Source organism: Rana temporaria, chromosome 12 (genome assembly GCF_905171775.1).
Source record: "Rana temporaria chromosome 12, aRanTem1.1, whole genome shotgun sequence".
In the NCBI taxonomy this organism is placed as follows: Eukaryota; Metazoa; Chordata; class Amphibia; order Anura; family Ranidae; genus Rana; species Rana temporaria.
Window position 1 is genome coordinate 79,521,967 of NC_053500.1, and position 144,179 is coordinate 79,666,145.

The following is a 144,179-nucleotide window of genomic DNA, read 5'->3' on the forward strand; positions in this document are numbered from 1 at the left end:
TCATCGTTGCCCATCAGTGCCACCTCATCGGTGCCCATCAGTGCCGCCATATCAGTGCCCATCAGTGCCGCCATATCAGTGCCCATAAATGAAGAAGAAAACTTACTTATTTACAAAAAAAAATTACAGAAAAAAATAAAAACTAATTTTTTCCCCCAAATTTTGCTATTTTTTTGATCAAATACCACCAAAATAAAGCTCTATTTGTGGGAACAAAATGATAAAAATGTCATTTGGGTACAGTGTAGCATGACCGCGCAATTGTCATTCAAATTGCGACATTGCTGAAAGCTGAAAATTGGCTTGGGCAGGAAGGTGCGTAAGTGCCTGGTATGGAAGTGGTTAAATCATTCATAGGCCAGAAACCATTAAGCCAAAAATGAACGTGCACACATAATATGAATGCAATAAAATATAATTAATGATAATAGAGACTCAACAACAAAAATAAACCCTTTAGATTCCAAATGACTAATGCTGTAGATTGCAACATCCTGTATAGCATGTACTCATGTGAAAACATTTTCTTCATTATACAGTGTAATTGCCAGCAGTATATAATAAGAAGCAGCAGAATTAGTAGATCAAGAAGAACTGTGATGGTTATAATCAAGGCTGGAACTATAGTCATCACAGCATAAGCCCTGGTTCACACTGGGTACGATTTGGAACGATTTGAGATGCGATTTGACATGTCAAATTGCATCTCAAATCGGCGGCAATTGTCGGCAATGGCACTGTCCTAATCAGTGCGACCCCGCATCTGCGATTTCAAAAAGTAGTTCCTGTACTACTTTTTGCGATTTCGGGCCGCGATTTACATTAAATTGCGGCCGAAATCGCGGCAAATCGCGGCAAAATCGCGGCAAAATCGTGGCCGCGAAATCGCGGTAAAATCGCGCATTTTACCGCGATTTTGAATTCGCAGCAGTGTGAACCTAGGCTCAAAGAAAGCATGGCTGCAACCAGGCTCAGCCGCTAAAGCACCTAGTGAAAAGATTTATCTATTGCCTTACATAATTAGACATGTTGCATACAAATGTATTTTAAGAACTGAAAGAGTACGGTATTTTAGTTAAATGGCATTTGACATATGAAAAATGAATTGATTCTCCCTTAGTTCTTTATGTGTAGCTTATGTATATATATATATATATATATATATACACATATATGCAATTATGTTCTGATTCACAAATGCATTTGTACATATACATCCATAGTAAAAATGAAAATGTAAATGTGCTTGGTATTCTGTGAAATAAAATATATTGCACTGATAAGAATTATCTCAACAATCTACATGCTCTGTATAGTGCAGTGTAGCAGGCTGGTTAAATTAGCTGGTCACTCATTATTTGCCATGACAGTATCGTTGGGATGTGCCAGCTGTCTCCGTGGTAACACAGCATCACAAGCAGGGACAACGCCTGCGGCCTTGATAAAGGAGGCCTCCAAAGGAGCAACCCGGCAGGGGACATTTGTCAGAGGCTAAACAGCAGGGAAGCTCTCATCTGACTCATGCTGCTGACAATACTAAAGAATACATTAAAATATGGGTACAAATAAAGGACCCATCAGAGGCCACTTTATACTACAAGCTGTCGCCTCCTTTGACCCATTCAATGCTGAATTCTGCTGAATGACCTACTGTACAAACAAGTTATTTTTGATTATGTTAAGAATTTAATTATACATTTTGCAGCAGGAAATACCCATCATACTAAAACTAAATTTGGTGCCAGAACAGTTTCTATAACTGGTCCTCTTATTAGATTTGGATTTTTTATTTATGCCATTCCCAGAATAAAACAATGCACCATTCTCAAAACAAAGGACTTTTTTCTAGAGTAAAAACATAGGGCCAGATTCACAAAAGAGATACGACGGCGTATCTCCTGATACGCCATCGTATCTCTGAGATAAGATTGTCGTATCTATGCGCCTGATTCATAGAATCAGTTACGCATAGATAGCCCTAAGATCCGACAGGTGTAAGTGACTTACACCGTCGGATCTTAGGCTGCAATTCTAGGCTGGCCGCTAGGTGGCGATTCCATTGCAGTCGGCGTAGAATATGCAAATGACTGGTTACGCCGATTCACGAACGTCCGCTTTGCCCGTCGCTCTAAATTTTGCGTTAACGTAGAAACCAATGACGTCCTTGCGATGTCATTTAGCGCAATGCACGTCGGGAAATTTTAGGGATGGAGCATGCGCAGTACGTTCGGCGCGGGAACGCGCCTAATTTAAATGGTCCCCGCCCCATTTGAATTAGGCGGGCTTGCGCCGGGCGGATTTACGTTACACCGCCGCAAGTTTACAGGCAAGTGCTTTGTGAATCAAGCACTTACGCTGAAAACTTGCGGCGGTGTAACGTAAATGGGATACGTTACGCCGCCGCAGCGTAGCCCATTTCTACGTGAATCTGGCCCATAGGGGAAATGGGCTACACTGCAGCGGCATTAACGTATCCCATTTACGTTACACCTCTCTTTTGTGAATCTGGCCCATAGATAGCCAGATTCAGAAAGACTTACGCCGGCGTATCTACAGATACGCCGCGTAAGTGTAAATATGCGCCGGCGTATTTATATTCTGTACCCACAGAACAAGATACGCCTGAAAATAGGCTTCCTCCGACCGACTACACTTTCCTACGCCGGCGTATCGTGGGCACATATTTACGCTCGACGCATCTTGCTCTCACATTGATTTCCTATTCAAATATGCAAATGAGGGAGATACGCCGATTCACACATGTAAGAGCGCCCGATGCAGGCTACGCGCGGTACGTGTAAGGCCGGGTACACACGGACAAACATGTATGGTGAAAGCGGTCCGTCGGACCGTTTTCACCATACATGTCTGCCAGAGGGCTTCTGTACGATGGTTGTACACACCATCGTACAGAAGTCCGCGCGTAAACAATACGCGGGGCGTGTCCGCGGTGTCGCCGCGTCGATGACGCGGTGTCGCCGCGACAATGACGCGGCGACGTGGGCGGCCCGCCTTTAAAATGCTTCCACGCATGCGTCGAAGTCATTCGACGCATGCGAGGGACGACGGGCGCCTGGACATGTACGGTAGGTCTGTACTGACGACCGTACATGTCCGAGCGGGCAGAATTCCAGCGGACTGTTTTAAAACAAGTCCAGGAATATTTGTCTGCTGGGAAAAGGCCCGGCGGGCAAATGTTTGCTGGAATTCGGCCCGCTCGCGCCCACACACGACCAAACATGTCTGCTGAAACTGGCCTGCGGGCCAGTTTCAGCAGACATGTTTGGTCGTGAGTATGGGGCCTAAGTCGTACTTCAGGCCTAAAGTTATTCCATCAAAAAGCTGGATTATCTTTGCACCAGACTTGCACAGGTCAGCTGGAGAGCAGCTACAGCAGCACCGTTACGGTCGAGCTGAGCAAGCTGAGCAACCACACTTGCAGGTGAACACATCTGTGTGCCAACATGCCAGGGTACAGCCGTGGTCCTAGCACTACTAATGGGTCCACCGACTCGTAGGAGGGCACGGGAGAGGATATACCGCACGCGCATTGACGTCTTTGGCATGGGTGATTCCGAGGTGTATCGCATCTTCAGATTCAGCCCTGATGCCATTCTAGAATTAGCCACAACCCTGCATGATGACATCACCAGCACGACACATCGTGCACATGCAGTGCAGCCACTGGTCAAGGTACTGGCAACACTGCATTTCCTCGCCAGTGGATCTTTTCAGCGTACAAGTGGAGTTGTGGCTGGGATGTCACAATCCACCATGAGCAGATGTGTGCACCAGGTTGTCCCCGCAATCCTCAGACGCATGTCCCACCACTTCGTCAGACCCACCCATGAGCATCTGCGGCTGAAGGCAATGCAGGATTTCTACCAAATTGCAGGATTCCCACGCACCGTGGGGGCCATTGATTGCACATATGTTGCACTACGGCCCCCCCATGACACAGAGCACATATACCGCAATCGGAAGCAGTGGCATTCCATCAACGTACAGGTGATAGCCGATGCCCAATGCCTCATATGGCATGTCCGTGCCAAACACCCAGGGTCCAGCCACGACAGCTACATATACCGTCAAAGCAACATCCCAACAGATTTTGAACAGAACGTGTATCTGGACAGCTGGCTGGTTGGTGAGTGACATGGGTGTCAGGCATGACTGTCCGACCCCATGATGCAGACATTACAAGGGGCACATGCACGACTAACATCCTCCTGTCTTTTCCCTTCCTCGTGACTCTGAATATGCACTTGGACCCCATCTCCTGACTCCATACCGGAATCCCCAAACCAGAGGAGAGATAAACTACAATGCTGCACACATACATACCCGTGGAGTGGTGGAACGCACATTTGGCCTCCTGAAGTCCCGTTTCCGATGCCTGGATAAGTCCGGGGGGACCCTGTTGTATTCCCCAAACTTCGTGTGCCAGATCATCGGTGCATGTTGCGTGCTGCACAACTACGCCATGAGAAAGGGCCTGGAGATTGACCTACGTGATGACCTGACCCCCGAACCACACATTCCCCCCCTAAATGAGGGTACCCCATCTGCTGAGGGAGCAGCAGTCAGGAGACACCTCACAGAAGACATCTTTGCATGTTAAACACACACATTCATCATGGCACAAGGAGAATGCACGCATGCACACCACTGTGGTTCCTAGCTCACACGCACCACATCCACATCACATTGGATTAGCCCAAGTCCACCATGCAGGACTTGGGAGCAGCAACGCCACGCCAAGGCCCCAATTATGTCGCTGTCCATTCATACCACATTCACACGGTCGTGGGGATAATTTCTCCCCGACGACCGAGGGTGACACCCCTTACTGGCAGGAGTGTCACCCCCACATTCACACACCAGTCACACTGTAGCCAGCACTCCTCTCCGTGTGCTTAAAAAAAAAAAAAATGGCTCATGACCTGAGCATTAAAAAAAAAAACTCAACTCCTGAGTCCAAAAAAAATAAAGCCACTCATTTGGGCTGACGGGGGCTGCGCCTGGTGGCAGCTCTCTGGCTCCTCAGCTGCCTGGGGGGAGCCTGGGGTGGGGGGGTGGGCCATCTGGAGGTGGCTCATCCCCGGGTGTGCCACTCCTGGCAGGTGATGGCTGCCTGCCCTCCAAGGCCACGGCAATTCGGCTCAGAAAGTGGTTAGTCTGGGCCTGCATCCTCAGCTGGCGGTTGAGGTTATGCCGCTGGTTGCGCTGCCTCTGCCTCCCCTCCTCCTGGATGGCAGCCGCGTTGGCGTGGACGGCCTCAGTAAGGGTTTGAACCTCTGCCACTAGGTTCACAGTGGTGGCCTGCAGCTCCCCAACGCAGGTGACCACTGCTGCACTATTGGCATTGCCATCCTGCACTGCGTCATAAATCTGGGCAGTGTTTTCTGCCACCAGCTGCAGGTGCCCGGCTATCTCCCCCATATGCCGGGTCTGCTGGCCCTGGTCCAGAGCTAGTTGGTCCTGGACACTTAGAGGTACACCCCTAGTCTTCCTTGTCGCCTTCCTTGGGGCAGAAGATGCTTGGAAGTGGGTGTAGGGTGAGCCCCTTGAGGGGGTTCCCCTGCTGGTGCCTGACACAGAGGGGCTTCCCCTGATGGGGGGGGGGAGTTGTGAGAGGGCCCAGGCAGAACACTGGACTCCTCTATAATGAGGCCTATCTGCCCAAGGTCCACCGACTCCTCCACCACCTTTTCGAGAGGAGAGGTGTGGCCACTCCCCTCCACCGCTGGATCTAGGGGGTCTGGCTGAGGCTGCTCCGGGGACTATGTGGTGGGACGGCCACCGGCAGCAGATGGGCCCCCTCCTTCCTGCACATCTGTGGATGACATAAAGCAGTCACATGTTGGGGGACCCACACACTTGTCACATGTTCCCTTCCACCCCCTCACATGCTACACACCGGATAGGGGATATAAAACACTTACCTGTCCTCGAGGCATCATCACGGGAATCAAAGCCCTCAACGCCCTCCAACTGCTCCCTCTGCAGACACCGGACGACCACCTCCTCCTCTGGGGTCAAACTGATATTGCAGGGTGGTCCGCCACCCGTGCCCCTCTGGTGCTTTGGAATGGCGGCAAGCTTTTCCCGCACACGGAGCTTCAGGTCATTAATCTTCTTATTAATGTCCTTGGCGCTGCAGGTGGCATTGCCAAGGGCACCAACTTCAGTCGCGATGGTCTCCAGGATGACCTGCTTCCTGGTGCGACTAGTATCCCGACTCTGGGCACCATGGAGGAAGGTATCATATTTCTCCATGGCAGCGATGACGACTGCCCTCTCCTGGGGAGAAAAATTCCTCTTCCTCTTGTTCACTGTAGCAGCCATAGCACAGCAAAATAGCACAGAAAAATTACCTTGCTCAAGGGGGGAAAAAGCAGGATGCAATTTTGCGTTGGACGGGCGCATGTCTGGGCGTATTTATGCGCTCGGCGTAAGCCGGTAGGCCGGCGTATACCAGGAAGTTGGGCCGTTGTAGTTGTGAGCATGCGCACAAGGAAGCGATCATACGTCGACATCACTGCGCATGCTCCGTTGATGATACGCCGGGCGTAAGCCACTGCTCCACGCTCAGGCCATCATTTGCATAAGGCCACTTACACTTACGCCGGCTTACGCCGTCAAATTTACGTTACGCCGGCGCAACGTGGAGAGCAAATGCTTTGTGAATCGTGTAGTTACCTCTCTGACTTATCCTGGCGTATCGCATATACGTTGCGTTACGCCGGCACAAAGATGCGCCCATCTACCTGAATCTGGCTAAGAGAGCGCAATTTGCTACTAACAATCAGGATCAGAGTCTAACTATACTCTGATCTATACTTAAATTTGACTAGCACCAGTACTATAAAGTACATAGACGCTACATTGGCTTAAATTATTACAAATGTAGCATGGTCCCCCTGAGGACTACTTGGATTTACCTGTTCATCTGCATCACCATGACCCTGTAAACCTTCCAATCCACCTGACATTCTGGGTTCAGACATCTTTCCACAAGCACCTTTAACCATATAAAAAAAATTGCAATAAGCGTTTATTGATTGGTTTGCGCAAAAGTTATAGCGTTTACAAAATAGGGGATAGTTTTATGGCATTTTTATAAATATTTTTTTTTTACTAGTAATGGCGACCATTATCATTTTCACAGCGAAAAGTGCTATAAAAATGCACTGATAACTGTGAAAATTACAATGGCAGTGAAGGGGATAACCACTAGGGGGCACTAAGGTGTTAAGTGTGCCCTAAGGGAGTGATTCTTACTGTAGGGGGGCGTGGCTGTAGGTGTGATGTCACTGATCGTCGTTCCCTATAACAGGGAACAGACGATCAGTGACACTGCCACAGAGAAGAACGGGGAAGTGTGTTTACACACACCTCACCCCATTCTTCAGCTCCTGTGACCCGACCCGGCAGCGATCTGGTCCGCGGGTCCCACGGGCGTGGTCACGGAGCTTCGGACCAGGTCGTGAATCCAAAAAGGCACAGTGTTGTATTAACAGACTGAATGGCTTAAACAGGCTAATGGTACCCCTTGAAATGGCTGTAGGTAAAGGTGTCTATGTACAGTGTTCAAATGGAAGTGCAGTAAAGTGTTCCCAAGGTAAAGGCGTCTTCATACAGTGTTCCAATAAAGTAACCAGGGAAAGATTGCAGAAGATGGGCTATGGACCAAACTAGATGCCTTGAAGACAGCGACCCGGGAAAAGCGGAGTGTGGAAGAACGTGGTGTTAAGCTGCTGAGTTGGTGCCGTGTAGATGTCTGACGAACAGCAAGCAGAGTTATGCCCTGTACACACGATCGGTTCATCCAATGAAAACGGTCTGATGGATTTTTTCATCAGATATCCGATGAAGCTGACTTTCATCAGTCTTGCCTACACACCGTCAGTTAAAAAAAACTATCGTGTCAGAACGCGGTGACGTATAACACAACGACGTGCTGGGAAAAATAAAGTTCAATGCTTCCGAGCATGAGTCAACTTTATTTTGAGCATGCGTGGATTTTTAACCGATGGACGTGCCCACAGACGATCGTTTTTATCGTTTTTTTAACCATCAGATAATTATTAAACAAGTTCCTATTTTTTTCACCGATGGATAAAAAACCGATGGGGCCCACACACGATCGGTTCGTCTGATGAAAACGGTCCGTCCGCATTAGGCTCTCTGAGGCCAGGCTGGAATCACTTGAACACTGCATGGTAGGCCACAACCTCTCTCCCCGTCACAGAGAGGTGTGCATTATGCAAGGCCCAGGAAGAAGAGAGAGTGGGGCGGCTCCCCTGGCTCCTTTATAGCCTGTCCCAGAAGTCCCCTGCATGGTAGCATGGATCCCTGGGATGTGTAGTCCCGGTGTATTGTTATGGAATGGAATCGCTGGTCAGAAGGACCATTAGTCCCGCAATCCATTGGGTTGGGCTCACAAATATGATGATGGTCACTGGCGCCCAGCATTAAAAGGACATAACTATAGGTGATGAATGACAATGAAAACACACAATATTACATTATAGTCCACCATCGCTACACAAATATATCTCTTTATATGACTAAAGGCTCGATTACAAAGCTTTAACACACAAATAAGTATTAATTTTAGCCATGTGACTGTAATTTTCTGAAAATAACTGTCATTTTTGAAAGTATACTTATCCTGGTTTGTTAACCTTGAATTGAGCCTCATATCTAAATGTCTCTGCCTACTCTCTACCGATCTCTCTATTTTAAAGAAAAGCACATGGTCAAATTTTGTCAGCAAACAAAAAAAACTTTTATTCTGGTATAATAAAAGTAATAGAAATTAAAGACTGATGGCAAACCAAAAGCAAACTTAATTAAAACAAAGAAGCCAGGAAGGCAGCACTGGAGAGCCTGCTTGCATTTGTAAAGACGCAGATCCCCAAAGCAAACAAACAAGGATGTGATCACAAAAATTTCGACCATTAGGGGCATCACATCTCTCATCGCTTTGACTTGCTTGTCTTCTTCCCTGCAGTCTTCCCTGCAGTCTTCCCTGCAGACCGAGTCCTTGGAGGCTGGGTTCCTGGAGGTGAGGTTGTGCCAGGAGCAGGACCCAGAGCAGGCTCAGGAAGAGGAGCAGGAGCAGGACTAGGAGCAGGAGGAGCAGCAAGGACAGGAGGAGCGATCCGCACAATGTCGGTGTCTTTAAGGCCATGTTTACGGCCTTAAAGATGAGGGTTTCACAGCGCACATGCTGGGTCTCCTCCTCCATTTGAATAAGCCTCCTGGCCATTTTCGTAGGGGTGCGAAGAGGAGGAATGGTATCACGCCGTCCCTCACTGGGGCCTGCCTCCCCCTGGCTCCCAGTGGGCTCTGCCATCTCCTGTCTTGCAGTGGGGCCTGCCTCCCCCTGGCTCCCTGTGGGGCCTGCCTCCCCCTGGTTCCCTGTGGGCTCTGCCTCCCCCTGGTTCCCTGTGGGCTCAGCCTCCCCCTGGCTCCCTGTGGGCTCTGCCCAGGGCCGTCTTTACCATAGGGCAAACAGGGGCAGCTGCCCAGGGCCCTGTCACTGTTGGGGACCCAAAGCAAACCCCTTTGAAAAAAAAAAAAATGTTTTTATTTTTAGGGGTCCGGAGGTCCCCAGGGCCCCAGATGGCAACCCCCTTTTTTTTATAAAAAAAACGTTTTTTTATATATTTCTTTATTTCTTTTATTTTTTATATATACGAAGGCATGGCAGCCAATTCAAATCAATGGGCTGCTGTGCCTGCACAAACGAGGGCCACCAAAACACATACATGTGAACCAGCCAGGCCCAAAATAAGCTGGAGGGGGGCCCAAAAAAAATGTTTGTCCAGGACCCAAACCATATTAAAGACGGCCCTGGCTCTGCCTCCTCCTGGCTTTGCTCTGTCTGTGTATACAAAAAAGTACATTTTTTGTCTTTATAAATCACACACATTTTTCAAATCATGACAGATGCAAACAGGAGCGGACTGACAACTCATGGGGCCCCCGGGAAATAGAAGATTATGGGGCCCCCGGGCTTACAGATGGCCACCAAGCCAGGAGGCAGTACAGAGGCGGGGCAGCTAAAATCTCAGGATTTTCACATCAAAAGCATGTCGGTTTTGGACATATCAGGGACAGATGTAAAAAAAACACAGAGTTTTTACATACTGTCCCTGGTTTTACTGAGCTTGGCAACCCTGATGGGGCCCCCTAGTGGCATGGGGCCCTTGGGCAGTGCCCAAGTGCCTCAATGGTCAGTCCGCCCCTGGATACAAATTGAATGCTAATATATATTACAGACAGGGACGCCATCATGAATTATGGGGCCCCCTTACACAGATTCAGGCATGGGCCCCCTGGAGCAGGGGGGTGCTGCTGCCTGAAATTGAGAAGCGGGAGGGCCTTTACCCCCCCCCCAAAAAAAAGAGGGAAAAAAAGATATATATAAAAAAATATATATATTACAAAAAAAGGGGGTTGCAATCCGGGGCCCCTTACAGGTGTACTGCCTGTACCCCCCTGATGGTGTCCCTGAAATTTTCAGACAATCATTCTGACCCCAACATTTTTCATTCTTGTCCCCATCATGTTTTGCCACTATTGTCTATTGATATGTTCAACACTTTTTGTTCAATCCTTTTAAATTTGGAGCACTAGTAACATCAATTTGACATCATTATTATACTTTGATTCACAAAAATTGTTAGCAAAATGCAATACCTGGCTCCATGGGTCACAATCAGGCTCCTCCAGGAACTCTGGCTCTTCCTCTGAGGTTGGCTGCTCTTGCCTGCAGGGAAGGCTGGAGGGTTGACTGCAGGGAAGTCTGGAGCTCCCTCTGGGGGGAAGGGTAGAAAGGGATGTCCTGGACTCCTGCAGCTCCAGATCTCATTGAGGCCAGAACTTGTGAGCGGTGGGTCCTGTAGGTGCCCCTAATGGTCGAAATGTTTTTGCTCACAGTCTTGATTGTTGCGTTGGGGACCCTTGTCTTTACAAATACAAGCAGGGTCTCCAGTGCTTTCTTTCTGGCCTCTTTGTTTTTTGTTTGCCACAATATAGGGAAATCCCTCCACCTTTGAACAAATTCTGTGAAGAACTCCTGTTCTCTGAAGGCCTCCATTATTTCTGCAAGTCAAAATTAATCAAAAAAAGCTAATGTCAGTCAAGCCTCTACTACTAAGCTTTCTCCCCATATTTAGGCCACAAACTCATCCACTGATCACAAATAAGTCCAAAATCTTCCGCCTTCTTTCACAGACTGTGAACGCCATTTTCACTTACGCGCTATCCCTTTTTACACTGCACATGCGTGAAGCTCCGCACGTTTCCCCGCCCCTGACGTTCGTTCTAGTACTATCCCCGCCCCTTCTAGCTCGTTTAATGCAATACAACATGGAGGATGTGGAGCAAGTGGCAACCTTAAGCCAGGAGCGAGGCCAGGCAGTAGCACACACCAGATCCAGGAGCAGGAGGTACAAGGCCACAAATATGGCATTTGAGGAGATGATGGAAATGGTGGCAATATTAAGGAGGGAGGATTACGATGGAAAACATGGCCCTTACAAATTTCCCAACAAGGTGAAGGCCCAAATCATAGAAAAAGTGGCGAAAAGTCTCCACCAAAAATTTGGGGTGCGCAGGTCAAAATAACAGCTCCGCAAAAGGTGGTCTGACCTAAAACTAAGGGAGCCGGAGCAAATGCAGAAGATTAAAAGACTCATTAGAAGAAGTAAGTACCGTATTTTCCAGCGTTTAAGACGACTCTTTGCATGTAAAATCATGCCCCAAAAGTCGGGGGTCGTCTTATACGCCGGGTACCTGTGTCAGACGTCGGACATCCATTATTAAAAAAGCGTGCCTCCTCCTGTGACTGTTCCGTGATAGGCGGAACACTAATTTTCCCAGCAGAGCCTCTGTTTAGTGTTCAGCCTATCACGGATGCCTTCTCATCCTCAGCCTCGGCCTCGGACGAGAGGACATCCGTGATAGACATAGATAGATATTCCGCCTATCACGGAACAGCCTGAGGAGGCGGCGCGGCTTTTGAATAATGGATGGCCGCCGTCTGACATCTCTGCAAACAGGAGAAGGTAGGGAGATCGTCGAGGCATGTTACAGATGGCACAGTGAGGCATGTTACAGATGGCACAGTGAAGCATGTTACAGATGGCACAGTGAGGCATGTTACAGATGGCACAGTGAGGCATGTATAGATGGCACAGTGAGGCATGTATAGATGGCACAGTGAGGGGTCGTCTTATACAGTGAGATCTAGAGGCATTGGAAGTTAAGAAAGCCAAACTTAATAAAACCCTACAGGAAGGATTAGATTCCTTATGTACTAATAAAGAGTTGGTTATTAGACCTGCGGATAAGGGGGGGGGGGGTATAGTCGTCTTGGACAAAGCTGACTATTTGAAAGAAATGCATAACATTGTCGATGATACCGACACTTATTGCATTCTACCCAATGACCCCAAAAATAAATTTAAGAGGGATTTGGAGATTTTGGTGGAAAGGGGAGTGTTTGAGGGTATACTTACCATCAAGGAGAAACTTTTTCTCATACCCAAAGCCCCACGTACCCCCACGATATACTACCTCCCTAAACTTCATAAAGACCCTATCTGCCCCCCGGGACGTCCTATAGTGAGTGGTATAGATTCCATCACGTCCCGGGTGGGCAGATATATCGACTTCTATTTACAGCCCCTAGTAAAGAAAATCCCTTCTTATGTTAGGGATTCCAAACACATCATAAATATTTTATCTGGTGTTCCACCCACTGTGGGCATGTGGATGGTCACCATTGACGTCAAGTCCCTCTATACCATCATTCCCCACGAGTTAGGGTTGGAGGCAGTCCACCATTACCTTTCGAGGGATTCAGGGCTTATAACAAAACAGGTGGAGTTCATTATGGGATTGTTAAAATTCGCAGCCGAATCTAATTATTTTTGGTTTGAAAACAACTTTTATAAACAGGTTACGGGAGTAGCCATGGGGGCCAAATATGCCCCCAGCTTGGCCAATTTGTTTATGGCCAAGTGGGAGGAGGATGTCATCGATGTAGGGGACACTCCCCAGATCGCTCTATGGGCGAGGTACATTGATGACATCCTCCTCCTATGGGCTGGCGAATATGACGATCTCTCTAACTTCGTCTCTAGGCTCAATTCCAATCAGAGGGGAATAGAGTTAAAATTTGAGGCTAGCCAAACCTGCGTCCACTATTTGGATTTGAACATTATGATCAAAGCTGGGAGTTTTGTTACGTCCACATATTTTAAAGACACAGACCGTAATGCCTTTATTCCAACCGATAGTTGCCATCATACACCTTGGATCAAGGGAGTTCCTAAGAGCCAGTACTTGAGGTTGAGAAGAAATTGCACCAACCCTGAGGATTTTGCAATCCAAGCAGGGACACTTACTGATCGATTTCTAGAGAAGGGCTATGGTCAGGAAGAATTGGAACAATGCCTGAGTCAGGTCTTTGCCATGGATAGGAAGGACCTGTTAGCTGATAAAAAGAAAGATGAGGGTGGGGAATTTTTAAATTGCGCACCCTTCATCACCTCATACTCTGTTCAGCACAGGTCCATCTCCCAATTAATCCATAAACATTGGCACATAGCAACCAATGACCCTGTACTAAAGGACATCTTGCCCGTTAGGCCAAAAGTAATTTTCAGGGGTGTTCAGTCCTTGAGGAATAAAATCTCCCTCAATGTGATTGATCCCCCTATGGGTGCTAGAGGTTTTTTTGACCAATTGAAGGGGTATTACAAATGCAAGAGATGCAGAGTTTGCTCTTTGAGCACTAACAAGAGGAGGTGTGTTACTACATTCACCTCTACTGTTACGAACAAGGAATACAAAATTGTTCCATGTATAACCTGTGCGTCTACAGGAGTGGTCTATTTAGTTCAATGCCCGTGCGGCCTACAATATGTGGGCCGGACTAAAAGGTCTTTTCAGATTAGAGTAAATGAGCATATTACAAAAATACTGGCTGGTTTTAAAGACCACTCGGTGTCGAACCATTATAGACTTAAACATAACCAAGATCCTGCCAATACTCTGTTTCTGGGAATTGATAAATTTAAACCCCACTGGAGGGGAAGTAACCTAGTGAGGGATATATCCCAGATGGAGATGGGATGGATACATCGGTTGAAGACATACACCCCCTTTGGTTTAAATATTGACACGGATGTCAACGCTTTTATTAACAATGCATAAATGTGTACTCTCTGTGAAAGGCACCACTGGAGGTAGAGGTTTATCCTCCTTTTTTGTTTTTGCTTTTTATATTTAATTTTATGTTTAAATTTTCTCACTGAAGAATAAACACATGGGTATATTCACATATGGGGTAAATTAATTACCTAAATATTTTTATAATATAAAATATATATTTTTTTCAAAATTGTTTTGTTATAAGGGGAAATGGTTAGTATAGTTGAGTTTTTGTGAATCCCCTTCATCACTGTTTAGGGTTCCTTTATATAAGACCTAAATGGTCACTTCACTTATATACACCTTTTTACACTAAAAGTAAATTCATTGGTGTGTTCACACCCATTATGAGGTTAAATATTATATATATAATTTTTAGAGAAGTCTTTTTCTCTTGTCACGTAGTATTGTTTTTTGTGTAAAATTTTATATAAACATAATTTTTACTATTTTTTATATTTAAGCACAGTGGCTCTTAAGCAGGGTCCCACTGGTTTTCTATGCACCACACTCAGATTAGGGAGACCTCAGAATGGCGTGACTATTATTATAGTCACACATTGGGTCATATTATTCACTTAGTTTTCCACTGTATATATTTATTTATCGCTCTTTGAGAGGATTGCCAATTATGATAAGGTAACTAACTTTATTGGTTAATCTATTGTTCCTTTGTACCTTCGATACATCCTTGCAGGACTGACTATTACCCATGGGGAAATATCAGCTTACCGCGATTGTCTATCGTATATAGCTGATTGCATGTCCTAAGCAGGGTGAGGAGATGTCTAGTGCCAGAGATATTCCCTCCCCTTTAACAATTTATGCTTTTCCTGCCTTGATCGAATCTGATGATTCTGATCGGCGGATAATCGGATAACCAACGGATTGTAACTGCCAAGTTTTTAATACCATTGGCCCCCTTTTTTCCTTTTTTTTCCCTTTTTTATTGTTATTAACAAATTTTTCCGGAAGCGTTGCGCCGCGCTTCCTGGTTTGGGCAAATACCCACATTGCAAATGGCGTTTTCTGCATCCACTGAGCTGCTTTTCATATTGAGTGGCAGGTATATTAAGGTGTCTCACTGCCGAAAGCCCCACCCCCATTGAGAACGTCCCCTTGTGACGAAACGCGTTTGGGAGGCTACGCCAGTGACGTCACCACGCTCGGGAGGAGGGCTCCTGCATGCCGGCCGGCATTTTAAAACACACGTTGTTTTTAAATTTGATTGCTGTAAGTACATTACTTTTTAATAAATATTTGTTACCCAGCGGAATTACGCTATATGCGTCTTTTTTCTTTTATACTCCCGCTATTGGAGCGAATGATTTAGCCAAGGTCGGGTTACTATTGGTCCTGTCCTGGGACGTCTGGGAATCTAAAGGCCGTGGCGGGTCTATAGCCAACTGCTCTGATTACTTGCCATCTGGTAAGAGGCTCATTACTCTCGGTGGAGGGATCTCACGATTTGCATGATATGTCACCGGGTGATTGAAAGATCCAATAATATAACACAAGCAACATTTAAAGATTATACTCATTGATTGTCATATTGGGAGCTCTGCTTATCAATACAAGGACTCTTTTTTGGACTTTTTAACTTTTCTCCTGTAGAAAAAGTTTTTTCATTTTTACATATTGGGCGCGGCTTTTTGTTTATTTGTCTTATACAGTGAGTATATCCCAAAACCTACATTTTAGCTGGAAAATTAGGGGGTCGTCTTATACGCCCAGTCGTCTTATACGCCGGCAAATACGGTACTCAGATTAGTATTTTATTATTGTACAGTATGTGCTTTTTCTTTCAGGTTGTACATACAGTTCAAGATGTCTCAAGTTTCACGTTTGTGGGCACAATAATTGGTCGTATGAGTCGTCGTGTATTCACTCACTAATGATAAAATACGATCTTTTTGTCTGATACAGTGTTTAGGAAATGTCATCATGCCTATTTAGGCATGGACAAATGGAAGTTTACACTGTATCAGACAAAAAGATCGTATTTTATTAATAGTGAGCGAATGAACGACGACTCATACGACCAATTATTGTGCCCACAAACATGAAACTTGAGACATCTTGATCTATTTATGTGAGACCAATTTGGTACGTTGGGGAAAAGGCCTCATGAGGTGGGGACCCAAGGCAAACGCCTCATCAGCAACGAAGACGAACGGTAGCCCATCTTCATTGTCCTCCGCAGGAGGCAATCCAAGGTCCTCCGACTGAAGCCGTTGGGCAAACTCAGTCTGAGCAAACACCCCCCCATCCGACATCCTCCCATTTTTCCCAACGTCAAGAAATAAAAATTCATAATTTGGCCGACACAACCGCCATCAGCACTACACTGTGGAACCCTTTATAATTAAAGAAATGGGATCCCGAACGGGGTGGTGGCATGATGCGGACGTGCTTGCCATCAATGGCTCCTCCACAGTTTGGAACGTTCCAACGCTGCGCGAAGTCCGCTGCCACAGTCTGCCATTCCTGTGGCGTGGTGGGGAACTGTAGAGAAAACCCCCAAAAAAAGAAGAAAAAAAAACATTGCTATCAGATTAGCTAAAAACATTCTTGAGAAAAACAACAGGATATCATTAATTTGAAGGAGTATTTTAAGAGCCAGAAATAATAATGGATCACTAATCACATTCATCACCACCTCCGATGGCCCAAAAAATGAATGCTTATGGGGAGGGGGGGTCAAGATGAGTTGGGGACCTCAAAAAATTGCACTCTATCTGAATTCAACAACATTTTTAAAATGCACACATTTAGGGGGGGGGTTGAGCAAGGACTACAATGGAGCCAACAAAATACTTGGGGATATAGGGAGACACCAAATGGAGCACTACAATGAAGCCAACAAAATACTTGGGGAAGTGACTAGGCTAGGTGTGTTTGGGCCCAGGATAGAATGTTGGAGAGGTTGGCTATTGGAAATATGCATGTAGGCCAAAAAAACATTAGCAAGCAATAAATACATAGATTGTGAGGTTAAAGGACAAAAGTTACCTTAATATACCGTATTTATCGGCGTATACCGCACACTTTTTTGCCCTGAAAATCAGGGAAAAATCGTGGGTGCGCGGTATACGCCGATACCCGCTTTCCCGCGCCGAGTTTGAATACTGCGCAGTACACTCGGGTATAGTCGGCAGTCTCGGCTCCTTCCGCGCTCACATCCTGGACGTACAGGACGTCAGCGCGAGAGTTGCCGAGCCTGCCCGACAATACACGAGTGTACTGCGCTCTGTATATGTCGGAGCAGTATTCAAACTCGGCGCGGGAAACGAGCGGGGAGGACGCGAGGACGCCGCAGAAGGACGCTGGACCCGACAAAGAGGACACCCGAAGCCGCAGACGGACGCTGGACCCGACGAAGAGGACACCCGAAGCCGCAGAAGGACGCCGGACCCGACGAAGAGGACACCCGAAGCCGCAGACAGACGTCGAACCCGACGAGGCCGCCGATGGACGCCGCGCAAGACACCAAAACTGTAAGTACAAAAAAAACGTTTTTTCCACAGGATTCGGGGCAACTTTAGGGGTGCGCGGTATACGCGGGAGCGCGTTATACCGCGATAAATACTCCTGCAGGACCTGGATGATAGCAGAACAGGTATCTGGGATTATGACGCCCAGAGCCTGGGGGGAGATGCCCGTCGAGAACTTCAAGTCCTGCAAACTTCTCCCTGTTGCCAGGTATGGCAATGTAGCAACTAGCCGCTGCTCAGCAGTGATGGCTTCCCGTTGTTGTACGTCACCGTGCTTTGCTAAAGCATTTTTAAAAATCGATGGTGTGTGGGCAACGTCGTTTTAATGATGAAGTTGGAAAAAACGTCCTTTTTTTTAATGCCCAAAAAACAATTGCGTGTACGCAGCATAACTCATTAATCTGCCATAACACTTATGGCATGCTGAAACTGGTCTACTAAAGTGGAACTTTAGTCTAGGTTCACAATATTGTGGGTGGTTGCGGGAATTGCACCTGTTCCTGTAACCACCCACAGCCAAAACACGCTGCTCTTTAAAAAAGGCATTTAAAGGTGTGGAAAATCCTTGTCACTATATTTCAAAATTTGTGCAGAAACCTTTTTCCTGCATAAAACACAAGCTCAATCGCAACTCACAGAGCTGCAATAGTGTGAGCCAGGCCCCAAAAATTGAAGTAATATTAACCACTTGCAGACCAGCCGCCATCATCATACTATCGTAGCTATATGTCCACCACTTAAAGTGCACTGCGGGGGTGCTGATGCTCATGCAATGACCGTCGGCCATGAGCAATCGCGGGCACGAGAGGCAAAACAGGGACGTGTGTGTGTATAAACACACACATCCCTGTTCTGTGAGGAGAGAGGCAGATCGTGAGTTCCTAATAGCTAGGAACCACAATCTGTCATCTCCTATAGTCAGTCCCCACCCCCCACAGTTAGAACACACACTAGGGAACACAGTTAACCCCTTGGCTGCCCCCTAGTGTTAACCCCTTCCCTGCCAGTGACATTTATACAGTTATCAGTACATTTATATAGCACTGATCGCTGTATAATTGTTAATCGTCCCAAAAATTTGTCAAAGGTGTCCGATGTGTCCGCCATAATGTCGCAGCACCATTACTTAATAATAATAATAAAAATGCCATAAATATATCCCCTATTTTGTAGACGCTATAACTTTTGTGCAAACCAATACATTTATGCTTATTGAGATTTTTATTACCAAAAATATGTAGAAGAATACATATCGGACTAAACTGTGAAAGAAAATGTTTTTTTTTTTCTAAACAGGGATATTTATTATAGCAAAAAGTACAAAATATTGTGTTTTTTTCAAAATTTACGCTCTTTTCTTATTTATAGCGCAAAAAATAAAAACCACAGAGATGATCAAATACCACCAAAAGAAAGCTCTATCTGTGGGAAAAAAAGCTTGTAAATTTTGTTTGGGTACACACAACCGCACAATTGTCAGTTAAAGCGACGCAGTGCCGTATTGCAAAAAATTATCTTATCATTGAGCAGCCAAATCTTCCGGGGGTAGAGGTGGCTAAAGGCTCGTGTTTTATTTTTTTTAAATAACAAATGTTATACGTACCTGCCCTGTGAAATGGTTTTGCACAGAGCAGTCCTGATCCTCTTCTTTGCCCTCTTCATGTTCCTGCCTACTACCAGGACCGATATTTTTGGCACTGTTGACAATATCTCTGCCTGCACTGACCCTGGACTGTATATGGACAGTATCACTGCCTGCTGCCTGGACAATTGTGTATGCCGTTGCTGACCAAGTCCCTGCCTGCTGCCTGGACCAGTGCTATCCTGCTGTGTAGAACTGCGCTACTAAAACCACAGGTAATCTTTTGTTTACACTTTGCTCAGCAATGTATTTTGGGGTGTTCCTTGCATGTTGGATCTCTTTATGTGGCCAGGCTGGGTAGAAGTCTCACACATGTGGTATCGCCATACTCAGGAGGAGTAGCAGAATGTATTTTGGGGTATAATTTTTGCTATGTAAATGCTACGTGTTGGAGATATCTTATAAACGGACAACTTTGTGTAAAAAATGCGTTTTCATTTTTTTCCACATTTTCCAAAAACTTCTGGAAAAAAATGAACCATTCAAAAGACTCATTATGCCTCATAGATTAAACGTTGGGGTGTCAGCTTTTCAAAATGGGGTCATTTTGTGGGCGTTTCCATTGTCCTGGTGCTCCACGGCCTTCAAAAGTGTAATAGGTGGTTGAGAAATGAGATGTGTAATTTATGCTCCTAGAACGCCTAAAGGTGCTATTTCAATATAGGTCCTCTGTATGTGGCCAGGCTATGTAAAAGTCCCACACATTTGGTATTGCCATACTCAGGAGGAGTAGCAGAATGTATTTTGGGGTGTAATTTTTGCTATGTACATGCTATGTGTTGTAAATATCTTATAAATGGACAACTTTGCGTAAAAAAAAATGCGGTTTCATTTTTTTCCCACATTTTCCAAAAACGTCTGGAAAAAATTAACCGTTCAAAAGACTCATTATGCCTCATAGGTTATACGTTAGGGTGTTAGCTTTCCAAAATGGGGTCATTTTTGTGGGCGTTTCCATTGTCCTGGTGCTCCAGGGCCTTGAAAATTGTAATAGGTAGTCAACAAGTAATGCCGCGTACACACAGTCGTTTTTTGTGATGAAAAAAAAACTACATTTTTAAAAACGTCATTTAAAATGACCATGTGTGGGGAAAACGTCGTTTTATGTCTTAGTAGTTTGCAGATACTTTACTCTGATGCTGCGTACACACGACCGTTTTTCGGGTTGTAAAAAATGATGTTTTTAATGGTCTAGAAAAACTCATTTTTTTTCAACCTGATCGTTAAAACGGCCTTGCCTATACACGATCGTGAAAAAAAAAAACGCTCTAGCAAAGCGCGGTGACGTACAACACATACGATGGCACTATAAATGTAATTTTTACAACCCTAAAAATGTGTACGCGGCATGACTTTCATAATTTGAATATTTGTTTCAGGTCAGTGACTCAGAAAATACAGAAGCCAGTTGGTTAGTAATAAGGCTTTATTACTAACCAACTAAGGCAAAGAGAATTTCCAGGTCAGAAATGACCTTTACTGTATTTCTTTTAGTAAAGACTTACTTTAAAGCCTATATTAAGCCTGGTCTCATGCATGAAAAACAGTTTACAGCACAGCCTAAATGTAAAAAATCAGCACTTGCTATACTTATCTGATCTCCTTCTCAGTCCCCTGTAGACTCACCGATTCAACAATGCTGAATCATTGTCATTCATCCCACTTCCTGTGAGCCCAGGGTGCCAAGGCTCCACTCTCACCCTAGACTCATGTGTAGATGCTGCCAAGAGTGTAATGATGTACCACCCCTCAGCATTTTAGCATCTGTCCACCACCAGAGAAAGAAAAAAAAAGGACCTGTGACTTCCCTGCACTGGGCTGAAAGTGGTTGTAAAGGTCACCTTTACCTTTATGCATTGTCAGAGAAATAACCGTGAGGGAACTAGCAATAATGCCAATAACAGAGATGAGTGCCACCAGCGCAACCTTGCACGCATGCGGAGGATAGGCGAATTGGCGCATGCAGGTACGCGAAAATTAGCGCATGCGCAATGGGATGACTTGCTGGCCTATAAAAGGCTGCTGCTGTTTGCTCCAAATTGCTGGATTGTCGTCAGCTTCCCTGTGCTCCTGAACCTCTGTATCAAATCCTTGGACTTCCTGTTGTGACCCAGCTCATTCCTGACCTGTTTTAACCCTTCTCCTGGTGTTGTCCCGTGGCTTGTTTTACTGACCTTCCTCCTGCTTGATTACCAGTGTATGACCCGGCTTGCCTCACGGACTCTCTCTTATCTGTTACCAGCCCAATCATCTGTGTGTGTGACCCCCGGCCTGGCATTTTACTGCTGTTCCTGTATGCATGGACTGCCATAGCACAGCTGCAGTTCCTAGAGACTTCTACCTCTCCATCCTCTCTGCAACCTTAAGCAGTTTCCGAGTGATCATCTGCTCAAGCCATCCATACCCTGCCGGCAACCTGTGCTTCTTTGGGCACTATATATCCTGTACCAGCTTCAGGGGTATTCTGTGCTTAGCCACAAAGGGAGCCTCTCTCAGCACCTTGGCCTTGGATCAGGCATGTGACATTGGGAGCATCCGAATTTCTCAGGTGGGTGCATAGAGTCAGAAATTATGCAGAGTCATCTCACTGTTGTCCAACTGTCCAAGGTTTATAGGAAAATAGGAGCTGACTCAGTATATTAGGTTAAAATAGGATAAATGCACTAAATCAAGCCTTGCTATTGTACAGTACACGTCAAGTGTATATATATGTGTGTAAACACTCAGATGTTCAAATGAAACAAAATACAAAAACAAAAAAGTCCACAAACATATATAAAGTGCACTTGTGCATCAGTGCAAACACTGTGAAGTGAAAAACACCAGGTAAAAGCAGCAAGAAACGAACCATTCACAGATCCAGCATGTAGACTGACTCAATGATAGGAAGCACCTGCGATATGCTCAGCACTTCACCATACCTCCCATCCACAGTCCATTACTGCCACTTGCTGATTCAGAAAGCCAGCTCATAGAGAGGGGAGAGAAAAAAACAACAAAGGAATATGCTCATAGTGTAGTATGGCCGAGAAAAAACAGAGATTGCGGACTGATTAGAGAAACCACACTCACGAATCCTCTGCACATAGACAGCCTGTAGATACAGCTCCTCATGCGGACGTATTTCCGTTGATCGCGTCACTTAGGCTTCTCCCCCACTAGTATCGTCACTGGTCACGTGACTTAGTCATGGGTCACATATATTAGGTTCCACCTCTGTCTACGTAAAATACCACTTTGGGGTTATTTTTTTGCGTCAGATCCTATTTGCTTTTTATCCCAGTTGTACAGCAAAATAATTTTTTCATTACTTGCTCTCCAGATACAGAAATTTGTCATGGTAAAATGTTGCTGTGATACATTTGCCTATATGTCTCAGTTTACTGCTCCCTGCTAGCCATGTCTGTAGAGGTAGAAAGGAATTTCATGTGTGATTCATTCCTCTGACCGGTTATTGACGTGCTAATGTCCCCTCACTATTCTAAAGGTTAATTGATCTATTGTGTTGTGTAAAGAAGATCTGTGTTTACCCTTAAAAGATGTGTATTGTATCATCAGGCTAAATGATTAGAGAAGTAGTATGTTAATTATTCTGATTGCTTCAGTGTATTAATTAACTCCCCTGATGTCTTTATCTAAAGAAACGTGTCTGCATGGTCGGCTCCGACTTGTCTCCTATAATCTGTATGGGAAACCCCACTGTGTGAGGGGGGCGTTCCTAACAGGCTGTAACCACATATAAGCTGAGTTTTTGTGTCAATAAAGTGTCTTGGTTCCAGCATCCAGTCTTGACTCATGTGTGGGGAATCCTGTGATGTTCTTGTATGGAGAGGAGGGAATGCTTGACGGGGATATCATACCGATACCGTCACAAATTGGTTGGCAGCAGCGGGATCTTCCCTTCTACTCTCCTTTACACCCGGATTCCAAGCAGACACTGGAAGAACTACTGGAAGTTCGTGGAAGGATTGCTAGCAACAAAACCAAGCGGGTCATCATAGCAGAATTAATGGAGCTAGACCAGGAGAACGTGATTGCAGCAACGCCAGCAGTACAAGAGATGGAGACACCAGTGATTCAGGAAGAGGAATCACCAGCCAACAAGCTAATGAGAGAGAAGCTAGCGTGGTTCGGCCCGAACCCAACGCCGGATGTGGTGCTGAAAGTGATGGACCTGTTAGCGGAGGAGGCCAAACAAATAAGAGACGCAGAGCTACAGGAGGCTAAAGAAATAAGGGACGCAGAACTACAGGAGGCTAAAGAAATAAGAGACGCAGAGCTACAGGAGGCTAAAGAAATAAGGGACGCAGAACTACAGAAGGATAAACAAATAAGGGACGCAGAGCTACAGTTAAAACTGGCAGCAGTCCAACAAGCAGCCGCACCTTCTACGAACAGTGAGTACAGCACAGCAGACGCAAGGAAGATTCCGTTTAGCGCTTTTAAAGCTTTTGATGAAAAGGACTGTGAGATTGATAACTACCTGGCGGATTTTGAGCGACAATGTAACCTGCACCGAATAGCTAGAAGAGAGTGGGTTGCAATATTGTCAGGCAAACTGTCAGGCAAAGCTTCTGATGCTTTCCGGACCGTGCCAGATCAGGATATCCATAGCTACGCCAGGGTTAAAGAAGCGCTCCTGGCTCATTATGCAGTAACCCCAGGGTCCCACCGACAGAAGTTCAGGGACTCACGCAAAACCACGAAAGACTCTTACGCAGAATGGGCATGCCAGCTGTCCCTGTCGGCCTCTAACTGGGTTAACAGCAGCCAGGCCACCACCGCAGAGGACATTTTGCAACTAATGCTCCTGGAGCAATTTTACAATCACATCCAGACGGATGTCAAAGATTGGGTGAGAGATCGCAGGCCCATGACTCTACCAGAGGCCGCGAAGTTGGCGGATGAATATGCGGATACTCGCAAGACAAACCAGGTCACACCATGGGTACAACCTCCACAACCAACGGCGCCCTCACACCCACCAGCCGCTAGATACCAACCGCCTAACAGACCGATGACATCTAGCCCTCGCTACCCACGCCAGGAGGACAACGAACAACGCTGCTTCCGGTGCAAACAGTTGGGTCACTTCAAGCAGAATTGCCCCATGAATGACAACACCAGGTCAAATTGGTGTCAACCTGGGTACCGCCCACCAGCAGCAGCCCATTGTGTAGACTCGGCTTGGGATCCCCAGGAGCTGGGTCAGGAAGAACCATTGGGCACCCCTTACGAAGCCCTCATGGTACAATCTGTTATTACGGACAACAGGGAACACCATTGTCAGCTGGTCATGGGCGACCGCCATGAGCCGGAGGGGCCTTGGAGGGAGCTGGGCAGAAAGAGGCACCGCCAGCTACCCTCCAAGAAGAAGAGGTCCTGGAAGTCATATAACCAGCGGACCTGGGAGGAGAAGAAGCGACTGGAGGAGATGGAATCGCAGCGGGCGCCCCAGATGCGGGCCGAGATGTTCGCCAAGGGCCCACCGGTGGCCCCTTACACCACCACCCAGTTCCTGATGATGAAGGACCACGTGGAGAGCCTGCAGGACATGAGCAAGCAGGATCTGATCCGTGAGTACATAGAGCTGGAGGAGTGCATAAGCCGCATGGAGGAGGAGAACAACCACCTGAGGTCACAGCGGGCTGACCCCCCCAGGCTCCATGAACTGGAGATGGAGCTGGAGAAGCTCAAAGAGGAGAACCGGCGGCTGCGGAGGGAGCAGGGGGTGGCTGACCTTATGGGGCTCTGAGTCCCCTCTCCCCCCCCCCCGGACTCTGAGCACCAGTGCTACAGCATTTCAACAAATATAACTTTTTCTTTTTATGAATCTCCTGTGATCGTCACTTCAGAGCCATAACCTGCCCCCTCCCATAGCGGGACACCTAGACGGCGGCGCACAGACCCATTCGCTGTCTTCACACTGACTTCTGGTGACTTTGCAGATCGCACAAAGACTTGGGGACTGACCGGCGTGTGATCTGACGACCCGGTGACATACCTGAGTCTGAAGCAGTTGCCAAGGGAGGTCAGTCATGCCAAACGGAGTTAACCTCGGACTAAAAGCTCTGAACCCGTCAACCCTACTGGACCAGGGAAGGTCCAACCGGATTTGCCGGAGCAGGGAGCAAAAGGGGGGCCATTGTGATACATTTGCCTATATGTCTCAGTTTACTGCTCCCTGCTAGCCATGTCTGTAGAGGTAGAAAGGAATTTCATGTGTGATTCATTCCTCTGACCGGTTATTGACGTGCTAATGTCCCCTCACTATTCTAAAGGTTAATTGATCTATTGTGTTGTGTAAAGAAGATCTGTGTTTACCCTTAAAAGATGTGTATTGTATCATCAGGCTAAATGATTAGAGAAGTAGTATGTTAATTATTCTGATTGCTTCAGTGTATTAATTAACTCCCCTGATGTCTTTATCTAAAGAAACGTGTCTGCATGGTCGGCTCCGACTTGTCTCCTATAATCTGTATGGGAAACCCCACTGTGTGAGGGGGGCGTTCCTAACAGGCTGTAACCACATATAAGCTGAGTTTTTGTGTCAATAAAGTGTCTTGGTTCCAGCATCCAGTCTTGACTCATGTGTGGGGAATCCTGTGATGTTCTTGACGGGGATGCTTGACGGGGATATCATACCGATACCGTCACAGTTGCTGTCAGGGCTACATTAGTCCTTTCATGACCAAGACTAAATGAAACTTTGGAGACCAAACCCAGCCTTGCAGTTTTGGTATGTGTCTGTTTACCTTACAATCACCCTCTAAGAGACGGTTCACACTGGGGCAACACGACTTTCAGCACAACTTTGGGAGGCAACTTGAACATGACTTAAGTATGTATCATAACGCAACTTACAACACGACTTGAAGTCGCCTCCAGGAAGGGAAACTCGATGCCAAATTTTAAATAAAAAACCGGCATGGGTTCCCCCTCCAGGGGCATACCAGGCCCTTAGGTATGGTATGGATTTCAAGGGAAACCCCCTACGTCGAAAAAACGGAGTGGGGGTCCCCCCAGATCCATACCAGACCCTTATCCGAGCACGCAGACCAGCCGGTCAGAAAAGGGGTGGGGACTAGCGACCGCCCCCCCGAGCCGTACCAGGCGGCATGCCCTCAACATGGGGGGGTGGGTGCTTTGGGGCAGGGGGCGCCCTGATGGGGACAAGGGCCTCTTCCTGACAACCCTGGCCTTTGGTTGTCGGGGTCTTTGGTTAATAAGGGGGCCCCCAGATCCCGGCCCCCCACCCTATGTAAATGAGTAGGGTAGTATTAGGCAGCTCCGAGGGTCTTCTTCCGACTTCTCCCTTCTGCCGGGCACCACCGCTGTCTTCTTTCAGCTCTTTTACCAGCGGGGGCCCAGTCTTCTCCCTTCTTCCAACTTCGGGGGGTCTTCCGACTTCTCTGCTCTCTTCTCCCGTTCTCCGGTTCTTTTTCCCTTCTGCCGGGCACCACTGCTGTCTTCTTTCAGTTCTTTCACCATCGGGGGCCCGTTTTTCTGCATCGCCTTCGTCTCTTCTTCGATGTTGACTCGACGCTCCCTCCAGCTGTAATGCCGGGTGTGCGGTGTGCGGCGATTTATATAGGCCTCTTATGACGTCACAGTCCCAGCATGACCCCCCGAAGTCGGAAGAAGGGAAAAGACCGGCCCCCCGCTGGTAAAAGAGCGGAAAGAAGACAGCTGTGGTGCCCAGCAGAAGGGAGAACTCGGAAGAAGACCCCCGAAGTCGAAAGAAGACCCCGGAGCTGCCTAATAAACTACTTTAAAAACCTGTGTAGTGTTTTTTTATTGACATTTTTCTTTCACCAGGTGAATGGGTGGGGGTACGATGTACCCCATACTCATTCACATAGGGTGGGGGGCCGGGATCTGAGGGCCCCCTTTTTAAAAAGGGCTCCCAGATTCCGATAAGCCCCCACCCGCAGACCCCGACAACCAACGGCAAAGGTTGTCGGGAAAGAGGCCCTTGTCCCCATCAACATGGGGGCAAGGTGCGTTGGGGTGGGGGGGCCGCACCCACCCCCCCCATGTTGAGGACATGCCGCCTGGTACGGCTCAGGAGGGGGCGCTCACCCCTTTCCTGACCGGCTGGTCTGCGTGCTCGGGTCTGGTATGGATTTGGGGGGAACCCCCACGTCATTTTTTCGGCGTAGGGGTTCCCCTTGAAATCCATACCGGACCTAAGGGCCTGGTATGCCCCTGGAGGGGGAACCCACGCTGGTTTTTCATTTAAAATTTGGCGTGGAGTTCCCCTGTGGGAGGGAGGTGCTTGCCTTAGAACAGGTTCACACTGGGACGACTTCCTGTAAAGTTGCCTCACTGTGAACGGGGATCCGACTTGGAGGCAACTTCCATTGAAATCAATGTGTACAAGTCGCCTACAAGTCGGATTGAAGTAGTACAGGAACCTTTTTTCAAGTCGGAGCGACCGCAGTAGTGTACATTAAGACGGCTTCATTCACTTACATTCATTTCTTCATGCAGTGCGACTTGAGGCGACTAGGGGCGACCTAAAGTCGGATCCCAGGTCGCCCCAGTGTGAACCGGCAGTAACTGCTTTGCATACCAAAATTATGTTTACCTTCTTTTCTCCAAGACTTGGGAGGTTTTTAATTTTTAGATTGTAAAAATGTATTTTATATAAACAGATAACTAGGCAAAAATATTTTAGAAAGTTGCTATGAAATGTACACTATTTTCTAAAGCAAATATTTTCCCTAAATTGCGTTCAACAAATTTATGTATTTGTTGGGTCTAATAACGTGTGCCCAGAATGGCAAGGTTAGGCATATGACAAACAATAATGATGAATTGTATACAGAAGGGAAAATATTACGATACTTTGGCACAAGGGTAGGGCTTCTCATTTTTGGCAGCTGCTCTTGGTGTAAGAGCTCCTTCAGATAAACGTTTGGGTCCTAAATATATAAAAAAAATACCAAATGGACTCTATCTCTTCTTCTCCTAAACATTCAGGGCCAGATTGTCCAAGATCCTGCGTTGGCGTAGTGTAAGCCATTTACACTACGCCACCGCAACTTACTGGAGCAAGTGCCGTATTCTCCAAGCACTTGCTCCGTAATTTGCGGCGGCGTAGTGTAAATGGCCCGGCGTATGGCCGCGTAATTCAAAGGGGGCGGCTTGTATTCAAATTAAGCGCGCCCCCGTGCCGATTGAACTGCGCATGCGCCGGGCTGAAAAATAGCCCAGTGCGCATGCTCCAGCTCACGACGGAAAACCACGTATTCAAGAACGACTTAGGAAAACTACGTAACCGACGGAAAAAGACGTCGCGGACCCGACGCCATACTTAACATGGCATACGGCGGACTGGCGTAAGGTTACCCCTCATATAGCAGGGGTAACCTTACGCTTACGCAAACGACGAGTACGCGACGCAAATTCGTTCGGGAATCGGCGTATCAGGCTCATTTGCATAGTCAAATGAGACCTGAACGTAAACGCCACCTAGCGGTCAGCGTTGTATTGTATTTAGGATCCAACGGTGTAAGTGACTTACACCAGTCAGATCCTAGCCTAATTCCCGCATATCTTGTTTTGCGAATACAAAACAATGATACGCCGGCAGGAATTTCGAATTACGCCGGTGTATCAGTAGATACAACGGCGTAACTCTTTTGAGAATCTGGCCCTCAAAGTCAATCTTTAGATGCATACAAACTTAATTCTGGATTACTAAATATTATTTAAGAATAAGTTTTAAAATTATTAACTGCACATTGTGTACAGCCATTCACTTGTATGAGCAGCTGTATCTTGCTTCTGGGCATGGGTTCAGGCGATTTTACACTTTTTTCGATCATTCACGGTGTCTCATACAACAGAATTAGCGGTGAGGAGGCAAGGAGCTCGCAGTTTGGAAATATAACTTGCATTCTATACAATGTGTGGAAATTGTGAGTGGACAATTCTTATGTTTTATGAAATCTTTTTTTAAATGGTATTGCGCAATGAACTCCTTTTATATATTTTGAGCAACATCTTAGAATCAATTTGTGTGTCCTCAATTACCAGAGCTGGTGTTCCTGGTGATTGAAGATCTCCTTTTACTTATACAGTGCATGTAATGGAACATCCCACACTCCGCTTGAGTGCTTGCGTCATATGCCGCTTCCTATCAGTCTGGATATAGATATCAGATATTCCAGCTGCTCACAAGCACACAACGAGACGAGACTTGTTTGTCTGCTGAACATGGAGTCTTTAATAGAACCAAGAATACAACCTTATATACAGTTTAAAGAGGAAGTAACCAGAACATAAATTAACATGAGCTAATTAACTAATCATTTACCCAGACTAGGCGACTCATAGATATGACCTTTTAGGGGAGATGTCACAACGTCTCCTCGCTCATCTGCTATACAATACACATTATCATAAGTGTAAACACAGGACATCTTCACACAATAGCAGGTTCAATTAGCACAGAGAACAGACAGATGGCTGGAGGGGATGGCATTAGCATCTAACAGTATGTGTCCCAACATTAGGAATGAGTCACAATTAACCCGTTGAGTTCAGAATCAACAAACAGTAAGTTCTTTACAGATATCCTGGAATATATAGTGGATAATAATTACATAATAATCCCATCTCAGGTAGTCCAAGATTTAATTTCTCAGTCATCCTATGCCCCTAGTGGACATAGGATGATTTTAGACATAAGAGGGTCCGGGGATGTTCAATGATTTTCATCCATATTGCAGGGACCAGACATTACATTAAAGCCGCAAGCAGTTTTAAATGACTTGTTTTCCTATATAAATGTCATTTTGTGAAGGGACAGTTCTAAACACGGGAAACACGTGCCACTTCACAGGCATACTATAGACACCCAGCAGGTATGATATTTAAAGGAATATTTCACTTTTTTTTTTGTTTTACTTTAAGCATCATTAAAATCACTGGGCCTGATTCCCAAAAAAGCTGCCTAACTTAACTTTCAGCAGTTAAGTTACACTGACTTAAAATCTCTACCTAAGTGCCCGATCTTCAAAGCACTTACCTAGAAATTTCAGGCCGTGTAACTTAAGTGCCGCCGTCGCAAGGCGGTCCTCCTCTCCGGGGGGCGTTTAAAATTAAAATGAGGCGCGCTCCCGCGCCGGCCGTACTGCGCATGCGTGTGACGTAATTTTCCCGACGTGCAGCGCCCGAACGTAATTGACGCCGGGCGGCTTTGTGGATTGCGACGGGACACTAAAGTTGCGACGGGTGAAAAAAAATATACGCGCCGGGAAAACAAATAATTATAAAAAAAAATGACAGCGTCGCTCAGCATGCATTCCTGAGAGGGAGAACTCCATGCCAATTTTCAAAGAAAAAACCGGCATGGGTTCCCCCCCCCCAGGAGCATACCAGGCCCTTAGGTCTGGTATGGGTTGTAAGGAGACCCCCCCACGCCGAAAAATCGACGTAGGGTACCACGTGGGTACCTGCCGGAGCATGATGGGACGGTGATGCCTATATAAATGGGATGCAAGGCGCGCTTCCATCATTGCAGTGTCAAGAGGCGACGAGTCAACATCGGAAGAGGGGAGAAGAAGAACCTGACGTCACAGAAGACCGCGCTGGCTGCCTGTTACTAATTGAGCTAACATACAAAGATAGCAGGCAGCCAGCGCTGAAGAAGAAGGCACCGGACAGCTGCAGAAGAACCGTGGTTCGCCGAGTCAACAGCGGAGAGCGGCGGAGATAGAAGAAGACCCCCGGAGAGCGGAGAAGCCCCCCCGGAGAGCGGAGAAGCCCCCCCCGGAGAGCGGAAGAAGAAACCCCCCGGAGAGTGGAAGAAGACCCCCGGAGAGCGGAAGAAGAAGCCCCCCTGGTATTAGAGCTAATAAAGAAGACAGGGGGGGCCTCCGGAGCAGAATAATAAATTATTTTAAAAACCCTTGTGTTGTGTGTTTACTAACTTTTACTTTTTGCCTCCAGGTGAATGGGTAGGGGTACGATGTACCCCATATCCATTCACTTAGGGTGGGGGGCCGGTATCTGGGGGCCCCCTTATTTGAGGGGACTCCCAGATTCCGATAAGCCCCCGCCCGCAGACCCCGACAACCAACGGCAAGGGTTGTCGGGAAGAGGTCCTGTCCTCATCAACATGGGGACAGGGTGCTCTGGGGTGGGGGGGCCCGCAGTGCGCCCCCCTGCCCCAGAGCACCCAACCCCCCCATGTTGAGGGCATGCGGCCTGGCACGGCTCAGGAGGGGGGGGGGCGCTCGCTCGTCCCCACTCCCTTCCTGGCCGGCCGGGTAGCGTGCTTTGGATACGGGTCTGGCATGGATTGTAGGGGGACCCCCTACGTCGATTTTTCGGCGTAGGGGGGGTCTCCTTACAACCCATACCAGACCTAAGGGCCTGGTATGCTCCTGGGGGGGGAACCCATGCCGGTTTTGAATTTAAAAATTGCCGTGGAGTTCTTCCTCAGGAATGCATACCAAATGCCGTCGCTTGAATGGGCCTTTACAAGGTGTGACTAACTTTACACATTGTAAAACCAGCCCTAGTTTTGCGCAAGCAAAATCGGAACTTACGCAGAAATCACAATGCTGAAATGCTTTGAGAATCTGCTTAAGTCCTCATTTGCATACTCAAAGCTGCATTTCCATGAGAAATGCCCCCAGCGGCGGATGCGGTACTGCATCCTAAGATCTGACCGTGTAAGTGTCTTACACATGTCAGATTTTCTGCCTAACTTTGGAAAAAGCCTTTTGAGGATCATTTCCAAAGTTAGGTACAGACTGAACAGCAGTTAAGTCTGCGTATCTCTTTTGGGAATCAGGCCCACTGCTCCTGAAAAAACTGCAATTTTTACAACTTTTTTTTTGCATTGATACATGTACCCTGGGGCAGGACCCGGGCCCCCAGACCCTTTACAATTAGCACTTTTGATTTCGAATGTGCGAGTCCCATAGACTTTAACAGGGTTCTAAAGTTCGCACAAACTTTCGATCCGTTCGCAGGTTCTGGTGCAAACCGAACCGAGGGGTGTTCGGCTCATCCCTAGTGATGAGGAGTCATTGTATCATCTCCTGTGTAACCCCCTAAATACCAGACAAACACTACCACGTCTGTTGTGTGCGGCTGAGAGGAGGTTGCAGTGCAGCCAAATTCAGTTGAATGAGTCACGCTCAGTGGGCGCTCCAAGAAGTATAGTTCTTGCTGGGACCGTGAAGCAAAGCATCACAGCTGTGCTATGTGTACACCCCAGGCCGCTCGCTGCCTCTGTAGCAAAAGGAGGATCTGTTCCACCCCCCCCAAATTGCAAGTGTAATGCCGTGTACACACGACCGTTTTTCTGGGTTCTAAAAAATTACGTTTTTATTATGTCATTAAAAATGATCGTGAGTGGGCTCCAGAGCATTCTTCACTATGTAAAAAATGGGCATTCAAAATTTCGAACATGCTCTATTTTTTTGCGACGTTTTTAACGTTGTCGTTTTTAGGGTTGTAAAAAATGGTGTGTGGGCTTTAACGACGTTAAAAAAAACGCGCATGCTCAGAAGAAAGTTATGAGACGGGAGCGCTCGTTCTGTTAAAACTAGAGTTCGTAATGGAGTAAGCACATTCATCACGCTGTAACAGATTGAAAAGCGCAAATCGTCTTTTACTAACACAAAATCAGCATAAGCAGCCCCGGTAGGCCAGTCCCGCTCTGGTCTTGTGTCCTGATTGGATAGATTGATAGCAGTGCAGCTATTGGCTCCCGCTGCTGTCAATCAAATCAAATGACACAGCTCCAGGGGGCGGAGCCAAGTCCTGCATCCTGTGTAAATGGACACAGATGCAGGACTTGGGAGCGTGCCCGCACGGTTGTCCAACATGGAGAGTGCTTCTCCAACGTGGACAATTGATGCGGTGAGGAGCCACCAGTGCCACTGAGGGACCACAGAAGGCGAGAACTGGGGCAACTTTGTGCAAAACGAACTGCACAATGGAGGAAAGAATGAATGAATGAATGAATGACTTGTATAACACAAGTCATGCGAACTGAATCGCCTCTGGGCGCTTTTTCCAGCCAGAGTCTGCTTGGCTGGTGCGGTCATTTTACCCTGTAGGATCGTGACACGCTTCGGACACACAGTCATACACATATATACTGGGCCAATTTGGACAAGATCCAATTTACCTACCAGCATGTCTTTGGAGTGTGGGAGGAAACTGGAGGACCCGGAGGAAACCCACGCATGCACAGGGAGAACATGCAAACTCCAGGCAGATGGTGTCGTGGTCGGGATTCGAACCAGCGACCCTTTTGCTGCTAGGCGAAAGTGCTACTCACTGCACCACATGTTTGTTATTAAAAAAAACAAAGGCTTACAAACCCTTTAAGGATAGGAACGTTTTGACTACGCTGTCAGGAGAGTATAGTAGACCAGCACTGTGTGACTGCACAGAGGAGACCCAAAATGTATGCCGTGAAGTTAAAAGGTGTTTATTAACAAATAAATGAAGACAACCAGTGCGCAACAAAATAGCATATACAATCAGGGGAAATACCGTATTCATAAACGAAGCCAGGCCGAGGTCATACACAGGGGAAGTCAGCAGATGGGTGAGGATGGGAACACAGCGGATCAGGGAGCGGATGGATGGACAAGCTGTGGGGCAGGAATCCAAGAGGGAACAGGAACCAATGTAAACAGGCAAAGGGAAGAACGGGTCCAGGATAGGCTCAGGATGGGGAACAGAAACAGAGTCCAGCTAGCAGGGTCAGATAACAGGCTCAGGTCCGGGAGGTAGGACGATACCAGGGCGAGGAGTGATTACACACGCCGGGTATTTATAGAGGCGTGCTGATTGCATTCAGGTCACACCTGAACGCAGGAAGAGCTGTATGCTCCATACTGCAAAGAACCCCCCGCTGGTGGACGCCAGTACTGCAGCCCAAGGATCACATAATACCACCAGGGGAGAGCTCCCCCGGCAGTCCAAGACTGCCGGGAGACACCTGGTGGTGGGCCACAGTACTGCACGCCAAATACCAGGCAGTAACACCAGCGGGGGTAACCTTCCCTGACATATGCCATGGCTGCGTTTTGGAGCTTTTTGGCTTTTTTTTTGCCAAAGCCCCTAAACGCAACCCCATAAAAGCCTATGGTCCGGATTCACAGACAGCAGGCGCACATTACGCCACCGTAGCGTATCCCCTGTACGCTACGCCAACGCAGAGTGGAGAGGCAGGCTCTTGCTCCCAACGCTGCGTCGGCGTGGCGTAGGTTTTAAAGGCGCAGGCCAGCGTAGGTGGAAGTGGGTGTGGCCCCATGCAAATGATGGTCCGATCGTGGTGCAGTGTTTTACAGGCGGCGTATCGTGGACGGCTCATGCGCCGTGACGCGGAGGTATGCACAGCACCCCTATGCGCATGCTCACAACCACGCCGGCGCAACTGCCTAAGATACGCCAGCCCACCGGCTTACGCCAAGCACATAAGTACGCCCAGCCATACGCCCGTCCAGCGCAAAAGTACACCAGCTTGTCTTCCGCTTGGTGCAGAGTACTTTTGTGGTCTGAGCCATGTCAGATACTGAGGTGGACCGGGATAAGAGAAAGAAGAATTTCTCAGCGGCTGAGAGGGCGATCCTGACCTTGGTGGAGGGGAGTGCCCACACCTCTGCTCTAGAGGTAGTTGTGGAGGAGCGTATGGCTGGGCGTACTTATGTGCTCTAGAGGTAGTTGTGGAGGAGCACGTGGATCTCCATCTGGAGGAATGCCTCTACCTTGAGGAGGCTTCCATCTTCCCCGGACCCTCTGAGACCTTGACACCCATCAGGGGAACCCTCTCAAGGGCTACTCCATCCAAAGGAACGCCCTTAAGGGCTACCCCATCCAGTCAGCCCATGTGATGCCCCACCCGAGTCGTCAACACGACAGCTCCGGAGCCGAACCCTTGGCACGAGGCCTGGCCCGCAAGAGGGCAAATGACTGGCCTGAGGACAAGTGCAGCTCAGAGTTTGAGCTTTTATTTTTGGTGCCGTGCACCTGTAAAGGCATGCCATGGCTGTTAATGGCGTGATGCCCTTTTTTTTTTCCACGGATGTCACAGGACCATGCACACAGTGAGGAGTGCAGAATTAGTGACTGGACACCGTTTTGCAGGGGCAGGGTTTGCCCGGTGAGGTCATTGCGACCGTGTGACTGGTGTGTGAGTGTGTGTATGTGTGACTTTTCTGCCAGCAAGGCATGTCAGCTGGCAGGGGTCACCTTGGTTCGTCGGGGAGAGGTTATCCCCACGACCGTGTGAATGTGGTATGAAAGGACAGCAACATCATTGGGGCCTTGGCGTGGCGTTGCTGCTCCCAAGTCCCGTGCAGTGAACTTGGGCTAAACCAATGTGAGGTGGATGTGGTGTGTGTGAGCTAGGGACCACAGTGGTGTGCATGCGTGCATTGTCCGTGTTCCATGATGAATGTGTGTGTTTAACGTGCAAAGATACGTTCCACGAGGCAACTCCTGACTGCTGTTCCTTCAGCAGACGGGGTAGCCTCGGGCAGGGGGGGACTGTGTGGCTCGGGGGTCAGGTCATCACATATGTCAATCTCCAGGCCCTTCCTCATGGTGTAGTTGTGCAGCATGCAACATGCACTGATGATCTGGCACACAAAGTTTGGGGAATACAACAGGGCCCCCCCCGGAATTATCCAGGCATCGGAAACGGGACTTCAGGATGCCAAATGTGCGCTCCACCACTGCATGGGTGCGTATGTGTGCAGCATTGTGTCTTCTCTCGCCTCTGGGTTTGGGATTCCGGTATGGAGTCATGAGATGGGGCCCAAGTGCATATGCCGAGTCACCTGGAAGGGAAAAGACAAGAGGATGTTAGTCGTACATGTGCCCCTCGTGATGTATGCATCATGGGATCGGACAGTCATGCCTGACACCCATGTCACTCACCAACCAGCCAGCTGTCCCCGTACACGTTCTGTTCGAATTCTGTGGAGATGTTGCTTTGACGGAATATGTAGCTGTCGTGGCTGCCCCCGGGGTGTTTTGCACGGACGTACCATATGAGGCATTGGGCATCGGCTATCACCTGTACGTCGATGGAATGCCACTGCTTCCGATTTCGGTATAAGTGCTCTGTGGCACGAGGGGGGCGTAGTGCCACATGTGTGCAATCAATGGCCCCCACGGTGCGTGGGAATCCGGCAATTCTGTAGAAAACCTGCATTGCCTTCTGCCGCAGGTGCTCATGGGTGGGTCTGATGAAGTGGTGGGACATGCGTGTGAGGATTGCGGGGACAACCTGGTGCACACATCTGCTCATGGTGGATTGTGACAACCCAGACACGACTCCACTTGTACGGTGGAAAGATCCACTGGCGAGGAAATGCAGTGTTGCCAGTACCTTGACTAGTGGCTGCACTGCATGTGAGCGTTCTGTCTGGCTGGTGATTTCATCATGCAGGGCTGTGGCTAATTCCAGGATGGCATCAGGGCTGAATCTGAAGATGCGATACACCTCTGATTTCCCCATGCCAAAGACGTTCATGCGCGTTCGGTATATCCTCTCCTGTGCCCTCCTCCGTGCCTGTGGACCCAGTAGTGCTATGACCATGGCTGCCCCTGGCATGTTGGCATACAGATGTGTTGTCCTGCAAGCGTGGTTGCTCAGCTCGTCCGTAACGGTGCTGCTGCAGCTGCTCTCCAGCTGGCCTGTGCACATCTGTTGCTGAGTTACACCGCTTTATGAGGAATAACTTTACGCCGGACGAACAACTTACGTGTAAAAAACGCCGGGCGCACGTACATTTGTGAATCGCCGTATTTCCCTCATTTGAATACCTAATCAATGGGAGAAGCAACATGCGTCCAGCATAAATATGCGCCCACGCTACGCCAGCGTGTGCAAGATACGTTGGCGTAGGATGGCCTGTTTTTAGGCGTATGTTGGTTTGTGGGTCTGGCGCACACATACGCCGGGCGCACATTTGCTCTACTTCGGCATAAAGTGATTTACGTCAGTGTAAGTGCTTTGTGAATCCGGGCCAAAGTGTCCATGTACACATAGGCTGTTAGCAGAGTTTCTGGGAATTTTAGGAGCAACCGTGATTCTTCTGCGTTCACGAGAGGAACGTTTTGGCCAAAGACCGCTAGACGCGGCAAAGATGCATGTAAACCGCGGTACCAAGTTTATATGTGTTTTTGCAGTGTTTTTTATGCATGGGAGGTTAGTGGACATGAAGCCTTATGGAAGCTTTCTACACAGTGGCGTCACTAGGGTTGGTGTCACCCGGTGCGGAAAAAAATTGTATCACCCCCCCACCAACTATAGTTCCTCCTCAGTACAGAACCCCCTCCACTAACTGCAGACCCTCCTCCCACAGTATAGATTCCCCTCCCTGCAGTATAGATCCCCTTACTCAGTACAGACCCCCCTCCTCTCAGTGCAGACCCCTCCATCAGTACAGACACCCCCACCTCAGTGGAGACCCCCCCCAGCAGAACAGACACCCCTCACTTCAGTGCAGCAGACCCCCAGCAGTAGACACCCCCCTCAGTGCAATCCCCCCAACAGTACAGACACCCCCCTCAGTGCAGACCCCCCACCTTAGTGCAGACCACCCCAGCAGTAGACACCCCCCTCAGTGCAGACCCCCCCAGCAGTAGACACCCCCACCTCAGTGCAGAGCCCCCCAGCAGTAGACACCTCCCTCAGTGCAGACCCCCCAATGGTACAGACACCCCCCCTCAGTGCAGATCCCCCAACAATTGACACCCCACCTTAGTGCCCCCAGCATTAGACACTCCCCTCAGTGCAGACACCCCACCTTAGTGCAGACCCCCACAACAGCACAGACACCCCTTGTCAGTGCAGACCCCCAGCAGTAGACACCCCACCTTAGTACAGACCCCCCAGCAGTAGACACCCCCCTCAGTGCAGACCCCCCAGCAATAGACATCCCCCGTAGTGCAGACCCCTGCAGCAGTAGACACCCCCATAGTGCAGACCCCCGCAGCAGTAGACACCCCTCCCAGTGCAGACCCCCAACAGTACAGACACCCACCTCAGTGCAGACCCCCCAGCAGTAGACACCCTTCTCAGTGCAGACCCCCCTCAGTTCAGACCCCGCAGCAGTAGACACCCCCTCAGTGCAGACCCCCCAGCAGTAGACACCCCCGTAGTGCAGACCCCTGCAGCAGTAGACACCCCCCATAGTGCAGACCCCCGCAGCAGTAGACACCCCCCTCAGTGCAGACCCTCCAGCAGTAGACACCCCCCCCTCAGTGCAGACCCCCCAGAATTAGACACCCCCCTCAGTGCAGACCCCCCACCTTAGTACAGACACCCCTCCCAGTGCAGACACACCCCTCAGTGCAGACCCCCCAGCAGTAGACACCTCCTTAGTGCAGACCCCCTAGCAGTAGACACCCCCCTCATTGCAGACCCATCAGCAGTAGACACCCCCCTCAGTGCAGACCCGCAAGCAGTAGACACCCCCCTCAGTGCAGACCCCCCAGTAGTAGACTCCCCCCTCCATTACCCCCCAGCAGTAGACACCCCCCCCTCAGTGCAGACACCCCTATAGTGCAGACCCTCGCAGCAGTAGACACAACTCCCAGTGCAGACCCCCCAACAGTACAGACACCCACCTCAGTGCAGACCCCCCAGCAGTAAACACCCCCTTAGTGCAGACCCCCATCAGTAGACACCCCCCTCAGTGCAGACCCCCAAGCAATAGACACCCCCCTCAGTGCAGACCGACCTCAGTACAGACACCACCCAGCAGTAGACAGTGACACCCCACCTCAGTGCAGACCCCCCTTAGTACAGAGCGGTCAGATACACATTACACACAGCGGTGCGTGTCCCTCGATCGCAGGCTCCTCCTCCTCCGCTCCGCGGAGGAACACAGCCACAGCGCGAGCTGCAGAGCTAATCAGGGCAGCGGGCGGGGTTAGTGGTGCCGCAACCCACGGGTGTTACCCGGGTGCGTCCCGCACCTGCCTAGTGACCCCACTGTTTCTATGCTCATTTAAATAAAGCCAGCAATGGACACGGTGTGAATGAGCCCTGTCATCCTCGAAGTGTGTGAAGCCTCCACTATGTACACTAGGGCCCCCCCCCACTCTCCTTTCTAGTGGTTGGCCTTCTAGCCAATGAGTCTCAGGGCTCTTTAAGCGGGCGGTATAAAAGCAGTGAGTGCGCTCCTCCTCTTCTTGTCTCAGCTGAGAACCCAGACACTCCCCGCCTTCGGTTCAGTACTCTGCCTGTCTCTTGTGGTAACACAGCGAACCCCCTCTGCTGTCAGCCATGTCTGCCAGCGAAGAAGCGGTCCCCGCCCAGGCTCCTAAGTCCGAAGAGCAGCCGCCGTCTAAAGAGGAGAGCCAGGCCGCCGAGCCCAAGAAAAAGACGACAGAGGAGCAGAAGCCAGCTGAGGAGGCAGCAGTGGAGGTGGCAGAGAGCGTGGAAGAGGCGGCGGCTCCTCCGCAGCCTGAAGTCACCTACAAATCTCTGGTGCTGAGCGGACATGGCGGCTATGATAAGGTGAAGCTGCAGAATAAGAAGGGCACCCCCAAACCCAAAGCCGGGGAGGTGCTGATCCGGGTCCGAGCCTGCGGACTCAACTTCGCCGACCTAATGGCCAGACAAGGAGTATACGATCGCCTGCCATCCCTGCCTGTCTCTCTGGGGATGGAGTGCTCCGGTATCGTGGAGGAACTAGGAGAAGGTGTCACCGATAGACAGGTCAGTCCTACATATTGATCGATCCATGGATGGATCAATGGGTGTGACCGTCATCACATCACCCGCACTGCTTCCGCGATATGGCACATCAGCAGCAAGGGATCTTGGCTGGCATTAGTGATTATCTGATCCCTTCCCGCTCTTCAGTATTAATCAGCCGATGTATTGATTGATAGACGTGTTATAGCCGATTAGCGGTACCAGTACTTCAGACTGATTCTCTCACTTGCACACGAGGGGGCGGTGTTGCTTTCTTCCCTATGTCTAGCATTTGGATGGGCTGTGGCTGGCTGTCAGTGCTGGCTGATGCTTCTGCTGACTGTACTTGAGCTATTCTCATCCAGAGGTGCTGGGGGTTCCCACATACCCCCCCCCCCTAAATTGGTTTTTAGCAAGACCTGCCTAGTATTTCAAGTGAGGCAAAACGGTTGAGAATGGCTGCTCTAGTTCAGTGACTCTCTGGGGATGGGTGGGGAAATGTTTTACCATTTAGATATATAGCAGAGATCTCATCTTGCTGGATGGCCACACCTAAGGCTACATTCACACCAGTGTTTGGGGCAAATTGTAGCAGCAAGGTGTGTCCAGCAGTGATCACCTCATAATTGTTGGGGGGACTAGCCGCTGGCAACCTGTTATTGACCCAATTCTCAAGACAAAATACCAGGCTAAGGAGTGTTTATCTTTAGGAAAGTGCTGCTGCTTTCTAGGTGAGGCCAATAAGATTTTAAAAATGGTTCACATGACTAAAAATGTCATCTGTGTGAATGGAGCCTATTGTCTCTGGTATGAAATTGTGTATTTGTACCATGTTACAATCTTGGTGGTGTAATTAGAACCCCCCCCCCTTTTTTAGGTTTCAGGTGCATGTGTCTGACTTGACATTTCAGTTTTTGTTTAGTGGGCGTTGTAAATGGATATTGTAACTACCATCTAATTCTATATAAAAGCTGTTTTTGGAAATAATTGTGACCAGGTGAGAATGAATTTCCCCCTGTAATTAGCTGGTCAGGCAATATTGTCCTATGGGCACCTTAGTAGTGGGAAGGGAGGGCTGTGTACAAGATGCAGCAGCTTCTAGCAGACAGTCAGAATCAGTTCACTTGATTGTTGCTTTGTCTTGTACCTAAATGTGGTAAACCCTGACCACCCCATATGGCCAGGATTTCTGAAGTCCTGTGATCTATAGAATGAACGGTAGTAAGACTTGCAATATCTTGTGTGGTTTTTGTCTACTGATCCGTCATGGCATTGTGGTTGTAGATCACATAATGGTGAGATGGGTGTGGCGGTCAGCAGTACAGATTCTGAAGCTCTCTAATTCCGTAGCTGTTGAAGAATTTTGTGGTCTCTGGGTTTGTCCTATCAACCAATTGCCCTCCCATCAATAAAATAGTTTTTCTCATCCCAATTACTTTTTAATGTGTTTCTAGAGGAATCTTATTGCTGGGTGGCTTTAACCACACAGTGGACCATGATAGGGCTTTTATTGAGGTTTCCTATAGGTTATGTTGCCTTCTACCTGAGATCAATAAATATTTAAGAGTAGTTTGTGAATTTGAGTTTAAGGATTTCTTTGGGTGGCCATAGGGCTGCAACTAACGATTAGTTGGCCGATTATTGTTTAGATCGGATAAAAGCCTTAAAAAAAAAGGTTCTCTATTGAAGTATATTGAACCAAAAAAAATAGAAATAGCACCATTTTGCTTTAAAAAGTCCTTGCCCTTTCCAGATACGCGAATACACTATGTGAACATGTCCCATAGGAAAACATGTAAATGTAAACTACAGTTTCTGCAAAAAGCACCAAAAAACAGGTGTAAACCCAGGCCTGAGATGTTTTGTAACATAATGGGGTTAAAAAAAACAAATGTACAAAGAGCAAATCGTTACTGTAAGGGGTTAATTTTTTTACTGTGGGACAGTGAAAGTAATATTTACAGTAGTGATTTGCTTTTTTGTTTTTAATACCATTGTTACTGGCCGATTAATCGATTATGAAAATTGTAATCGATTGATTTCATAATCGAGTAGTAGTTTCAGCTCCCCCTAGGTGGCCATTAACACCCCTTTGTGCACAGGCCGCGTCTGTTGTGCCTGCATCCGCCCCAAGCTGCGTGCAGACAGCCTATAGAGTTGGACTTGGTGCAGTGGCTGCACACACGGCCGCATCTTAACATTGTATTTGAATGCAGGTAGTATGTTCAGATCAGTGCATATACCTCCATAGTTGCCTGTGCGCAGCTTTAGGCGAATTCTTGTGCAATAACAAGCAGCCTGCATGCAGAGCGGGTGTTAACGCCCATCTGAGTCCTAAATGGCAAAAGTAATTTCCATTTTTAGATTCCACAAAGTGTTAATGGAAGTAAAAACCTTTTATCTTTTGGCTTAGTTACTAAACTCACAACAGTAAAATCAGTCTCTATATGCAGTAAAGCATGCTTGTTATACTTTGGAACCTAAGGGGTTAACCCTCCACATTGTGTTAAAAAGGCTGTTTGATTCTGTATGCTTGGATCCTCCCTTCCTTCCACTGATTTCCTGATGACACAGCCTTTGGAGTCAGGCTGCACGTTTGGTGTGTATTGCTAGAGGTTTTTTCTTGGTAGTGCATACCATCAGCACAGGGCCAATCGACACTATCCAGACAGTCTGGGCTCTTGCAGTCTTTTAGAACAGTCAGAAAACTCCTACAAGCTGTAAAGCCAAGTTCCAACTGTTTTTAGTTAAGTCAGCTGCTCCAAAAAGCATAGCTGCTGACTTTTAATAAATGCCCACCACCCCTCCTTGGCGCTGTCATATCTTGCCTGGACACCATGACCGCTTGTGTCCTCATGGCCAGGCACACCCATCGCATGTGTAAATTGCGCTGCGCTCTGCCAGTTAATCTTCTGGGACCTGTGTTGTGTCGCAGAAGATTGCTGGCAGGGAGGGGCAGCCTAGGGCAAGAGGAGTTTTCTAGGCGGCCAAGGACAGGAAGGAGGAAGTGGGACAGGAAGTCCCACTAAAAAGGACGCACCCCCCCAAAAAAACATGCCAAATGTGGCATGTCAGTGGGTGAGGAGTGCTTAAAGCAGAAGTTCCACTTTTGGGTGGAATGCCACTTTAACCAGTTCTTGGCTGAGCACTGATGGAAGTCATAAGACTGCTATATCTTGCTGACAAGATATGTAGCCATTTATATTTACTAAGATGTATTTCCATGTTTTTACTGTGGGAGACCAGATATAGTGAATGAGTTTTAGTAACACTTTAATGTGGTGTCTCATGGCCAGCATTTTGATGGATGCATAAGAGCTGTAGGTTTGCCACTTTCTGTGCAACGTGTCTTTTTAAGATGCATATATTAAATTTCAGTGCATTTTCATAGCTTAAAGGGGTTGTAAACCCAACTGTTTTTCACCTTAAAGCGGAGTTCCAACCACAATTGGCATTTTTTAAATGCATGTTCTTTCATCCTGCGTTTTAATAATATAAATCTGGTCACTTACTATTTCACAATCCGCCGCCGATCTGCATAGATATTCAAAAAAGATAGTTAAAACTATATCTACACCGTTGTCATTTTGCTTGTGGGCATTGTGAAGCCTACAAGCACTTACTTCCTGGAAGTCTTGGATGGGGAGTGATAATTGGACAGCGCACTGCATCCTGGGAAATGACACACATTTTCCAGGAGCATTAGAGGGAGATGTCAGAATCCTAGGTGGTTTCAAAGGCAGATTTCGTGGGACTGCATAGCAACAGGCATTTCCAGATGAGTAAAAATGTTTTTTTTTTTTTTTACTTTTTTAGGTCTAATGAGCACAATAATGAGAATTATTTCGGGATGCAAACTCCACTTTTTTTACTGCATCCTATGCATTAAAGTGAAACGTCTATTACTGGCCCCCCAGCCCGCCGTTTTTCTTGCCTAAGCACTGGAAAGTCCTGTTGCACGCACTGTATCTTTGTCTGGGGTTCTCTGCACTTCATTGGATGGATTGATGGCAGCGCAGCCATTGTCTCCCTCTGCTGTCAATCAAATCCAATGGTGCAGGCGGCGGGGCCAAGTCCTGTGTTCAGCAGCTATGGACACTGAATGCAGGACTTGGAGTGTGCATGCAAGGTAACCCCCTTGGGAGAGTTCTTCCCGATAGGGGGGGGGGGAGCTAAGAGCTGCTGGGCGACCCCAGAAAACGGTGTGCTGGGCCACACTGTGCAAAATGAGCTGCACAGTGGAGCAAGTATGCCTTTTTCCACCATTCGACCTCTTGCCTATATGCCTTTACCTAGAGACTTCCGTATTATCCCTTGTCTGCCACAGGGGGTTATTTGCTCGGTTGGTCTGATGCCGCACATGGCTTACCCAATGTTGGGGGTGGCCAATTCCTTGTAGTAAAAAACAAGGGGGGAACTAATGCGCAAACCAGCCTAACCCGGGAAAAAATATAGTGGTACAAATAAATTAAAAGTTACAATCAAGCAGCAGCCACAACTAATAGTGCTCACGCACTGACAGCATATGATAGACAGGGGGATGTAGTGGCGCTTGCAAATACTAAAAACCGACAATTTAAAACAATAAAATCTAAACAATGATTCCTAAAGTATGAGAGTGAATCCGTCCTCTACTGGGGTAAAATTGTGTTCCACTCGAGGTCTATGCCCAAAGAATAATATCCAACATCAATAATTAGATGTGGAAGGAACTGCGAGTGAATAAATAATGAAATCCAATGGATAAAAGTGCTTAACTGGCCGCACGGTGTACATGGGATAATAATCCTTTTTTTAAAAATGTGTCATAAATCCTTAAAGTGCTTGATAAAAAACAAGTGCAAAGTGCTAATAAATAATAGCAGTGAATGAAAGCTCCAGCTCTCCTGGAAAGTGGTTAATTACTAATTAGCAAACACATGCAGGAAAAAGCAACAACTGAAACGAAGTCCAAAAATGCAAGTGTCCTAAAAACCTAAATGGTTCAATCATAAAACTGTTGTTTTTCTGTGCGATGAAAAAAATATAATAATAAATAAAAAATAAAAAAATCATAAATAGTCCAAAAACAGTACAATATCACTGCAGGATTAGTGATAGTGAATAAAACTATATCCAGTGCACAATCAAGTGATAATGATAATATTAAAAATAAAGTACAAAGTACAAAGTGCATATGTGCTCCATTCAACAATTCAGATGATCAGTGGTTAATTCAGTGAAGACTTGTTACATTGTGCTCATTCAGTGAAGACTTGTTACATTGTGCTCATTCAGTGAAGACTTGTTACATTGTGCTCATTCAGTGAAGACTTGTTACATTGTGCTCATATGTCTGTGAATCAAACCAGCCCGATTTTCCTCAGTGTGGGGATTATTTTTACCAAGCCTGTAACAGGAGCTGCTCTGCAGTCACATAGATAAAATCCAGGATCCAAAAACGGCTCACACTCCTCCCCATTCAGGCTCTCAAAAAGAAACACAGGAATGCCTCCATAGCATAAAACCACAGGATATCAGTTTAATAAAGAAAAACGAATACTCACAAACATTGCTGTGTTAAACAGCGTGTGTACAATCGAGTGTCACCGCTCTGCGGCCGCAAAGCAGGTGACTTCACCAGCAAGCCCTCTGTGTCCTCCTCACGCGTATCGCGACAGCCCTACGTCGCTTAATCATAGGATCCTATGATTAAGCGACGTAGGGCTGTCGCGATGCGCGTGAGGAGGACACAGAGGGCTTGCTGGTGAAGTCGCGTGCTTTGCGGCCGCAGAGCGGTGACACTCGATTGTACAAACGCTGTTTAACACAGCAATGTTTGTGAGTGTATTCGTTTTTCTTTATTAAACTGATATCCTGTGGTTTTATGCTATGGAGGCATTCCTGTGTTTCTTTTTGAGAGCCTGAATGGGGAGGAGTGTGAGCCGTTTTTGGATCCTGGATTTTATCTATGACTGCAGAGCAGCTCCTGTTACAGGCTTGGTAAAAGCCTCAGGAAGGTAAGAGGCTGGTAAAAATAATCCCCACACTGAGGAAAATCGGGCTGGTTTGATTCAGACATATGAGCACAATGTAACAAGTCTTCACTGAATGAGCACAATGTAAAAAGTCTTCACTGAATTAACCACTGATCATCTGATTTGTTGAATGGAGCACAGATGCACTTTGCACTTTGGACTTTATTTTTAATATTATCATTATCACTTGATTGTGCACTGGATATAGTTTTATTCACTATCTGTTTTTGGACTATTTATTATTTTTTTATTTATTATATTATATTTTTTTCATCGCACAGAAAAACAGTTTTATGATTGAACCGTTTAGGTTTTAGGACACTTGCATTTTTGGACTTCTTTTCAGTTGTTGCTTTTTCCTGCATGTGTTTGCTAATTAGTAATTAACCACTTTCCAGGAGAGCTGGAGCTTTCATTCACTGCTATTATTGTTTTATTTATTAGCACTTTGCACTTGTTTTTTATCAAGCACTTTAAGGATTTATGACACATATTTTAAAAAAAAGGATTATTATCCCATGTACACTGTGCGGCCAGTTAGGCACTTATCCATTGGATTTCATTATTTATTCACTCGCAGTTCCTTCCACATCTAATTATTGATGTTGGATGGTATTCTTTGGGCATAGACCTCGAGTGGAACACAATTTTACCCCAGTAGAGGACGGACTCACTCTCATACTTTAGGAATCATTGTTTAGAATATTTTATTGTTTTAAATTATTGTCGGTTTTTAGTATTTGCAAGCGCCACTACATCCCCCTGTCTATCAATTCCTTGTAGTATTTTTCCTTTTATGTTGTAATATTGGCTATTTTATCGTGGTTTTTGAAATTGTACTGTTTGCTTTATAGATTGGTTCTCTTGAAGAAGCGGTTCCACTGCGAAACTAGTCGAGGCATAGACCAGTCTGTTTGTAATACAGAGATCTTCTGGGGCCACCCTGAGTTTCTGTTTTTTCAACTTTCAACCATGTATTGTAAATTTTATATGTAATAAATTCTCCTTTTTTTATATATATATATATATATATATATATATATATATATATATATATATATATATATATATATATATATATATATATATATATATATATATATATATATATATATATATATATAATTTTGTTATTAAGTACCGATAGTCCATGAACTTCTGGGGGGGGGGGGGATGTTATAGGGTCAGCATTTTGTTTTTATAGTAATTCGGCTGATGGTACATTTAAAATTAACTGCTTTGCTTATATGAGGCTATACTCAACACACTTGCACATGTCTCTTGTACTTGAGACCATAACAGTTTAGCTCAGGGCTCGACAAATCCCGGTCGCCATGGCGACTAGAAATAGCATCCTGGCGACTTGGCTTGGAAGGTGGGCAAAAAAAGGTGAGCTGGCGCCATCTGGTGAGCCGTTGGTATTACAAGTTAAGCATTACAAGTTAAACAGCAATTCTAATGTAATTTTTTTGCTATTTTTCGCTACCATCTCCTTCCCTCTAATTAGAACCCCCCAAACATTATATATATTTTTTATCCTAAAACCCTAGAGAATAAAATGGCGATCGTTGCAATACTTTATGTCACGCTGTATTTGCGCAGCGGTCTTGCAAGCGCACTTTTTTGGTAAAAAAAATATTTTTTTAATTAAAAAATAAAACCGTAAAGTTATCCCCATTTTTTTTAATATGAAAGATAATGTTACGCCGAGTAAATTCATACCCAACATGTCGCGCTTCAAAATTGCGTCCGCTCGTGGAATGCTGACAAACTTTTACCCTTTTAAATTTTCATAGGCGACGTTTAAAAAAATCTACAGGTTGCATGTTTTGAGTTAGAGGAGGTCTAGGGCTAGAATTATTGCTCATGCTCTACCAATCACAGCGATACCTCAGGTGTGGTTTGAACACCGTTTACATATGCAGGCGCTGCTCACGTATGTGTTCGCTTCTGCGCGCAAGCTCGTCGGGACAGGGTGCGTTTTCTGGCTCCTAACTTTTTTAGCTGGCTCCTAGATTCCAAGCAAATTTGTCAAACCCTGGTTTAGCTTTAGTATTGGGTGTCGAGACAAGGACTTTGGTAATGGAAGGGTGTTAACTGGCTCCTGGTCTGTGCGGTCACCTTTCCCCAGGCATCTGGTTGGATTTGGCCTCCTTGCAGTAACCTTATAGTATTAAAGGGGTTGTAAAGGGTCATGTGTTTCACCTTCATTCAGTCTATTCATTAAGGTGAAAAACATCTGTTTTCCAGCCTCCAGTTTTACATGCCTGAGCCCTTGAAAGTACTGCGTCGTGAACGAGCAGGCTTCTCAACCAGGCTTTTCGCCTCTTCTCGGCTCATTCATTAAATGATTGATGGCAGCTCCGCTATCAAACCAATGACATGGCATGCCTGGGGTGGGGCTGAGTGTCGGCGGCTATAGCCGCCATCGGTATCACGGGAGCGTGCCTGCAAGCTAACCCTCTTGGGGAGAGCTTCCCATGAGGGGCGTTGGCTGATGTGGGGAGGAACCTTTACAACCCCTTTTAAATCCTGTTTACCTTTAAAAAATAAACACACTCCTCCATGCTGCAGCATCTGTGCAATGTTGCAGCTGTCCCATGTCAGCTTGTAGACCAACTCTGATCCCATGACCTGATCGCTCATTTCTTGGTCTGCTCTGCAGTGAGTTTGAATCAATTCAATAATGGTTTAGTATAAAGATTTTCAAGAAAATATTCCTGAAAGTTTCTCATGGTTACTATGATTTTCTTATCTGCCTTGCGCCCTTCCCCCTGTTTTGAGGATGCCCCACAGATCAATAGGGTTTAGGTCTGGAGACGTTCTTGACCAGTCCATCATCTTTCCCCTCAGCTTCTGTAGCAAGTCAGTGGTTTAAAAGGTGTTTGCGGTTATGTTGGAATACTGCCCTGTGGCCCAGTCTCTGGAGTGGGTGATCATGCTGCTTCAGTATGTCACAGTACATGTTGGCATTCATGGTTCCCTCAATGAACTGTATCTCTCCAGTGCTGGCAGCACTCATGCAGCCCCAGACTGACACTCTTACCACTAGGGTTGTCCTGATACCACTTTTTTAAGACCCCCCACTTCAGACCTGTAATGTTGTGCACCTCGGCTGCTCAGATGACCAGCAGGCAGCATGGCGGTGACAGGGAGGCAGTGACACACAGGCTGAAGCCTGGCTTTGCAGGGGGGGGGGGGGAGGTCCGTCATCACACCCAGGACCCAGCCGCGGCTCTGACAAATCTCGGCTGTGACTGTCACACAGCCGAGCAGACCGCAGCCGCCTCCCCCACCTCTGTGTATACTACAAGTGCTGTGCGCCGTGCACTGCACTTGTAGTATACACAGAGGGGGAGGCAGCTGCGGTCTGCTCGGCTTTGTGACAGTCACATATTGGTTGGCTACAGCAGTATAGTGGTTGGCTACAGCAGTTTAGTGGCTGGTTAGGGCAGTATAGTGGCAGGCTAGGGCAGTATACCCTGTTTCTCATAAAATAAGCCCTACCCCGACAATAAGACCTAGTGTGAGTTTCTGGGATGGCTGCAATATAAGCCCTACCCCAAAAATAAGCCCTAGTTAAAGTCCTTGTAAAAACATGTAATCCGTTCTGTAAAAAGATTATATAATGTGCAGTGTGTCTCCCTTTTGTAACTGTATTGTGGAAAATACCTTATTTACAGCACTGCTGGGCGCTCACGTGACCCGCCGGAGCTCTTTTCCTCTCTTCCCGGCTGTCAGCTTTTTTTTTTTTTTTCAATAAAACTTTAAGCCCCTACCCACTGCAGTACTCAGAGTGGGGCTGACGTCATTGGGGATCTTGGCGGCACCGTAAATAAGGTATTTTCCACAATAATGTTACACAAGGAGACACACTGCACATGATATAATCTTTTTACAGAACGGATTACATCATTTTATGAGGTCTTTAAACAAAGGTTTATTTTTGGGATTACAGAATTTCACAATGCTGACTCCAGAGCTGACAGGGGGAGAAACTTTTTTGTACATACAGTACCATAAATAAGACATCCCCTGAAAATAAGCCCTAGTGTTTTTTGTAGCCAGAATTAATAGAAGACCGGTCTTATTTTCGGGGAAACACGGTAGTGGCAGGTTAGGATAGTGGCAGGCTGGGGCAATATAGTGGCAGGTTTGGATAGTGGCAGTTTAAAGCAGTATAGTGGCAGTTTTGTATAGTGGCAGAATGGGGCAATATAGTGGTTGGTTAAAGCAGTATAGTGGAAGGTTAGGGTGATATAGCTAGGGATAGTGATGAAGACTTCTGGGCTGCTGTGTACACTCCTCCCCTTTTTTCCTTCAGCTGCCAGATCAACCTGAGTAAAGGAGTCTGTGGGAGGAGTGGAGGAGGCAGCCACACCCCCCCCTCTTCAACTGCGGCTGCCTTGGTAGCTAGTGAAGATCCCAGAGGGACAACCTAAACTTATTAGATGACAGGGGAGAGGTACAGCTTCTTTAGGGTAGGAGATTGACTGACTGTAGGCAAGACACTTGTCTTCGTAATTCTCACCTGGTTGCTGCCACACACGCTTGACACCATCTGAACCAAATTTGTTGATCTTGGTCTCATCAGACCACAGGACATGGTTCCAGTAATCCATGTCCTTGGTCTGCTTGTCTTCAGCAAACTGTGGGCTTGTGCATTTTTAGAGGCTTCCTTCTGGGATGAGTCTTGCAAACAAGTGTGTGGTGTGTGTGTGTGTGTGTGTGTGGTGTGTGTGTGTGTGTGGTGTGTGTGTCTTTTCTGAGTGGAACCCAACTGCTGTATGGTCTTGGCAACTGCGCTGCAGCTCACTTTCAGGGTCTTTTTTACTCAAAGCATTTTATTAAAATTGATACATTTTGAATCCAAATCATCCACCTTGGCAACAATTCTTTTTCCTGATCCTCATTTCTTTGCTATGAGGTGCCATGTTGGACTTCCAGTGACCAGTATGACAGCAGTGACAACAAATTAACTCCTGCTGCCCATTCACACCTGTGACTCATTGGTGTAGTGTTACAAGAGCTCATGACACCAGGGAGGAAAAATGGCCAATTGGACCCAATTTGGATATTTTCATTTGGAGGTGTACTCGCTCGTTGCCAGTGGTTTAGACATTGATGGCTGTTTTCAGGGGATGGCAAATTTACACTGTTATACAAGCTGTACAATCACTACTTTATAGCAATGTGTAATTTCTTTATCAGTGTCTTCACATGAGAAGCTATAATAAAATATTTACAAAAATGTGAGGGGTGTACTCACTTTTGTGAGATACTGTAAGTTATTGCATTGTAATGTGGGTATTTCTCCTGAATCCTACTTAAAGGATCACTAAAGGAAATATATTTTTTAAGCTAAATAGCTTCCTTTACCTTACTGCAGTCCTGGTTTCATGTCCTCATTGTTTGTTTTTGCTTTGAAGTTGCTGTAATCCTTCTCTGATCTCCACACTTCCTGCTTGTCTGGCTCCTTATGAAAAATCTCATGGCAGCTTTTCACTGTGGTCCAAGCTGTGTGTCTAAAACTCCTCAGAACCAATCAGATTCATTTTAAAAACAAAACCCTGCCCTGGATTTGTTTGTTTTTGTTCTGTGGGTCTCTTTACTTCACAGAAACATGAAACCAGTTTAAAAACGAAAGTGAAACTGCAGGTACATTATATGATTGAATTTAATCTATTTTTAATCATTTTTAAAAGGAATCGGTTAACTATGTCTCTATACCCTGTAAACAGTCATTTCAGCAAAAAAAATTGTTTCCCTTAGTGACTCTTTAAGGCTAGCCAGCAGAACCGAGTGGTCACTTTTAGAGGTCGACCGATATATCGGTTGGCCGATATATCGGCCGATATTTGGCGTTTTTAAATTAATCGGCATCGGCCGATTTGTGCTTTAAAAAAGCCGATTGATAAGTTCAGCACCGCGACTTGCAAAAAGCTTCTGCAATACAAGTCAATGCAAGTGCTTCCCGGAGAAGACTTCTCTCTCTCTCTCCTGGGCAGACTGCCAAGTTTGAGAAAAGATATACAATGTTGCTACTTATCAATTAACTGAACTCCGTGTAGGAGAATTCTCAGTTTAACCATTTAAAGGCTAAATCTTTTTTTTACATTTGTTGCTTACAAGTAAAAATCCTGTATTTTCTGCTAGAAAATTACTTGGAACCCCCAAACATTATATATTTTTTTTTAGCAGAGACCCTAGGAAATAAAATAGCGATTGCTGCAATATTTAATGTTACACGGTATTTGCGCAGCGGTCTTTCAAACACATTTTTTGGGGAAAAAATATACTTTAACAAATAAAAAGAAAAAACTAAACAGTAAAGTTAGCCCATATTTATTTTTTTTCGACCAAAAGTTTTCATTACCTGATTTTGTGTAAATATATATATATTTACACAAAATCAGGTAATGAAAACTTTTGGTCGAAAAAAAATAAATATGGGCTAACTTTACTGTTTAGCCCAAAAGCGCCTGAAAAATCGGCTTAACATATCGGCCCAAAAAAATCGGCATCATAAATCTGCTATCGGCCGCCGTGATTTCTAAATATCGGCATCGGTATCGGCCAGAGAAAAACCCATATCGGTCTACCTCTAGTCACTTTGACTTTGTCAACCTTTTTGTGTGCCTTTTTTTGTTATGCCTGGGTATGTTTTATGTATACACTTTTTTTTTTTTTTTTTTTTTACTTTTAAATTCACTGAAGAGTTTACAAATGGAACCTGTGTAGCAGCCCCAATACTCATCTCAGCCCCCTCTCTATCCAGTGATTGTACACAAGTGCCTCAGCTGTTAACTCCCTGATTGGCTGAGACACAGCAGCACCATTGGCTCCTGCTGTTAAGTCAGTTAGCAAATCGGGAGAGGGTAGGGCCGAACTGCTGCTCAGTGTCTGAATGGACACACAGAGCTGCAGCACTGCTTGGGTGCCCCATAGGAAGCTGCTTGCTGTGGGGGCACTCAGCAGGAGGAAGGGGGTCAGGAGCACCAAAGAGGAACCCAAGAAGCAGGAAAGCATAACTGTTATTTTTAGAGAAAAAAATAAACTTCACTTTAAATCGGTGTGTGAACTTTTTTTTTTTGTAAACTCATTCAATGAATCCAGGCTCTTCAAGCTAAGATAACATGCACTGCCTTAATTCACACAATTTCACAATAACAATGAGTGTTCATTAATGTTCCTTTGTTATCCCATTGTTTTGCACTTCTATGTACACTGCAAACTGTTTGATTGAATTGGTTCTGATATCGCTGTTTTACTATCCTGACAGATTATTCTTAATGGGAAACCTTCATTTTGTGTGCCAATATTAAAGATTCTAACTACCAGCAAGAATGAGTCCTTGCATTTAAAGAGCACCTGTCATTTCAGATCATCATGGCAGCACCTGTTGGTGGGCATCTGCTGCCACATCCCTCGCCATGAAAGTGAATGGGAAAATCAGTGAGTTAATGGCAGGTTGGAGGAGCTGCTGTGGGACATGAGATGACGGTTGCTTTTTAAGAATTATGATTTAAATTGGGGTTCCAACAACAATTGGCATTCTTTAAATGTATGTCCTTTCATCCTGCGTTTTTTTTATAATATAAATCCGGTCACTTACTATTTTACAATCCTCCGCTCCGCATAGTTATTCAAAAAAGTTTATAAAACTATGTCCACACTGTTGTCATTTTACTTGTGGGCATTGTGAAGCCCACAAGCACTTCCTGGAAGACTTGGATGGGAAGTGATAATTGGGTAGCGCACTGCATCCTGGGAAATGATGACACATTTCCCAGGAGCATTAGAGGCAGATGTCAGGATCCTAGGTGATTCCAAAGGCAGGTTTCGTGGGACCGCATAGCAACAGGCATTTCCAGATGAGTAAAACATATTTTTTTTCTTTTTTAGGTCCAATGAGCACAAAGATTTTTTTTGGGATGGAAACTCCACTTTAAATCACATCTACCCTGCTTTAAATACTAAGTAACCAGTATTTGAGGATTTGTAAAGGGCTGCAAACATGCCACATTTCTTTCTCGGGGGGGGGGGGCAGTCCAACCATGTGCTAGGAAGGTTTCAGTACCCTAACTTGCACTCTTTTGGGGACATATTGCATGTGCCTTGCAGCCTCTCTGATCCACCACCTAGTGATGGGGCTTATCACCCCCCCCCCCCAAGTGTTTGCAGCTGTGATGTTGGATGCATGTTAAACTATATAGCACAGCTTAAAGTGGTACTAAACCAAAAATGTAATGTAGCTTGCCATTCAGATGTGGCGGCTACATTACATGTTAGAAGCCGATCATTGTAAGCACCCCTACCAGTGCTAAGGCTTCATTTCCACTGGCGTTTTTACAGCCACTTTTCTGAGCGTTTTTTACAGCTTAAAAACGCCTGTCCATGTTGTTCTATGGCATCATGCCCACATAGACGTTTTTGAGCTGTAAAAAAAACGCAGGACCAGGGCGTTCTGAAGCTCCAGAGTAGAGCTGTAAAAACGCCAGACGTTAAACGCGCAAAAACGCTCAAACGCGACCGCTGCATTTTTAAAGCTGCAGCTCACAATTTTTTTTTTTTTTTTTACAAAATAAACATGGACAGGCGTTTTTTAAGCTGTAAAAAAGCCTAACAGTGGCTGTAAAAACGCCAGTGGAAATGAAGCCTAAATGTTTTCTTTTGAAAAACACTTAATGGCCAGCTGAAAATGGAATTCTAAAAATGCGCCAATCGCATCCAAGAATTGGTAAGCTGCGGAGCTGCAAGATCATTAAAGATCAGTCGCAATTCTTTCCACCTTGCAATCTTAACTCTTATTTCCCAATTCTATGCAGAGTTCTCTGCTCCAGCCGACAGCTGTAAAAAAACAGGCAGTATGCCAAGTTTCACAACATTCCTTAGCTGCTGAACTATAAACCATTGTAACATTTTGTTTAGATCAAAGGAATGAACTTTGGTCTGTAAACGAGGGACATTTAACCACTTGGATTAAACCTTTTTCTGTCACTTGTTGGCTTCAAGTTGAAATCATTTTTTGCTAGAAAATTAAAAAAAAAATTTCAGCAGAGACCCTAAAGAATAAAATAGTGGTTGCAATATTTTGTCGCGGTATTTGCGCAGCGGTCTCAAATGCAATTTTTGGGGGGAAAAAAATACTTTAACCACTTCAGCCCTGGAAGATTTTCACCCTTAGGCCCCTTTCACACATGCGGACCGTATGTTCGCTTTTTCACCCATCCGTTTGCGGATGAATAAGGGACTTACCTTGGTCCCCATCGCTGACACCCGTAATCGTCCGCCTCCGCAAACATCTGATTTTGCAGACTGAAGAAGATCCTATTTTTTTTCTTACGTCTGCAGATCGTATGAACAGGCATACGGTCCGTGTTCATCCAATTCCCCCCCCCCCCCCCCCATAAAGGAGAGCGGAGAAAAGACAGGGCGGTCCCTGCAGTGTGCGGAAACCGCCCTGTCATCCGACAGCTCAGCGGGGATCAACGGGAGCGATCCGCGCTGAGCTTACGGACATACAGAGGCCGATCATTACTGATCCGCCCCGTGTGAAAGGGGCCTTAATGTTCAGGCCACTTTGCAATACAGCACTGCGTCGCTTTAACTGACTATTGCGGGGTCTTACAACACTGTACCCATACAAAATTTACTTTTCCCCCACAAATGGAGCTTTCTTTTGGTGGTATTTGATCACCTCTGCTGTTTGCGCTTAACAACCGCGGCATGTATATGTACGTCCACAGAATGGCACGTACAGGCATATGGGCGTACATGTACGTACCCGCCTTGTCGGGGGTCCAATCGGGACCCCCCGGGAAATGTGGCGGTCGGAAACCCGCTGGGAGCGATCTGGGACGAGGGCGCGGCTATTAGTTTCTAGCCGCCCCCTCGCTCCCAGGAGCTGAAGAACGGGGAGAGCCGTATGTAAACACGGCTTCCCCGTGCTTCACTGGCGGCTGCATCGATCGAGTGATCCCTTTTATAGGGAGACTCGATCGATAACGTCAGACCTACAGCCACACCCCCTACAATTGTAAACACACACTAGGTGAACCCTAACTCCTTCAGCGCCCCCTGTGGTTAACTCCCAAACTGCAACTGTCATTTTCACAATAAACATTGCAATTTCAATTCATTTTTTGCTGTGAAAATGACAATGGTCCCAAAAATGTGTCAAAATTGTCCGAAGTGTCCGCCATAATGTCGCAGTCACAAAAAAAATCGCTGATCGCCGCCATTAGTAGTAAAAAAATAAATAAAACTATCCCCTTTTTTGTAAACGCTATAAATTTTGCGCAAACAATCAATAAACGCTTATTGCGTTTTTTTTTTTTTTTTTTTTACCAAAAATAGGTAGAATACGTATCGGCCTAAACTGAAATGTTTTTATATATATTTTTGGGGGATATTTATTATAGCAAAAAGTAAAAAATATTGCATTTTTCAAAATTGTCGCTCTATTTTTGTTTATAGCACAAAAAATAAAAACTGCAGAGGTGATCAAATACCCCCAAAAAGCTCTATTTGTGGGGAAAAAAAAGATGTCAATTTTGTTTGGGAGCCACGTCGCACGACCGCGCAATTGTCTGTTAAAGCAACGCAGTGCCGAATCGCAAAACCTGGCCTGGGCATTTAGCTGCCTAATTTTTGCTCTGTGTTCAATGTTTCCCTATGAGAGCGTCTTGTAGCGTCCTACACAAGTCGGTCCGACTTTGAAAATGCTCCCTGTACTACTTTTGGTCCTACATTGATCCTACTTCAGTCCATTGAATATCATTGAAGTCGGACCAAAGTAGTATCCTGTTCATGAAAGTAGGATGGATGTAGGACCAATGTAGCAGAGCAAAGTAGGATGAAAGTAGTGTGAACCCAGCCTCAAGTGGTTAAACAAGACCAACCATTTCGAAAACCATTACTTTTTGCTATATCGAAAAATTTAAAATTTCATCAGTTTAGTCCAATATCAATATCAAAAAAAAAAAATGTACAATACGTACTTTTTTTTTTATTATAAAAATCGCAATAAGCCTATAGATTTGCGCAAAAGTTATAGCATCTACAAAATGGGAGGGGGAGATGTGTGGCATTTTTTACTAGTAATGGCAGTGATCGGCTTTTTTTTTTTTTTTTTGGGACCAGTGATATTTTTGAAGCTGTCAGTGATGTATAAAATAAAACTGAAAGAGAATGGGTTCTGGGGAGGGAACTGTCGAGTACAGATATTGCTGTTCCCGATCACTAGGAACAGACGATCACTCTGTACTTCCCTGTCAGAATGGGGATTTGTTACTTTACATCCCCATTCTGACTCTGTAAAGCAATCGCAGGTGCCCAGCGGACATTGTTTCTGCCAGCCATGTGCATTGGCTTCCCCACTGTACCGGTACAGTGATTTGTGGGAACAAGTCAACCTGCCCCAGTATGACAGCGGCTGGTTGGCAAGCTGTTAATGAGTTAAAAAAATGGTAGTTGGCCCAACTTTGTATGTGAAAGATGTTGCGCTGCGGGAATCGTGAACGTTATTCTAGGACAAAAAAATTGTGATTGAATTTCTCCCCCAGATTGCGCAGCATTTAGTAAGCTGCAATAGATTTGCTTTTGGGTGTAATGGTGCTTTAATTTGTAACCGGCGTCGAATTTGTCACCTACTTGCATTTAAACATTTCACACCATCTGGCCACAATTGCTATTCATATGAATGTGTAAATTGTAATGTTGCAGTGCATTTGTCAAAGGAAACCACATGGCTGAGTTTTTGCATGCCCAAAGACTGTTACAGTCCTTCAATGTACTTCACGGCAGCAGCAAAGTTCAACAAAATGCTTTTGCATTGTGTTTTAAAGGGGAGGCACAGTGATACCCTTATGGGCACTTCTAGAATTCCACCAGCTCAGTTGTGCAGAGATTATTCACTTAGAATGCTACAACCCTTTTGACTGACTGAAGTCTTAATGCTTTCATACCACAGCAAATATTTTGCAACCAGCAGTACAGATTGCCCTGTTGTTGGGCTTTGCTTGCAGCAGTGAACAGTGCTGGCTCCTGAGCTCTGGATTACTGTAGGTGTAGTAACTACTGTGCATGGTACTGCACTCCCCTTTGGCTGCTGGTGCATGGTATAAACCTAAAAACAAACTGTCGGGGTCCTTTCACACGTGGGGATCGCGCCGTTGATCCCAGCTGAGCTGGCAGATGACAGGGCGTCCCTGCACACTGCAGGGACCGCCCTGTCAGATCTCCGCTCTCCTCCTCTATGGGGGATCAGATGAACAGTCTGTCTTCATCCGATGATGGATGGAAAAATAGGATTTTCCTCCATCTGCATAATTGAAGCGTAGCAGACACCAATGAGATTGGATGTCAGCAGATGTTCATCCACTGACATCCGCAATCCCATAGGGCAGGGTTCGACAAAATCTGGGTGCCTGGTCGCGATTGCGACAAATGCTGACATGGTGCCTGTGGAAGCTTTTAGGCCTGCAGAAGGCTGCAAAGCCACGGCCTCAATTACTGGCCAGCACAGGCCTGCTGTGATCACGCGGCGGGAGGTGGGGTTCACACACACAGGATACCTCATCCTGTGTCTCTGTGCGCCCCCGCCGCGCAATCATGGCGGGCCCACACCAGCCCGTAATTGAGGCTGCGACTTTGCAGCCTTCTGCAGGCCTAAGCTTCCTTCTGTGATCTGGTGCCATCTTGTCATGCCAACGCCCACCACAAGTAACAGTCTTGGTTAATATTCCAATTGCACACCTTCCTGGAAAAACGGCTTATAAATACAAAAATGGGTGCTGAAGCGATCACCAGCTGGGAACTGGAACAACAAACCATATGAACATATTTGCCAGCACACCACGGATTGTATAAAACGTCCAAGTTTTAATGCAATGGAACTGCAGACCACTTGCCTGACGAGGTCCTGCATGGCCTCGAAACATTGCAATCCTTGTGATGTTTTCATTGCATTAAAACTTTTGGAAATTTTATACGATCCGTGGTGTGCTGGCGAATATGTTCATATGGCATGACAAGTAAAACGGTAATTATTATGTGTTTTTCATTGCCATCTCCTTCCCTCTAAGAACAATAGATATATACATCTCTAATAAATTATTTATCTATCACCCTAAAGAATAAATGGTGGTCGTTGCAATACTTGCTGTCGCACTGTATTTGCACAGTGGTCTCAAGCGCACTTTTTTTTGGGGGAAAAAATAACAGTTTTAAATAAAAAAAACAAAACAGTAAAGTTAGTTTTTTTTTTTTTTTTTTTTTTTATATTGTGAAAGATAATGTTACGCCGAGTAAATTGATACCCATCATGTCAACGCTTCAAAACTGCATCCGCTCGTGGAATGGTGACAAACTTTTACCCTTTAAAATCTCCATAGGCATTTAAAAAAATTCTACAGGTTGCATGTTTTGAGTTGGGAGGTCTAGAATTATTGCTTTACCAATCGCGGCGATACCTCACATGTGTGGTTTGAATACCATTTACATATGCGGGTGCTACTCACGTATGTGGTCGTTTCTGCACGTGAGCTCGGCGGGGTGTGTTTTCTAGCTCCTAACTTTTTTAGCTGGCTCCTAGATTCCAAGCAAATTTGTCAAACCCTGCCATAGGGATACATGTGTCAGTTCATTTGACAATGGATGGATGAAAAACAGACCTACGGTCTGCAGGTGTGAAATGGGCGTTATATTTCAGGTTAACCATTTTAGATGGGATAGTCATTAAGTCTGTTTTAACAGAACCAGCTCTCCTGCAAATGTATTGATGAGATGAACCATTTACCACAGACAGGAGTACCCACAATTCTCCATGGTTTCTAATTAAGCCAGCATACATTTTCTATTTTTTTGGACCTCATTCACACCATGTGCAGAGACCTCAGTTTTTTTTTTTTTTTCTGTGCAGGAATCTTTAAGGTTTATGCTATCCTCTGTGGGGGGGGGGGGGGGGGGGGGCGCTGACGTGACAAACACTGGTGTGAACAGGGCATTTAACTGACATGTGTGGAAAATTATGTAAAAGTCTCTGCAAGTGAAATCTGCACCATTTTTCTTTATCAGGTTTTTATGCATGGTATGAATAAGTCCTAAAATTTGTGCAAAACTGCTCTGGCAGCAAAAAGTTAAGGACATTACTGGTAAGAGTGCTTATTCACCACAGCAGAAACCTAGATGGCAAACTAATACTGTACTCCTGCCTCTGAAATTGGGAGTGCTTGGCACTTAAAAGCCAGGCCTAAGAAGGGGGTGCAGTACCACCACAAATCTTAAACCTCTAAATCCTCCAAGCCCATAGACCAGTTCTGTGTATGATGGTAAACCCCCCCACTTTGGGGGTGCTTTTATTTAGCATTTTGCTGATGAGCTACAAGTTGGGGTCCATTTCTCTGCCCTGCCCTGGTTTATCAACTTGTCTGTCTCTCGCCTCAGGTTAGCAGACCTCCAAGCTGCTCTTGCAGCCTACTTAATTGAAGGTGTCATTGTGCCAACAACGGGTTTCAGGAGAGACTTTCCATCATTGGACATCAGGTGTGTGTGTGTTGCTAACTCCTTTGCTGTGGCCACTCAACACTACCAGTTTGTGCCCATTTCATTAAGCCTATCATTGGCACCACATGCTTATTCATGAGTTCTCGGCTTGGTGGTAGCCTTGTTTGTCCTTGCTTGCTCAGTTCTACTTCACCCTTCAATGAAATTCTATTCAGCCTCTAAAAATAGTTTGCATAGGGCCAAAGACCAGGCTGTTCTGTGTCTAGCTCAGGGAGAGGAAGGCTTTTCCAAACTCCAATCACAAGATTGGCCCGAAGAGCTGGGGAAAGTCTGACACCTTGTCAGTGCAGAGGGTCTGAAGTTACATTTACAAGCGGTGTTCCGACTAACGAACAAATTGCACTTGCGAACAAACCTACAGTCCTTATTGTGTTGGTAACTTGGACTGCCTGTATTATAAAAGTAACAAAGCTTTGACAAACATTCAAGCTAAAAACATTAAACTCTTCACGGATATACAATATTCCCACCAAATGTGGGTCACGACTTGAGTTCCCAAAATGTAGATGACCGATTAATTTCAAGAACTATATCTCTGGTCTTCAGGGGTATACACCACAAAAAAAACTACTCTATAATAAAAACATACAATTGGATTTAACAGTTGTCATTTTAAAGGGAGGTAAGTATTTACCTATTAGTGTGGTGTATACTAATAAAAGGATAGCAGAAACTTTCAAAAATTACTACGCAGAGGTGTATACGATTAGCCAGAATAGGTGGAAAAGGGGAGAAAAAGAGGCTAAAATGTAAAACTTCTTAGAAGGGGCAGGACTTATGAAGATAGGAGACATCGATGGACTGAGCCTAGATAGACCAATAACTGAAGAAGAAATCAAAATTGCCTTGAAAAACACAGCGGGCGGGAAAAGCCCCTGGACCTGACGGGTTTACCGTATTTTACTATACAAAATTTAGTAATATTTTTTAATATCGAAATTGTGCAATTACTTTAATGGCCTCGGGGTAGAGTATGACATGAGTAAGGAAGCACTGGCAGCCGTAATTACATTAATTCTAAAAGGGGGAAGGACAGTTCCTGCTGTTCAGGGTATCGGCCAATTTCATTATTAAATACAGACCTAAAACTCTGCCAAAATTCTTGCGGAGCGATTAAAAGAGTGTATACACCTTACTGGTTCACCCGGCAAATATATGTTTGTCGGGAGGGCTTAAAGTTGGCTCGTCTTTTGTTATGAAAAGGCAGATTTTTCGTTAAAAAAATAAATAAAAAAATATATAAAAAAATATATAATAGCAAACAAGGCAATAAACAAAGCATAATTCTACAGATGATGCGATATTGCAAACGGAGATGATGGCAAGCATTCGACCATGAGCCATCCAATACCCGGTTGGAAGCTGATGTATAAAAATAAAATAAAAATGGCCATAATAGAACAAGACAAATTATGAGATCCATCCTTTGAATGACCACCTGGGGGAAATGGGGAGAACCAACCTTGGTTGCAGGAAAAAGCCACACAAGACCAACTCTAAAAGCAGGGGGTCAAATTAATCTTTAAAAGATATAGTTGGGTCTCAAATATATGGATACACTTTTTTGAATATTGTGAGAGCTGGGCATAGTAGTTACATGTACAGAAGCTGCAAAAATCTACCAGCTATTACTTTCCACTCTCATAATGTTGTTGGGTTGCTTATTGCCATTGCTTCTGCAAGGTGCGAGATTGATCTGGCAGCATCTTTCCTGTAAAGAGCCCTTTAGACACAGGCATACTTTAATATTGAGACCTAAAGCCACTATTGTGGTCCCTGTAAAGAGGAAACACATTTTTATTCCAGCACTTATGAACCCCGTTTCATGCCTATGGTCTAAACCAACCTTTTTTCTGTCAAGGTACACTAAGCTAGGTAGGTGATTGCCTCTTGACCTTTTAGGCACCCGGCAACTGTTTTGCTGTTTTTGTAAGGCTGCTACCTGATTCCCCCCCCCCCCCTTCATACAACAACCTCTAGGTTTGCCTGGATGCACCTCCTCTGATAAAAGGTCCCTCAGACAGCTTTGAGTTACAAACTTCCATTGGGGCTTGTTCACACAAACCCGTGCAGCTGTCACTGGGTGGGCTTGTGCCTGTAGTGCACCAGTGTAGGAGATTTTTTTTTCAGATTTATACTTCCAAGTGAGGCTCCATTAAAGTGGAGGTTCACCCGGAAATAACATTTTTTTACCCTTAGATTCCTGCTTATTTTGTCTAGGGGAATTGGCTAGTTTTAAAATCAAATCGAAGCAGTACTTACCGTTGTAGAGAGCGATCTTCTCCGCTGCTTCCGGCTATGGGCTGCGGGACTGGGCGTTCCTATTTTGACAGTCTTCTGACGATCGCATCTATCGCGTCACGATTTTCCGAAAGTAGCCGAACGTCGGTGCGCAGTATAGAGCCGCACCGACGTTCGGCTTCTTTCGGCTACTCGTGATGCGATGGGATGCGACTGTTGGAAGCCTGTCGGAAGACTGTCAAAATAGGAACGCCCAGTCCCGCAGCCCATACCCGGAAGCAGCGGAGAAGATTGCTCTCTACAACGGTAAGTACAGCTTCGATTTTAAAACTAGCCGATTCCCCTAGACAAAATGAGCAGGAATCTAAGGGTAAAAATGTTATGGGTGAACTCCCGCTTTAAATGCTTTACTCTGCAGCTTGGCTGCAATGTGGAGGGTCTGCATAAAAAAGCACAGGTACCATATGTGGCGTGATTGAGCTTTTGGTTTGCTCTGACTTGGGCCCCTTTCACACTGAGGCGTATTTCAGGCGTTTTAGTGCTAAAAATGGCTTATAAATAACGCCTGAAATACTCCTGCTCCGGCATTCTCAATGTGAAAGCCCATGGGCTTTCACACTGAGGCGATTCGCTAGCGGGAGAAAAATCTCCCGCAAGCAGCATCTTTGGAGCAGTGAGAGGAGCGGTGTATAATGCCGCTTTTTCCCATTGAAAACATTGGGAAACTGCGGTAATACGCCTCTGCAGAGGCACATTGCGGGCGGTATTGACCCTTTTTCGGCCGCTAGCAGGGGTTAATCCCGCACCGCTAGTGGCTGAATACTGCACCTAAAAATAGCGGCGCTATACCCCAATCGCACATCCTGCCCCAGTGTAAAAGGGGCCTTATTGTTGGCCTGTCTGCTGTGATGCCAACCATCAGTCTGCTTTTGATTGTCCCAATACGATCAGGATAACTGCTCATTCATTCTTTTACCTTGATGAACAATAACAATTTATTTTTGTACATGGCACAAATTGTTGGCATTTTAAAGGATCACTAAAGGAAATTTTTTTTTTTTTTAGCTAAATAGCTTCCTTTACCTTACTGCCGTACTGGTTTCATGTCCTTATTGTTTGTTTGTTTTTGCTTTAATCACTTAAGCCCCGGACCAATATGCTGCCTAAAGACCCAAGGGTTTTTACAGTTCGGGACTGCATCGCTTTAACAGACAATTGCGCGGTCGTGCGGCGTGGCTCCCAAACAAAATTGGCGTCCTTTTTTTCCCCACAAATAGAGATTTCTTTTGGTGGTATTTGATCACCTCTGCGGTTTTTATTTTTTGCGCTATAAACAAAAATAGAGCGACAATTTTGAAAAAAATGCAATATTTTTTACTTTTTGCTATAATAAATATCCCCCAAATCATATATTTTTCCTCAGTTTAGGCCGATACGTATTCTACCTATTTTTGGTAAAAAAAATCGCAATAATCGTTTATTGGTTGGTTTGCGCAAAATTTATAGCGTTTACAAAATAGGAGATAGTTTTATTGCATTTTTATTTTTTTTACTACTAATGGCGGTGATCAGCGATTTTTTTTTTTTTTTTTTATTTTTTTTTTTTTTGGACACATTTTTGGGACCATTGTCATTTTCACAGCAAAAATACATTTAAATTGCATTGTTTATTGTGAAAATGACAGTTGCAGTTTGGGAGTTAAACACAGGGGGCGCTGTAACATTTAGGGTTCACTTTGTGTGTGTTTACAACTGTAGGGGAGTGTGGCTGTAGGACTAACATCATCGATCGAGTCTCCCTAATAAAAGGGATCACTTGATCGATGCAGCGCCATAGTGAAGCCGTGTTTACATACGGCTCTCCCCGTTCTTCAGCTCCAGGGAGCGATTGCGACGGGGCGGCTATAAACTAAACGAGCCGCGCTGTCCCGGATCGCTTACCGACCGCCGCATGTACTCCCGATCGGACCCCCGACGTACCGGTACGTACATGTGCCTGTCCGTGCCATTCTGCTGACGTATATGTACATGAGGAGGTCGGCAAGTGGTTAAAGTAGCTGTAATTCTGCTGTGATCTCCACACTTCCTGCTTGTCTGGCTCCTTATAACCACAGTACTGGGAGCTTTTCACTGTGGTCTAAAACTCCTCAGAACCATTCCGATTTATTTTAAAAACAAAACACTGCCCTGGATTTGTTTGTTTTTGTTCTGTGGGTCTCTTTACTTCACAGAAACATGAAACCGGTTTAAACTGAAAGTGAAACTAGAGGCACATTATATGATTGAATTTAATCTATTTTTAATCATTTTTAAAAGGAATCGGTTAACTTTTATGTCTCTATACCCTGTAAACAGTCATTTCAGCAAAACATTTTTTTTCCTTTAGTGACCCTTTAAGGTTGGTCCAACTCTTGTTTACTGTGCAATAACTCCTATAGGCAGCAGTATAATCCTAACGCAAGACTTTGATTTTATGATGCATATACAAAATCCTTTTATACTGACTGCCCATAAGGAAGGTATGCTTCAGCTTTCTCTCACACAGAATGCCTGCTGCTGTGATATCTTTGCACTCTATTTCACATCTTACCAGTAGAACCGTTCCTAAACATTTCAAATACCCCCGATCTTGCCTATTCGGAAACAGGAACGCTTGCTCTTGGCTCTTTAAGAGAAGGTGGTGTGCTGGGTCACCTTCAAAGAATGTGCTTGGAAAGTGTTTTTCTCGTCCATGGACACACAGCTCCATAAATCTTGACAAGTGGGTTATGTTCCCTGTTTACAGGAGAGGACTAGGCAGAAACATGTCAGATAATTAAATACATGTTACATTAACAGAGTTGAACAGCCCCGCCCAGGGGGCGGTCCCTCCAGACATAACCCTCCTCACTGCAGCATTCAGCCTCAGTTTCGTTCTGCATAGCAAGGATGTATGGCTCCCTTTGGGCCCAGTGCCCTGAGGAGAAATTTTATTTTTCTTGAAGAATCTTCTTTCAACTGTCTGCTGAGACAGGCTGGATAATATAGATCCTTGTAGTCTACTCAGTCTGACCAGCAAGTGTGGGCACACCTTTGCAAAGAGGCTGGGTCTGCCACGCCATACACCATGACTCCTGGGGTGGCCAGTGAGTTTTGCGCCGAGGTCCACATATGACTGGACTGGTGTCTCACTCGCAGTGGACCGGGCCGACAGCTACCTATGGAGGTAGTGGTTGTAGTTCTGTCAGGAATGCGTCAGCGAGTCCTCGGACGGGTAAGTACAGTCCCTCCCGCTTCAGTGGGTTGGTACAGTTGGGGTTCAGGGGTCCTCTTCTCCCCCTTCCCTGCTCCTTTTCCCTTGCTGCATTGCCGCTGTCAGGGGGGAGGAGGCCTTCCTTTGGGGACTTATCTGGCCTGTGTTTTTCTTTTTTGTATGAGGCTTTCCTGTGGGGTTTTTCACTGTTAAAAAGCCCTAGGAGGCTTTTCCTGTTTTAACGCTGCATTTTGCCGCCATTTGGCACACAGGTCCCTGCAGATGCCGCAGTTACCTCACGGTTCTTTTCCTCACACACTGTGAGCCTACGGCAGCGCTGGGCAGTCTCCTCCTGAGTACCCCTGATCAGCGCAGCAAGTGGGTGAGAGGCCCTGAATAGGGCTCTAGGAGGTTTTGTTTACACACTATGTAAATATTATTTGGAGTCAGTGTCTGGGTCTATTTGACTGAAGATCCGAATTACTGACCCGTTCCATGTTTACCATGCTGGGGTCTGACTTGCAGCCTATTGTGGCCACTACTCTGGGGTCTCAGTCGGCGCTGGCGCCATTTTATGGGAGGTTTTTCAATTGCAGAAAACTGCCATTGGCGGACATTTTGTCAAAGCCGCGCTATGACGCAGCTTACATTGCGGTCGGCCATTTTCATATGGCTGCGTTCTGAATGCTCGGCGGCCATCTTGGAGTAGTCCTGACCTAGTGCTGTATACAACTCATGTAGTGAGCATTTTGCACCAGACAATGGAGCACCAACGCTCTCCCGAAGTTATAAGGCTAGCGGACCAGCTGGTCCAGGGCCTCATATAGGTCTGATGCTTCATTGAATGCTGCACCCTTGTTATCCAGGGCTTTTGTTTCAGAATGGTTTTATGCACACGGTGTAGTGGTTAGCTCCATTACTTGGCAGCAAGAGTCATTGGTTCGAATCCGGACACTGACGCCAATCTGCCTGGAGCTTGCATTGACGCTCCCTGTCTGCGTGGGTTCCTCCGGGTACTCAGGTTTGCTCCAAAGTAGAGCTGCACGATTAATCGCAGAGAGAATCGCGATTTCGATTCTCCCCACCCGCGATCTCCCCGTGGGATGACCGTCGATTCTTCTGTTTTCACCGCTGGTTCCACGGAACGCAAAAGCCGCCGATATCAAAACCGACGTCAGCAGCCTGCAGTAGTTTGTATCCATGCGCCACCCAGTGGTTCCCGGCGGTACTGCTTGTGATGTATTCATCCTTCTCACAGTTCTGTACAACTGCGTATCCATGCGCCACCCAATGGTTGATGGCAGTACTGCTTCTGATCTATAAAAGAGACCAGTGATATGTCTAATGTTAAAGATCATATAGCTCCTATGAAAAAAGCAGAATCGTTCTGCTTTTTTCATAGGAGTTATATGATCTTTAACATTATAGACATATGTCTTTTTTATTTTTTTTTATTTTTATATATTCATATTTTTCAGATAAATCACAGGTTTATTTTTTTTTTTTGGGGGGGGGGGGGGGGGGTCTGGCATTTTTTTGAGAATCGTGATCTTTAGTCTAAGCAAAAGAATCGTGATTCTCATTTTGACCAGAATTGTGCAGCCCTACTCCAAAGGCATGTGTGCATACACCTACATAATATACATACACACTGTGGGCCAGATTCACGTAGCCCGGGCGTAACGTAACCGATTTACGTTACACCGCCGCAAATTTAGTCTAAGTGCCCGATCCACAAAGCACTTACCTGGAAATTTGCGGCGGTGTATCGTAAATCCGTCCGGCGCAAGGAGGGCCAATTCAAATGGGGCGGGTACCATTTAAATTAGGCGTGCTCCCGTGCCGGACGTACTGCGCATGCTCCCGACGCAAATTTCCCAACGTGCTTTGCGCGAAATTACGACGCGCCAACGTTTTGAATCACGACGTGAAAAAAAGACTTGCGCCGGGGGGAAAAAAAAAATGTAAAAAAAATTCAAAAACGACGTGGGAAAGACGGGTATACTTTTACATGGTGGAGTAATTTTCCACTTTGTAAAAGGTGCACTATCTTTGCGATGGCAAACTAACACTTGCGGCGACATAACGACGGGAAAATTTCGTGTATCGCTGTAACTGCTAATTTGCATACCCGACGCTGGTTTACGACGCAAACTCCCACCGGCGGCCGCGGTACTGCATCCTAAGATCTGACAGTGTAAAACTATTACACCTGTCGGATCTTAAAGATATCTATGCGTAACTGATTCTATGAATCAGTCACACAGAAACAGGGATACGAAGGTGTATCAGCAGATACGCCTGTGTGTGTGTGTGTGTGTGTGTGTGTGTGTGTGTGTGTAACCCTCCCAGGCCGTCAAAGGCCCAGCTGGGGGACCAATCGGTCCCTGGATGCGTAAACCGATCCCGCTGGCACCCAAATCCTGCCAATGTATGTAGCCTTCCCTCCCTGTCTCTAGGTGGGAGGGGTGGCTTGCAGGTTCACAATTCGGTAAAACCTCCCTGCTCTCTGACCAGTGGGTCTGCGAGGTTGTCTCTTCGGAGTACTAGATGGGGTTTCCTCCTATCCACAGAACAAAGTTCTTTCCTCGTGTCTTCCTCTCCCGGCCCATCGGTCTGCCTTGGGCAGCGTGGTACTTGCCAAGCTGCGGAGTAATTTTACCTTTCCTGCAGGACGAGAGGTTTGGGGGTTTTCTATGGGCCTCAGGCCCTAAATACCTTTTGTGAACGTTGGGTAGTTCCGCATGGAATCCATTCATTCGGTGGTAGCTGGGCTTCATCCAGGGGACATCCTTTGTTGGGACAGCGAAGCTTTGCCTCATTTGCTACTTGGACAACTTTCTTCTGAGAGCAGCTTCTGTCTCAGACCTAGTGGATGTGTTATTCCCATTCAGACCCTCCGAAGATTCTGGTGGGTGTTAAATGTTTAGGCCAGAAGGTGTAGCTCAGTTTCAGCAACCCTGCCCTCCATGTGTGCAACCCAGGGTTCAAATCCTGGGCATGCTTGTTTCCGACTCAGTGTTGGAGTATCTAGGGTTGATCCGGACTCCTCGGTGGCTAAGGTCCTCCTTCCCTTGGAGAAATTGCAGACTCTTCAGTCTGCGGTGAAGGTATTGTCAGTGGCGTCACTAGGGTTGGTGTCACCTGGTGCGGTAAAATATGGTGTCGCCCCCCCCCCAATAAAATTTTTCAAATATCTTTTACCCTACTGTTTGCTCTCTGTTCTCCTTTCTTACCCTTTTCTCTCTCCCTATCCATCTTTCTTGTTCGTTCTATCCCTTCTTTCTCTCCATTTTTCTTTGTCCCCTCCCCCCCACCTTTCTCCAGAACCGGAATTCACATCTCAGGAATTCACATCTCAGGAACCTATAGGCCAGAGGCGTACCTAGAGCATTTGGCACCCGGGGCGGATCCAATATCTGGCACCCCCACGTTAAAATATAAAAACACCCCACTGTGCCCCCTGCATACCTCTGCATCCTTCAATATCTTTTTGTTACTACTGTGTACCCCTCTCCACAACTGCACCTCTGGACCACTTTACATTACACAGCCCCCTGCATCACTGGACCCCTTTACATTACACAGCCCCCTGCATCACTGGACCCCTTTACATTACACAGCCCCCTGCATCACTGGACCCCTTTACATTACACAGCCCCCTGCATCACTGGACCCCTTTAAAATTACACTGGACCCCTTTACATCTCAAAACCCCTTCACCTCTGGACCCTTTTACATTACACAGCACCCTGCACCTCTGGGCCCCTTTACATTACACATCACCCTGCATCACTGGACCTCTTTACATTACACAGCACCCTGCATCACTGGTCCTTTTAAATCTCATAGCACCCTGCATCTCTGGACCCCTTTACATTACACAGCACCCTGCATCGCTGCACCCCTTTTACATTACACAGCCGCCTGCACCTCTTTACATCGCATAGCCCCCTGCACCTCTTTACATCGCATAGCCCCCTGCACCTCTGGACCCTTTTACACTACACAGCCCTCTACACCCCTTTACATTACACAGCACCTTGCATCACTGGCCCCCTTTACATCTCATAGCCCCCTGCACCTCTGGACCCTTTTACATTACATAGCACCCTGCATCACTGCACCCCTTTTACATTACACAGCCACCTGCACCTCTGGACCCTGCATGTTACACAGACCCCCTTCAGTGCAGACACACCCCCCCTTCCCATTCAGTACCTCAGATCGTCGCAGGCAGCGCCACGGCACATGGACAGAAGGGCCCCTCCCCCTCTGTACACACAGAGAGGGCTGTGCCTGTGTGCCGACTGCCGAGCACCGCTAACAGCCCGTGGCTGTGAGAAAAGGGGATGGATTGTGCTGCGGTGTCACCACGCAACCCCTCTTGTACGTCGGCGCTCCGATTCCACGGCACTCATCGCTGCAGTCGCGGGGGGGAGCCCCCCCCCCCCCCCCCACATGTTGGCTAAATGTTTTTTTTTTTTTTTTTAAATCGGGATGGTGTCACCCGGGTGTGGACCGCACCCCCCTAGCAATGCCTCTGGGTATTGGCATCTGTCTTCTCTCTGCGCGCCTGCTGGTCCGGGGCCTGTGGGTAGCCTCCTTTGAGGGCGGGAGGTCCCTCTGTCTCAAGGTCCCATACTTCCTCCTTTTGTACAGTCACTGACTTGCTCAACATGGCTATTGGAAGCCAGACTTTAAGTGACCGGGGTCTGTCCGACTCGGCACGGTAGTCTTCTTCCAGAGGATCTACCGTCACACCTGGCAGGCCTACATCTCTTGGTGCAAATGGATGTTGTGACGTCCACCGACTTACTCGGTGTTCAGGGTCCTGCTGTTTTTACAGCTTGGAGTGGATCTAAAAGTTGCTTTAAGCACTGTTTGAGGGCAGATTTCAGTCTTGGCTGTGTTCTTTCAGTGGCCTTTTTGAGGCCCGTTTCCTGGTGGGTCCCTTTTTGTGTGCAGGGGGTTTGTCATATACTTTACCCTCTTGGCCCATCTCTTCCTCCCCCATGAGTTTTGACTCTGGTGCTCTTGGTTCTTCAGGAACCTTACTTTTGGAAACGGGTTTTCTCTTGACACTATCTCAGAAGGTGGCCCCTTTAGTGGCCTTTACCTCTGTTAGAGGGGTTTCTGAGTTTGCGCTCTTGTCTTGCAAGCCGCCAAGCTTGATCCTCCATAAGGATTAGGTGGTGCGCCCGCGACCTTCCCTTCTTCCGAAGGTGATTTCAGCCTTTCGCCGCAATAAGGACATTGTTCTTCCATCCTTCTGTCCTCGGCCGGCGCATCCTACGGAGGTTGCCTTTCATACTTTTGGCGTGGTACGCGCTTTGCGGGTGTACCAGCCTGCTACGGCTCCGTTTCCGAGTTCTGACTGTCTTTTGTGTCGGTGTCTGGTCCACAAATGGGCCTGGCGGTCTCGTCGACCACCATTTCTCAGTGGATCAGGCAGGCTGTCATACAGGCCTATGCTCTTAAGGGGTGGGCCCCCTTTCCGGTCACGGCACTTTCGACCAGGGCAATTGGTGCTTGCTGGTTTTTTTCCGACATGCGTCAGTCTCACAGGTGTGCGAGGTGGCGACTTGCTCTTCCGTTCATGCTTTTTCCAGAATTTACATGGTTGCTGTGAGTCCATCTTCTGATGCTTTTTTCGGCCGCTAGTTTTTGCCAGCGGCTGTTTAAAGTTGCACCTCCTCCGTTGAGCTCTGCTTGTTTTGGGTGTGAAGTTAAAATTGGTTTTACTGATGTATTTCCCACCCCTCGTTTTTGACACTGCTTGGGGACATCCCACTTGTCAAGATTTAAGGAGCTGTGTCCGTCCATGGACTATAAGAGAAAATAGGATTTATTTATTTTTTGTACTCGCCGTAAAATCCTTTTCTCTGACTCCGTGGTTGGACACAGCACCCACCCCTCCTTTTTTAGGTTTGTACTTCTTCTTACAAACAGGCTGCAGCGAGGAGGGTTATGTCTGGAGGGACCGCCCCCCCCGGGCGGGGCTTTTCAACTGTTATGTTAATGTAACATTCATTTATCTGTTTCTGCCTAGTCCTCTCCTGTAAACAGGGAATATAACCCACTGTCGAGATTTAAGGAGCTGTGTCCGTCCATGGACTCAGAAAAGATTTTACGGTGAGTACAAAAAAAAAAATCCTATTTTCTCTTATAGTCCATGGACGGACACAGCTCCTTAAATCTTGACAAGTGGGATGTCCCCAAGCATATCCTTCCCATCAATGTACAGTAAACTGCATATCTAGTCCTGTGGACCTTTAATTGTACAAAGTGTAAGTTCACTTTTTCAAAAATCTGTAAGGTGAACTTGCACTGGACCCCTCCCCATCACATCTGGTCCCGCTGTACCTGATGTCAGCAATCTCTTCCGCCCCCCCCCCCAAAGGACTCATTGTCTCGACCGCTTTGCTGGTCCGAGGATTTGAAATCCCTATGACTTTTTCTACCATGAACAGATTCTGATCGATGCCATCAAATGATCAATCAGAAATCCTCATATTTGCACCTCCTAAAATCTGCAAGCAGGCTTTTCATTGCAAGAAAAGGTCTAGTTTACAAATCGAAGTCTCTCTTTTTAGATAAACACATTTCACTAACCAATCATCTGAGATCTGTGAATTCTAGCTAGCAACCAGGCTATATTAGCAGCTCTCTGGTTTGTCTTGCCATTAAGCAGATCCCACAAAGCATTCTTGAAGCGGTGAGAGGCGGCTATGATGTGCTGCTCCACAATGGGGGCCTGTGTCTGATGCTTGTGGTGTCTAGATGAATAAAGAATTCTAAGAATTGAGCAGCAGGGGAAGAGGAGGTGGAAACGGCCTTTCCTGCCTATGGGCTAAAACACTTTATATAAAGGGGTTGTAAAGGTTCGTTTTTTATTTTCTAAATGGGTTCCTTTACGCTAGTGCATTGTTGGTTCACTTACCTTTTCTTTCGATTTCCTTTCTAAATGTTTGTTTTTCTTTGAATTTCTCACTTCCTGTTTGTCCTCAGTAAACTTTCCTCCATCCGAGCGGTGGAAAGTCATTTAGAACAGCTTACTGAACACCTTACTGAGGAGGAACAGGAAGTGAGAAATTCAGACAAAACAATGAAAAAGCCATTTAGAAGGGAAATTGAAGGAAAATGTAAGTGAACCAACAATGCGCTAGCTTAAAGGAACCTATTTAGAAAATAAACAAACCTTTACAACCCCTTTAATGCATGTCCTGGTCCATCAGACTTGTAAATGTTGGCTGCTTGTATGTTTTCTAAACATTACTTTATCATGAGTCCAGTGCCTTTAAAGTGTTTGCCACCCAAATATTTCATATTCCTGATATGTCTGTTACTATACAAGCGGCTCCTGGGTTACAAACAAGATGGGTCTGTGGGTGAAGTTAAATCTAAGGCAAACGGGTAAAAGTGCAATTCCTATTAGATTTTTTATTTTTTTTGTTCTTTGGATGGCATAGGGAAATCTAACTTTGTTCAGACAATTTCACCTCGCTTTCTGTCCTTGTGACAATTGGATTTTAAAAATGTTGGTTGTTGTGGAAACAAAGCATCAGAGCCGGTTCATACAGGGGCAACACAACTTGCTGAGCGATTCGGCAAGGGGATCTGCCCACAACTTCAGAGGCGACTTGCAAAATTACTTCTGTATTGATTCACTTATACCTTAACCACTTGCTGCCCAGGCCAATTCATAGATTTTTGTCATGTTTAAAATCAGGTTTGTTTTTTGGAATGAACCCCAAACATAAAAACCCTGGAGTATGTATATTAAATTTTTGTTGCCCCAAAATGTGCACAGCCATTTATCAAATGCAAATTTTCAAAAAATTCACTTAACCACTTCCTTACTGGGCACTTAAACCCCTTCCTGACCAGAGGACTTTTTGCGATTCGGCACTGCGTCGCTTTAACTGACAATTGCGCGGTCGTGCGACGTGGCTCCCAAACAAAATTAACGTCCTTTTTTTCCCCACAAATAGAGCTTTCTTTTGGTGGTATTTGATCACCTCTGCGGTTTTTATTTTTTGCGCTATAAACAAAAATAGAGCGACAATTTTGAAAAAAAATAAAATATTTTTACTTTGTTGCTATAATAAATAGCTCAATTTTTTTTTTTTACGTTTTTTTTTTATCCTCAGTCTAGGCCGATACGTATTCTACATATTTTTAGTAAAAAAAAAAAAAAAAATCGCAATAAGCGACTGGTTTGCGCAAAAGTTATAGCGCCTACAAAATAAGGGACAGAATTATTTTTTTTTTTTTTTTTTTTTTTTACTAGAAATGGCGGCGATCTGCGATTTTTATTGGGACTGCGACGTTATGGCGGACACATCGGACACTTTTGACACATTTTTGGCGCCATTCACATTTATACTGCAATCAGTGCTATAAATATGCACTAATTACTGTATAAATGCTTTTTTTTTACTAGAAATGGCGGCGATCTGCGAATTTTATTGGGACTGCGGCGTTATGGCGGACACATCGGACACTTTTGACACATTTTTGGCGCCATTCACATTTATACTGCAATCAGTGCTATAAATATGCACTAATTACTGTATAAATGTGACTGGCAGGGAAAGGGTTAACACTAGGGGGTGAGGAAGGGGTTAAATGTGTACCCTAATTAGTGTTCTAACTGTGGGGGAGGGGGGGTGACTGGGGGGGGTGACCGATCTGTGTCTATGTACAAGAGACACAGATCCGTCGCCTCTCTCCCCTGACAGCACCGCTGTCTGCGAGAGCCGGGAATGAGAGATGATCTCATATGTAAACATATGAGATCATCTCTCATTGGCCGCACAGATCGCCTAGGAAACGGCCGCTCCGATTGGCCGTTCACGGCGATCTGTGACTGGCTGTGTCCAAGGGACACGGCCAGCACAGCAGTTCCCCGCTGCGCGCGCGGGGAACGCGAAAAGGGGAGGCCGTAAAAAGACGGCCTGTTAGGGATTGGGAGCCGCGCTGAGGCCGTACAAAGTCGTACGGCCGTCAGCAAGTGGTTAAAGGAACGTTTTTTTTTTTTTTTTTTCTTCACCTTAATGCATTCTATGCATTAAGGTGAAAAAACTTCAGAGTATACCGGCCCCCTGTTATACTTGCCTGACCCCTCGCAAGTCCCGCGCTCAGCCCCGACATCCTCTTCGCCACTCAGCCTGGCCGCTGATTGGCTAGAGTGGATGGATTGAAAGCCGTGCAGCCATTGGCTGGCGCTGCTGTCAATCACATCCAGTGACGCGCCGAGTGATACAGTGAGCGGCTATGGCATTTTCACAAAATAAAAATGCAATAAAACTATCCCCTATTTTGTGAACGCTATAAATTTTGCGCAAACCAACCGATAAACGCTTATTGCGTTTTTTTTTTTTTTTTTTACAAAAATAGGTATCGGCCTAAACTGAGAAAATGTTTTCTTATATTTTTGGGGGATATTACAGCAAAAAGTAAAAAATATTGCATTTTTCAAAATTGTCCTATTTTTGTTTATAGCGCAAAAAATAAACCGCAGAGGTGATGAAATACCACCAAAAGAAAGCTCTATTTGTGGGGAAAAAGACGCCAATTATGTTTGGGAGCCACGTCGCACGACCGCAATTGTCAAAGCGACACAGTGCCGAATCGCAAAACCTGGCCGGGTCCTTTAGCTGCATTTTGGTCCGGGTCTTAAGTGGTTAAGGTACCAAAAAATCGGAAACGCTGTAAAAGCCTTTACAGGTTACCAGTTTAAAGTTAAACATTAGTTATTGCTTACTTTACCTCATCTGGTGCCATCCATTTTACATGTGTGCATTCACGTGGGGGATGGGGAACTTTCCATTGTTTTTGGGGATCTTTTGTCTGCCCTGCCTAAAATGTCCTTTGTGGGACTCCCAATTTGCATAACTCCTAAATGCCACATCTTGTAACTTGCATCTAAAATGAAACGGTGTAAAGATGTATCTAGAATGACGACGTTTTCAAATCTTCATATTTCCTAATTTTTGTCTTTCAGGTTGGAGACAATGTTATGGTCCTCAACAGGTTTGGTTTATGGCAAGAACTGGTTACTGTTCAGACTAGCCACACATTCCTTATGCCAGCAGGAATGAGCTTTGAGGAGGCTGCAGCCTTGCTGGTGAACTATATAACTGCCTACATGATTCTCTTTGACTTTGGCAATCTGAGACCAAAACAAAGTGTCCTCATCCACATGGCAGCAGGTAAGAATTTTCAGTATTTTACAAATGATCTGTATTGAATACTTGCATTGGTCCAGCCTCCAAAATAAGTAAGCTCCTACTTAATGAGCTACTGGGGAGACTGAATTACCATAGTTGTAGCGGGGGGCTACTAAAGTGATGGCCACAATCTTCCAGGTCATGTTGGGGTCTGTGCCAGCTGCTTCCTCTGTGTGCAAAGAGGGTTACTTGCTCGGCATCACTGATATTCGTGTGTCAAGGTGGTCACAGATTTTACAAGATGGAGATGAAGGGTGGTGTCGCAATGTTTGTCTCATTGTTTGAACGCCTTGTATCAATTGAAAGTGTTCTGTGAATAAAGTTGTGCTGAGTTGGCGAACACTTGTTCTGTGCATGTGTAAAGCCACTCACAGAACCAGGGCCTAGATCAGATGGCAATTATTCCCGTAGTGGTGCTGACTAAATGATCTTCAGCTTATCAGGTATGGGATGCATACTTGCATTGTACCAAGCTGGGCCAATTATGCAAAACAGATTATTCCTGGAGTTCAGCTTTAATTTATGCTGGTATTACAAAGGTCAAGCCTGGCTTTGTAAGAATTGCCTTTCCAAAACCTGAATTTCAGGATAAGAAAATGTCGTCAAAGTCGGGGTTTGACAAACCCCGGTCGCATTTGCAACTAGAATTGGCGACCTGGGGCAGCACAGCTGGGGTATCCTGTCTCCGTGCGCACCACCTGCCTTCTGCAGTCCTATGCTTCCTTCTGGAATCTGGCACCCCCTTGTGGTGGCTGTTGTCTAACCAGCAATGCTAATGGGGCTTCCCCTCTCTGTTTTTACTGCCTGCCCATCTTTTTTCCTTAGAACCCCCAAACTATTATATATTCTAACACCCTAGCGAATAAAATGGCGGTTGTTGCGATACTTTCAGTCACACCAGTTTTGCAAGTGCACTTTTTGGGGGAAAATGCACCAATTAAAAAAGCAACAGTAAAGTTAGCCCAATCTTTTATTCTAATATTGTCAAAGATGTTGGCCAAGTAAATTGATAACCAACATGTCACGCTTCAAAATTGCATCGCTCATGCAATGGCGACAAACTTTTACCACTTAAAATCTTCATAGGTGAAGTTTAAAAATTCTACAGGTTGCATGTTTTGAGTTGCAGAGGAGGTCTAGGGCTAGAATTATTGCTTTGCTCTCGCTCTACCAAATGCGGTGATGCCTCGCGTGTGGTTTGAACACCGCTTTCATATGCGGGCCTTGCTCACATATGCGGTCGCTTCGGCACGCGAGCTCGGTGAGACATGCCGTGTTCCTGGCTCCTAGATTCAAAGCAAATTTGTCAAGCCCTGGTCTAACTACAAAAGGCGCATTTATAATCCTTGTTTTTGTTCTCTTCAGATCTGTACAGTGATCAGTATCTGTGCAGTAGTTTCCTGTAATGAAGATCAGTAACTGCTGCACTATCCTTGTTCTGGATCACTGGACTTGTTTCTGCACCTCCCTAATTTTTTTTTTTTATAGGCCACATATACACATAGCAAAGCCTACCTTAAAGCAGTAGTTAATGCCATTCATTTTCATAGCTTGGTAGACTGCACTAACCTGAACAAAACTCATGAGGAGCCCAGGGGTGTGGGACGCAAAAGGTTTGGAGCAATGGAATTTTAAAAGGTAAACGCAATTACAATCTTTTAGTTAAATCCTTAGTTTTTGTTTGGTTTTATTTAGAGAGCTTGCCAAAGATCGCTCAAACTGTGAAAATGGCAAAACTATGTGATTGTCACAATCTAGATTTGTGGTATTGTGCAAATCGCTTAACTCTCCCAAAAATGTTGTATTTTTGCATTTACAGGATTTGCTAGGGGGTTATACTAAATTCCAAATGTAATTGAAGTTTAAATGTGGCTTGCTACCATTTCCTCCCAAGTTGGGTTAAATGATGTGCAATTTCAATTGGCTTCTTTACCTTGATGGAAGTAAATGGTGGGAATAGACAATCATTGATTAGCAAGTTCAGAAGTCATTCCAGAGATGACCTCACATCCTGCTTTAAAGACAAAATTAACATGTTTCCGCTACATTTTCCTGTATGTAATGTCGATCTTCCTGTCCAGCTGCAGAGTTCTTCCTGTTTTAGTTCAAACATTGAACAGCAAAAGATCTGACTACAAAAGCATTCAAAGAATGGATGTACTTTTTTTTTTTTTTTTGGGTACCTTTTGCTGCCTTGTTAATGAAAGGGCACTCATATGCGTGAGATCTGACTCCCTAAACAAGCAGTGTGGGGCCAACGTTGTAAATCTAATACATGGCCAGCTCCAAGGTTCACAAGTTGTCTTTGAGCCAGTCTTCATGATTCAGGTGTCTTAGAAACTGTTGTGCCCTGACCTCATGCTCCCGTCTGGTCAGTATTATGGCTGAAGATTTTTAAAGTTGTACCTGCATCCAGGCAAAGATTAAAGGCAGTTTTTAATACCTTCTGTGTGCAGCAGTTCCCCTAATGCTTGTCTGAGCCCCATCTGTCTAGCAATGTTGCATGAGAGACTGCCTTTGAACTCCCTTTTTTTTTTTTTTCTCTGATTTGGCTTGCGTGCACACAGTGGGTGCCATTGGCTCCCTCTGTCAGTGAGTGAGGGGGTTAGGCCTAGCCACAGCTCAGTGTCTGGACACACAACAGTGGCTTGGGTGCCCCATAGCAAGCTGCTTGCTGTGGGGGGCACTTGGCAGGGCGGGCAGGAATGCCAGCAAGGGACCCAAGAGGACTGGGACTGCTCTGTGCAAAATCATTACACAAAGCAGGCAAGTATAAGATAGGTTTATAAAGAAAGTCACTTTAAAGTTGATGGGCTTTTTACAAGCCCTTGACTTGTAATAGTGGCTACAATGGATTATTCAATCTTCAAAAATCACAACAAAGGCACAGATGTCAGGTTTGTGACTTTCTAATGGCTTCAAAACCTGTTTACAATGAGACAGATGAGCTCCCTTAATTCCTGGTGCCAGAAAAAGTACAGGGAGAGGATCTGCCATTTGTGTGCCACCTGGAAGTTTTGAAGGTGGCTTTCTCCAGTGCCAACAGCTGTTTGTGTGGTTGGGGGGGGGGGGGGGGGGGTGGCCGGCCTGTAGCCTTGCCCTTGTCAGGCTTTTAATTGGACTTGACAGACTTGTGGCATCTTGGATTGTTATCCAATACTAATACCTAATTTTACTTGCGTTTTAAAGGCTAAAGCTGTTGCTGTTAAACGTTGTCCATTTTGGTATCCAGTTAGTTGCCCATTGTAAATTTAACTTGTTTAGAATAAGTTGGAGAAACTTTTTAAAATCGGTTAATATAAAACCTTATCCAAAAGAGAACTGTAACAGATTTAACCACTTGCTGACCAGCCACCATCTTGCGGAGGCAGGTTGGCGCGCCTGCGCGAATCGCTGTATCTATGTTGGCAGGTGTGCGCTCTTGCTGCAGGAGCATGCCTGCAGGTTGGACAGACCATGTCTAACGGCTGTCTGATCGCCTAGTACAGAGGCAGGATGGGGGATCTGCCTGTGTAAACAAGGCTGACACCCTCTTCTGACGGACATGTCATCTTCTGTTCCCAGTGATTGGGAACAGTGATCTGTCATGTCCCAGTAAGCCCAGCACACCTAGGGAATGCACTTGACCCCTTGATCGCCCCTAGTGTACCCCTTCCCTGCCAGTGTCATTTACATTGATCAGTGCATTTTTATAGCGATGGTCGATGTAGTAATGTCACTGGTCCCTAAAATGTCATTTGGGGTGAAATGTGTCCGCCGTAATGTCGCAGTCCTGCTAAATCAGATCGCCACAATTGATAGTTAAAAAAGTCCCTAAATAAAGTGCTGTGCAAACTTGACTCAATAAATCCTGTATAATGTAATTATCCCGTAATTTGTAAACGCAATAACTTTTGCACAAACTATCAATATACACTTATTGCAGCTTTTTTGTTGCCAGAAATATATATCGGCATAAACTGATTTTTTTTTTTTTTGTCAGCCTGGTCAATTGGGGTGCAAATCCTTCTGGTCCTTAAGTGGTTAAGTCATTTTTTTTTTTACAGGAATTTTTTGTGACATTTCACACTGGGGCAATGCGCTTGCGGGATGTTATAAAAAGTCCTGCAAGCAGCATCTTTAGGGCGAGCTGGGAGCACAGTATTTGGTACTCCCAAAACGCTCTGCCCATTGGAATGGGAGTTAACCCTCTCTGGGGGGGGGGGGGTAAAACCATCCTGCTGGCGGACAAAAAACACGCTCAGTGTGAAAGGGGGGTCTTAGTTTTTCAGTACAGCTTGCCAATAGTCGGGGGCTTGGACAGCTCAGAGGAAAGCACAAATGCAGGTGGGTAAGCATTCTTGCTTCATGGAAATTGGAATTTATTTTCAGCATAGTGTTTGTCAATTGACTTCAGCTTTTTTTTTTTTTTGTCACTGAAAACATGCAGCTGACAAACTATGACAGATATTTTCGTGGACGAAATTGACAGCCTCTTAACTTTGCACTCACATGGTGCAGTCAGTTAATCTCAAAGTACTTAAGTAATGAAGAAAAATTGGTCCTGCTTCACATGCATAATCAAGCATACTGAGTGTAAATGAAGATCTGGGACATGCAGATTTAATATTGCTTTAAGCGGTAGTAAACTGCATCCAAAAATTCAAAATCGAAAGGTTTTAAGTCATAATGTGCTAGTATGCATTGCAAACTAGCACTTCATGACACCTGAAAACAAGAATGTGTTACTGTGCCAATCCTACTAAAAAATTCAATATAATGACAAGCCAGTGAAAAGAACCCCATAGAAAAAATTAAGTGCTCACTATTATACAAAATATGTAGAATATTATTTATGGAAAAATTTGAAAACGTCTCTAGAAAGTTAATCCAATATGGGGAAAAAACAAATGAATTCCAATGCTCATGGTGCTCCTTGTAGTGGGTATATAAATAAACGTGCAATTCCACCAAATCATGCCACGTCACCAACTGCTAAAATGGACACTCACCAGACTCAGATTAATAGAAGGCCTCAAATTATTTCTTTCCTTATAGCCACTAGAGCAATCCTCCTCCCTTGTGTTCACAAGGTTTCTCATAGTGCCTTAATATCTCAAAAACAAGGGACTCATTATGGTGCATGTAACGGAACGCCCCACACTCCGCTTTAGTGCTTCCGTCATATACCGCTTCCTATCAGTCTGGATATAGATATCAGATATTCCAGCTGCCCTCAACACACGAGACTTGTTTGTGTGCTAAACATGGAGTGTTTAATAGAACCAAAAATACAACCTTGTATACAGTTTAAAGAGGTCACCAGAACATAAATTAACATGAGCTAATTGACTACAGCTGATGCACCTGAACTTTAGGCTGTCTGTTAACTTACAATACATACATTATCATCAATAGACCTTCACACAATAGCCGGGTCAATTATCACAAGCCACAATGAAAGATCCTCAGAAGCCATCCTAGATTCATTTACATCACACCAGATAGGTGGGCTGGAGTTGATGACATTAACACCTAACAGTATGTGTCCCCACATTATGATTGAGTCTCTCTTTCAATTAACCCTTTGAGTTCAAAATCAACAAACGGCAACCAGTTCTCACAGATTTCCTGGCAAATATTATGGATAATTGCATAATCCCCTCTTAAATAGTCCAAGATATAATTTCTCAGTCATCCTATGCCCCTAGTGGACATAGGATGATTTTAGACATAAGAGGGTCCGGGTCTATCAGTGCAGTATATCTGAAAAAGCTTTATTAGTAAAAACATAGGCTCACTCACAAGTGTAGTGCCTCAGACCAGCAGCGGGTCCTTCTAGCAGTACCGAGCGCAGAAGCCGCTCACCAGCGTGTGAATCCTCGGTCGGCGTGCGCTCCACGCCTCCGTTTCCTTGCGGTTCGGCGGCAGGGGATGACGTGTGATGTACTTCCACCCAACGTGCTACCCAGAAGCCTCTACGCGTTTCGCAATCAACCTTGCGTCAGGAAACCCTAACCCTGAGTGATACTTGCCTGTTCTGTGCAGTGGTTTTGCACAGAGCAGCTCTGATCCTCTTTTCGGATCCCTCTGCCCCTCAAGCACTGACCCAAGGGAAAGCCACTTGCCCTGGGGGGCACTGCTGCATGCTCACTCCTGACACTGCTCTATGCATCCATAAGATGCATAGAGCCATGAGGGGAGACAAAATATAGCAGTTTTAACTTCAGAATATATGCAAACTATAAACTGTGTAAAACCAATATGCTGTATAAATGGACAAGGAAAGGCTAAATTAAGATGAGGTTGCAGTGGATGTGGCTGGTTCTCAACAGTTTTTTGGGAAACTGAGCCAACACAAAGCAAGCTCTGGGGGAGAAAGCACAACACCAAAACATTTTTGATCCAGAACCACCACAAGATGTCACGAGTCTTGTAATTGCATGGCCACCATCATTTGACTTTCTCTGAGCCTAGACTGTCATGATCATGGAGGCTGGGCTCTAAAAAGTAGAAGTCCTCCAAATCAACATTGACTATTTTTAATCCTCATGCTGCTAGCCGTAAAGTTTAAATCGTTCACTTTTTTTCTTTTTTTTCTATCTATTCTGTTCCTGGTTCCTTTCCTAAGCAAATGTCCTACACCCCAGGAGGAGGCTTCTCAGCCAAGCACACCCTCCTGCTTGCATGCCTGAGCCTAGGACTACTTCCATCAAGTAAATGCTACATGAATCAACTGCCCTTAACATGGCCACGGCTGTAATGCTAGGGGGTTCCTTTTTAACGTAAAATCTCAACAAAATCATGGAGTCCTAAATGGAGGAGTTTGCTTTGAATAATAAAAATGAATTGAATAGGTTTTGGTTTGTGGCGTGCAGATGCAGTGAAGATCTGATCTGTTCACTCATTTGTTTTCTATTATGCATACATATTTAGTGCTGGTGAGGATGCTTTTGAAAATGCCATATTTAATTTTGCAAAACTGCATAAACCAAAAATGGCTAAACTTGATGATCTTTTTGCTCCCAATTTTTTTTTCTTCTCATGCACCTGTTAATCTTTTTCCCCCAAACCATTACACGCAATACTCAAAAAATTTGAATATTGTGCAAAATTTAAATGTCACTAATGCAACTTAAAGGTAAAACTAATAGATGAGATTCTCATTACATGCAAAGCAAGATGGTTCAAGCTGTGATTTGTCATTGTGGTGATTATGGCTTACAGCTCATTAAAACCCCAAATCGACAATCTCAGAATTTGAATATTGTGAAAAGGTTCGATATTTTAGGCTCAGTGTCCCACTCTAATCGGCTAATTAAGCCATAACTAGGTAAAATGTATTGGATTCCGTGCTACGGTTTGGGTGTATGGGCTACTGCCCCCCTAGTAAATCTCCCGAGGTAGGAGTATGAAATTGGATAGAAGTGATGTAATAGAAGGGTGGTGGCGCAGCCTAAGGATGGTTGCTGGATATTCTATCACTGATGTGGTTAACTAACATACCATATAGGGTGAGGGTGTGTAGGAAAAATGTCAGACACCTCTGTGCGGTGGGCTAATTAGGAGGGCCCCCGAATGGGTTCAGTAAGGTGACCCTATTAAATAGATTTCAGACTCCCAGCATTGGGTCCTGAAACTGTGTTTAGTGTGTGAAATGTCTGTGATAAATGGTGAGGATATAGTGAATATCAGCCCTAAGCGACCAGTGCTAATTATGATGCCTAAGGCCAGTAGGAATAAGTGCACAATGGTCAAATTATGAAAAATTAAAACTGGAAATTGTTGCAATAGAATCTGTGATCCAATCCTGGTGTACAAGTGTATATCAATTGTAAGTATATCAACTCTAAACTGAAAAATAACTGGTCTAGGAATGACCATAAAAGAGAACCATTCAATATAAATCAACCAAAAAACCATAGGCTCTGAAGTGTCCACTGATCGACGAAAATGAGAGCTCGATATACTCGGCAGTATGAATAACAGTACATCATAATATATTGGGTGTGAGATGGTTAATGGTCAAAGAAGGGAAGAAGCATAATCTGTGCATTGATCTTCAATGTGTCATCCGTGCTCCCCCCTGTTAGGTCCCCACTCACCAGATGATGTCCCTAAGAAGGGGTGTTGAGCCTTACGGTATCAGTGGAGGTCTGCTGTTAGCTTGCCAGCTATCTTCAGGAGGTATGGTGTCCTCAGCGGGGTGCAGGAACCACGTGGAGCGTTTAAAATAGAGAGGAAGAATCCACATGGAGTAATACCAAAAATACTCTGGGCAATTTATTAAAGAAATGGTTTAGATATCCAAAATAAAAAAAACTTGCTCACAGGCAAGGTATAAAAACAAGTGTTAGCGGTGTAACACAACTGATCTCTAGAAGTCAAACCCAGGTATGTGCCGCTATGGCGAGCGTGTGGTGTATCGGCTTGCGTTCCACACCTTACTGTTCTTGTAACCAGAAAGTGACCTGTGACGTATGACGCTGCCAAGTCAACTGACGCGTTTCGTCCAATAGACTTTTTCAAAGGTGCTGGCAGCCTCATGCATTCTACGTCCATATATACTAAACTGCAGCTAGGTCCCTCCTATGTGGGCGGGTACAATCCTGCCCCTACTGCATGTGCCAATAGTCTGTAGCAATGCCGCTAGTGTGGAGAATTGGAATGTTTGCGAATGACGGTCATGTCAGAATGCAGAAGACAAATAAGATTAAGCCGGGAGGTATATGCCGTGTGTTTCCCGGAAGTAGGATTGGATTACTTGGGTCACGGATGCCGTCTAGCAATACCGATATTACCCAGTAAAACATCACAATGCTTGTATACAAATTGCTTGTGTTAAAATTAAGAACCTCTGTCAAAAAGGGTATAATTATCTAGGCAAGAGTTAACTCCTCATTAGCACCAATAAATGAAAAAAAGGGAATTCTACACAAATAAAATGCTGTAAAAAGGGAAGAAAACCCTGTCGTTATGGGACTATGAACAATGTAAAAAAACGTGTGTGTGTGTGTGTGTGTGTGTGTGTGTGTGTGTGTGGGGCTTGGTCCCCATACCAGATATAGATGGATATTAAAGGTTTATAATGTGCATTGGACATAAGTGCTATAGGGAGAAGTATAGATAATGTATGAATCATACAGATATCATTCTGAAATATTGCAGTGCCAGTGATTCCCTACTTTAATGGGAATAAAACTTGGATAGATGTAAGCCAGAGGTTGGCTAGTGACATCTGTTTAAATGACAATCAGAGGGAGGTGGTTCATGCCAATCCCAAGTGACTGCTATTGGTATCAGCAGCGCCCCCTCCTGTAATTGAGTGGCATTCAGTGTTTGAGAGGTCATGAACAAATTTGTATATGTTGGGTCATGCCTAGTATCCCCCTTCTGTATAGGAAAATGGTGTGTTTAATAAGTGAATGTCAAAGTGCAACTACTAATCAAGATCGAAGCCAAGCATGGGTATCCCACTGAGGTGGTGATCTGTTGCACATCAATAAGATTAAGTTCCCTCTCCTGGTACATGATGGGTGTAAGTCGGGGCTCAAAATCCCAGGTCGCCATTGCGACTAGAAATTGCACCCTGGCTTCTGTCGGGGTCTTGGCCGGAACGTGATTAGCGGTGGCAGTGGGGATGGAGCAGGAAGAGTGGCACAGCAGCCGCTGACGCAGCGGGAGGAACGAGTGCGGTCCAGCTGGGGATCCCCAGTAGTCTGTAATCCCCACTGCTGCAGCCGTTCTGTCCCAGGGTATTGCGGGAGGCGGCGGTGGCACGGCTCATGAACATGGGGATCCAGAGTCAGTGATTCGCCGGCACCAGAGCGCCCTGCTCCTCTGGCTGAAGGAGAGGCTGAACACGGCATAAATGCTGGATTGTTATTATAAACAGCATAGCTGCTGTTCCCAGGTGGTGATTAGCGAGGGACTATTTTTTTTCAATTTGGGGCGCCAGTGTCTAAAGCCGATGCCACACTTTTTTTTTAAGTTCCTGCTGGCCGCGGCTGACGCACGATCTCTGGTGGAGTGATTCTCCTTTCCTCCCACCGCAACTTGAGGGCAGAGGACGGGGCTGTAGCCGGGCAGCGGGAGATTGAAGAGAGAAGTGTCAGAGCGCAGGCAGCACAAGGTTTCCTGATGCATGGGCAGGCTCACAATTTCTGCTTTCTGGAAGGTAGACACATCCATACATACAGAAATGCAAGCACCTTTTGTACCGTGTGATCATCATTATGATAACGATCACATAAGCACAGTGAGATGCTGTTAGGTCTTTACTTTTGTATTTGGGGGGGGGGGGGGCAATAAAAGTGTCCAGCTCAGCCAGTCTTACCTTCTTCCAATCACTCCTCATGCTTCCAAGGCACTACTGCCATAGTGCAGCAGTAGTGATGGGATGTTGTGTAAAACACCCTGCTTTTTCAGCCTAAGGGGGATTGGTTGGGGGATGGTTAAACTGCCTTCGCTGCATTTTTACTGCCCCCACACCACACACACTGCCAATCATAAGTTGAGGCATTACCCACAGCCACACATATACATGGATCCTGTGTACATGTGGCAGTGGAGCAGGGAATTTCTTGACCACTGATTGGCAGGGCAGTACCAGGCCCCATGATTCTAACAGCAGCCCTGTCTGCATGTAAGACAGCGTGGCGTACAGCCCTGTCCATTTTCCAATACGGATTCTGGGCAGGCTTGCCGCCTGCTCTTATGTGCAGCCTTCTACACAACGACAATATATGACCTCAGGAGGTTGAATCCGACAGTTCCCCCTAAGTGGGCTCATTAGAGTCATAACAAAACAAAAAACCCTGGTGCCTAACTCTTTTAGATGGCTTCTAGATTGAAAGCAAATTTGTCAAGCCCTGGTGTAAATGGTATGATATCTATTGTCTTGTAGATGCACCAATTAAGTGCGAGTATGGGACAGATCAGGGCAATCCCACTATTTGAGTTGCTACCGCCATGTGTTGTGTGTAGTTCTTTTGATTATATCTCTGTGCTACCCTATATATGGTGAGCATGAGAGTTCTAATAATTTGGTATGTAGCAATTTGGGTCTATATCAAGGTTCAGGCCTCCAGGCGCTAGAGTCCCCAGCCGGTATATCCATTCGGTTTCATTCTGGGATATCTATTTTCTTGTTTCCTCCTCTCCAGTGGTCCTTTGATATATCTACCCCATAAAAGATCATTTGTGATGGGTCCTTATGGTGCACCTCGCTAAAATGTTTCGATAGACTGATTGGGGAATCCCTTCCCTATATTTTTTTTTCTTTATATATGCGCTCGTATTCGGTCTTGTAGTGCGTCCCACGTACTGAAGTTTGCAAGGGCATTCCACTACATAAGTGACATGCGTACTGTTGCAGGTGATGAGCTCTTTTATTTGGAATTCCTTATTGGTGGTACTTGATTTGAATTTCAGACGTCTTCTGGCTTGTTTGTTGCTTTTATTACATGGAAGACATCTCTGGCATCTATAAAAACCTTTCAGTTCTGGGCATATTTCCACTGTTTTTGGTGTGTTGACTACATTATGCACTAGGTGGTTCCTCAGGGTAGGTGCTCTACGGTAAATTAAATTAGGTTTGCATGGCAGGATGTTTCCCAATATTCTATCTTCCTTCAAAATAGGCCAGTACTTTTTCATGACTTTTTCCAGCTGAATGTGTTGGGTGCTGTCCCCCGTGATGAAGGCTATATCATTGGGATTCTTATTGGCCTTTTTGTGTTTTTTGTTAATAGTGTGGTTCTATCTGTATTTCGTATTGTTTCCTTTAGTTTGATCAACTGTGGTAATTGATAGCCCTTCTCTGTGAACGTCTTTATTAGAAACATCCGCCTGTCTGTCAGTCTTCAACCCTATTACAGTTCCTTCTTATCCGTAGTTGCCCTTTTGGAATGTTGGTTTTCCACTTCGGGTGGTGGCAACTAGATTACCCATTACGGGCTTTTTTTTTTTTTTTTTTCAAGAACGTTTGGGTGCAAAGTTACATAGTTACATAGTTAATCAGGTTGAAAAAGACACAAGTCCATCCAGTTTAACCACAAAAAATAAACAAACAAAATAAACAGTACAATCCCATACACCCAACTCCATACCCACAGTTGATCCAGAGGAAGGCAAAAAAAAAACAGGAGAGCATGATCCAATTTGCTACAGCAGGGGAAAAAATTCTTTCCTGATCCCCCCCGAGAGGCAATCGGATTTACCCTGGATCAACTTTACCTACAAATCTTAGTACTCAGTTATTTTATGTACATTTAGGATAGTATCCAGGCCTTTCTTAAAGAAATCTACTGAGCTGGCCAGAACCATGTCTGGAGGGAGTCCCACATTTTCACAGCTCTTACTGTGAAAAAACCTTTCTGTATTTGGAGGTGAAATCTCTTTTCCTCTAGACGTAAAGAGTGCCCCCTTGTCCTCAGTGTTGACCGTAAAGTGAATAACAACACCAAGTCCACTGTATGGACCTCTTATATATTTGTACATGTTGATCATATCCCCCCTAATTCTCCTTCTCAAGAGTGAATAAATTCAGTTCCTCTAATCTTTCCTCATAGCTGAGCTCCTCCATGCCTCAAGTTCATCTTCACTCTTAAAAATTTGAAGATCCAGATAGTTTATGATCTCATGCCATTTGCCCGTAAACTTGATACCATATATGTTGTTGAGGTCTTCCATGAAAGCTTCTAATGTTTCAGATGTTCCTTCCCACAGAATGTAATCTATATATCGTTTATAGTTTCATCTGTGTTATGTTATGGCTGTAGACGTATTCCTCTTCCCACATGTCCATAAATTAGCTACGCTAGGGGCATAGCGGGCCCCCATCGCTACACCTCTTGTTTGTACAAAATATTCCTTATTGTACCAGAAGTGGTTGTTCTCCATGGCCAAATTAAGGCCTTCCAGTTTGTAGGAGATCTGTTCTTGCCTCATTTCAGTTAATTCATGCAGGGCTTTTTCTACTCCCTTCAGTCCATTGAGTTGTTTAATTCTTGTGTACAGGGATTCCACACCGATGGCCGGTAGGTAATTTTCTGTTCCTCTGAATCCCAGTAATTCATTGATTAGCTGTGTGCTGTCTTTAAGGTGGGACCTTCCCTGTGGTACCAATGGTTTCAAAAATTGGTCCAGGTATTCTAATCTGGAGAAAACTGAATTTATGCCGCTAACAGGCCTTCCAGGCGGGTTAATCTGTCTCTTATGAATTTTGGTTACTTGATATGACTGGTGTTTTTGTGGCTTCCGCCACTAAATAGTCTGCTTCCCTCTTGCTCAAGATGTTCATATCTCGCCCTTTTTTGACATAAGTCCTTAGTTTTTTTTTATCCTACAGTATTTTTGAATTGCCCTTCAGTTTTTTTTACGTGTTTTCCACTTTTAATAAGTTTTTCCATTTCATTCCTCATCTTTAATGTTTAAAATCACCACCCCAGCAACTCAAACAAAGGGATTGCCCTGATCTGTCCCATACTCGCACTTTATTGGTGCATCTACAAAACCGAATGAAGATATTATACCATTTCCACCCATCATGTACCAGGAGAGGGAACGATCACCACCTCAGTGGGATACCCATCCTTGGCTTCGATCTTGATTAGTAGTCGCACTTTGACATTCACTTATTAAACACACCATTTTCCTATACAGAAGGGATACTAGGCACGACCCAACATATACAAATTTGTTCATGAACTCTCAAACACTGAATGCCACTCAATTACAGGAGGGGGCGCTGCTGATGCCAATAGCAGTCACTTGGGGTTGGCATGCACCCCCTCCCTCTGTCATTTACTGATGTCACTAGCCAACCTCTGGCTTACATCTATCCAAGTTTTATTCCCATCTATTAAAGTAGGGAATCGCTGGCACTGCAATATTTCAGAATATCTGTATGATTCATACATTATCTATACTTCTTCCTATAGCACTTATCTATGTCCAATGCACATATTTATTATATACCTTTAATATCTATATCTGGTATGGGGACATTACTGCACCAAGCCCCACACGTTGTTTTACATTGTTCTTAGTCCCATAACGACAGGGTTTTTTCCCCTTTTTTTTTTCCAGCATTTTATTTGTGTAGAATTTCCTTTTTTTCATTTATTGGTGCTAATGAGGAGTACTCTTGTCTAGATATTATACCCTTTTTGACAGATGTTCTTAATTTTAATCTTTACACAAGCAATTTTGTATATAAGCATTGTGATGTTTTACTGGGTAATATCGGCATTGCTAGACTGCATCCGTGACCCAGGTAACCCACATGCAGTAGGGGCAGGATTGTACCCGCCCACATAGGAGGGACCCGGCTGCCGTTTAGTGTATATATGGACGTAGGACGCATGAGGCTGTCAGCACCTTGAAAGTCTATTGGACAAAACGCATCAGTTGACTTGGCAGGGTCATACGTCACACGTCAACGTCACTTCCGGGTTACGAGAACAGTGAGGTGTGAAACGCAAGCCGATACACCACACGCTCGCCATATCGGCACATACCCGGGTTTGACTTCTAGGGATCAGTTTTGTTACACCGCTGACACTTGTTTTTTTTTTTTATACCTTGCCTGTGAGCAAGTTTTTTTTATTTTGGATATCTAAACCATTTTTTTAATTGCCCAGAGTATTTTTGGTATTCTGTGGATTCTTCCTCTTTATTTTAAACAACGCTCCACGTGGTTCCTGCACCCCGCTGAGGACACCATACCTCCTGAAGATGGCTGGTAAGCTAACAGCAGACCTCCACTGATACCGTAAGGCTCAACACCCCTTCTTGGGGACATCTATCTGGTGAGTGGGGACTTAAAAGGGGGAGCACAGATGACACATTGAAGATCAAGGCAGAGATTATGCTTCTTCCCTTCTTTGACCATTAACCATCTCACACCCAATATATTATGATGTACTGTTATTCATACTGCTGATTATATCGAGCTCTCATTTTCTTCAATCAGTGGACACTTCAGAGCCTATGGTTTTTTGGTTGATTGATTTATATTGTATGGTTCTCTTTTATGGTCATTCCTAGACCAGACAGTTTTTTCAGTTTAGAGTTGATATACTTACAATTGATATACACTTGTACACCAGGATTGGATCAGATTCTATTGCAACAAAAAAAGTCCATGTTTTAAATTTTTCATAATTTTTTGACCATTGTGCACCTATTCCTACTGGCCTTAGGCATCATAATTAGCACTGGTCGCTTAAAGCTGATATTCACTATATCCTCACCATTTATCACTGAGACATTTCACACACAAATAGATTTCAGACTCCCAGCATTGGGTCCTGAAACTGTTTAAATAGCATCACCTACTGAACCCATTCAAGGGCCCTCCTAATGAGCCCACCGCACAGAGGTGTCCGACATTTTTCTTACACACCCTCACCCTATATGGTATGTTGGTTATTAACCACATCAGTGATAGAATATCCAGCAACCATCCTTAAACTGCGCCACCACCCTTATATTACATCACTTCTATCCAATTAAGCCAGACTCAGGAAAGGCTCAGAAACCCTTTGCAGGTGTTATGTCTCAGTAGAAATCGCAATTAATGGGAAAAACTGCTATCTGACAGTTGTACAGAAAACCATCATTGACACCCTCCGTGAGGGAAAGCCTTAAACAATTGCAAAAGTTGGCTGTTCCCAAAGTGCTGTATCAAAGCACATTAATAGAAAGTTTTATGTGGAAGGGAAAAGTGCACAAGCAGCAAGGATAACCGCAGCCTGGAGAGGATTGTCAAAAGTGGTTGACTTTCACAAAAAGTGGACTGAGGCTGGAGTCGGTGCATCAAGAGCCACCACAGATGGGTCCTGGACATGGGCTTCAAATGTCATATTCCTCTTGTCAAGCCACTCCTGAACATCAGAAGCATCTTACCTGGGCTAAAGAAACAGACCTGGTCTGTTGCTCAGTGGTCCAAAGTCCTCTTTTCTGATGAGCAAATTTTGCATCTCATTTGGAAACCAAGGACCCAGAGTATAAAGGAAGAATGGAGAGGCATGCAATGCAAGATGCTTGAAGTCCAGTGTGAAGTTTTAAGTCTGATTTGGGGAGCCATGTCCTCTTCTGGTGTTGGTCCAGGGTCAACGCAGCCATCTACCAGGAGATTTTGGAGCACTTCATGCTTTCTTCTGCAGACGAGCTCTATGGGGATGCTGACTTCATTTTTCAGCGGGACTTGGCACCTACCCACACTGCCGAAAGCACCAAAACCTGGTTCAATGACTGTGGGATTACTGTGCTTGACTGGCCAGAAAACTTGCCTGACCTGAACCCCATGCCTCTATGGGGCATTGCCAAGAGAAAGATGAGACCAAACAATGCAGAAGAGCTGAAGGCCGCTATTGAAGCATCCTGGTCTTCCATAACACCTCAGCAGTGCCACGGACTGATGGCTTCCATGCCACATTGAGGCAGTAATTGCTGCAAAAGGGGCCCAAACCAAGTACATATGCATGCTTATACTTTTCGGAGGTCCAATATTCTATGTACAATCCTTGTTTTGTTGATTGCATGTAATCTAATTTTATGAGATTGTGGATTTGGGGTTTTCATGAGCTGTAAGCCATAATCATCACAATTATGACAAATCACGGCTTGAATTGTCTTAATACTTTCACCTTAAGTTGCATTGGTGAAATTAACTTTTGCACAATATTAAAATTTTTCATGTATCGCCTGTACGTGTGGTCTCAAAGCAAAGGCTTTTTTATTCTAATATTTGAACGAATTAAAAAAAGCCTGACTGTCCACACTTTCCACACAGCTTCTATGAAAACTTTCAAAGACTAAAGGCTGGGTGGATGATTATCCCATATATTCAAAGTAGAGCTGCACGATTCTGGCCAAAATGAGAATCACAATTTTTTTGCTTAGAATGAAGATCATGATTCTCACGCCATAAAATCTTTTACGTTTTTCCCAAAAAAATATGGGCTAACTTTACTGGCTATTTTTTTTTTTTTTTAAATTCATTAAAGTAATTTTTTCCAACATTTTTTTTTATTTAAAAAGACTGCTGCGCAAATGGAGTGCAACTTAAAATATTACAAGAACTGCCATTTTATTCTCTAGGGTCTCTACTAAAAATATATGTTTGGGGGTTCTAAGTAATTTTCTAGCAAAAAAAAAATGATTAACTTGAAAAGAGCTGTCAGAAAAGTTTGGTGTTTAGTGGTTAATGTTCCCTAATTTACATACAGAAGTTTATTCCTTTGATGTGATACAATGTTTAGACTTAACTTTCCACTGATAAAGAATGTTTTCAAAACTTGGCAGGCTGGCCAGACTTTGACTTTTGGCTGAGAGGAAATTCTTTATTTTCATGTCCAAGATCGTGAAACCCTGTGTCAAAAAACGGAAAAAGATCACGATAACTATTCTTGACGATTAATCGTGCAGCTCTAGTTCAAAGTACAACACATTTGTGGGAACTTCTGCAACAGCGTTGGGAAGAACTTCCCCAAAAATATTTGCATGCATTATAACGGCCAAACACACTTGTGGCGTTCTTGCATCTGCAAAATGTGGCTTTGAGTGGACATTTTTAGATTAACCCCTTCCCGCTAACTTGACAAGCATGCAGCCCCCCTGCACTGCGCTTTTTTGTTTCTCCCTTTGTGCTGCGACTGGGGTCTCTCCAAGCCCCTGATTCTGGGTCATCTATCAGATCAGTCGCTGAAGCCTGCCCCTGTGTTTTTTTTTTTTAAATGAATGGAGAGGAAGGATTCAATGGGGTTTATTTACTAAAGCTGGAGAGTGCGAAAGTGGCTCACTTTTTGCAAAGAAACCAATCTACTTCTAATCTCAGCTTGTTTAACCACTTAAGGACCAGAATATTTTTCCCTTAACGGGCCACTTTGCAATGCGGCACTGCACTGCTTTGACAATTGCAGTTTGACACTGTACCCAATCAAAATGTGCTTCCCCCTCCACAAATGAAGCTTTTTTTTTTTTTTTTTTTGCTGGTATTTGACTTTTTTGTGCTATAAACAGGAGCAACAATTTTGCAAACAATATTTACTTTTTGCTTAAACAAATTTCCAGAAAATGTAAAACAAATTTCTGTATAGACCAATATGTATGCTTCATATTTTTGGTAAAATTGCAATAGGCCTATATTTGTGAAAAAGTTATAGCATCTACAAAATAGTGTGTGTGTGTGTGTGTGTGTGTGTGTGTGTGTGTGTTCTGTCCGCAGCAAAATTTAATTTTTTGTATTTTTTTGGGGGGGAACCAGCGTCATTGCAGTAATCGGTGCTAAAAATATGTACTGTTGTACTGAGACTGGCAGGGAAGGGATTAACGGGGGCGATCAAGGGGGAGATGTTCTAAAACTTTTTGACTGTATGTACCTAGCTAACGTGTCTGTAATTTTTGGACTGATTTTATGGACGTATGCAAGTATTTCGGATTTTAAAAAGTATGATCAGAGTGGGCAACAAGGATTGGCCTCTTATGTAATGTATTTTGTTCCATAGGTGGTGTTGGCACTGCAGCAGTACAGCTCTGTAAAACTGTGGAGGATGTTACAATATTTGGAACTGCTTCTTCTTCAAAGCATGAAGCACTTAAAGAACATGGTGTGACTTACCCAATTGACTACAGGACAAGCGATTATGTGGATGAACTTAAGAAAATCTCTCCTAAAGGTACAAAGTACAGTGCTACGCCTATAATACATAAAGAGCAATGTATGTGTAGTGACTTTATTTATATATCATGTCAATATAATGCAAAGTTCCAAAATATAAATTGCATCAGTCCCAAGTGCTATTTTTTTTTTTTTTTTTGCCTCTTACAATGGCTAGTACACACAGGTAAACTGCAGTGTTCATAACTCCAATTTGGCATACAGCTTGTAGTGGCACAAAATCTGTATCCAGTGGCTTCCTTGTGTGCAGCATGATTAAGCTCAGCCCCTAAAGGTAGTGACTATACTTTATAGCTGTGTATTAAATTTGGGAATCCTAATAACAAATGGTGACAGCCTGTCAGACTCGTTTCTTCATGGAAGGGCTAGATTTTGTCTTTTTTGGAATGATTACAACAGCCATAAGCATTCAAATTTAATCTTCACTTGTCCACCCCAGCATGCTGCTTTAACAAATTATATGGGCTACATGACATAATACAAATCTTGCCCTAGACGAGCCTTAATTTTTAACCCGGGGAAAAAACTAGAAATCACTTCAAGTAACCATTTCTAAAACTTATTGGGAAATTTTCCTACATACCCAACTTGGACCGCTAAGGTCATTGTTGGGCAATTTGGTTTTGCCAAGAGCTCACGGGACAGGAGGGTGACCGAAGGAGCTCGCGGGACAGGAGGGTGACCGGAGGAGCTCACGGGACAGGGTGACCGGAGGAGCTCACGGGACAGGGTGACCGGAGGAGCTCACGGGACAGGGGGGTGACCGGAGGAGCTCACGGGACAGGGGGTGACCGGAGGAGCTCACGGGACGGGGGGGTGACCGGAGGAGCTCACGGGACGGGGGGGTGACCGGAGGAGCTCACGGGACGGGGGGGTGACCGGAGGAGCTCACGGGACGGGGGGGTGACCGGAGGAGCTCACGGGACGGGGGGTGACCGGAGGAGCTCACGGGACGGGGGGGTGACCGGAGGAGCTCACGGGACGGGAGGGTGACCGGAGGAGCTCACGGGACGGGAGGGTGACCGGAGGAGCTCACGGGACAGGAGGGTGACCGGAGGAGCTCACGGGACAGGGAGTACAAGTACTTGGGCAAATGCTCGGTATTGACACCGATGCTACTATCAGCACAACCCTAGTTAAAAGCATTAATACACCCAAGTATCTTCTGTCAAATGTAGAGGACAGTGCCTTTTAATTTTGGTGTTTCCACACTTTTTATTTCAACATGTTTTGCCATACAGGCTTCAGGAAAATGCATACTATAGTAACTAAACAAATATGTCAAATATACACCTCAAACATAGTACATATGTTGGGTTTGATGCAACAATACAGCAAAAGTTGTACATCCCCCCCCCCCCCCCCCCCCCCCCCCCCCCCCCATCTGGAAAAAGTTCCCAGGATGCTTGTCCACTTCAGAGCTTTGAACTTCCTTGCTCTTGTTCCCACACTGTATGCCGTTTAGCCCTGTGTAGTTTTAAACCTATTAAAGTGGATTGTGTTGGAGTGTGGCCGTTCAGAATTTCACTCTGTGTGCAGCATATAAGCTGGATGAGCACCCTTCCGGCAGGGGTGTGAGGTGTAGATCGCATGGACCAACCTGGAGCAGTGGCTACTGACTGTTATATCTTCTGGCTGCACGCAAACATTATTTTCTGAAGGCAGACAAAGAATAAACAGTTTTGGAAACAAAACGCAAGTAAATACTCTTTTAGGGAACACAAATGCAATATATTGCCTAATTTCCTGCAGTATAAAAGATGAGGTTGTGCAAAGTGGATACCCAACATGCCAAACATTAAAATTGCATGTGCCTGTGAAATGGAGGCACAGTACCCTATACTGTTTCCATAGGCAGTGCTTCAAAAGCTCCTACAGGTTGTCGTTTTAGAATTACCCAGGATCTCTGATGCTAGAATTGCTGACATGTGGTGATATGGAATGTCACAATCAACATTTTTGTGCATAAATGCCCCTCAGTTTACATTCGTACATATGAGCATGGGGGTGCTCAAAATGAGATTACCTTTAATGATTACACCCTCTCAAGCATAACTTGCCCTCCAATGAAGCTGATGGCATGCAGATAACATCCCATCTTCTCCCCCCCCCCCCCATTGAAGGGGTCCTGGAAGTGATTGCTTTAGGGTCATGGAGAGCCGATAAACATTTTCCCCCTGCTGGAGCAAATTGGACAATGTCTCATGGGGGTTTGTATGTAACTAGCTTGATAAAGCTGTAAGGATTTTTATAAGTCGGTGCCAAGTCTGCTTTTTGCTGATGAAATAAGGGTTGAGAATGAAGGCATCCCAGATCTGGCAAGTTTTACAAACAAAGCCTGGGCTTTAAGTTGTGGTATGACTTTGGTATTTGCAGCTACAAGGCTAGGTTGCTGAGGTGGTCTTACGATTTTATTTATTTTACCCCTAGGTGTAGACATAGTGATGGATCCCCTGGGAGGTTCTGACACTTGTAAAGCCTACAACCTGCTGAAACCTATGGGAAAACTGGTAATTTATGGTGAGTATATAGGAAAATGTCAATTTTATGCCAGTAGAATTGAAGCCAAGATTACCAGTCTAAATTTACTTTTGGTATGTGCCTGATAGTTTTGTATGAATCTTCTTTTGGAGTTATACTGCCATCTTCACATTGATGTGGACTTCTCGCACTAATTTGTTTATAAACAAACCTTACAGCTTGCATGCGATTGTCATTGCTGTCAGTGTTCACATGATTCGGAGCCAAGCTGATTGCTCTAGTCATTGGGGAGTGGAGCTGTCACATGCTGTCTTCTGACTGCATCAAGATCACATATGCATGCTGCTAGTCCGCCCAATTGAATAAAAGTTGCTCAGGTATTGTGCATTGAACGTTAAGCTACAGATTAATGGGGGTTATATTTAACTGTTAGATGTTGCCTATGTATACTTATCTATATAATGGGAGTATATCTTGATTCATTTAAACAGGATTTATATAGCACCAACAGTTTGTGCAGTACTTTATAACTTTGGGACAAACAGAGTTTACAATGCAATTCAATACAGGAGGAATCGGGCCCGGGCCCTTACAATCTAAAAGGGAGGGTCAAGTGATACAAAAAACTGGCGAATGAACTCGTGAAAGGCAGGATAGGCTTCGCTGAAGTTTTTTTTTCAGGGATTTCCTTAAAGTGGGCTTAGCCTCCATTCCTGTGATGGATAAGAGCATCTTCACGCAGGGCTGTACTCATAGGGAGGGGGTGAGCACATTCTGCTTTCCACCATGCAAAACGGCTCAGATGCTGGTGGAAAGCAAGAAGAGGAGTGACAGGAAATGGCATTTTCAAACCTGGATTACTGTATTTTGGAGGTCAAAAGGAAAAACGAGGTAAGTGATATTTAAATGCTCTAGGGCAGCACAGTGGTGCAGTGAGTAGCACTTTCGCCTAGCAGCAAAAGGGTCGCTGGTTTGAATCCCAACCACGACACCATCTGCCTGGAGTTTGCATGTTCTCCCTGTGTCTGCGTGGGTTTCCTCCGGGTACTCCGGTTTCCTCCCACACTCCAAAGACATGCTGGTAGGTAAATTTGATCTCGTCCAAATTGGCCCAGTATATATGTGTGTATGACTGTGTGTCCCTAGCGTGTCATGATCCTACGGGGTAAAAATGACCGCACCAGCCAAGCAGATACTGGCTGGAAAAAGCGCCCAGAGGCGATTCAGTTCGCATGCGTTGCTCTATACAAGTCATTCATTCATAGCTCAGTGTTTCCCAACTCCAGTCCTCAAGGCACACCAACAGGTCATGTTTTCAGGCTTTCCATTATTTTGCACAGGTGATTTGATCAGTTTCACTGCCTTAGTAATTACCACATCCGTTTCATCTGAGGGAAATCCTGAAAACATGACCTGTTGGTGTGCCTTGAGGACTGGAGTTGGGAAACACTGCTCTAGCTTACAGAAATCAATTGATCTAATAAAAAACGAACCTTTAGTGTTCCTTGAAGACATATATTGCAGAGAATCCTATGCAGTGAGGCTTTGCAGCTTTTTTTTCTGACACCATTTTTGTTAAAGTTGGATTAATTTCATCATGTGAGGAGCAGTGCAAGGAGCATACTGATAAAACCTGAAAAGTCATGAATGTAGTAAAGGCCAGTCATGTGAGTAACAGAGGGTGTATTTTATTAAAAAGGGGGAGGGGGAGCTTTACTTGTTTGAAGCTAGCTGACCTTTCACTGAACATGTTGGTTATGTAGTTGGGTATGAAAAGTCCAAGTTCAACCTATAAAAGGGAAAGAAGAAACTGTCGGTTTCGTGCAACACAGTGGGCACGAAGACAGTCGCCGAGCCAGAACGGATATGTCAATGTAAACAGTAGAGATTGTCTGTTCCTAGAGCCTCTCCTCTGTGTCCTACAGTAATCACTGTGTTTATAGCACTGGTCCCAAAAGTGTCTGATCTGTCTGCCACAATCCTGCTAAAAATCGATGACCATTAATGTTAAATGAAACCATATATCTATCCCCTAGTTTGTAGATGCTATAACTTTTGCGCAAACCAATCAATATATTGTACGTTTTTGGGGGGGATATACATTATAGCAAAATGTAGCTTTTTTTTTTTTCTTCCCTTTTTTGGTTTATAGTGCAAAAAATAAAACCGCCGAGGTTATCAAATACGAACAAAGAAATTTGTAGGGGGAAAAGGACATATTTTGTTTGTGCGATGTTGTACCCAATCAATTAAAGCGACGCAGTGCCGTATTGAAGAATGGCCTGGTCATTAAAGGGGTAAATCTTTCCAGTCCTTAAGTGGTTGTGAAGGCAGGTTTTTCTTGCATGCTATACATTAAAATAAACCTGTGTGCAGCAGCCCCCTTAATGCCTACCTGTGCTTTATCTAAATCCAGGAATGTGCATGAGTGCTTTGGCCATCTGGCACTCCCGCCTGATTGGCTGAGACACATCAGCAGTACCATTGGCTCCCACTGCTGTCAATCGGCCAATGAGGGGGGCAGGGCTGAACCGTAGCTGTCTAAATAAACACAGAGCTGTGGCTCATGGTGCCTCCATAGCAAAGGAGGGGCCAGGAGCACCGGCAAGGGACCCTAGAAGAGGATCTGGGCTGCTCTGAGCAAAACTAGTGCACAGAGCAGGCAAGTATAACATGTTTGTTATATTTAAATAAAAAATGTGAGACTTTAGTACCACTTTAATGTCTTGTGCACACTAGCATTTAGACCCCTTTCACACTGGGACGGTTTGCAGGCACTATAACGCAAAAAATAACACCTGCAAACCAAACTGCCGCTGTCTCTCAATGTGAAAGCCCCGAGGGCTTTCACACTGGAGCAGTGCGCTAAAAAAATCCTGCTAGCAGCATCTTTGGAGCGGTGTTTATACCGCTTCTGCCCATTGAAATCAATGGGGCGCTGCAGCTATACTGCCCATGCAGAGGTTCTTTGCGTGGTTTTTAACCCTTTCTTGGCTGCTAGTAGGGGTAAAACCACCCGCTAGTGGCCGAATAGCGCTGCGAAATTGACGGTAAAGCGCCACTAAAAATGGTGCCTGAGGTACATCGCCCAGCTTCACTGCCAGCAGCCTGTTAAATATGTCAGGCTAATAACTGAGTACTAGCATGTAGGGCCATGTGCATTCAGGGATGCAAGCCTGGAACTCGGGCATTATGCGCATAAAACTTTTAAGCAATCAGTATATGATGGGCACTAAAAACCATGTTATAGTGGACATGTTGCTAAAGCACACATGTGAGCAAATGGTTTACTAACATGCGTGTTTGTTTTGTATGTGCAGCATTAAACCATACAGGTTTTGCCTGCACTGTTCAGCAAGGCAGCCAATATCCTTTAATGCAGGAGGGCTTTTTACAGCAAGTCCATAGTATAACAGCCTCTGATCGTCTGAGCCTCTAACTACTCGTGTCAGTTCTGTCACTGTAATGGGGTTGCCCAAAACAGAACAAAAAATAGCTGCCTATCAGCAGACCTCTAAGTGAAAAGGCTAAAGCCCCGTACACACGATCCGAAAATCGTACAAAAAATGCTGCTTTTGAAACGATCATACGATAATCGGATCATTGGTACAGAGCTTCCGAGAGCCGATCAGGACAGTTCATCCGATTTTTATTCTATCGGACATGCACGAAAAAAAAATTTGCACGATTTTCGATTAATCGGTACCGCTGTCGTTCTAATATGCAATACAAATGCATTACAACACATGACGTCCGATTTTCTTTTTTTTTTTTTTGTTTTTGTTTTTTCTGCTGTACGAGAATTTTCGTGACTTTAGTAAACTCATCAGATTCGACGTGAGATTGGCATACAAAAAAACTGACGATCATTCGTCCGATAATCGGATCGTGTGTACTGGGCATTAGTCAACACATTCAGGATTCCAGGGCCAAGGCAAGACTATTTAAGATTCTGAGAAACCAAGCATTTTCTCCACATAAACCCCACACCATGTGCATCCGAGAAAGCTAGGTAATGTACTTGTTTATATATAAGGCTTGGTAATCAGAAGTACTAAAAGGGTATAATATACACAGCCACTAAAGAATACATATTGCCAAAGTCAAATTTGTATGGAGTTGAGATTTTACACATTTGAAATGGCATTTGTTACTTTAATCTAGACTGATAAATATAACTTGAGGAAGAAGTTTGCATGATCTACGCTACACTAAAAACATGCTTTATGATTGCCATAGATGCACTTTCTCCTTGTAGGTTTTGTACATAAACTCTGCCAGAATGGGCGCATGCTATTTGTTGAACTATTGTGTAGCGCTAGTCTATGTATAGTAATAATACATTTATTTTACAGGTGCTGCCAACTTGTTAACTGGACAAAAGAAGAACTTTGTTGCTTTAGCAAAGACTTGGTGGAACCAGTTTAGCATAAATGCTCTGCAGATTATTCCTTCAAACAAAGCTGTGTGCGGCTTCCATCTTGGCCACTTGGATACTGAAACAGAGCTGATCACAGATGTTGTGGTTAAATTGCTTGACCTTTACAAGCAAGGAAGGATCAAGCCCAAAATAGACAGCATATATCCTTTTGAGCAGGTATGTTTGATTACTTTTAAATGATTTAATATCTGGTTCATTTAGACCCTTTTCACACTGAGTCGCTTTGCAGGCATTATAACGCTAAAAATGGCGTCCTGAAAGAGCCGCTCACTTTCCAGTGTGAAAGCCCAAGGGCTTGTGCACTGGCAGGACCCTAAAAGTCCTAGCAGCATATTTGGAGCAGTGTGTATAGCGCTCCTGCCCACTAAAATGAATGGGCACTGCAGCTATACTGCAGGCAATGCAGGTGGTTTTAACCCTTTTCAGACGCTAGCGTGGGTTAAAAGCAACCCGCTAGCGGCCAAATAGCACTGCAAAATTTACGGTAAAGTGCCACTAAAAATGGCAGCACTTTACTGCAGATGCACCCACAGCCCCAGTGTGAAAGGGGCATTGGTCGATTGTTTATCGATTTATACTTTGCATTGACTGCAATTTTCAGTCTGCATTTTTGATCAGTTTGCACCTTGGAGTTCATTTGGGGGACACATGAACTCTGGCATGTTTCTTTAGTGTAGCACATTTAATACACAAACCTCTTAATACATGATGGTTTAGAAGTGTTTTTTTAGGTGATTGGACACTGGCAAAGCTTTAGAGGACCTTTTCTATAACCCTGCTGCACTGAGTCCTTTTGTTTGGTGCTTGTGTCTCAAGGTGGACTTTATTTTTTAATTGAGGGGGGGGGGAAATCTCCTGTAGTTTAGCTGAAGGGTGCTATGCAGGTATAGGGCTATGGTCCATCACCAAGGAACCCAGTAACTGAAGATCCCTTCAGGAGTATGGCCACTGATTCATTCATCACTCATTATGAAACCTCCCTCAATTGTTATCCTGGTATTATCTACTATTCAACTGTGTGAAATCTATAAATTCATCATTCACATAGTGCTTCTGTGCATGAATAATTTCAAATCGGAAATGCAATTTTAGTATTCTTGTTGGTCAACTTGAACATTGTCCATATACAATGTCAATTGCTTTCCAATTTCTTCTGTAAATCGGTGATGTCTCTTTTCAAAGGGCACTGGGCGCAAAGTGCCAAAACGTATACATACAGTGGATATAAAGTCTACACAACCCTGTTAAAATGTCAGGTTTGTGATGTGAAAAAATGAGACCAAGATGACTATTTCAGAACTTTTTCCACCTTTACTGTACAAAGTTGAACAAACACATCTCAAATTGAGGAAGTAAAAATAAACATATATGGTTGCATAAGTGTACACACCCTGTTGCCGCACCTTTTTGATTTTATTACAGCACTTTTTGAGTACGAGTATCGGCATGGCACATCTTGTCAATATTTGCCCTCTTTGCAAAAACACTCCAAATCTGTCAGATTGCAAGGGAATCTCCTGTGCACAGCCCTCTACAGATCACACCACAGATTTTCAGTCTGATTCAGGTCTGAACTCTGGCTGGGCCATTCCAAAACTTTAATCTTCGGGTGAAGCCATTACATTGATTTGGATGTATGCTTTGGGTCGTCATGCTGAAAGATGAACTTCCTCATGTTCAGCTTTCTAGCAGAAGCCTGAATGTTTTGTGCCAATATTGCCTTGTATTTGGAACTGTTCAGAATTCCCTCTAACTTTGACGAAGGTCCCTTGTCCAGCTGAAGAACAGCCCTAAAGCATGATGCTGCCGCCACCTTTGGTTCACTGTGGGCAGGGCTGTGGAGTCGGGGGAAATTTTGGGTACCTGGAGTCGGCAAACAATGCACCGACTCCGACTCCTACTAAATTTAAATTTGGAATAAAAAAAAAGCAAGTTTAAATGTCCCAATTCACAAAAAGTTATAATTAATGACTTCTCTACTGTAAGAATAAAGACCAATGCATGCAGTGCCTCACGTAACCGCAAAACGAACACGTTAAGTGACCGTGAAGAAGCATGCTTTTCATGTGCTTCACTATATGGCATGCAACGCACAATTAGGAGCTGCAATACTTATACTTTCCATAGTGTTGTGTTCTGCTTTTACAGGGAACGCAGCGTCCATGTGTAACCTAGCCTCTCACTGATAAGGGATTAAATAAATATGTTTTTTGCAGGACTAGAGAGTGAGACACTTGTATAAGTGAAGGGAATGGAGGGCCAATAGTTCAAGACTGAAGCTGTAAACCATTGGAAAAACTGCTGTCATTTAGCTAAGGCTATAAAAACTTGTAAACTCCGATTGTTAGCTTAAACTTTAAACATGACTATGGGATTCTCCTAGGAAAATCATATTTTAGAATAAAAAACGTTTTCATTGTGTGTCTTTTGCTTAAACTGTGCAATACAGTAGCCTGTCGGCTTCCCAGCCAGTAGTCCTGTGGTAGGTTGCGTTTCTTTCCCTCAAGGAATGTATAAAATACATTCGCATATTAATACAGAGGAGTCGGGAGTCGGAAGTACATAAAACTGAGGAGTCGGAACATTTATCTACCGACTCCACAGCCCTGACTGTGGGTATGGTTTAAGTGATGTGCAGTTAATTTTTTTTTTCCCACCAAACATATCTTTTGGAATTATGGCCAAAAAGTTCAACTTTCAACCATCAGACCATAACATTCTCCCACATGCTTTTGGGAGACTTCAGATGTGTTTGCAAAATTTAGCTGGGCTTGGATGTTAAGAAAAGGCTTGACACTCTACCCCATCAAGACATATGAAGAATACAGGAGATTGTTGCATGTACCACACAGCCAGTACTTGCCAGATATTCCTGCAGGTCCTTTATTGTTGGATGTAGGCCTCTTGGCAGAGTCCCTGACCAGTTTTCTTGTCTTCTTGAATTTTGGAGGGACATCACGTTCTCGGGTAATGTCACTGTTGCATAGTTTCTCCACTTATTGATGGTCTTTACTGTTCCATGGTATATCTAATGCCTTAAAAATGTTGTACCCTTCTGACTGCTTTTAACAATGAGATCCCTTTGATGCTTTAGAAGCTCTCTGCGGACCATGGATTTTGCTGTAGGATGTGATTAAATGTCATGAAAGACCTACAAGAACAGCTGAACTTTATTTGGGGTTAATCGGACACTTTAAATGGTGGCAGGTGTGTACTGACTCCTATTTACCATGAGTTTGAATACATTTCTTGATTCTGAATACAGCTACATCCCCAGTTATAGGAGGGTGTGCAAACTTGTGCAACCACATTATTTTAGTTTTTTATTGAAGTTTGTTTTTTCAATTGAGTTTTACAAATGGGTCACATTATTGGTGGAAAAAGTGAAAACAATTATCATATTTGACATCACAGAAACCTGAAATTTTAACGGGTGTGTAGACTTTATTTTTTTTATTTTTTATCCTCTGTAGTCTCTCCTGTTATCCTCCACTGCATCACCACCACAATTTTATACTCACAACTGGCTATAACCTCTGAAAAGAGTGATCAAAATGTGCTTTCCCCAAAGGGTTAATTCTAGGCAGCAGCTTTTCCACTGCAGAGTAATTATCACCATAAAATAAAGGAAAACTGAAATGGTGACTTATTTCAGTATTATCTCAAACTATAAAATATATGCGCTAAAATTATAATGTGTATTCCCCCTGCACAAAGGCAATTGTTGGTCTTCTGGATGCTTTTATGCTTGTGCGTTTTTTTCCCCACTGTACTGGTGTCTGGTGCATTCCAGTGTGTTAATGCTTTTTACTGTGTTCAGCACAGTGTAGCAAAAATGCAGCATGGGTTTTTCATACATATATATATTTTTCACCTTTCCGTAATTTTCCTTTCCTGATGCATCTTCATGGCAGCACACACTGGGTTGTGACTCCGCCCCCACAACCTGACAGGATTGGTTAGCTATAAATTTGAAGGCGAGACATCCCGCATCATTCTCTGTATATATCATCACTAAACAAAACAGAAGAGTGGGGATCTGTGTGCTGCCATGAAGATGCGTCAGGAAAGGAATTACGGAAAGGTGAGTATACAATTTTCCGTTTTTCTGATGCATTCATGGCAGCACACACTGGCAAATAACTTGCCAGTCGGGAGGGTGCAAGAAAACCGTAATCTTTATAGCGCTGAGGAGTTGGCTTTAACAGATCTGCCGAAGTCCACTCTGTAGTGAGAAATGAAGGTGTGTCGGGGAAGACCAAGTTGCTGCTCTGCATGTGAAATCCCGCAATATGCTGCCCATGAAGTGGCCACTGCCCTAGTCGAGTGAGCCCTGATGCCCTCCGGAGCTGTACATTGCTGAATGGAATAGGCCTCTTTGATAGCTTTCACAAGCCAGGAGGCGATGGTACGGGAGGTAGCTGCCTGACCTCGTCTGCTCCCGTGTGGGATAATCAAGAGAATCCATCTTCCTCAGATGAGATGTAGCTGTGAGGTAACTGGAGATGGTTGACTTGACATCCAAGGCATGTGGCTCGCCCCTCATTAGTGAAAGCTGGAAGGACGATGTCCTGGTTATAATGAAAGGAGGAAGCTAAACCAGTCTAAAGGTTTCAGTACCACTCTGTCAGGGAAGAACACTAAATGGGGTTCCGCAGCCATAAGTGCTTGAATCTGACACCCTTCTAGCTGAAGTGATGGCAATAAGGAAAGTCATCTTTAGAGTTAGGTTCCATAGTGAGACTACGTTGAACAGAAAAAAGGGTGGATTTGACAAGGCCTCTAGTACTACTGTGAGATCCTATGTTGGAAAAGCTTGCTTCCTAGGTGGTCTGATCTTCATGCAGGCCTTCAGAAATTGAGCCACCAGAGGATGAAGAGCCCATCTAGTACCCGTCTTGGCGGAAAGGGCGGATACTTGAACCTTCAGGGTACCCGAGCTTAGGCCTTTGCTAAGCCCTGACTGAAGAAATTCCGGATAATGAGATGGTTCTGGATAGATAGGATTCCAATCTCTTTGCTGTGCCATCGACAATCTCTCCCAGATCCTAGTGTAGGTGGCATTAGTGTAACTCTTTCTAGCCTGCATTAGGGTCGAAATTACTTCTTGGGAGAATCCCTGTTCCCTTAACCTAACCCTCAACTTCCAAGCTGCCAGATGCAGCTTCTCTGAGGCTGGATGGAAGAATTTCCCTTGATATAGGGCGGGGATATGCAATTAGCGGACCTCCAGCTGTTGCAGAACTACAATTACCATGAGGCATAGCAAGATTCTGACAGCCACAAGCATGACACCAGAGTCAGAAGCATGATGGGACTTGTAGTTTTGCAACAGCTGGAGGTCCGCTAATTGCATATCCCTGATTTAGGGGATCCCTGGTTACTGGAAGATGAATTGGAGGTTGCGTGCTCAGTTGTAACGGGGGCCATAAACCATGGCCTCCTAGGCCAGAACGGTATTGCTGCAATAACCGTGGCTGAGGACTTCCGAAGCCGGGACAGGAATCTCTCAATCGGAGGAGTTGGAGGGAAAATGTACCCCAGCTCTCAGTTCCACTGGTGGACTAGGCAGTCTGTTCCTTCGGCTGATGGAGAATGGGCTCTGGACAGGAACCTATGACACTTGGAGTTCTTCAGTGTGGCCGCTAGGTTGATTTCTGGTACTCCCCAAGTTTCCGTAAGAATGGAGAATACCTGTTGCTTCAGGGACCACTCGTTGGAAAGTGTCTCTCGACTTAGGTAGTCGACCAACAGATTCTGTGCTGCCGGGACATGCACTGCCCTCAGATCTAACAGGTGCACTTGTGCCCATTCTAGTATGGGGTGAACTTCCTTCAAAAGCGTCCGACTCCTGGAGCCTCCCTGTCTCTGGATATATGACACTGCTACTTTGTTGTCCATCCTGATAAGGACACTTCACCTCTAGAAGAGGTGTGAAGGCCATGAGAGCTTGAAAGGCTGCCCTGAGCTCTAAAATATTTCCCTAGATGAATACAGGGGACCTATAAGAAAACAAATGCAGCCACCACATTGCTAAGCTGCAATATTTGCCTGTCCACAAAGGCTTGCCCATTTCACATCACCTAAAGATACCAGTTGCTGAATCCTGGGTTTATGAATATTCAGCTTGTGTTCTGTATTGGACTCGGATTTATTATTTACAGGCAAGTCAAAATGCCTTTGTTAAATTTTTACAGTAAAAGCAAATGGTCAATGGACAATCCTTTGTACATACTGTAAATAATTGTACTTGTGTGTTTTTTTATTTTGCGTAATCTTGGGTGCTGGGCTTCAACATTGCAAGATCAAATATCTAACCACTTCAGCCCCGAACCATTTGGCCAAAGACCAGGCCACTTTGCTATTCGGCACTGCGTCCCATTAACTGGCAATTGCACAGTTGTGCGACGTGGCTCCAAACAATTTATATTTTCCCACAAATAGAGCTTTCTTTTGGATTTTGATGACCTCTGCGGTTTTTCTGCCCTATAAACAGAGCAACAATTCTGAAAACCTATTTTTGCTATAATAAATATCCCCCAAAAAAATTTTTTTCTCGGCCGATGCGTATTCTCTTGTAAAAAAAAAAAAAAAAACGCAATAAACCTTTGATTGGTTTGTGCAAAAGTTAGTGTCTACAAAATAGGGGAAGGCTTTATGACATTTTTATACTTGTAATGGCGGCGATCAACGCTTTATTTTATTTTTTTTCATGGGAGGGGGGGATCTGTAGTACTGATGGCCCTTGCTGCCCTCTTGGTAGCATCTTGAGGAAAACGGTACATTCAGTGCCATGGCTTAAGCACACTGCAGATCATGACATGTCAGTATTGTGCTGCTTTGGAAGTGTTCAAAAGGCTGTTCTTGGATCTCTTGAAGACTTTTTTCTTTATTTCTTCCCTGTGTACTGACATCTGGTAACTGCGCCAAAGAAAAGTCATTCTCCAGATGTCTTAACTACAGGGACACTTTCCTCATTTTATGGGAACACTGGCTGATTCCACCCAGATTCTTTTAAGGAGCAGCTGAGTTTGTGAACTGCTTTTACTTGGCTCTAAAAAAGCATAAGGTTTAGAATACCTATGAAAGCCATTCTATATCCTAACATTTAAATGTAATTGCACAATATAAAATGTCATCCTAATGTCTTTGTATTTTAAGGCTGGTTGGAGGTGAACTTTGTAGCTTTACTTGCAAAAGCCATTTGGAGTCTTGAGCAAATTTTTACCTTCACAGAACTTTTAAACGGCATATACACTTTCAATTGAAATGCAGGGAATATTTAAAGGGGGGGGGGGGAGCTTGTATCCATCTCCACTCACGGTTGCAGCACAAGCTGCTCAGTAATGTAACTTCCCTTGACCTGTGCAGGACAAACGATGGTCTCTGCATCTAATTTTAGGTTTAGCTGTATCGGACACGCAACGAGCAGCCTATCTGGCATAGATGCTGAAAATTCTGGCATTTTTATTGGACATTTCCATGGCTTATCTACCAGTCAAAAAGGGAAATAAACAACCAAGCAGGATCCTGTCTTCTATGAGTAAACCTTTGAGCACTTGCAGACTGTCGTGCGACGTGGCTCCAGAACTTTTTGCAACAAATTTACAAACCCCCTTCAAGGGTTTTCTACCTCCACCTCTCTCCTCAAACTTCATCTTTAAATCCAAATCTCCATCCTTTCTCTGCAAGACTTACCAAGTCCACCAGAAAACCTTACTCCAAAGTGTCTGTGGGTGGTGGCATCAGTTTGCCTTTCTTTGGGTCAGACCTGTGGGTTCACTTGGTGGCTTTAAAAAAAGAAAGCAGTAACACCTCCTGTACTGTCATTTATGGGCATCTACTGCACCCAGATTTACAAAAGGCACTTGCACCCCTTCATGCCCTCTTAGTTTCAGGTACAGGGTACTTGGCTTGCCACCTACTTCAAGGACTAATCTCTAACTATTTGCAAACATCCAAAATACTATTTGGATGCTTCCAAATTTCTGCTTTTGCAAATCTGCTCATTCCCTCCCTCCGTCCTAAAATTCATAGATTTGTTTTCTGGGCTGTGCCCAAAATGCATGCGATTTTATGCTCTCATCCTAAGATCAGGACCTTCAGTGAGATTCTCTTGGATTCTGGGCCTCAGTTGCCTCATTTAGGGCTGTCCTGTTTGGCTACAATTACCTAAAAGGAATTGAGAATATTGGTACAATTTCGACTGCTGTCCATGATACTTATTTGCACTAACATACAATTTTTCAGGATTTTTTGGGGATATGTCCCCTTAAAGGTCTAAGCAGTTCTTAGAAGGGGGACATGCCCCGAAACCCTTTGTCCTGAAAAATTGTATGTTGGTGCAAATTATCAAGGACTGTTCCTTTCAAAGCCTTTCCAACACAACCTCTTGTTGGCCTGGAACAAGCATACTCCTTTTCTTGACCTCTCCAAACAAGGAACTCCCTAGTTTGGTGTTTCCAAACCAACCTTGGTGGTAGGGAAGGTTTTTTTTTTATTTGTTTTTTGTTTTTTTTTCCCCACACCCTTGAATGCCAGCCTCACCAAATGGTTACCCAAAATGTCGAGGTACCCATCAACATCCTGGAAACAAATCCATAAATTGGCTCTAAATACTAGGACCCTCTTGCAGCCCCCTCCCTTCAGGGTGATCCAATTGTGGTAAAATCGGACAACACTATGAGCCTCCCAAGGGGGGTAGGTCTTGTCTACCTGCTGGTTATCTTTCAGGATTGGAAAATTGGATGGTGAATTGCCTCAGCAGCCACCGCCTGAAGAGGAAATGGACACTTCATCCTGACCTTCAATCTGTCAGAAATGGGGAACTTCCAGCTGTAAACATCCTAGCCTGCAGGTTCAGCAAGTTTAGTTGGCACAAAGCATCCTCTAATGCTGGCATTGGATGCTCTGGCAATTCTCTGGACTCCATTCCAATTGATATGGCTTTCCTCCAGTATAAAATGCTAATCTTGAGACCGATTTTGATTCTTATTCCACCAACCTGGCCCAGGGTAACCTTGTAAGCAGACTTTTAGATTATCCCTGGTCTCCTCCAAACAGGCCAGACCTGGCTCAGGACCTCCCAGTTCATACTGCGTCAGTCACTGGATTTAACAGCATAACTGAAGCCCAAGTCTTGCGCGACAGGGACATCACTGACCCTCATTACCATATTGCTAAAAACCAAAACTACTTCCGGGAAAAATATACAATTTTTACTTGGAAATCCTCCTTTGTCAAATGTCTTATCTGTTTTTCTGAATCACAATTTCTTACAGAACAGACTGACTGGTCTGCCAGGGCCTTGCAAAGGACATGCTGACTCATAATCTACTGTTTCTAGGTGTAGAAGAAAACTACTCTCATAGAGCTTACATTTAGGTGTAATCTTAAGAACTTTGTTGAAAGAAAATTCCTACAGCATCAATGGGGGTTTCCTGAGCATTCCGACATCAAGCCTCTGTTGGCCAGGTTTGCACGGCTGCCATCTGGTCTTCAGTTATACCTTATCCAACCTCCTATGTGGCTCTTGCTTACTCATTCAGTGCTTGGACATCCCCAGGGTCTGAATCCGGCATGTCACTACTACACGAGAGGATAAAGTCTTTGACTTACCTGTAAATGCCATGTCTTGTAACCTCTGTAACCTACTAGGGTTGCTATCTTGTAATTTAAACCCAGAAATAGATTGTGCTGAGATGGCTAGTGAATATTGTGATGGTTACCTGCTCAATGGAGCTTATGAATCGCTATATTCAAAATTTCAGCTCAAGCAATCTAGTTTTTGAATAGGGTACATAGCTTGCTTTAAAGGAAGCAAAAATCCCTTCTAACTAAAGCTATTTAAACGGTTTTCCCCTCTTTAAACAGACAGTATTTACAATGAATGTCATTAGTGGCACAAATTACTGACTTACTGACAGGATTACTGCACCCTTAGGATCTGCCCATGGAACATTTCTCCAACAAAGCATGTATGTAATCTAAACTACAGGGCTACATTTATGTTGGCAGTGCAGCATCCCAAAACATGCGTTTTCACAAATTTTTACCCAGATGGTCGCTACCTGTTTCTATTGATTTTTAAATTGGTGTCTCTGCAAATTCAGTAGGGGGCTGAACAAGTGTAAATTGTCAAAAGGCTGCCCGGTAAAGAGCACTGGTGCTCCACTGTCTATGTATATGCTGTTGGAGAAATGTTCACCTCTGTAAGGATGAACGCTGAAAGTACTTGAAGATCCTGCTGCTAGACTTATTTCAGCAAAGATGATGTGCATGCATTTAGTCCTATATTTTAATGATTGCCTGAAAATACCTGACGCTTGATAGTATTCCTCTTTTCTCCTCCGAGCAGGTATTCAATAAAAAAAATGCATGGTAATGAATATACTTGCACAAGTGTTTAAAATCTATTTCTGTGCTTTACCTGCAAGTTGGTGACTAAGTTATTTTTAATTTTTTATTTGAGCCATACTTCTGGGTCAAAGGACTGCACTTTTATTTTTGAAATCCAGATGCAGCTGACAGTGGGATAAATCTGTCATCAGAGCCGCTCCAGTCTCTGGATGTATCCAGACACTGTTGGGATCCATCTAGATGCCGCAGCAGCAGTCTTATTGCTTCTCCCTGAGCCTGGTGCTTCAGAGACACAGAACTGGTGCCTGACATTTGCCACTCTTTTCAATGAAAATGGGAGAACTGAGTGGTCGGCAGTCTTGTGATACCTCTGCTTCTAGTCTTAGAGCCTGCAGGGGACAGGTTGCAAATTAGTATTTTGCATAGTAGGTGAGGTTGAAAAAAGTCCAAACTATGTGCTTGATTGTTAGTATTGCATTGTATATCCCTGTATGTTGTGGCCGTTTTAGGTGCTCATCTAATAGTTTTTTAAACTATTGATGCTCCCCACAGAGACCACCGCCTGTAGAAGGGAATTCCACATCCTTGCCACTCTAACAGTAAAGAACCCTCTAAGTAGTTTAAGGTCAACCTTATTCTTATTTTAATGAGTGGCTACGTGTCTTAAACACTCTTCCGCAAAAATGTTATTTCTATTGTGGGGTCACCAGTATGGTATTTGAAAATTGAAATCGTATCACCTCTCGTCTCTTCCCCCAGAGAGAATAAGTTCAGTGCTCGCATCCTTTCCTCATAACTAATATCCGCCAGACCCTTTATTAGCTTTGTTGCCCTTCTTTGTACTCCATTTCCAGTACATCCTACCTGAGTACTGGTGCCCAGAACTGAACAGCACTCTAGGTGCAGCCAGATCAGTCTTGTAGACTTTTTGACCTCCAGCACCGTTTAAGTGAAAAAAAATGTAATCCAATCTTTATCTGGTTTGTTTGCAGGTGGGTGATGCCATGAGACAAATGCAGGAGAAGAAGAATGTTGGCAAAGTGATCCTGATGCCTGAAGTGCCAAAAGAGGAGGCAAAAAAAGAATAAAATTTAAAGGGATGAAATGCAAGCACAGAGTCCTGCAGATTGTGAAAACTGTCCTAGTGTGTGTGTTTGGGGAAGAATGTCTGAGCCCTCCTGTAAAATGCCTATATACCTGCTCACTTGCCATTAAGAGCATTTTGGTGTGAGTGGGTTATACTTTCAACACCCTTACCATGCACTTGGGGATATTGCATGTTGAGAAATCTCACTTCAAAGTCTCTAAAGCCAAACTGTAGAGTTGGTTTTGGTGCTGCAGTTTTGCTTTACGGAAAAGGAGAATTTTCATTGTACTCCCTTTTGGTCTTTACACAATAACATTCCAGATATTGGGTTGCAGTTTTTCTGAGGGCAAGTAAAATGTCAATTTCCACCATAGGGGACATTTTTGAAGATGGTTCATAATGTTAATGCTCAACTATTCATACAAACTGTGGTGTCTGTTTTTGTTAATAAATGTACTTTGTATTTCCATTACTTTTTTTCTTTGCTGTTTTGTAGTATTTTACATATGGTCAGTTTAGTGCCACAATCTTTCATAAATAGTGTATTAATAAATGGCAATGCTTATCAAACAATGGAAACTTTCCTAATATGCTCCCAGAAGTGGTGTGTAAAACCTAACCCCAGCCTTTTAAATTAGAATTGGAGAAGCGTTAATTCTGTCAGGTCTTTCTGTCCCCTCGATGTGGAGATTGTACCAAATTTATGACCCTGTGCCCTTTAGGAGGGGTGGGTGGCAGGTAATTGTGGAAAGGCACAGCATAAAAACTTTGATCAGTATACTGGGTTAAAACTGGAATTTGTGTTCCCCCTTGGGTAGATTTCCTAATTTATCACTTTTGTTCCTGACCAGAAAATAAGGGGGACCCCCACCCCCCCCAAATGGGCACGCAAATGGAAATAACCCGGCTGGTGGGGGCTTTAATTTTTGCTTTGTATTTATATACAAGGTTTTGGCTGGTATTTGGCTTGAAGTCTTGGAAGAGTTGACTTTTTGACAAAGACATAAAGGTGATCTCTCCCTGCCATAAATCTGATTCTTTTCAAGCCTACCTGAGTTTTGGGTGTTCCTGCTTAGTTGCATGCCCTGTGTTCTCCTGTCGCATTTAGTATCAATATAAATACCAAGAGGAAATGGGGGGGCCCTGCAGCAGGGGTGCAGAAATTTTAGTCTCTCAGACTTAAACATTCAGGTTGTTTACCTCCAGCATCTACCAAAAATGAAAGCACCCGTTTTAAGATTTGACCCATAAAGAATTCTTTGCTTTCCTGTAGAATTATTGGTAGTTGTCTGTGGCATTTCCTAGCATTTTGTGTGGCCTTTGTGCCTGAATAGCACATGTTTAATAAAACAGATGGTGGATTTAATGATGGTCGGTCCCTATCCAGCATTTTAAATGTTTTTTGATGGCCAAATATTGGAAGTTCAATAACTAAAAGTTAATGGATAACCTTAAGTATCCTATGCACCTTAGTGGCTGGATGAGCCTTGTGGGACAAATGATTGAGCAGCAATGCTTTTAATGGCTGCTGTATTCATGTTTTTCAGTCATTTTGAAAAACTAGCACTAAAAGCCATATTTTGGCAGTACATGCAAAATTCTAAACTTTACCTCCATAACCAAAGGATACATTTTGTAACATTTAATTGCCAAAAGTTCTGCTTTACATTGTTTCATCAAATTCTTTAGCACTGGCTGATCTAGCCCATACATGTGCTGATGCAAAGTTGCTGATGTGTATCCCGATGTACTCGCCTGTACCCACACCTTGTCCATTTTGGTTTGAGATCCTTTTTTGGAAGGATACCATGAACTGCATCTACGTGGTCCCTACAACCCCTTGTGCAGGGATGGATGTTGAGAAGGGTGCATATGGTGAATGGCTTTCCAGACAATTTTTTTCCAATGTCTAAAAAAGAGGCAAGGGCTACATATGCCTAGAAATGCCATATTTAAATGCAGCACTGGGTCCTAATTGACTGACCAACGCTAGTCAATTGTCAGAAAAAGGTCAACTGCAAAAAAATTGTTAAATCTGCACATTTTAAAGAAGCACACTTTTTTTTTTTTTTTTTTTTTTTTTGTTTGTCAAACTAGTGCTTCTTGGCCTCTGCATTAAACATTGAGGTGATCCTGTTGCACATTTTGAAATGTGTCCTTGAACAGTTAACTTTTCTACAGGTTAATGTTTACATTTTTTATTTTTAACATGAGCTAAAGTCAAAAGTTCAGGTTGCCATTTTATTAATGAACAGTGCTAGTTTGCAAGCCCTTTAATGTGTAAAACAGTATTGGTTCAGCCCCAGGAGCTGTGCTGTCAATTAGCCCAAGCCAACTTAATGCTAGTCCCAAGCTTTTGGCAATGGTTTTAGCTGATGTCAACACAATGTGTGCATGTTAACTTGACTTCACTGGCTGGCTTGAAGCTGTATTTTTTTTTTTTTTAGTATTATATGCTGACCTGTTGCCTCAGTCATGAACATTTTTGTTCCTAGAAGACCTGTTTTTATATAACCTTATGGTGGGTGCAAAATACAGTTGAACCTCTATAGCTTTGTGCCAAACCAGGAAAGCCTTTCTAATTTCTTGTGTAAAGGCTAAAAATTCTTGATGCTCACGGTTGCCTTATTTGAGTGCTTTCATTAACCACCTGAATTGTTTAGGATACATCACATTAGCTGGACCACTACCACATGTTTACAATCCAATTCACAACAAATGCCAATGTGCCAACTTACTTTCTATGGTGCCAATTAAAAGTAAATGTTTTTTTCAAACTGTTAAAGCTGGCCATATACATTAGAATGGTTTAATGTTCAGGCACAAACTGCTTAATTATCTCATGTTTATGGCCACCTTAACTTGTAAAGTTGAAAAATGTTAACTTGCTGTTTACACTGAGGTGGTTCAATGCAAACGTTTACACTAGAGTACTTTTAGTTTGTAAAAAAAACGTATTAATGGTTGTCTGTCTGCACTCATTGAAATGGAATCTTTAGTGTCCCAGAATTTTTACAGGTTACTTTTGTGATGCTTTTTATGCCAAGTCCTAGCATCCTAGAACAATGGCAGATGACCAAAATATTGGTATGTTTTTAGCTTTGTAGATTACAAGAGGTTTTAAAAACTAGGTTGCCTATTGTGAGCAGTTTTTCATGATTGTAATCTCTAGAATTTAGCTTCCAACTTCATGGGCTAAGTTGCCTGTCATTGCTAACTTTTTATAACTGGTCAACGGTTTTGTCTAAAATTGAGAACTTCTGTACTATATATTTTTTATTTTAAATGTAGCCTAAAGCACAATGAGCAGATTGCTCCCTTTGACCTGCTGTAGTCTAGAAGTGAAACCAATGCATGGATTCTTTAGTCTGACAAACACTTTTGCCATAGTCAAGTCTTGTAAACTGTTAGAATTTCAGGATTGCTTGCATTGTAAAGAATGAATTGGGCAAGGAATTGAATAAAAGGGCCTGTTAATGGGTTTTGCATTCCTGTACAGCCAAGCATCTCTAACAAATGTCCAGCTGATGCCATTGACATGGGCTCTAGTCTAATCTAAACCATCTGATCTGGGGGGATAACAGTTGACATTGTTTAAAATTGTGTGGGCAGTTACAGATAAGCATACCAAGGTCCTGCAAGTAAATTCATAATTGTACTGCATTATTTTGGTATTGGAAGGTAGAGTGGGAACATGCACAATAAGTTGACTTATTGTCTGTCTGGCATTGCACTTAACAAGAATGCTTGACTTCAAAATGTGAAAACTGACAATTTTTTTTTTTTTTTTTTAAAGCTGTGAAATTGCTTTCCACCAATCCAGTTGGGCAAAAGTAATTTTTGTGCAGTGTAAAAGCCTAGCTTGAAGGTATAGACAGCTGACTGAGTTTTCAGTATTCAGTAGTGTTTCATGCTGGTATATTTTGAGAATTTAGTTTGTAGATGGTCTTTAGCACTGAAGCTAGGTCTGACTGTTACAATTTTTCTTTTTTGTTAAACGTCTAAATGTGTGCTGTCGTGTCTGGGGACTAAGTTGTATGCATTCAAGTGCAGACCTAGAGCACAAGTTTTGCCAAAGATATCAAGTGTTGCATGAACATCTAACATTGAGCAGCATATTGCTCCCTTTTTCTATCGTAGCTAGTTTGTATTACGATTTTTGAGTCTATTACATTAAACTCTGCCCTCTAAAGTGCATAAATGCCTGTCAAAGCCAACAAGTTGGCTTCTTAGGGCTCATGCACTCAGTTTTTAACTGCCTCTAAAAGTCCCTCCATGTTGGCCTATGTGTCCATCTACACAAACTGTCAGAGGCTAAACACGGATAAAAAAAAACGGGCATTTAGCACTGCTGTAGTGCTGGCATTTTTAAAATGTCCTATGTGCATGAGGCCTTAAAATGACATGCCAGTGGAGGTTTAGGCACTCTGAGCCATGTCACAAGTTCTTGGTATATAAATCCTTCACAAAAGCTTTGCATACTACATTAAAAATTTTGTGTGGATGAGTAACTGGGCAAGTTGTAAGATATAGCTTCTAGAGACAGTAATTTCTTTGTAGCCATGGAGCAAAAACTAGCACATATTCCTAAATATTGATCAGAGACAAGGTGTGAATTCTTGGCACTTAACTGACTCCTTACATGTTTCCAGAAAGTATAGATTTTCATTGACACAAATCGATTTGTAGATTTTAGTTTGGGATAATGAATTATATGAATTGTTTTTTTTTCCAGTTCAATTTAGTTTTCTAAGCTAATTGGTACATGTATAGGCAACATATTGTAATATGAGGATTTGGGCTGAGTTCACACTATTGAGAATTGGATGTAGATTTTACTGCAACCAATATGAATGTCGGGTGATTGTGACTGGTGCTCAATGGAGCGGGTATTCCGTCTGATTAGGCGACCTGTCAGAATTGGTAACAGAAGTGACGTTTCGTCGCCGCCATCTTGCTACACCCTGCGCTCCAACACAGTAAAAATACACTAAGGGGGCAAGCGGACATCTTGTTGCACCCATCGGAGTTTTGCATTTTTTTTAACACGGTAAACTGAGTTGATATTCTGAAATACAGTGCTTGCAACCCCATATATGTTTACATGTTGAATTTTTAAAGAACTTCTGCCTGATTTTTAGCAGGCTTGCTTTTAAAATTCAACATGTTAACAGTCAGTTTTAAATACTGTATTTCACTATAATCCATTTAATTTACTGTTAAAACAAAGTGTAAAATTCTAGACTCCGGTGGTAACAAGATGTCCGCTTCCCCCTTCTCCGTGCATCTTTACTATGGTAGAGAGGTGTAGCAAGATGGTGAGGAAATGTCCCTTCCGTTACCAATTCTGACAGAACACCAGTTCACATGGCGCTGGCTGCAGAGCGAATTGCACAGGAGTCCTATGCTTCTGGTCCGTTTTCAGGTCTGAATCCAGCCAAATTTTTGATTGAAACTGAACAGGGACACACCGGACCCCTGCTGTGAGCTGCTCCGCATGGCAGTGTGGACCCAGCCTTAAATTCTGTTATTTAGGAATGTGTAAACTATAGCCCAAAACTGGATTTTATTTTTTGGCTATAATCTGAGTTGCTACTGCCCCAGCTCGAAGTCTGGGCATGCACTATACAGCCTGGTTGTACAATATCACTTTAGTTCTAAAACTATACAGTACAAGGGCTGTTTTATGTGAATTGGATGGTCTGTTTGCCCTCTTAAAGGAGATTTACAGTTTTTTTTTTTTTTGTTTTTTTTACAGACAAATTGTGTATGGCAAGCCCAAGATGATGCAGGGCTGTCTGCAAAACTCAAACTACAATAATAGTATGGCAGTCTCTTGGCAGTTTTAGATGCATATCCTGATTGACTGGTTCCATTAGTTTGGCTCAGACTATGCAACAACCAGTCATTTTACATTTTAGAGTCAATATTAAGAACATTTTTTTTCTAGGGCAGAGCTATGGTTCAGTGATAGAATGTGAAACTTTCACTGAACCAAAACTGTTCTACAGGCTCAGTATATTAGTGTAGTGACCTGGGAAGCACAAAACAAATTCAGTATGGCTGCAGACCTTGGAGAAAGGATAGACTTGGTGTCCCCTGTTTAGGAATAATAGGTGGTTAGAAAAAAAGGGTTTAAAAGTATAGTTATGCTGAGTCAGAGGTCAAAATGTACTGTGACTATTCTATCAAACATTAAGTCATTTTATCTGCCACAAGTTTTAGACCAAAGCTTGCTTGTTTTTTGTTTTTTTTCCTCTACAATGTGCGCTTCTTTACGGAGTTTATTTTCCTACAACAGCTTATGAAGGGTTATACCTTACAAATAGGCGGACATTTGCTAAAATTGTACTTTTTTGCCAGATGGGAGTCCGTTGCCATGATTTGGATGTCATTGGTACTGAATGAGAATTTAACACATATAAAAAATGCTAAGTGACCATGCTTGACAGTCATCCCTATGTCTAGCTTGGACATTGCAAAGAAAAGCTATGTGCGCCATGTATTAAGTTTCTGAAAGAATCTCTGTCCTTTGGGCAATAGATCTACTTGGACCAAAGTTGTTGTGTTTTTTTTGTTTGTTTTTTGCCCCCTAGAGTAACAACGTTCACGCTCAATATAAACTTAAACTTAGCAATTTGAAGACAAAAAGCAAAAGTGCCATGAAAGTCAAACATTTTTATACATGAAGCTTTATATGCTGTGCCTGCCAAGTGGCACCGTGTATTAAGATATTTCACAACCTTTTAAAAAACATGGAGTGTTTGTTGTGTTTGAATCTCAAGTCTTTCTGGATGATATCCTTTCAGCAACCTACTACAGTATAAAAATGGACAACTTTGTTTTTACAGTTGCTAAATAAAATTGTCAGTCTCGTTACCATTCATTTGAACCTTGTGGTTGGACTGGGGTAGCTGTTTGTGCTTCCCTCACAAACAGGAAGTGATGTAGCCCTGCCACATTTCCTGTATACTGTTAACTCAAGGGTCAAGCTCAGGTTTTTCTCTGAATAGATAAATGCAGTCTTTCTGGCAAGGTATCCCTTTAACTGAACTAACCGATGAGACAAATTTAGATTAGCATTCCTTTTGTTCAGTTGTCACTTGTGTCTTATAAAAATTGCCCGCTTTTTATGTGTGTAAAGAGGTGAACAAATGTTTTGTGCCAATGCTGATTAAATGATGTGTAATGCTTTTCTGCCCAATTTTGCCATATGCCTTACATGTTTCAAATGTTAAATAAAAGCATAGCAAAAATCTTAAAGTTTAGTGGCTTTATTTCTGCTACAACATTCACATTTCTATACATCTCAGTTCTCAGCATTTTATATTGCTCTATTCCATGTGTTTGAAAAAACGAATTGTGGTGGAAAAATAAACAATCACTAGTCGGTGTTCCTGATCACAGCACACCAGTTATGACACTGTACTGCACTGGTGACAGTATGTAAAAAAAAAAACTAAAAAAACCTGCATGCCTCTTACTAAATACCTTGGACTGTTTTTTTACTTTCCAAAAAAGTTATTTCTACTAACGTTTTAGGGCCTCAAATAGACCAGTACATCAGGATTGATACATTTTCAGATATATAACAGTTTGTGAACTTTCATACTAAATGCACTGATTTGAGTAATTTTCACCAAAATAATGTAGCAGAATACATTTTAGGATAATTTTTTTTTATTAGGGTTGTTCCGATACCACTTTTTTTTAAGACAGTACAAGTGCTTGCCGATACGGTTACCGATTTGAGACTAAGAGGGACTGGGGAATCTGTCCTTGGTCCCTTTCTCGGCAGCCTCAGCTGCACTGAAAATAAATCGACAGGAGACGGAGGCTCCTCTCCATTCATAAACTGAAGCATCGTAAACACGTGATTCAGTTATATGAATGGACAGTCAGCGATTGACTCTGTTCATTTGGAAAAGGTAGGAGCCGAGTGGAGCACTGTCCATCCTGACAGATCGAGGACAGAGGGGGGGGGATGAGGATATGGAGGGGGACAGAGCGGGAGAGCGGAGGGTGACACCGTGCTCGGTGGGGGAGAGCAGCAGCATAGATGGGGGACACGAAGCGCAGAGGGGAGAGCAGAACTGAGGGGGACAGCAGCAGTGCGGAGGGGGGAACTGAAGGATACAGGGACAGTCAGCGGTGATCTGTGCAGCTTTTGGGGGGGAGTTAAAAGCACCAATCACCACCATTCACTAAAGCAGCTGAAAAGGGGGGGGAGGGTCCGGGGAGAAGCTGTCAAACTTTATTGAAATCTATACGGGGATATCGGTGCTTGCAACTCCCCCTGCGCACTGATCATCCCTGACTGCCCTGGTATTGGGTGAAGCATCGGAGCATTTGCACAAAGTAAAAGTATTTGGAGTGGAAATGCTTTGGTATCGGGACAACCCTAAATTTTATGAATTTTCAACATCTTGTAGCAAGCGAAGGAACTTTTTCATTAAGCAAAAAAGTCGGTGATTAAAATGACACTAAAAGTTCCCTTTGTTTAAAAGTCATACCTCCACTGTGCAGTTTTGCACAGTGGCCCTGATCGTCTACTTCTAGGGTCCCACGGCAGCTCTCACAGCTCCTCCCTGCAAGAGCTAACCCCCTTCTGGGAAGCTCTCTACCAAGAGGGTTACCTTGTGGGCGCCCTCTCATGTCATACAATCGGCATCCAAAGCCGCTGATTGCATGACTTGGCCCGGCCGGCTGTGTCGTTGGATTTGATTGACAGCAGCGGGAGCCAATGGTCGCGCTGCTATCAATCTCCCCATGGCTGATCGGCTCTTCATTTGATAGAACCCAGAATCACGCCCTCAAATTCAGGGCTCAGGTAAGTAAACCGGGGGGGGGGCGGGGGCACCAGACGTGTGTGTGTGTGTGTGTGTGTGTGTTTTTTTTTTTCTCCCCTCTTCACCTTAATGCATAGGATGCATTAAGGTGAAAAAAACAAAGCTTGTAAACCTTCACATACAACCAAAAGGGCTCTTGTGTGAACAAGATGATTTAGTTTGAATGACAATTGTGCAATCATGGAACACTGTACCCAAAGTGCAACAGCGCTGAAAGCTAAAAATTGTCCAGGGCAGGAAGGGGGTAAATATGCCCTGTATTAAAGTGGTTAATGTGAAAACTCCATAATGGAAACCAAGTCCATCCATGGGTGAAGTGGTGATTGTAAACTATGGGATCACTTCTGTGCTCCAACACTAAAAACACACCCTCTTAGATATCAGACCTTTGACATGGACCCATGGTGAGGGGGCAAGGACAGACTTGTGCAATACTGTCATACAGTTTTGTTTTATGTAAGGCATTAATGGTACTTTGAGAGAAATCTATCCTGTGTCGGCCAAACATCTGCCAACAAGCATGTCAGACTACCCAACATGTTTAGTTGCCAAAGAATGTCTTAAGTGGCTTCCTGTGTCAGTGAGCAGCTACTGCAAGAGATGGGAGGGAGCACTGACCAGAGGAGCAATGAGAGCCAGTGGGTGACATCATGGCTTCAGACCCTTTGAGCACCTGACATCAGGGCTGTCTTAATGTGAGGGCACCTGGGCACTGCCCTCAGCTAAATGGGAGAGGGGGGACCTGCACTTCCCAAAAGCAGCTGTTCCTTGAGCCCATGTTGCCCCAAATTTGGGGGCCCCTTGATGGCAGGGGAGGCATGCTGGCAGCTGTACAGAACGATGCCCATTTTACAACCAGCAGGGAGGGGACGGGCTGGAGCGCCAGTGATGCTCTAAACCCTGCCCCATGCAGCTTGAAGGCTGCGGGGTGGGAGCTGCTGAGTCGGCAGCACGGAGAACCTGCCTGCAGAAGTAGCATTGTGGATGGTGAGCCCAGCTGTGCAGCATAGTTTGCACTGAAAGGCTAGGGATGCTCTCTCCTCAGCCCTTCCTTCTGCCTGCTTGATTGGTATAGGTGAGTGCAGTGCTGAAGGTGGGCACAGAGCCAACAGTTTACATGCACTGTATCTCCACTGGAAAAGGGGGTACTACATGGATGGAATAATGGTGCTGGGATGGCTATAGTGCTAGAGGTATCAGATGTAGTGGGGTCACAATACAAGGTATCATGGTTGCAGTGCTGGGCGGAGTATCTGTTGTGTAGAGGGGTCAGGGGTTACCTTGTATACAAACCAGGCTGCCTTTTGTGATCTGGTCTTGGGGAAATGGTATGCATTTAGACTAAACACTTTCTATGATCAGTGTTTCTGTAGATAAATGGTATACATTTTATCCTATTTATTTTTTTTGACCGGTTTGTCAGAACAATTTTGCAGTGCGGCATGGCACAAACTATCAATGAGATGAACCCCCTTTCACCCATGTTCCAGAGACCTCTCCAATCTCTTGCTCCACCCATTACAGGGGGGGGGGGATGAGAAACCATGTTGCGTTTCAGAATTTTTTATTTTAAACCAAGAAATTCCACGCAGCTGTTAACGCCTGTTTAAGGTAGACCAAAACCTTTGTGTTTTCCATTTTGGTGAAAAAAAACAAAGTACAATAACTCCAGCGGCTAATATGTCTTTCTACCAGCTCCTGTCTTAAACTGTATTCAGCTGCTAGCTTGTGGCATAACCAATGACACACCCCCCCACCCCCCTTCAGATTAAACCTAACGCTTTGGAATATTCTACCTAAACAAAAGAAGAAAATATACATCAAGCTCCTCTGTTGACCATAAAATACTTGCCATCAATGCAACTCACTGAGGGCTGCTAACAAGATTGGTCCCCCCCCCCCCCCCCTTTTCAAGGTACTATCCTTCTATATACTGATTCCTTTCTTGCCTTAACTATTTATAGTTTGTAGTCTTATGGGTTTGACTATGGCCTCTAGGCTTCAGATTGCTACCCCATCTCGCAGAATAAACTTCATAATGCCTTGGTGTAGTTTTAGGGTACTGAGATTTTTATAGCGGGGCTGCTATAATGCTGGAGGTGAGGCAGGATCATCTCACTGTCTGACCGCATCACTGCTCCTCCACAGACACAGCGTGGCAGATTACCAATACACTGCTGGAGGTGTGGCAGGGGAGCAGAGAGATTAGATCTCTCACCCCCCCCCCATTACCGCTGCTCTCCCTCACTAGTCACTACTCCAGGCTTGCCTCAGAATACCTGTGATGCCACCACTGCAGTGACAATCCACATCTGGTGGCAAATGACAAGCTGCATCTGTCAGGTGACGCGGCAAGTGACAATCTGAATCAGGTGGCAGGCGATATGGCAAGGAACAAAATGCATCTGGTGACAGGCAACTTGGCAAGTGACCCTCCGCATCTGGTGGCAAGTGACAAGCTGCACATGAAGGCAGGCGAAGTGACAATCTGTATCTGGTGGCAGGTGACGTAGCGAGTGACACTCTGGCTCATTCTGCATTATGGTGAGTTGAACTATTTCATTGTATATTACAATATAATAGAAATAATGCGCTGCAATAATCCTGACACCATATCAATCATGGTGCCGGGATGATTGAAGCGATAACACCAGCCATTGCCCGCGAAAAGGCGCATACACCCCCTTGGGCCTTTCCACAATTTTCTTCAACGATGCCGGTCCCCGATGCCAAATAAGGTTGGGGACCACTGCTGTATAGGACCTTCTCTGAGCATATAAAAACAAACCTAGTGCTCATATGCACAGCATAACCCCTTCAGGATTTTTTTTAAGGACAGACCAGGTGAGTATTTTAAAAAGTATTGTTTATTAGAAACATTTGATCTATACAGTAGAAAAAAGTAAAATCAATTGCAGTACAAAAAATACAGGCATGAATGTAAATGCCCTTTGGTATGAAGGGCTATTGCACGTAGCTGTAGGAGATGATGCCTGACATGTTTCAGACCCCTAGGTCCTTCATAGACTGAATGTCATCTAAAGCATGCATACATACATCTATAAAATGAACATATTTGGACATTGGTATAATAGGCATGGAAAACTGATATGCACTTGCATGAGCCGATCACCAATGAACCATGAGGGGGACCTGGCAGGGATGGAATTTGCCTGCACTGTAGTTATATGGTGGGACAGATGGTAAGCTCTGAGATAACAAGGCACCAAACAACAAAGGGCAGGAGCTGGATGTGCTCAGTGTGACTGCAAGAACTCCCACTAATGGTATTAGTATAGGGTCGGCCAAGAAGTGCAAGATACCTTAGTGGCTTCCTGTTTGTGGAAGACAAAGATAGTGGTGATAGTAAATATGTAGTAGTAAAGTAAAAAAAAAAAGCTGAGTGCTGCAATGAAGGGATCAAATCGACCTACCATGTAAAGGAGTAATCACAAGTATCTTGATCCTGATTGCTGGTGCCGACAGGAAGTTAAAATGGCTTTGTATGGCTAGTTAAAGCAGCTAAGAAGGAGCTTGAAAGCAACCCTGCTCAGATGTGGTCGATGAGGCAGAGCATTGCGCCATGTTGGCTGCAATCATTTTGACAGGTACAATTAATTAAACAAACCAAAATCGCTAAAAGCAAATGAAGGAAAGAAATGGGGAGGAATTGCATACATAGTAAACATACTCCTATGTAGTTTTATACACAACCATGCTTTGCCATAAGAGCATGGATAAATATACCCATGGGATATGGATCGTAGATTAGAGGTCCAATCCACAGACCCCTGACTGGAATCCTTGCAGGAAGGGTTTAAAATTAAATGACTCGTTGAGGCCAGGCGGTGTGGTGGCATTGGGGTGGAAAATCCACCTCCATTCACTCTGTAATGCCCTGTACACACGATCGGTTCGTCTGATGAAAACGGGGCGATGGATTTTTTTCATCAGATATCTGATAAAGCTGGCTTTCATCAGTCTTGCCTACACACCATCGGTTAAAAATCCGATTGTGTCCAACGCAGTGACGTAAAACACTACGACGTGCTGAGAAAAAAAGTTCAATGCTTCTGAGCATGCGTGGATTTTTGACCGATTTTGGATTTCCCCAGACGATCTTTTTTTTTAATCGTAAGAAATTTTTAAACAGGGTTCTATTTTTTTCACCACTGGGGGGGGGGGGGGGGAACATGTCGAATTACTGAGACCGATGTCATGTGGAATGAAACTGTATAGGGCCTCCATGACGATGGCAACTAATTGTATGTCACCATTGATGTGGAGGCCATCCAGAATCCAGAGAAGATGTATTGTCTTTAGTATAAGATAGTAATGCCACTAATGTTTGTAGGAACCTATCTATGTATCTGCTGAGGTTGTCTGTAAGACTGCCCCTCCCAGATACAATGGGTCTCCCTGGAGGTTTTGTGACATTCTTGTACTCGCACAAATGCTCCTGATGCCTAATCTGATACCTGGGATGGGAGAGGCGGTGTTCGATAGGGTGGAGTCAGCGGGTGGAGATCGAGTCCTCAAGCAGGTAAGCTGGCATGGCAGAGGTGCAGGGTCCATCCGCATCATCGGTGACCGGAGCCGTCACATTTGGTAACTAAAGTGACGCTCTGTGTTGCCGTCAGTGCTTGGACATCCCGACGCCCATCTTGGTACACCCTGCACTCAGCCACATTAAGCCAGCAGCGGACATCTTGTTACACCCAGCCCATATAGTACGGGCTGGGTGTAACAAGATGGCCGCTGCTGCTTTTATGCGTTCGACTGCAGAGTGTAACAAGATGGGAGTCGCAAGCAGCATAGCAAAATACTAGTTTCGTTATTTTCCTCTCATGTCATTTATTTCAGTGCCCATAAGTGCCAGCCATCTGTCAGTCTCCATCCATTTGTGCCAGCCATCCGTCAGTGCCCATCAGTCAGTGCCACCTATCGATGTTGGCCATCAGTGCGTGCCACCTATCAGTGCTCATCAATCAGTGGCAGCCATCCGTCAGTGGCCATGCATCAGTGCCACTGCCAGCCATCAGTGCCACATATTACTGTTAGCCATCAGTGCGTGCCACCAATCAGTGCGTGCCACCTAAAAAAGTATCGGCACCTGTACTCGGTCTTACAAAAGTGGTATTGGGACAACTATATATATATATATATATATATAATATTGTACGTGCTCACATTCCTGCAAAACAAATGCATCCACTGTAATAGGTTAACAATTAAGTGATATCAATTACTGCATAGAAGTACCCATGTGAACACAAGTTTTTTTTTTTTTTTTTCTTTCAATGCTATAAGGCCCCATTCACACCTGAGCGTAGCGTTTTTGAGCATTTTGTCGCACGTTTGCATACAGCGTTGTCCGACGTTTTTGAACTTCGTTGTTTTTTTATTTTAGCCAATAGGAAAAATGATCATATCTTTCATCATTTGTTGCTATGTTTGTAGATTTTTTTATCTTCTTCCTGGGTGAATATTCTATTTCACAGAACAGATTAAAGCGACAAAACGCCCGTAGAAACGCTCGTTGTCGCACTAGACGCTTGAATCGAGCGTTTCCATGGGAATACAAACGTTCAAAAACGCCCAAATCAGCCCAATTTGAGCGACAAAAAGGGGTCCAGAACTTGTTTGAGCTTCAGGCGTTCCACTTCAGGTGTTTTGGAGTGGAGATGTGAACCATCTCTATTGAGAATGGATTTTTTCCCCTCTAGCGTTTTATAGCTTCAGGCTACAAAACGCTCAGGTGTGAATGGGCCCTTAGTATTTCATCCCACATTTTTTTTTCTTATTAAAGCGGACCTTTGGTAATTGTTTCAACTTTCCATCAAATAAATCTTCTGCCCTTGTTTTAACTTTGGATAGTAAAACATATTTTTTTTGCCAGTGAATACCTTTTATATAGCTCACTTCCTGTTTCTTGTCTGGTAAAAAGCCTGGGCTTATGACATCAGGCACGGCTTTCTCTCTCTTGAGAGTTTGCCCTGAAGGGAGGGGGGATGTGTTATAACAGGGCCAACGAGAGCTGTAGAGCTGGAGGTGTGCCTCTGTGTAAATCCAGGAAATTAATAGGCAGCAGCTTTAGCTTCCCACATTTAAAATGGTTGCAGCCAGACTTAAAGGAGTTGTAAAGGAAAAATGTTTTTTTTGCTGAAATGACTGTTTACAGGGTATAGCGACATAATGGTTAACTGATTCCTTTTAAAAATGATAAAAAATAGATAATCATATAATGTACCTGCAGTTTTAGTTTCGTTTTTGCATGCTGTTTCCTGCTTATGTGATGTACAGAGACTCAGAGCCAATACAGGGCAGTGATGGTTTGTAAAACAAAACTGATTGGTGTTAAGTGGTTTTAGACACACAGTAATCACACCTCCTTGATTAGTGATCACAGAAAGAAAGCTCCCATGACTTTTTCCATCAGGAAACAGACAACCAGGAATTGTTCAGAACAGAGAAGGATTACAGCAACATCAGAGCAAAAACAAACAATGAGGACATGAAACCAGGACTGCAGTAAGGTAAAGGAAGCTATTTAGCTAAAAAAAGAAATTCCTTTACAAACCCTTTAATGGAGGGAAATTTCTGCAGCATATTTGGCAAGTACAGAATCACATTAAATATAAAATAATATGCAAAGTAGTTTGAAAGAAGCTTCAGAATGGCAAAGATGTTTTTCTTACAAATTATGTGAGCAGACTGCAGTTCCTCTTTTAAGCATAGAATGAGCAGCAATCACAAACGGACCTTATAAAGATATAGTGAAGTCAAGAAGTAGGGAAAGCTCTAACAGGCTGAATGAGAACTAGTAACTGTTACTACTCTGATAGTAATGTCATTCCACAAATACATAAAATGGGTTATTGCCAAGTGGGACTAAAATCAAAGACAGAAACCAAGGTCTCTGATGCCACAGCCACCTGGCCACATCTTGTGGTCAAAAACCAAACCATCTAAATCCAGAAAATATCATCCATCTACTGCAAATAATCACTTTCATTCTGCACTTGGAGTCTTCCATCACCTAGGTACCCTAATATGGGAGCCAGTGCAGACATAATCAAGTGTAGAAGTCATCTTAAATCTTAATGAAACATAGAACATCTTAAATGGAAAAACAAATTATATCCTGTTTTGCCAGGCCAAATAGACCACCATACACAAAGTGTAGGCAAGGAAATGGTCAAGGAAAATAACAATTTAAATGGAATTCCAAAAATAATTTTAAAATTGCTTCTTTCTACCACCTATACTGACTAACCTGTGTAACAAAGATGTATATACAGTTGAACCTCAGGTTGCGAGCATAATTCGGTCCAGGAGTATGCTCTTAATCCAAAGTACTCGCATAGCAAATCGAGTTTTCCCATTAAAGTCAATGGAAACGAAAATAATTTGTTCCGCATTGACTTTAATAGGATGCAATACCGAATGCAGCCAGAGAGCGCCAAAAAACTTTTGAAAAGGCCCAAGGACACTTTGCCTATTTTTCTGCGCCCCTGTACCTCAGGCCAAATGAAGTACTGCAGGCCAATGTTTGGCTTTGCTTGGCTCCTGCGCCCCCATACCTCAGGCAAAACGAGGTACTGCAGGCCTATTTTTGGCTCTGCTCGTCTTCTGCGCCCCCGTACCTCAGGCCAAATGAGGTACTGCAGGCCTATTTAGCTTGAATTCTGCTAGTCTTGGAAGTCGACACTCGTAAACCGAGTGAGAATTTTTTTTAAAGTTGCTCGCAAATCAAAACGCTCTTAAACCAAGTTACTCTTAAACCGAGGTTCCACTGTTCTTAATAATAATTTTTTTAGACTACTCAATGACCGTTCAGTGACTTGATCCAGCTCCCATGTCAACCAGCAGTGACTGCAGCGGACAGAAGGGAACGCTGGCAGAGGATGGGCCATAGGAAACCATATTTATGTAAATGAATTATTGCCATTAACACTTTTTTTTTTTTATTTAGTATCACTTTAAGAGCTTAGTGTCTTCAGTCATCTTGATTGGTTGGCCCAGGATCACTTAACTTTTGTATATGTAAGTTGCTTTGTCCTAGAGCCCCAGGCAACCCAGGACAAAGTAACACTGAGCTGTGCATACATGGATCGCTGTATAATCTTAGCAAATTTGCTGTCACGCAATTGGCACCTTCTCTTATAAAAAAAAATTGTTTTTATAGGAGACATGATATAGATTATGCAATAAAAGTGCAAAAGTTTTTTTTTTTTTTTTTTTATAAAAAGCTTTCCCTCTAACCATTTTTCAGGAAACCCTGCACTGATGTTTACTGCAGCATCATTTTTGTTTCACACAGCAAAATTATGTGGATCCATTAGGAATAAAAGTGACTTCATGTCTGCTTCTCCCATGTTGTATGTGTGTGTTTTTTTTTTTTTTTTTTTTGATGGGAAAAAAATACAGCCCTGAAATGGTTACTAGTTTACTCTGGCAGCCTCCATTTACTGTAGTTCCTCCTATCGATGCTTCCACATCTTGTCTCCCAAACACATTGTAATGTGCACATAAATTGGTGTGATTCAACCCAAGACCCGGAGAGAAACCATTGGCACAATTAATGATCCCATTGAATAATCTGTGATATCACTGCCCCACCTCTCCACTTTGTCCATTCATTGGGAGAATGCAAAGTGTTCCCTAACTGGCACCCATGCTGATCAAGCGACCTCCTGTGTTACAATGCAGCAGGGCAGTCACTCTGCACAGGATCTGAAGGCTAGTAGAAATCACTAGTTGTGGTGTCTGCTATAGTGAATACAGCTTCCACAGGTACGGCACATTTTTACAATGGTCCAAGCTGGACCTATGTAAACATTGCCATACCAGAAATTCATCTTTAACCACTTCCCGTCTGGCCAATAGCATAATGATGGCTGGGGAGCGGTTCTGTTATCCTGACTGGGGGTCATATGACGTCCAGCAGAATAAGCTGCGATTGCATGCAGCGCGGCAATCGGTGTTGTGGTGTGTCACTCTGACACACTGCAACTCCGATCTAGGTAAAGAGCCTCTAAAGTAGGCTCTTTACCACGTGGTCAACAGTAATCACAGCGTGTAACCAGGAAGTGCCAGTAAATGGCTTTCCTCAGTTCATGATGACAGGGAGAGCCGATTGTCAGAAGGGGGGGGGGGGTTGCTCTGAGCTGATAATCAACGCATTGATCATCAGCTCAGCCCCATCAGAGGTGCCACCATCAGCTGCCAGTCAGTGCCCACCAAAGTGCCAGTCAGTGCCCCTCAGTAATGCCCAGCAACGCCCATGTCAGATGCCAATCAGTACCTCCTCATCAGTGCTGCCTATCAGTGCCATCTATCTCTCAGTGCCCATCAGTGGTGCCAATCAGTGCTGAATATCAGTGCCGCCCATCAGTGCCCATCAATTCTACATATTGGTGCCGCCTTATCAGTGCCCGTCAGTGAAGGAGAAAACAACATTTTATAACAAAGAAATATAAAAAAAAATATTTTGGACTTTTTGGTTTGTCTAGCAAAAAATCTACATCTCAGAGGTGATTAAATACCACCAAAAGAAAGCTCTATTTGTGTGAAGAAAATGATAAAAATGTAGTTTGGGTACAGTGTTACAATGCAATTGTCATTCAAAGTGCGATAGTGCTGAAAATTGTCCTGGGCAGGAAGGGGGGAAGTGCCCTGTATTGAGGTGGTTAAAAGGTCAAGTGTACAATTCTAGCAAATATCGATAAACACCTTTTTACTACCCCCCTTTCCTCACCTGCCCCACCTTTGTCTGGTGGATTTAATGACACTTGTTAGTAAGGTACAGCTGTTCTTTAGATCATGATTGCATTCATAAACATGCTAGTAGCTTTTGCGCAGAAGAGGTCTTAGCATTGTTATTTTAATCGACTTATTTAACTTTTAAAGGAGGAAATCGAAATTACAACACATAAGCAATGCTATATGACCCCAGATGATGCCTTATTAGGAGAAACGCGTCGGGAAGGGCTCTGCTGATGCCACTGCGTTATTTTGATGCTATTTGCTTTGACTTGTCTTCTCAAATGTGAATGACCATTTTATATTTTATTTAATAAATGACCACTTTTTAAACGGAAATATACTATGTGGCCCAATTTCTCTCCTTAACCACTTAAGCCCCGGACCAATACGCTGTCTAAAGACCCAAGGTGTTTTTACAATTTGTCACTGCGCTGCTTTAACTGGTAATTACGCGGTCATGCAATGTTGTACCGAAACAAAATTTGCGTCCTTTTCTTCCCACAAATAGAGCTTTCTTTTGATGGTATTTGATTGCCTATGCGATTTTTATTTTTTGCGATATAAACGGAAAAAGACCGAAAATTTGGAAAAAAAATGATTTTTCTTATAACAAAAAGTAAAAAATATCGAATAAACGAAATTTTAGTCAAACATTTAGGCCAAAATGTATTCAGCCACATGTCTTTTGTAAAAAAAAATTGCAATAAGCGTATATTTATTGGTTTTCGCAAAAATGATAGCGTCTACAAACTAGGGTACATTTTCTGGAATTTACACAACTTTTATTTTATGACTGCCTATCTCATTTCTTGAGGTGCTAAAATGGCAAGGCAGTACAAAACCCCCCCAAATGACCCCATTTTGGAAAGTAGACACCCCAAGGAAACTGCTGAGAGGCATGTTGAGTCCATTGAATATTTTTTTTTTTTTGGTCCCAAGTGATTGAATAATGACAAAAAAAAAAAAAAAAATTACAAAAAGTTGTCACTAAATGATATATTTCTCACACATGCCATGGTTATATGTGGAATTGCACCCCAAAATACATTCTGCTTCTTCTCCTGAGTACGGGGATACCACATGTGTGGGACTTTTTGGGAGCCTAGCCGCGTACGGGGCCCCAAAAACCAAGCACCGCCTTCAGCATTTCTAAGGGCGCAAATTTTTGATTTCACTCCTCACTACCTATCACAGTTTCGAAGGCCATAAAATGCCAAAATAGCACAAACCCCCCCAAATGACCCCATTTTGGAAAGTAGACACCCCAAGCTATTTGCTGAGAGGGATGTCGGAGTCCGTGGAATATTTTATATTTTGACACAAGTTGCGGGAATATGACAAACTGATTTTTTTTTTTCACAAAGTTGTCACTAAATGATATATTGCTCACACATGCCATAGTTATATGTGGAATTGCACCCCAAAATACATTCTGCTGCTTCTCCTGAGTACGGGGATACCACATGTGTGAGACTTTTTGTGAGCCTAGCCGCATAGGGGCCCCGAAAACAAAGCACCGCCTTCAAGATTTCTAAGGGCATAAATTTTTGATTTCACTCCTCACTACCTATCACTACCTATCACAGTTTTGAAGGCCATAAAATGCCAAGATGTCACACAACCCCCCCAAATGACCCCATTTTCGAAAGAAGACACCCCAAGCTATTTGCTGAGAGGCATGTTGAGTCCATGGAATATTTAATTTTATGGCCCCAAGTGATTGAATAATGACCAAAAAAAAAAATGTATACAAAACGTTGTCACTAAATTATATATTTCTCACATATGCCATGGGCATATGTGGAATTACACCCCAAAATACATTCTGCTGCTTCTCCTGAGTATGGGGATACCACATGTGTGGGACTTTTTGGAAGCCTAGCCGCGTACGGGACCCCGAAAACCAAGCACCACCTTCAAGATTTCTAAGGGCATACATTTTTGATTTCACTCCTCACTGCCTATCACAGTTTTGAAGGCCAAAAAAAGCCAAGATGGCACACAACCCCCCCAAATGACCCCATTTTGGAAAGAAGACACCCCAAGCTATTTGCTGAGAGGCATTTTGAGTCCATGGAGTATTTAATTTTTTTGCCCCAAGTCACTGAATAATGACCAAAAAAAAATATTACAAAACGTTGTCACTAAATTATATATTTCTCACACATGCCATAGGCTTATGTGGAATTACACCCCAAAATACATTCTGCTGCTTCTCCTGAGTACGGGGATACCACATGTGTGGGACTTTTTGGGAGCCTAGCCGCGTACGGGGCCCCGAAAACCAAGCACTGCCTTCAAGATTTGTGTGAGTGAAATCAAAAATGTATGTCCTTAGAAATCTTGAAGGTGGTGATTGGTTTTCGGGGTCTCATACGTGGCTAGGCTCCCAAAAAGTCCCACACATGTGGTATCCCTGTACTCAGGAGAAGCAGCAGAATGTATTTTGGGGTGCAATTCCACATATAACCATGGCATGTGTGAGAAATATATCATTTAGTGACAATGTTTTGTACATTTTTTTATTTTAATTTTTTTTGGTCATTTATTCAATCACTTGGGGCAAAAAAATTAAATATTCCATGGACTCAACATGCCTCTCAGCAAATAGCTTGGGGTGTCTACTTTCCAAAATGGGGTCATTTGGGGGGGTTTTGTGCTATTTTGGCATTTTATGGCCTTCGAAACTGTGATAGGTAGTGAGGAGTGAAAGCAAAAATTTGCGCCCTTAGAAATGCTGAAGGCGGTGCTTGGTTTTCGGGGTCCCATACGCGGCTAGGCTCCCAAAAAGTCCCAAACATGTGGTATCCCCGTACTCAGGAGAAGCAGCAGAATGTATTTTAGGGTGCAACTCTACATATAACCATGGCATGTGTGAGCAATATATCATTTAGTGACAATTTATTTTTTATTTTGTTTTTGTCATTATTACAAAAAAAATTAAATCAATGGACTCAACATGCCTCTCAGCAGTTTCCTTGGGGTGTCTTCTTTCCAAAATGGGCTCATTTGGGTTTTTTTTGTGCTATTTTGGCATTTTATGACCTTCGAAACTGTGATAGGTAGTGAGGAGTGAAATCAAAAATTTACACCCTTAGAAAGCCTGAAGGCGGTGATTGGTTTTTGGGGTCCCGTACGCGGCTAGGCTCCCAAAAAGTCTCACACGTGGTATCCCCGTACTCAGGAGAAGCAGCAGAATGTATTTTGGGGTGCAATTCCACATATGCCCATGGCATGTTTGAGCAATATATCATTTAGTGACAACTTTGCGCAAAATTATATATTTTTCCCGCAACTTGGGTCAAAATCTAAAATATTCCATGGACTTGAGATGCCTCTGAGCAAAAAGCTTGGGGTGTCTACTTTCCAAAATTGGGTCATTTGGGGGGGGTTTTGAATTGTCCTGGCATTTTATGCACAACATTTAGAAGCTTATGTCACACACTGTTTGTTTACATAAAAACATATTTTTTTTTTGCAAGAAAGTTAAGTTGAACCCCCAAACATTATATATTTTTTTAAAAGCAAAGGCCCTACAGATTAAAATGGTGGGTGTTGCAATTTTTTTTTCCACACAGTATTTGCGCAGCGTTTTTTCAAACGCATTTTTTGGGGAAACAATACACTTTTTTTTTTTTTTAAAGCACTAAAACACACTACATTGCCCAAATTATTGATGAAATAAAAATGATGATCTTAGGCCGAGTACATGGATACCAAACACGACATACTTTAAAATTGCGCACAAACGCGCAGTGGCGACAAACTACATACATTTTTAAAAGCCTTTACAGGTTACCACATTAGATTTACAGAGTAGGTCTACTGCTAAAATGACTGCCCTCAATCTGCCCTTCGCGGTGATACCTCACATGCATGGTGCAATTGCTGTTTACATATGACTCCAGACCGACGCTTGAGTTCGCCTTTGCGCAAGAGCAGGGGGGGACAGGGATGCTTTTTTTTTTTTTTTTTTTTATATATTTATTTCGCTTTTTTTATTTTATTTAACTGTTCCTTCCATTTTTTGTTATTTTTTACCATTTTTATTGTTATCTCAGGGAATGTAAATATCCCTTATGATAGCAATAGTTAGTGACAGGTACTCTTTTTTTAAAAAAATGGGGTCTATTAGACCCTAGATCTTTCCTCTGCCCTCAAAGCATCTGACCACACCAAGATCGGTGTGATAAAATGCTTTCCCATATTCCCAATGGCGCTGTTTATATCCGGGGGGGGGGGACATTCCCTCCCACTGAATGTAAAAGCAGTCTAGAGGCTAATTAGCCGCTAGGACTGCTTTTACATGAAAGCCGACCGCTGGCTGAAAAGAATGATACCAAGATGATGCCTAAACCCGCAGGCATCATTCTGGTATAACCATTCAAAGTCCAGCAACATACCAGTACGTTGATGGTTCTTGTTGGACATGTATTGTAACCTTTTTTTTTCATGCAGCCTGTTGGCTGAATGAAAAAGAGATTGATCGGTGGGTATGCCCACCATTAGAATACCTCCCTTCATCCACCCACTTCTAATGATGGGCATACATGCACCATTTATATATGCCGAAGCATGGGGCATCCTCCCGCAAAAAAGTTATGCCGTGTGTACGGACTTTTCTATGCCGCGTTCACACGGTCGGACTTTTCTATGCCGTGTACACATGGTCAGACTTTTCCACGGAAAAGCCTCCGTAGGAATGTCAACCGTATGTACGCGGCATTAGGAGCAAAATCGCTCCTCCACCCCTAATGCCCCCATGCTTCGGCATATATGCTCTTTTTTGAACTGTGGTGGTGAAATCACCTCCTACAGCATTTGAGTCGCGGCTTTATATATCGTGGGAGCAAACGCTGTTGCTGTCACGCTAAATAAATCCGCGCTGCAACTGAATGGCGTACCTGCTAAGCAAATGATGGTTAACATTAAAACAAAGTAACATTCCAGTATAACAGTAAGATCATACCATACCTGCAAAGCAAATACCAATAAAAAAAACATAGTAAAAAATAAAACATTTTTTAACGCAACCTGTGCCTAAAATATATATATATATATTAGTGCTGTCAAACGATTAAAATTTTTAATCGCGATTAATCGCATTAATGTCATAGTTAACTCACGATTAATCTATCTAATTTATGACGAATTTCCCCACAAATATCGCACAATTCTGCAAGTGATTATAATTTATGATCGCTGTTTTCTAGCTGATCTAAAACCATTTTTGACATAAAGGGACACTTTTGGACAATCTACAGTTTTCAGGCAGAAAGAATAGTTTTTATTTTATAAAAGTACATGTAGGACACTGGGCAGACCACTAGGGACAAGGGGGGTGTGTATTTTTTACATACAGTACTGTAATCTATAAGATTACAGTATACTGTGTGTATTGTGTTTGTTTACTTTTTTGAATTTGGCGCCGTTCTCCGCTCCCGTGCGTCGTAACGTCGCAGGGAACGGAGATCGGCGGCACACAGACACTGTGAATCGAGCGAGGAGGACCCGCCGAGCGAGGAGGACCCGCCAAGCGAGGAGGACCCGCCAAGCGAGGAGGACCCGCTCGATCACACAGCGGGGTGGCATCGCTGGATCCAGGGACAAGGTGAGTAACTTGCCTGTGAATCCAGCGAGAAGGTAAGCCGCGCCGCGCCGCTGCACACTCTGCACGTCCACCCCGAGCGCTCCCACGTTAATCGCGCGATAAAAATATTGACGGCGTTAACATGGGTTTGCGTTAACGCCGTTAATATTGCGTTTAACGCACAGCCCTAATATATATATATATATATATATATATGCCGAAGCATGGGGGCATCCTCCCGCAAAAAAGTTATGCCGCGTACACACGGTCGGACTTTTCTATGCCACATACACACGGTCGGACTTTTCTATGCCGTGTACACATGGTCAGACTTTTCCACGGAAAAGCCTCCGTAGGAATGTCAACCGTATGTACGCGGCATTAGGAGCAAAATCGCTCCTCCGCCCCTGCTGCCCCCATGCTTCGGCATATATGCTCTTTTTTTTAACTGTGGTGGTGAAATCACCTCCTACAGCACTGGAGTCGCGGCTTTATATATCGTGGGAGCAAACGCTGTTGCTGTCAAGATAAATAAGTCCGCACAACAGCTGAATGGCGTACCTGAAAACAGTAAAGTAAATTACATACCTGAAAAGCAAGCATGAAAAAACATAACAATAAAACTTTGCAGAATAGAATACAGTAAAAAAGAGCAGAACAATAGAGAGAGAATAGAGAGGGAGAGAACAATAAAACGACAACTATTTTTGTTTTTTTTATTTGTTCCTTTTTTTTTTTAACACTTTTATTTTGTAACTGTTCAACTTTTCGGTTCCAGGTTTGGGTCTCTCAAAATGCGATGGCATCTTGGGAGACCCTGTGTAAGTGAGCCTAGCCTGTGAAATGTTTTTACCCTACACTAATAATTAACTTGTGTGTGAAAGCGTTCAAAACATTCACCAATACAAAGACCAGGATAGGCAGGACATTTGGAACAAAAATAACGGGTGTCACGCCTAAATCCGCGCTTGCTACAGACACGACATCTTCTTTGGGGGGCTCGTTGGGTAAGGGTACTCTCGAGGGCATATGAAAAATGCCTCTCATGCAGTCGGCTTACTGCATTTGGTTGGGGATGGTGAGGTACAGTACCGCCTGATACAGGAGTTCTGTGATGATATCCTTCTGGAATTGAAGGAAGGATCCATTCTGTCCTAAAGCTCTGTATAAGACATGAGCATTCAGTAGAGCCAATTGAAATAAATGTAGAGACACTTTTATGTACCAGCGTCTCGTCTTGCGGGCAATATGATACGGCGCCATCAACTGGTCGTTGAGGTCCACCCCTCCCATATTTTGGTTATATTCGTGGACACAGGGGTTTCTCCACAACACCAGTCGCTGTACGAATTTGTACTGTCGTGTCTGCGTGAAGGGTGGTAAGAACGAAAACATTCCTATTGTCCCGCCACTTCACAGCGAGCAAATTTTTACATCTGAAGCAGGCTCTCGCCCCCAGCCTTAGATGAGAATCTACAAGCCTCTGGGGAAATCCCAGGCGATTAGGTCGCACGGTGCCACATGCTCCAATCTGACGATCAAACAAGTGACTAAAAAGTGGCACGCTGCTGTAAAAAGTGTCCACATACAAGTGGTACCCCTTTCCGAATAAGGGTGACACCAAGTCCCAAACGATCTTGCCAGCGCTCCCCATGTAATCTGGGCATCCTTCCGGCTCTACCTGACTATCTTTGCCCTCATAAACCCTAAAGCTCCATGTGTAGCCTGTGGCCCTGTCACAGAGCTTATAGAGCTTGACCCCGTATCTGGCACGCTTGCTGGGAATGTACTGCTTGAAAGACAAGCGGCCAGCAAATTTAACCAGGGACTCATCAACGCATACAACCTGCTGGGGATTAAACAAGGCTGCAAAATGTTCGTTGAAATGGTTTACGAGGGGCCGAATTTTGTAGAGCCGGTCAAATTCAGGGTCTCCACGTGGCCGACAAAGTGCATTGTCACTGAAATGCAGGAACCGCAGGATCGCCTCGTATCGTTTCCTGGCCATGTGAGCAGAGAACACGGGCATATGGTCAATTGGATGTGTGGACCAATACATCCGCAATTCCGGAAATGGGTGTATGCCCATGTTGAGGGTAAGGCCCAGAAAGGTTTTAAATTCGGAAACCTCAATAGGTTTCCATTCTTTGGCAAGGAGAGACTGGGGATTAGCGGCGATGTAGGTACCAGCATATAAATTACTCTGGTCCACAATAGATCTATAGAGATCTTCCGTGAAATACAGCGAATAAAAATCAAGTGCCATAAAATTCGCTGTATCCACCTGAATACCGGGTTGGCCAGTGAATGGGGGAAGTACGGGTTCTGCAGAAGTGGTGGGGACCCAATCAGGATAGGCGAATTCTGCAGGAAGGGCATTATGGGCACGACGGGCCTGTCTTTGTCTTCTTCTTGGTGGCAGCGGGACACTACTTGTGCTTGCCACCTCGCCAGCTTGAATTGCACTTATGGGACTCGCCACGTCACCACGTGATACTGCAGTGCTGGATGAACGACCAGGGTGTACTAGGCCGCTGGTGCTTGCCAATCCACCAGAAGGAATAGCGGCGCTAGTACTGGCTCTCTGCTCCATACGAGGGACCTGCGGTTCTTGCTGCTCAACAACATCAGAACGGGGTCGGGTACGCCTGGCCTTAGCAGGGACCACCACTCCGTCGTCCGAGCTATCTGACATGGAGCCGCTGTCGTAAACGGGTTCGTATTCTGAGCCAGATTCTGTCAGATGCGTGACCTCCTCTTCTTCACTATCTGACATGCACAGAATCCTGACGGCCTCTTCACCAGTGTACATTCGCTTTGCCATTTTGGGCTCTAAATTTAGTGGTACACTGGTGATGATTCACAGGTAAAAAAAGCACCTGACTATAGAAAGGAAAATGTAGAAAATGCTTCGAAAAAAACTGTTAGTGATCGCAGGGATCAGGCCTGTCTCTGCGAACGCTGCAGTTATGTGTCTTGTGTTTTTGAAGTGACAGTGATCGATCGATACTGCACTTGGGTGGGTTGGGCTGGGCAGAGGAGGAAAACGCAGGTGCTAGCGGGTATCTGGGCTGATTCCGCTAACAATGCGTTTTTGGGTACCCTAAACTGCTGGGTACGCTAGTATAGATCTGATCAGGTATCGATCCGTTCAGATACTATACCACTAAGGGGGGTGTATGCTTTGCGAGTGGGTGTAAGCGGTACTGGCACTAATCTAACGCTACCTGGGGCGACGCAGACCCTGATTGACGCTAAAATTTAATTTATATCACCCGCCGGGCGATCAGGGGGTTAAACCTTTATTGGGTTATATACGGTGGGTGCCCTGATGCTATAAACAGCAAACTAACTAACCAGCGTCAACCGTAACACTTATACGGTGATCACTGGTGAAAGGGTTAACTAGGGGGCAATCAGGGGTTAAAAACGTTATTTATGGGGGTACCTAACGCTTTAGAACCTGGTGGCGAACCTCAAAAAAAAACTAACTGCCTAGCGGCAACAGTGACACTAATACAGCGATCAGAAAATCGATCGCTTAGTGACACTGGCAATAGGGGGTGAAAGGGTTAACTAGGGGGCAATCAGAGGTTAAAAACTTTATTTATGGGGGTACCTAACGCTATAGAACCTGGCGGCGAACCTCAAAAAAAACTAACTGCCTAGCGGCAACAGTGACTCTAATACAGCGATCAGAAAATCGATCGCTTAGTGACACTGGCAATAGGGGGTGAAAGGGTTAACTAGGGCTGTGATCAAGGGGTTAAACCTTTATTAGGGGGGTAGGGGGCTACCCTGGACCTAAAGGGGGCTAAAACTAACTGCCCTAACACTTTTTTCTGCAACACTGACACTAAATGCAGCAATCAGAAAATAAATGATTACTGCATTCAGTGACACTGTTACAGGAGACTGGGGGGGGGGGGGGGGGGGTGATCGGCGGTGACTGGGGGGGGGCAAATGTGTCTAATGTGCTGGTGTTAGAGTAGTGTTGGGGTGCAACTTACTTGTGTGATGTCTTCTCTCTGCAGCGGTGGTCGATATGACCACCACGAGGAGAGATCACACACTTCCCTCTTCCTGTGTTTACACTAAACACAGGAAGAGGCGGGGGGGGGGCGCTGGCATTGGCTGAGAGCGATCCAAGGGGGGTGGCTGAAAACGAACAGCCGCCCCCACATCCCGGATCGCTTCTGCAGCTTACCGACTCGCGGCATTTACCGTGGGGGGGGGGGTCCCGATCGGACCCCCGTCAAGCAGGGCACGTACAGGTACGTTGATGTGCCTGTCCGTGCCATTCTGCTGACGTAAATGTACATGAGCGGGTCGGCAACTGGTTAACATATGTTACACTGGGGGGATTGTGCATGAAGTAACGTTGCTTAAACCTATGGTTGATACCTATTGATATCACTATAGTGGAATATCGTCGCCTGGTCTCTCTGCCTGGCCCCTTAGGAAGCTTCGCTTGCTTTACCTCTCTCTGGGTGTGTTACGCCAACAAGCTCATTCGATCCTTCAGGCTTATGCCCTGCTAGGTCTATCTTGTCTGATAAGCCTTTGATCTTCATGGTGGTGGATTGCCTACAGACAACTATATACAAAGTCACTTTTATCACAGTGGATCAATTTTGGAATTTATACTTTATTTGTTCACTAGCACTTTTTTGGTTTATTTCCATCTTTGGTGCTTCACTTTGTATTTATTTATATAATATTGGTTATTTATTTACTATATTCATTTGGTGCATTTTCAACCTACACATTATTTTGGATCATGTACAAAATTTTTAATAACACAATTTTGTTCAGTCAAGGATTGCGTTATATTATCACTTTGATTAATCATTTGCATAGTTTTCATATTATGTGTGCAATCTAATTAATTTATTAAGTATAACACGGAGGTTATATGTACACTTATATCTTTTGAGCATAACAAGAGTAATAATTTGAGCGCCGCACTTTCTCTTTTTCACTTGCTTTATATACAGAATATCTGTTGTGCAGGCAGCTACTTACATTCATTATTGACAGCGCTGTTTTCCTTTCACCTTTATATCCATTCATAAACATGCTAATAGCTTTTGCGCAGAAGAGGTCTTAGCATTTTTATTTTAATCTCTTTATTTAACTTTTGAGGAGGAAATTGAAATTACAACACATAAGCAATGCTATATGATGACAAATGTAAAAATATTAAAAGTGCATAAAACAAATCTTACACAGTAGTAAATGTCAGATATAAAGCAAGTGCATGTCAAGCCCAAAGGTTTATTTTAAGTTTTTCATAGTTTTGGATAGAGTAAGGAAGGGTTCGTTTTTTTTTTTTTACTGCTGTACAAGACATCATAAAATGTTCTGCATATTCCCTTCCTGTAATGCTAATGCTTTACTAGACAGGACGTGTGGGGGGACTCTCCAACATCAACACACACAGATATATATATATACATACACACAGTAAAACCTTGGATTGCGAGCATAATTTCAGTCCGGAAACATGCTTGTAATCCAAAGCACTTGTATATGAAAACAAATTTCCCCATAAGAAGTAATGGAAATTCAGATGATTCGTTCCACAACCATTTATTCATAAATACTTCAGTATATAGTCCATATGAAAAGATTATAGCAATGTGATAGGTCATGTAACCATAAAATGTCCATCCACAAAGTGCAGTCTCCACAAGGGGATTAGAAGCAAAATCCAACTGGAGCTACAGTGTATAAAAGAGAAGAGAGTCGCCTCTAACTCTAGCAATATGGTTACATTTTAATGAAGGTACAACATTTATATTTATATCCTCCCTGCAGTTTTCACCGCTGTCAGTCTGCAATTGTGACCAGGAAGACTACCCTTCTGTAGTAGAGCAATTTGAAAGCGAGGCACGCAGCGTGGAAGGGATGATGGTGATGGTGGTGCGGAGGATTGTCGGAGGATGGTCTATGTGGAGAAGCTTTACCCTGGATGCCTGCATACTTGGTTGTGCCATCAACCATGTGACTTGCTAAATGTTGTACCTTCATTTAATTTAACCATATTGCTACACTTAGAGGAGCTTCTGGTCTGTTTTATAACTTGTGACATGACGCTACATCAAGACATCACTTGTCTATTTACCACCACAACCTAAATTATAATTTCTCACCACTCAAAGCCTATAATTATGAGCTTTTGCTTGTGTCTGAGCTGCAGGTCTTCCATATACCAATCAATGTGAATGTTAAAGTTACTTAGCAGAAGCAGCTGAGGCATATTGAAAAGCATCCTCTGAACGCATCTCTAAACTAAATTCTAAACTTCCCCTCTACTTTACTCCAATGAGAGGCAGGTCGGCTCATTCACCCTGCAGCTTACGTGAGCTATGGGACAGGCTCACCACTAGAGTATGAAAAAGTGGGAGTTCGGATTAGAGATCAGTTCAGAGGAAGAAATTAGTACTGTACTAGCAGGATTTTGTGCTACGTGCTATACATGACAATCACATGTTTGGATTTTAACTACCTATTACAATGAAAAATGCAATGGAAAAAAAAATACATAAATTAGAAACTGCTGACTTTCACAG

General features: G+C 44.3%; 1 protein-coding gene across 1 annotated transcript; it reads left to right on the top strand.

Annotated features, from left to right (window-relative positions):
- Positions 1-39,552: 39,552 nt before the first annotated feature.
- VAT1 (vesicle amine transport 1) lies at positions 39,553-113,869 on the top strand. The gene is made up of 6 exons (XM_040331370.1): positions 39,553-40,090; positions 76,137-76,344; positions 94,857-95,027; positions 97,460-97,549; positions 101,866-102,107; positions 113,303-113,869. Exons 1-6 carry the CDS (start codon positions 39,656-39,658, stop codon positions 113,396-113,398), a joined length of 1,242 nt encoding a protein of 413 aa, XP_040187304.1. The 5' UTR covers positions 39,553-39,655; the 3' UTR covers positions 113,399-113,869.
- Positions 113,870-144,179: the final 30,310 nt, after the last annotated feature.

What these genes read in the sequence shown, in the direction of transcription:
- VAT1 (XM_040331370.1), top strand. Translation starts at nt 39,656, where the DNA reads ATGTCTGCCAGCGAAGAAGCGGTCCCCGCCCAGGCTCCTAAGTCCGAA. An exon ending in GGGAAAACTGGTAATTTATG is followed by an intron (nt 97,550 to 101,865) that starts GTGAGTATATAG and finishes TTTATTTTACAG; the next exon opens with GTGCTGCCAACTTGTTAACT. An exon ending in GCATATATCCTTTTGAGCAG is followed by an intron (nt 102,108 to 113,302) that starts GTATGTTTGATT and finishes GTTTGTTTGCAG; the next exon opens with GTGGGTGATGCCATGAGACA.